General features: G+C 42.5%; 1 protein-coding gene across 1 annotated transcript; it reads right to left on the bottom strand.

The window, feature by feature from the left end:
* Positions 1-51,736: 51,736 nt before the first annotated feature.
* On the bottom strand, positions 51,737-141,472 carry ano1a (anoctamin 1, calcium activated chloride channel a). The gene is made up of 25 exons (XM_079554895.1): positions 141,082-141,472; positions 130,007-130,173; positions 117,451-117,795; positions 111,558-111,656; positions 109,212-109,363; positions 107,653-107,707; positions 106,083-106,134; positions 104,042-104,097; positions 103,725-103,766; positions 100,745-100,809; positions 99,611-99,745; positions 96,902-97,062; positions 93,377-93,462; positions 90,139-90,210; positions 85,583-85,657; positions 81,946-82,147; positions 81,702-81,813; positions 81,567-81,624; positions 77,978-78,078; positions 68,765-68,904; positions 58,763-58,915; positions 56,865-56,917; positions 54,669-54,853; positions 52,214-52,319; positions 51,737-52,006 (listed from the first exon to the last, which is right to left on the bottom strand). Exons 1-25 carry the CDS (start codon positions 141,134-141,136, stop codon positions 51,764-51,766), a joined length of 2,970 nt encoding a protein of 989 aa, XP_079411021.1. The 5' UTR covers positions 141,137-141,472; the 3' UTR covers positions 51,737-51,763.
* Between the last annotated feature and the right edge of the window lie 2,707 nt (positions 141,473-144,179).

Genomic DNA, 144,179 nt, shown 5'->3' with positions numbered 1-144,179 from the left:
GAGAAACAGCAATTTCTGTTTTTATGGCCGCAAACGCTTTCTCTCGCTGAGAACACTCACTTTGAGGAACTCGCAGCTTTTTACATTGTCACAGCGGAAAACCATCTCATATGCAGAGTCAGTGTCAGGGATGAACATCCCAGTCAAAAAAGTATGGTTTTGGGTTGTTTTCATAAGTGAGACTTGAGAAAACTGACAGTTATTCAGAAACTTGAAACTGACTTTGTGGAAAAACTGTGTGAGCAAACTTGACCAAACCTTGGTTTCTTGTATGGAGTGGGACCCTGTATAACATACTAAAGAATCAGCCAGCTAGCATTCACGGTTTTGGAGAAACAGCAATCTCTGTTTTTATGGCCGGAAATGCGTTCTCTCGCTGAGAACACTCACTTTGAGGAACTCTCAGCTTTTTGCATTGTCACAGCGGAAAACCATCTCATATGCAGAGTCAGTGTCAGGGATGAACATCCCAGTCAAAAAAGTATGGTTTTGGGTTGTTTTCATAAGTGAGACTTGAGAAAACTGACGGTTATTCAGAAACTTGAAACTGACTTTGTGGAAAAACTGTGTGAGCAAACTTGACCAAACCTTGGTTTCTTGTATGGGGTGGGACCCTGTATAACATACTAAAGAATCAGCCATCTAGCATTCACGGTTTTGGAGAAACAGCAATCTCTGTTTTTATGGCCGCAAACGCGATCTCTCGCTGAGAACACTCACTTTGAGGAATTCTCAGCTTTTTGCATTGTCAGAGCGGAAAACCATCTCATATGCAGAGTCAGTGTCAGGGATGAACATCCCAGTCAAAAAAGTATGGTTTTGGGTTGTTTTCATAAGTGAGACTTGAGAAAACTGACAGTTATTCAGAAACTTGAAACTGACTTTGTGGAAAAACTGTGTGAGCAAACTTGACCAAACCTTGGTTTCTTGTATGGAGTGGGACCCTGTATAACATACTAAAGAATCAGCCATCTAGCATTCACGGTTTTGGAGAAACAGCAATCTCTGTTTTTATGGCCGGAAATGCGTTCTCTCGCTGAGAACACTCACTTTGAGGAACTCTCAGCTTTTTGCATTGTCACAGCGGAAAACCATCTCATATGCAGAGTCAGTGTCAGGGATGAACATCCCAGTCAAAAAAGTATGGTTTTGGGTTGTTTTCATAAGTGAGACTTGAGAAAACTGACAGTTATTCAGAAACTTGAAACTGACTTTGTGGAAAAACTGTGTGAGCAAACTTGACCAAACCTTGGTTTCTTGTATGGAGTGGGACCCTGTATAACATACTAAAGAATCAGCCATCTAGCATTCACGGTTTTGGAGAAACAGCAATCTCTGTTTTTATGGCCGGAAATGCGTTCTCTCGCTGAGAACACTCACTTTGAGGAACTCTCAGCTTTTTGCATTGTCACAGCGGAAAACCATCTCATATGAAGAGTCAGTGTCAGGGATGAACATCCCAGTCAAAAAAGTATGGTTTGGGGTTGTTTTCATAAGTGAGACCTGAGGAAACTGACGGTTATTCAGAAATTTGAAACTGACTTTGTGTGAAAACTGTGTGAGCAAACTTGACCAAACCTTGGTTTCTTGTACGGGGTGGGACCCTGTATAACATACTAAAGAATCAGCCATCTAGCATTCACAGTTTTGGAGAAACAGCAATTTCTGTTTTTATGGCCGCAAACGCTTTCTCTCGCTGAGAACACTCACTTTGAGGAACTCGCAGCTTTTTACATTGTCACAGCGGAAAACCATCTCATATGCAGAGTCAGTGTCAGGGATGAACATCCCAGTCAAAAAAGTATGGTTTTGGGTTGTTTTCATAAGTGAGACCTGAGGAAACTGACGGTTATTCAGAAATTTGAAACTGACTTTGTGTGAAAACTGTGTGAGCAAACTTGACCAAACCTTGGTTTCTTGTATGGGGTGGGACCCTGTATAACATACTAAAGAATCAGCCATCTAGCATTCACGGTTTTGGAGAAACAGCAATCTCTGTTTTTATGGCCGGAAATGCGTTCTCTCGCTGAGAACACTCACTTTGAGGAACTCTCAGCTTTTTGCATTGTCACAGCGGAAAACCATCTCATATGCAGAGTCAGTGTCAGGGATGAACATCCCAGTCAAAAAAGTATGGTTTTGGGTTGTTTTCATAAGTGAGACCTGAGAAAACGGACGGTTATTCAGAAACTTGAAACTGACTTTGTGGATAAACTGTGTGAGCAAACTTGACCAAACCTTGGTTTCTTGTATGGGGTGGGACCCTGTATAACATACTAAAGAATCAGCCATCTAGCATTCACGGTTTTGGAGAAACAGCCATTTCTGTTTTTATGGCCGCAAACGCTTTCTCTCGCTGAGAACACTCACTTTGAGGAACTCGCAGCTTTTTACATTGTCACAGTGGAAAACCATCTCATATGCAGAGTCAGTGTCAGGGATGAACATCCCAGTCAAAAAAGTATGGTTTTGGGTTGTTTTCATAAGTGAGACTTGAGAAAACTGACGGTTATTCAGAAACTTGAAACTGACTTTGTGGAAAAACTGTGTGAGCAAACTTGACCAAACCTTGGTTTCTTGTATGGGGTGGGACCCTGTATAACATACTAAAGAATCAGCCATCTAGCATTCACGGTTTTGGAGAAACAGCAATCTCTGTTTTTATGGCCGCAAACGCGTTCTCTCGCTGAGAACACTCACTTTGAGGAACTCTCAGCTTTTTGCATTGTCACAGCGGAAAACCATCTCATATGCAGAGTCAGTGTCAGGGATGAACACCCCAGTCAAAAAAGTATGGTTTTGGGTTGTTTTCATGAGACCTGAGGAAACCGAAGGTTATTCAGAAATTCGAAACTGACTTTGTGTGAAAACTGTGTGAGCAAACTTGACCAAACTTTGGTTTCTTGTACGGGGTGGGACCCTGTATAACATACTAAAGAATCAGCCATCAAGCATTCACGGTTTTGGAGAAACAGCAATCCCTGTTTTTATGGCCGCAAACGCGTTCTCTCACTGAGAACACTCACTTTGAGGAACTCTCAGCTTTTTGCATTGTCACAGCGGAAAACCATCTCATATGCAGAGTCAGTGTCAGGGATGAACATCCCAGTCAAAAAAGTATGGTTTTGGGTTGTTTTCATAAGTGAGACCTGAGGAAACTGACGGTTATTCAGAAATTTGAAACTGACTTTGTGTGAAAACTGTGTGAGCAAACTTGACCAAACCTTGGTTTCTTTTACGGGGTGGGACCCTGTATAACATACTAAAGAATAAGCTATCTAGCATTCAAGGTTTTGGAGAAACAGCAATCTCTGTTTTTATGGCCGCAAACGCGTTCTCTCGCTGAGAACACTCACTTTGAGGAACTCTCAGCTTTTTGCATTGTCACAGCGGAAAACCATCTCATATGCAGAGTCAGTGTCAGGGATGAACATCCCAGTCAAAAAAGTATGGTTTTGGGTTGTTTTCATAAGTGAGACTTGAGAAAACTGACAGTTATTCAGAAACTTGAAACTGACTTTGTGGAAAAACTGTGTGAGCAAACTTGACCAAACCTTGGTTTCTTGTATGGAGTGTGACCCTGTATAACATACTAAAGAATCAGCCATCTAGCATTTACGGTTTTGGAGAAACAGCAATCTCTGTTTTTATGGCCGCAAACGCTTTCTCTCGCTGAGAACACTCACTTTGAGGAACTCGCAGCTTTTTGCAATGTCACAGCGGAAAACCATCTCATATGCAGAGTCAGTGTCAGGGATGAACATCCCAGTCAAAAAAGTATGGTTTTGGGTTGTTTTCATAAGTGAGACCTGAGAAAACTGACGGTTATTCAGAAACTTGAAACTGACTTTGTGGAAAAACTGTGTGAGCAAACTTGACCAAACCTTGGTTTCTTGTACGGGGTGGGACCCTGTATAACATACTAAAGAATCAGCCATCTAGCATTCACGGTTTTGGAGAAACAGCAATTTCAGTTTTTATGGCCGCAAACGCTTTCTCTCGCTGAGAACACTCACTTTGAGGAACTCGCAGCTTTTTGCATTGTCACAGCGGAAAACCATCTCATATGCAGAGTCAGTGTCAGGGATGAACATCCCAGTCAAAAAAGTATGGTTTTGGGTTGTTTTCATAAGTGAGACTTGAGAAAACTGACAGTTATTCAGAAACTTGAAACTGACTTTGTGGAAAAACTGTGTGAGCAAACTTGACCAAACCTTGGTTTCTTGTATGGAGTGGGACCCTGTATAACATACTAAAGAATCAGCCATCTAGCATTCACGGTTTTGGAGAAACAGCAATCTCTGTTTTTATGGCCGGAAATGCGTTCTCTCGCTGAGAACACTCACTTTGAGGAACTCTCAGCTTTTTGCATTGTCACAGCGGAAAACCATCTCATATGCAGAGTCAGTGTCAGGGATGAACATCCCAGTCAAAAAAGTATGGTTTTGGGTTGTTTTCATAAGTGAGACCTGAGGAAACTGACGGTTATTCAGAAACTTGAAACTGACTTTGTGGAAAAACTGTGTGAGCAAACTTGACCAAACCTTGGTTTCTTGTATGGGGTGGGACACTGTATAACATACTAAAGAATCAGCCATCTAGCATTCACGGTTTTGGAGAAACAGCAATCTCTGTTTTTATGGCCGCAAACGCTTTCTCTCGCTGAGAACACTCACTTTGAGGAACTCGCAGCTTTTTGCATTGTCACAGCGGAAAACCATCTCATATGCAGAGTCAGTGTCAGGGATGAACATCCCAGTCAAAAAAGTATGGTTTTGGGTTGTTTTCATAAGTGAGACTTGAGAAAACTGACGGTTATTCAGAAACTTGAAACTGACTTTGTGGAAAAACTGTGTGAGCAAACTTGACCAAACCTTGGTTTCTTGTATGGGGTGGGACCCTGTATAACATACTAAAGAATCAGCCATCTAGCATTCACGGTTTTGGAGAAACAGCAATCTCTGTTTTTATGGCCGCAAACGCGATCTCTCGCTGAGAACACTCACTTTGAGGAACTCTCAGCTTTTTGCATTGTCACAGCGGAAAACCATCTCATATGCAGAGTCAGTGTCAGGGATGAACATCCCAGTCAAAAAAGTATGGTTTTGGGTTGTTTTCATAAGTGAGACTTGAGAAAACTGACAGTTATTCAGAAACTTGAAACTGACTTTGTGGAAAAACTGTGTGAGCAAACTTGACCAAACCTTGGTTTCTTGTATGGAGTGGGACCCTGTATAACATACTAAAGAATCAGCCATCTAGCATTCACGGTTTTGGAGAAACAGCAATCTCTGTTTTTATGGCCGGAAATGCGTTCTCTCGCTGAGAACACTCACTTTGAGGAACTCTCAGCTTTTTGCATTGTCACAGCGGAAAACCATCTCATATGCAGAGTCAGTGTCAGGGATGAACATCCCAGTCAAAAAAGTATGGTTTGGGGTTGTTTTCATAAGTGAGACCTGAGGAAACTGACGGTTATTCAGAAATTTGAAACTGACTTCGTGTGAAAACTGTGTGAGCAAACTTGACCAAACCTTGGTTTCTTGTACGGGGTGGGACCCTGTATAACATACTAAAGAATCAGCCATCTAGCATTCACAGTTTTGGAGAAACAGCAATTTCTGTTTTTATGGCCGCAAACGCTTTCTCTCGCTGAGAACACTCACTTTGAGGAACTCGCAGCTTTTTACATTGTCACAGCGGAAAACCATCTCATATGCAGAGTCAGTGTCAGGGATGAACATTCCAGTCAAAAAAGTATGGTTTTGGGTTGTTTTCATAAGTGAGACCTGAGGAAACTGACGGTTATTCAGAAATTTGAAACTGACTTTGTGTGAAAACTGTGTGAGCAAACTTGACCAAACCTTGGTTTCTTGTATGGAGTGTGACCCTGTATAACATACTAAAGAATCAGCCATCTAGCATTTACGGTTTTGGAGAAACAGCAATCTCTGTTTTTATGGCCGCAAACGCTTTCTCTCGCTGAGAACACTCACTTTGAGGAACTCGCAGCTTTTTGCAATGTCACAGCGGAAAACCATCTCATATGCAGAGTCAGTGTCAGGGATGAACATCCCAGTCAAAAAAGTATGGTTTTGGGTTGTTTTCATAAGTGAGACCTGAGAAAACTGACGGTTATTCAGAAACTTGAAACTGACTTTGTGGAAAAACTGTGTGAGCAAACTTGACCAAACCTTGGTTTCTTGTACGGGGTGGGACCCTGTATAACATACTAAAGAATCAGCCATCTAGCATTCACGGTTTTGGAGAAACAGCAATTTCTGTTTTTATTGGCCGCAAACGCTTTCTCTCGCTGAGAACACTCACTTTGAGGAACTCGCAGCTTTTTACATTGTCACAGCGGAAAACCATCTCATATGCAGAGTCAGTGTCAGGGATGAACATCCCAGTCAAAAAAGTATGGTTTTGGGTTGTTTTCATAAGTGAGACTTGAGAAAACTGACAGTTATTCAGAAACTTGAAACTGACTTTGTGGAAAAACTGTGTGAGCAAACTTGACCAAACCTTGGTTTCTTGTATGGAGTGGGACCCTGTATAACATACTAAAGAATCAGCCATCTAGCATTCACGGTTTTGGAAAAACAGCAATCTCTGTTTTTATGGCCGGAAATGCGTTCTCTCGCTGAGAACACTCACTTTGAGGAACTCTCAGCTTTTTGCATTGTCACAGCGGAAAACCATCTCATATGCAGAGTCAGTGTCAGGGATAAACATCCCAGTCAAAAAAGTATGGTTTTGGGTTGTTTTCATAAGTGAGACTTGAGAAAACTGACAGTTATTCAGAAACTTGAAACTGACTTTGTGGAAAAACTGTGTGAGCAAACTTGACCAAACCTTGGTTTCTTGTATGGAGTGGGACCCTGTATAACATACTAAAGAATCAGCCAGCTAGCATTCACGGTTTTGGAGAAACAGCAATCTCTGTTTTTATGGCCGGAAATGCGTTCTCTCGCTGAGAACACTCACTTTGAGGAACTCTCAGCTTTTTGCATTGTCACAGCGGAAAACCATCTCATATGCAGAGTCAGTGTCAGGGATGAACATCCCAGTCAAAAAAGTATGGTTTTGGGTTGTTTTCATAAGTGAGACTTGAGAAAACTGACGGTTATTCAGAAACTTGAAACTGACTTTGTGGAAAAACTGTGTGAGCAAACTTGACCAAACCTTGGTTTCTTGTATGGGGTGGGACCCTGTATAACATACTAAAGAATCAGCCATCTAGCATTCACGGTTTTGGAGAAACAGCAATCTCTGTTTTTATGGCCGCAAACGCGATCTCTCGCTGAGAACACTCACTTTGAGGAACTCTCAGCTTTTTGCATTGTCAGAGCGGAAAACCATCTCATATGCAGAGTCAGTGTCAGGGATGAACATCCCAGTCAAAAAAGTATGGTTTTGGGTTGTTTTCATAAGTGAGACTTGAGAAAACTGACAGTTATTCAGAAACTTGAAACTGACTTTGTGGAAAAACTGTGTGAGCAAACTTGACCAAACCTTGGTTTCTTGTATGGAGTGGGACCCTGTATAACATACTAAAGAATCAGCCATCTAGCATTCACGGTTTTGGAGAAACAGCAATCTCTGTTTTTATGGCCGGAAATGCGTTCTCTCGCTGAGAACACTCACTTTGAGGAACTCTCAGCTTTTTGCATTGTCACAGCGGAAAACCATCTCATATGCAGAGTCAGTGTCAGGGATGAACATCCCAGTCAAAAAAGTATGGTTTTGGGTTGTTTTCATAAGTGAGACTTGAGAAAACTGACAGTTATTCAGAAGCTTGAAACTGACTTTGTGGAAAAACTGTGTGAGCAAACTTGACCAAACCTTGGTTTCTTGTATGGAGTGTGACCCTGTATAACATACTAAAGAATCAGCCATCTAGCATTTACGGTTTTGGAGAAACAGCAATCTCTGTTTTTATGGCCGCAAACGCTTTCTCTCGCTGAGAACACTCACTTTGAGGAACTCGCAGCTTTTTGCAATGTCACAGCGGAAAACCATCTCATATGCAGAGTCAGTGTCAGGGATGAACATCCCAGTCAAAAAAGTATGGTTTTGGGTTGTTTTCATAAGTGAGACCTGAGAAAACTGACGGTTATTCAGAAACTTGAAACTGACTTTGTGGAAAAACTGTGTGAGCAAACTTGACCAAACCTTGGTTTCTTGTACGGGGTGGGACCCTGTATAACATACTAAAGAATCAGCCATCTAGCATTCACGGTTTTGGAGAAACAGCAATTTCAGTTTTTATGGCCGCAAACGCTTTCTCTCGCTGAGAACACTCACTTTGAGGAACTCGCAGCTTTTTGCATTGTCACAGCGGAAAACCATCTCATATGCAGAGTCAGTGTCAGGGATGAACATCCCAGTCAAAAAAGTATGGTTTTGGGTTGTTTTCATAAGTGAGACTTGAGAAAACTGACAGTTATTCAGAAACTTGAAACTGACTTTGTGGAAAAACTGTGTGAGCAAACTTGACCAAACCTTGGTTTCTTGTATGGAGTGGGACCCTGTATAACATACTAAAGAATCAGCCATCTAGCATTCACGGTTTTGGAGAAACAGCAATCTCTGTTTTTATGGCCGGAAATGCGTTCTCTCGCTGAGAACACTCACTTTGAGGAACTCTCAGCTTTTTGCATTGTCACAGCGGAAAACCATCTCATATGCAGAGTCAGTGTCAGGGATGAACATCCCAGTCAAAAAAGTATGGTTTTGGGTTGTTTTCATAAGTGAGACCTGAGGAAACTGACGGTTATTCAGAAACTTGAAACTGACTTTGTGGAAAAACTGTGTGAGCAAACTTGACCAAACCTTGGTTTCTTGTATGGGGTGGGACACTGTATAACATACTAAAGAATCAGCCATCTAGCATTCACGGTTTTGGAGAAACAGCAATCTCTGTTTTTATGGCCGCAAACGCTTTCTCTCGCTGAGAACACTCACTTTGAGGAACTCGCAGCTTTTTGCATTGTCACAGCGGAAAACCATCTCATATGCAGAGTCAGTGTCAGGGATGAACATCCCAGTCAAAAAAGTATGGTTTTGGGTTGTTTTCATAAGTGAGACTTGAGAAAACTGACAGTTATTCAGAAACTTGAAACTGACTTTGTGGAAAAACTGTGTGAGCAAACTTGACCAAACCTTGGTTTCTTGTATGGAGTGGGACCCTGTATAACATACTAAAGAATCAGCCATCTAGCATTCACGGTTTTGGAGAAACAGCAATCTCTGTTTTTATGGCCGGAAATGCGTTCTCTCGCTGAGAACACTCACTTTGAGGAACTCTCAGCTTTTTGCATTGTCACAGCGGAAAACCATCTCATATGCAGAGTCAGTGTCAGGGATGAACATCCCAGTCAAAAAAGTATGGTTTGGGGTTGTTTTCATAAGTGAGACCTGAGGAAACTGACGGTTATTCAGAAATTTGAAACTGACTTTGTGTGAAAACTGTGTGAGCAAACTTGACCAAACCTTGGTTTCTTGTACGGGGTGGGACCCTGTATAACATACTAAAGAATCAGCCATCTAGCATTCACAGTTTTGGAGAAACAGCAATTTCTGTTTTTATGGCCGCAAACGCTTTCTCTCGCTGAGAACACTCACTTTGAGGAACTCGCAGCTTTTTACATTGTCACAGCGGAAAACCATCTCATATGCAGAGTCAGTGTCAGGGATGAACATCCCAGTCAAAAAAGTATGGTTTTGGGTTGTTTTCATAAGTGAGACCTGAGGAAACTGACGGTTATTCAGAAATTTGAAACTGACTTTGTGTGAAAACTGTGTGAGCAAACTTGACCAAACCTTGGTTTCTTGTATGGGGTGGGACCCTGTATAACATACTAAAGAATCAGCCATCTAGCATTCACGGTTTTGGAGAAACAGCAATCTCTGTTTTTATGGCCGGAAATGCGTTCTCTCGCTGAGAACACTCAGCTTTTTGCATTGTCACAGCGGAAAACCATCTCATATGCAGAGTCAGTGTCAGGGATGAACATCCCAGTCAAAAAAGTATGGTTTTGGGTTGTTTTCATAAGTGAGACCTGAGAAAACGGACGGTTATTCAGAAACTTGAAACTGACTTTGTGGATAAACTGTGTGAGCAAACTTGACCAAACCTTGGTTTCTTGTATGGGGTGGGACCATGTATAACATACTAAAGAATCAGCCATCTAGCATTCACGGTTTTGGAGAAACAGCAATCTCTGTTTTTATGGCCGCAAACGCTTTCTCTCGCTGAGAACACTCACTTTGAGGAACTCGCAGCTTTTTGCATTGTCACAGCGGAAAACCATCTCATATGCAGAGTCAGTGTCAGGGATGAACATCCCAGTCAAAAAAGTATGGTTTTGGGTTGTTTTCATAAGTGAGACTTGAGAAAACTGACAGTTATTCAGAAACTTGAAACTGACTTTGTGGAAAAACTGTGTGAGCAAACTTGACCAAACCTTGGTTTCTTGTATGGGGTGGGACCCTGTATAACATACTAAAGAATCAGCCATCTAGCATTCACGGTTTTGGAGAAACAGCCATTTCTGTTTTTATGGCCGCAAACGCTTTCTCTCGCTGAGAACACTCACTTTGAGGAACTCGCAGCTTTTTACATTGTCACAGTGGAAAACCATCTCATATGCAGAGTCAGTGTCAGGGATGAACATCCCAGTCAAAAAAGTATGGTTTTGGGTTGTTTTCATAAGTGAGACTTGAGAAAACTGACGGTTATTCAGAAACTTGAAACTGACTTTGTGGAAAAACTGTGTGAGCAAACTTGACCAAACCTTGGTTTCTTGTATGGGGTGGGACCCTGTATAACATACTAAAGAATCAGCCATCTAGCATTCACGGTTTTGGAGAAACAGCAATCTCTGTTTTTATGGCCGCAAACGCGTTCTCTCGCTGAGAACACTCACTTTGAGGAACTCTCAGCTTTTTGCATTGTCACAGCGGAAAACCATCTCATATGCAGAGTCAGTGTCAGGGATGAACACCCCAGTCAAAAAAGTATGGTTTTGGGTTGTTTTCATGAGACCTGAGGAAACCGAAGGTTATTCAGAAATTCGAAACTGACTTTGTGTGAAAACTGTGTGAGCAAACTTGACCAAACTTTGGTTTCTTGTACGGGGTGGGACCCTGTATAACATACTAAAGAATCAGCCATCAAGCATTCACGGTTTTGGAGAAACAGCAATCTCTGTTTTTATGGCCGCAAACGCGTTCTCTCGCTGAGAACACTCACTTTGAGGAACTCTCAGCTTTTTGCATTGTCACAGCGGAAAACCATCTCATATGCAGAGTCAGTGTCAGGGATGAACATCCCAGTCAAAAAAGTATGGTTTTGGGTTGTTTTCATAAGTGAGACTTGAGAAAACTGACAGTTATTCAGAAACTTGAAACTGACTTTGTGGAAAAACTGTGTGAGCAAACTTGACCAAACCTTGGTTTCTTGTATGGAGTGTGACCCTGTATAACATACTAAAGAATCAGCCATCTAGCATTTACGGTTTTGGAGAAACAGCAATCTCTGTTTTTATGGCCGCAAACGCTTTCTCTCGCTGAGAACACTCACTTTGAGGAACTCGCAGCTTTTTGCAATGTCACAGCGGAAAACCATCTCATATGCAGAGTCAGTGTCAGGGATGAACATCCCAGTCAAAAAAGTATGGTTTTGGGTTGTTTTCATAAGTGAGACCTGAGAAAACTGACGGTTATTCAGAAACTTGAAACTGACTTTGTGGAAAAACTGTGTGAGCAAACTTGACCAAACCTTGGTTTCTTGTACGGGGTGGGACCCTGTATAACATACTAAAGAATCAGCCATCTAGCATTCACGGTTTTGGAGAAACAGCAATTTCAGTTTTTATGGCCGCAAACGCTTTCTCTCGCTGAGAACACTCACTTTGAGGAACTCGCAGCTTTTTGCATTGTCACAGCGGAAAACCATCTCATATGCAGAGTCAGTGTCAGGGATGAACATCCCAGTCAAAAAAGTATGGTTTTGGGTTGTTTTCATAAGTGAGACTTGAGAAAACTGACAGTTATTCAGAAACTTGAAACTGACTTTGTGGAAAAACTGTGTGAGCAAACTTGACCAAACCTTGGTTTCTTGTATGGAGTGGGACCCTGTATAACATACTAAAGAATCAGCCATCTAGCATTCACGGTTTTGGAGAAACAGCAATCTCTGTTTTTATGGCCGGAAATGCGTTCTCTCGCTGAGAACACTCACTTTGAGGAACTCTCAGCTTTTTGCATTGTCACAGCGGAAAACCATCTCATATGCAGAGTCAGTGTCAGGGATGAACATCCCAGTCAAAAAAGTATGGTTTTGGGTTGTTTTCATAAGTGAGACCTGAGGAAACTGACGGTTATTCAGAAACTTGAAACTGACTTTGTGGAAAAACTGTGTGAGCAAACTTGACCAAACCTTGGTTTCTTGTATGGGGTGGGACACTGTATAACATACTAAAGAATCAGCCATCTAGCATTCACGGTTTTGGAGAAACAGCAATCTCTGTTTTTATGGCCGCAAACGCTTTCTCTCGCTGAGAACACTCACTTTGAGGAACTCGCAGCTTTTTGCATTGTCACAGCGGAAAACCATCTCATATGCAGAGTCAGTGTCAGGGATGAACATCCCAGTCAAAAAAGTATGGTTTTGGGTTGTTTTCATAAGTGAGACTTGAGAAAACTGACGGTTATTCAGAAACTTGAAACTGACTTTGTGGAAAAACTGTGTGAGCAAACTTGACCAAACCTTGGTTTCTTGTATGGGGTGGGACCCTGTATAACATACTAAAGAATCAGCCATCTAGCATTCACGGTTTTGGAGAAACAGCAATCTCTGTTTTTATGGCCGCAAACGCGATCTCTCGCTGAGAACACTCACTTTGAGGAACTCTCAGCTTTTTGCATTGTCACAGCGGAAAACCATCTCATATGCAGAGTCAGTGTCAGGGATGAACATCCCAGTCAAAAAAGTATGGTTTTGGGTTGTTTTCATAAGTGAGACTTGAGAAAACTGACAGTTATTCAGAAACTTGAAACTGACTTTGTGGAAAAACTGTGTGAGCAAACTTGACCAAACCTTGGTTTCTTGTATGGAGTGGGACCCTGTATAACATACTAAAGAATCAGCCATCTAGCATTCACGGTTTTGGAGAAACAGCAATCTCTGTTTTTATGGCCGGAAATGCGTTCTCTCGCTGAGAACACTCACTTTGAGGAACTCTCAGCTTTTTGCATTGTCACAGCGGAAAACCATCTCATATGCAGAGTCAGTGTCAGGGATGAACATCCCAGTCAAAAAAGTATGGTTTGGGGTTGTTTTCATAAGTGAGACCTGAGGAAACTGACGGTTATTCAGAAATTTGAAACTGACTTTGTGTGAAAACTGTGTGAGCAAACTTGACCAAACCTTGGTTTCTTGTACGGGGTGGGACCCTGTATAACATACTAAAGAATCAGCCATCTAGCATTCACAGTTTTGGAGAAACAGCAATTTCTGTTTTTATGGCCGCAAACGCTTTCTCTCGCTGAGAACACTCACTTTGAGGAACTCGCAGCTTTTTACATTGTCACAGCGGAAAACCATCTCATATGCAGAGTCAGTGTCAGGGATGAACATTCCAGTCAAAAAAGTATGGTTTTGGGTTGTTTTCATAAGTGAGACCTGAGGAAACTGACGGTTATTCAGAAATTTGAAACTGACTTTGTGTGAAAACTGTGTGAGCAAACTTGACCAAACCTTGGTTTCTTGTATGGGGTGGGACCCTGTATAACATACTAAAGAATCAGCCATCTAGCATTCACGGTTTTGGAGAAACAGCAATCTCTGTTTTTATGGCCGGAAATGCGTTCTCTCGCTGAGAACACTCACTTTGAGGAACTCTCAGCTTTTTGCATTGTCACAGCGGAAAACCATCTCATATGCAGAGTCAGTGTCAGGGATGAACATCCCAGTCAAAAAAGTATGGTTTTGGGTTGTTTTCATAAGTGAGACCTGAGAAAACGGACGGTTATTCAGAAACTTGAAACTGACTTTGTGGATAAACTGTGTGAGCAAACTTGACCAAACCTTGGTTTCTTGTATGGGGTGGGACCATGTATAACATACTAAAGAATCAGCCATCTAGCATTCACGGTTTTGGAGAAACAGCCATTTCTGTTTTTATGGCCGCAAACGCTTTCTCTCGCTGAGAACACTCACTTTGAGGAACTCGCAGCTTTTTACATTGTCACAGCGGAAAACCATCTCATATGCAGAGTCAGTGTCAGGGATGAACATCCCAGTCAAAAAAGTATGGTTTTGGGTTGTTTTCATAAGTGAGACTTGAGAAAACTGACGGTTATTCAGAAACTTGAAACTGACTTTGTGGAAAAACTGTGTGAGCAAACTTGACCAAACCTTGGTTTCTTGTATGGGGTGGGACCCTGTATAACATACTAAAGAATCAGCCATCTAGCATTCACGGTTTTGGAGAAACAGCAATCTCTGTTTTTATGGCCGCAAACGCGTTCTCTCGCTGAGAACACTCACTTTGAGGAACTCTCAGCTTTTTGCATTGTCACAGCGGAAAACCATCTCATATGCAGAGTCAGTGTCAGGGATGAACACCCCAGTCAAAAAAGTATGGTTTTGGGTTGTTTTCATGAGACCTGAGGAAACCGAAGGTTATTCAGAAATTCGAAACTGACTTTGTGTGGAAAACTGTGTGAGCAAACTTGACCAAACTTTGGTTTCTTGTACGGGGTGGGACCCTGTATAACATACTAAAGAATCAGCCATCAAGCATTCACGGTTTTGGAGAAACAGCAATCCCTGTTTTTATGGCCGCAAACGCGTTCTCTCACTGAGAACACTCACTTTGAGGAACTCTCAGCTTTTTGCATTGTCACAGCGGAAAACCATCTCATATGCAGAGTCAGTGTCAGGGATGAACATCCCAGTCAAAAAAGTATGGTTTTGGGTTGTTTTCATAAGTGAGACCTGAGGAAACTGACGGTTATTCAGAAATTTGAAACTGACTTTGTGTGAAAACTGTGTGAGCAAACTTGACCAAACCTTGGTTTCTTGTACGGGGTGGGACCCTGTATAACATACTAAAGAATAAGCTATCTAGCATTCAAGGTTTTGGAGAAACAGCAATCTCTGTTTTTATGGCCGCAAACGCGTTCTCTCGCTGAGAACACTCACTTTGAGGAACTCTCAGCTTTTTGCATTGTCACAGCGGAAAACCATCTCATATGCAGAGTCAGTGTCAGGGATGAACATCCCAGTCAAAAAAGTATGGTTTTGGGTTGTTTTCATAAGTGAGACTTGAGAAAACTGACAGTTATTCAGAAACTTGAAACTGACTTTGTGGAAAAACTGTGTGAGCAAACTTGACCAAACCTTGGTTTCTTGTATGGGGTGGGACCCTGTATAACATACTAAAGAATCAGCCATCTAGCATTCACGGTTTTGGAGAAACAGCAATCTCTGTTTTTATGGCCGGAAATGCGTTCTCTCGCTGAGAACACTCACTTTGAGGAACTCGCAGCTTTTTGCATTGTCACAGCGGAAAACCATCTCATATGCAGAGTCAGTGTCAGGGATGAACATCCCAGTCAAAAAAGTATGGTTTTGGGTTGTTTTCATAAGTGAGACCTGAGGAAACTGACGATTATTCAGAAATTTGAAACTGACTTTGTGTGAAAACTGTGTGAGCAAACTTGACCAAACTTTGGTTTCTTGTACGGGGTGGGACCCTGTATAACATACTAAAGAATCAGCCATCTAGCATTCACGGTTTTGGAGAAACAGCAATTTCTGTTTTTATGGCCGCAAACGCTTTCTCTCGCTGAAAACACTCACTTTGAGGAACTCGCAGCTTTTTGCATTGTCACAGCGGAAAACCATCTCATATGCAGAGTCAGTGTCAGGGATGAACATCCCAGTCAAAAAAGTATGGTTTTGGGTTGTTTTCATAAGTGAGACCTGAGAAAACTGACGGTTATTCAGAAACTTGAAACTGACTTTGTGGAAAAACTGTGTGAGCAAACTTGACCAAACCTTGGTTTCTTGTACGGGGTGGGACCCTGTATAACATACTAAAGAATCAGCCATCTAGCATTCACAGTTTTGGAGAAACAGCAATTTCTGTTTTTATGGCCGCAAACGCTTTCTCTCGCTGAGAACACTCACTTTGAGGAACTCGCAGCTTTTTACATTGTCACAGCGGAAAACCATCTCATATGCAGAGTCAGTGTCAGGGATGAACATCCCAGTCAAAAAAAGTATGGTTTTGGGTAGTTTTCATAAGTGAGACTTGAGAAAACTGACGGTTATTCAGAAACTTGAAACAGACTTTGTGGAAAAACTGTGTGAGCAAACTTGACCAAACCTTGGTTTCTTGTATGGGGTGGGACCCTGTATAACATACTAAAGAATCAGCCATCTAGCATTCACGGTTTTGGAGAAACAGCAATCTCTGTTTTTATGGCCGGAAATGCGTTCTCTCGCTGAGAACACTCACTTTGAGGAACTCACAGCTTTTTGCATTGTCACAGCGGAAAACCATCTCATATGCAGAGTCAGTGTCAGGGATGAACATCCCAGTCAAAAAAGTATGGTTTTGGGTTGTTTTCATAAGTGAGACTTGAGAAAACTGACATTCAGAAACTTGAAACTGACTTTGTGGAAAAACTGTGTGAGCAAACTTGACCAAACCTTGGTTTCTTGTATGGGGTGGGACCCTGTATAACATACTAAAGAATCAGCCATCTAGCATTCACGGTTTTGGAGAAACAGCAATCTCTGTTTTTATGGCCGGAAATGCGTTCTCTCGCTGAGAACACTCACTTTGAGGAACTCTCAGCTTTTTGCATTGTCACAGCGGAAAATCATCTCATATGCAGAGTCAGTGTCAGGGATGAACATCCCAGTCAAAAAAGTATGGTTTTGGGTTGTTTTCATAAGTGAGACCTGAGGAAACTGACGGTTATTCAGAAATTTATAACTGACTTTGTGTGAAAACTGTGTGAGCAAACTTGACCAAACCTTGGTTTCTTGTATGGGGTGGGACCCTGTATAACATACTAAAGAATCAGCCATCTAGCATTCACGGTTTTGGAGAAACAGCAATCTCTGTTTTTATGGCTGGAAATGCGTTCTCTCGCTGAGAACACTCACTTTGAGGAACTCACAGCTTTTTGCATTGTCACAGCGGAAAACCATCTCATATGCAGAGTCAGTGTCAGGGATGAACATCCCAGTCAAAAAAGTATGGTTTTGGGTTGTTTTCATAAGTGAGACTTGAGAAAACTGACAGTTATTCAGAAACTTGAAACTGACTTTGTGGAAAAACTGTGTGAGCAAACTTGACCAAACCTTGGTTTCTTGTATGGGGTGGGACCCTGTATAACATACTAAAGAATCAGCCATCTAGCATTCACGGTTTTGGAGAAACAGCAATCTCTGTTTTTATGGCCGCAAACGCTTTCTCTCGCTGAGAACAGTCACTTTGAGGAACTCTCAGCTTTTTGCATTGTCACAGCGGAAAACCATCTCATATGCAGAGTCAGTGTCAGGGATGAACATCCCAGTCAAAAAAGTATGGTTTTGGGTTGTTTTCATAAGTGAGACCTGAGGAAACTGACGGTTATTCAGAAATTTATAACTGACTTTGTGTGAAAACTGTGTGAGCAAACTTGACCAAACCTTGGTTTCTTGTATGGGGTGGGACCCTGTATAACATACTAAAGAATCAGCCATCTAGCATTCACGGTTTTGGAGAAACAGCAATTTCTGTTTTTATGGCCGCAAACGCTTTCTCTCGCTGAGAACACTCACTTTGAGGAACTCGCAGCTTTTTGCATTGTCACAGCGGAAAACCATCTCATATGCAGAGTCAGTGTCAGGGATGAACATCCCAGTCAAAAAAGTATGGTTTTGGGTTGTTTTCATAAGTGAGACCTGAGAAAACTGACGGTTATTCAGAAACTTGAAACTGACTTTGTGGAAAAACTGTGTGAGCAAACTTGACCAAACCTTGGTTTCTTGTACGGGGTGGGACCCTGTATAACATACTAAAGAATCAGCCATCTAGCATTCACAGTTTTGGAGAAACAGCAATTTCTGTTTTTATGGCCGCAAACGCTTTCTCTCGCTGAGAACACTCACTTTGAGGAACTCGCAGCTTTTTACATTGTCACAGCGGAAAACCATCTCATATGCAGAGTCAGTGTCAGGGATGAACATCCCAGTCAAAAAAAGTATGGTTTTGGGTAGTTTTCATAAGTGAGACTTGAGAAAACTGACGGTTATTCAGAAACTTGAAACAGACTTTGTGGAAAAACTGTGTGAGCAAACTTGACCAAACCTTGGTTTCTTGTATGGGGTGGGACCCTGTATAACATACTAAAGAATCAGCCATCTAGCATTCACGGTTTTGGAGAAACAGCAATCTCTGTTTTTATGGCCGGAAATGCGTTCTCTCGCTGAGAACACTCACTTTGAGGAACTCTCAGCTTTTTGCATTGTCACAGCGGAAAATCATCTCATATGCAGAGTCAGTGTCAGGGATGAACATCCCAGTCAAAAAAGTATGGTTTTGGGTTGTTTTCATAAGTGAGACCTGAGGAAACTGACGGTTATTCAGAAATTTATAACTGACTTTGTGTGAAAACTGTGTGAGCAAACTTGACCAAACCTTGGTTTCTTGTATGGGGTGGGACCCTGTATAACATACTAAAGAATCAGCCATCTAGCATTCACGGTTTTGGAGAAACAGCAATCTCTGTTTTTATGGCTGGAAATGCGTTCTCTCGCTGAGAACACTCACTTTGAGGAACTCACAGCTTTTTGCATTGTCACAGCGGAAAACCATCTCATATGCAGAGTCAGTGTCAGGGATGAACATCCCAGTCAAAAAAGTATGGTTTTGGGTTGTTTTCATAAGTGAGACTTGAGAAAACTGACAGTTATTCAGAAACTTGAAACTGACTTTGTGGAAAAACTGTGTGAGCAAACTTGACCAAACCTTGGTTTCTTGTATGGGGTGGGACCCTGTATAACATACTAAAGAATCAGCCATCTAGCATTCACGGTTTTGGAGAAACAGCAATCTCTGTTTTTATGGCCGCAAACGCTTTCTCTCGCTGAGAACAGTCACTTTGAGGAACTCTCAGCTTTTTGCATTGTCACAGCGGAAAACCATCTCATATGCAGAGTCAGTGTCAGGGATGAACATCCCAGTCAAAAAAGTATGGTTTTGGGTTGTTTTCATAAGTGAGACCTGAGGAAACTGACGGTTATTCAGAAATTTATAACTGACTTTGTGTGAAAACTGTGTGAGCAAACTTGACCAAACCTTGGTTTCTTGTATGGGGTGGGACCCTGTATAACATACTAAAGAATCAGCCATCTAGCATTCACGGTTTTGGAGAAACAGCAATCTCTGTTTTTATGGCCGGAAATGCGTTCTCTCGCTGAGAACACTCACTTTGAGGAACTCACAGCTTTTTGCATTGTCACAGCGGAAAACCATCTCATATGCAGAGTCAGTGTCAGGGATGAACATCCCAGTCAAAAAAGTATGGTTTTGGGTTGTTTTCATAAGTGAGACTTGAGAAAACTGACAGTTATTCAGAAACTTGAAACTGACTTTGTGGAAAAACTGTGTGAGCAAACTTGACCAAACCTTGGTTTCTTGTATGGGGTGGGACCCTGTATAACATACTAAAGAATCAGCCATCTAGCATTCACGGTTTTGGAGAAACAGCAATCTCTGTTTTTATGGCCGGAAATGCGTTCTCTCGCTGAGAACACTCACTTTGAGGAACTCTCAGCTTTTTGCATTGTCACAGCGGAAAACCATCTCATATGCAGAGTCAGTGTCAGGGATGAACATCCCAGTCAAAAAAGTATGGTTTTGGGTTGTTTTCATTAGTGAGACCTGAGGAAACTGACGGTTATTCAGAAATTTGAAACTGACTTTGTGTGAAAACTGTGTGAGCAAACTTGACCAAACTTTGGTTTCTTGTACGAGGTGGGACCCTGTATAACATACTAAAGAATAAGCTATCTAGCATTCACGGTTTTGGAGAAACAGCAATTTCTGATTTCATGGCCGCAAACGCTTTCTCTCGCTGAGAACACTCACTTTGAGGAACTCGCAGCTTTTTACATTGTCACAGCGGAAAACAATCTCATATGCAGAGTCATTATCAGGGATGAACATCCCAGTCAAAAAAGTATGGTTTTGGGTTGTTTTCATAAGTGAGACTTGAGAAAACTGACGGTTATTCTGAAACTTGAAACTGACTTTGTGGAAAAACTGTGTGAGCAAACTTGACCAAACCTTGGTTTCTTGTACGGGGTGGGACCCTGTATAACATACTAAAGAATCAGCCATCTAGCATTCACGGTTTTGGAGAAACAGCAATCTCTGTTTTTATGGCCGCAAACGCGTTCTCTCGCTGAGAACACTCACTTTGAGGAACTCTCAGCTTTTTGCATTGTCACAGCGGAAAACCATCTCATATGCAGAGTCAGTGTCAGGGATGAATATCCCAGTCAAAAAAGTATGGTTTTGGGTTGTTTTCATAAGTGAGACTTGAGAAAACTGACGGTTATTCAGAAACTTGAAACTGACTTTGTGGAAAAACTGTGTGAGCAAACTTGACCAAACCTTGGTTTCTTGTATGGGGTGGGACCCTGTATAACATACTAAAGAATCAGCCATCTAGCATTCACGGTTTTGGAGAAACAGCAATCTCTGTTTTTATGGCCGCAAACGCTTTCTCTCGCTGAGAACACTCACTTTGAGGAACTCGCAGCTTTTTACATTGTCACAGCGGAAAACAATCTCATATGCAGAGTCATTGTCAGGGATGAACATCCCAGTCAAAAAATTATGGTTTTGGGTTGTTTTCATAAGTGAGACTTGAGAAAACTGACGGTTATTCAGAAACTTGAAACTGACTTTGTGGAAAAACTGTGTGAGCAAACTTGACCAAACCTTGGTTTCTTGTACGGGGTGGGACCCTGTATAACATACTAAAGAATAAGCTATCTAGCATTCAAGGTTTTGGAGAAACAGCAATCTCTGTTTTTATGGCCGGAAATGCGTTCTCTCGCTGAGAACACTCACTTTGAGGAACTCTCAGCTTTTTGCATTGTCACAGCGGAAAACCATCTCATATGCCGAGTCAGTGTCAGGGATGAACATCCCAGTCAAAAAAGTATGGTTTTGGGTTGTTTTCATGAGACCTGAGGAAACTGAAGGTTATTCAGAAATTTGAAACTGACTTTGTGTGAAAACTGTGTGAGCAAACTTGACCAAACTTTGGTTTCTTGTACGAGGTGGGACCCTGTATAACATACTAAAGAATCAGCCATCTAGCATTCACGGTTTTGGAGAAACAGCAATCTCTGTTTTTATGGCCGCAAACGCATTTTCTCGCTGAGAACACTCACTTTGAGGAACTCTCAGCTTTTTGCATTGTCACAGCGGAAAACCATCTCATATGCAGAGTCAGTGTCAGGGATGAACATCCCAGTCAAAAAAGTATGGTTTTGGGTTGTTTTCATGAGACCTGAGGAAACCGAAGGTTATTCAGAAATTCGAAACTGACTTTGTGTGAAAACTGTGTGAGCAAACTTGACCAAACTTTGGTTTCTTGTACGGGGTGGGACCCTGTATAACATACTAAAGAATCAGCCATCAAGCATTCACGGTTTTGGAGAAACAGCAATCCCTGTTTTTATGGCCGCAAACGCGTTCTCTCACTGAGAACACTCACTTTGAGGAACTCCCAGCTTTTTGCATTGTCACAGCGGAAAACCATCTCATATGCAGAGTCAGTGTCAGGGATGAACATCCCAGTCAAAAAAGTATGGTTTTGGGTTGTTTTCATAAGTGAGACCTGAGGAAGCTGACGGTTATTCAGAAATTTGAAACTGACTTTGTGTGAAAACTGTGTGAGCAAACTTGACCAAACTTTGGTTTCTTGTACGGGGTGGGACCCTGTATAACATACTAAAGAATCAGCCATCTAGCATTCACGGTTTTGGAGAAACAGCAATTTCTGTTTTTATGGCCGCAAACGCTTTCTCTCGCTGAGAACACTCACTTTGAGGAACTTGCAGCTTTTTGCATTGTCACAGCGGAAAACCATCTCATATGCAGAGTCAGTGTCAGGGATGAACATCCCAGTCAAAAAAGTATGGTTTTGGGTTGTTTTCATAAGTGAGACCTGAGAAAACTGACGGTTATTCAGAAACTTGAAACTGACTTTGTGGAAAAACTGTGTGAGCAAACTTGACCAAACCTTGGTTGCTTGTACGGGGTGGGACCGTGTATAACATACTAAAGAATCAGCCATCTAGCATTCACGGTTTTGGAGAAACAGCAATCTCTGTTTTTATGGCCGGAAATGCGTTCTCTCGCTGAGAACACTCACTTTGAGGAACTCTCAGCTTTTTGCATTGTCACAGCGGAAAACCATCTCATATGCCGAGTCAGTGTCAGGGATGAACATCCCAGTCAAAAAAGTATGGTTTTGGGTTGTTTTCATGAGACCTGAGGAAACTGAAGGTTATTCAGAAATTTGAAACTGACTTTGTGTGAAAACTGTGTGAGCAAACTTGACCAAACTTTGGTTTCTTGTACGAGGTGGGACCCTGTATAACATACTAAAGAATCAGCCATCTAGCATTCACAGTTTTGGAGAAACAGCAATCTCTGTTTTTATGGCCGCAAACGCATTTTCTCGCTGAGAACACTCACTTTGAGGAACTCGCAGCTTTTTGCATTGTCACAGCGGAAAACCATCTCATATGCAGAGTCAGTGTCAGGGATGAACATCCCAGTCAAAAAAGTATGGTTTTGGGTTGTTTTCATGAGACCTGAGGAAACCGAAGGTTATTCAGAAATTCGAAACTGACTTTGTGTGAAAACTGTGTGAGCAAACTTGACCAAACTTTGGTTTCTTGTACGGGGTGGGACCCTGTATAACATACTAAAGAATCAGCCATCTAGCATTCACGGTTTTGGAGAAACAGCAATCCCTGTTTTTATGGCCACAAACGCGTTCTCTCACTGAGAACACTCACTTTGAGGAACTCGCAGCTTTTTGCATTGTCACAGCGGAAATCCATCTCATATGCAGAGTCAGTGTCAGGGATGAATATCCCAGTCAAAAAACTATGGTTTTGGGTTGTTTTCATAAGTGAGACTTGAGAAAACGAACGGTTATTCAGAAATTTGAAACTGACTTTGTGGAAAAACTGTGTGAGCAAACTTGACCAAACCTTGGTTTCTTGTACGGGGTGGGACCCTGTATAACATACTAAAGAATCAGCCATCTAGCATTCACGGTTTTGGAGAAACAGCAATCCCTGTTTTTATGGCCGCAAACTCGTTCTCTCGCTGAGAACACTCACTTTGAGGAACTCTCAGCTTTTTGCATTGTCACAGCGGAAAACCATCTCATACGCAGAGTCAGTGTCAGGGATGAACATCCCGGTCAAAAAAGTATGGTTTTGGGTTGTTTTCATAAGTGAGACCTGAGAAAACTGACGGTTATTCAGAAACTTGAAACTGACTTTGTGGAAAAACTGTGTGAGCAAACTTGACCAAACCTTGGTTTCTTGTATGGGGTGGGACCCTGTATAACATACTAAAGAATCAGCAATCTAGTATTCACGGTTTTGGAGAAACAGCAATCTCTGTTTTTATGGCCGGAAACGCGTTCTCTCGCTGAGAACACTCACTTTGAGGAACTCCCAGCTTTTTGCATTGTCACAGCGGAAAACCATCTCATATGCAGAGTCAGTGTCAGGGATGAACATCCCAGTCAAAAAAGTATGGTTTTGGGTTGTTTTCATAAGTGAGACCTGAGGAAGCTGACGGTTATTCAGAAATTTGAAACTGACTTTGTGTGAAAACTGTGTGAGCAAACTTGACCAAACTTTGGTTTCTTGTACGGGGTGGGACCCTGTATAACATACTAAAGAATCAGCCATCTAGCATTCACGGTTTTGGAGAAACAGCAATTTCTGTTTTTATGGCCGCAAACGCTTTCTCTCGCTGAGAACACTCACTTTGAGGAACTCTCAGCTTTTTGCATTGTCACAGCGGAAAACCATCTCATATGCAGAGTCAGTGTCAGGGATAAACATCCCAGTCAAAAAAGTATGGTTTTGGGTTGTTTTCATGAGACCTGAGGAAACTGAAGGTTATTCAGAAATTTGAAACTGACTTTGTGTGAAAACTGTGTGAGCAAACTTGACCAAACTTTTGTTTCTTGTACGAGGTGGGACCCTGTATAACATACTAAAGAATCAGCCATCTAGCATTCACGGTTTTGGAGAAACAGCAATCTCTGTTTTTATGGCCGCAAACGCATTTTCTCGCTGAGAACACTCACTTTGAGGAACTCTCAGCTTTTTGCATTGTCACAGCGGAAAACCATCTCATATGCAGAGTCAGTGTCAGGGATGAACATCCCAGTCAAAAAAGTATGGTTTTGGGTTGTTTTCATGAGACCTGAGGAAACCGAAGGTTATTCAGAAATTCGAAACTGACTTTGTGTGAAAACTGTGTGAGCAAACTTGACCAAACTTTGGTTTCTTGTACGGGGTGGGACCCTGTATAACATACTAAAGAATCAGCCATCTAGCATTCACGGTTTTGGAGAAACAGCAATCCCTGTTTTTATGGCCGCAAACGCGTTCTCTCACTGAGAACACTCACTTTGAGGAACTCGCAGCTTTTTGCATTGTCACAGCGGAAATCCATCTCATATGCAGAGTCAGTGTCAGGGATGAATATCCCAGTCAAAAAACTATGGTTTTGGGTTGTTTTCATAAGTGAGACTTGAGAAAACGGACGGTTATTCAGAAATTTGAAACTGACTTTGTGGAAAAACTGTGTGAGCAAACTTGACCAAACCTTGGTTTCTTGTACGGGGTGGGACCCTGTATAACATACTAAAGAATAAGCTATCTAGCATTCACGGTTTTGGAGAAACAGCAATCTCTGTTTTTATGGCCGCAAACGCGTTCTCTCGCTGAGAACACTCACTTTGAGGAACTCTCAGCTTTTTGCATTGTCACAGCGGAAAACCATCTCATATGCAGTCAGTGTCAGGGATGAACATCCCAGTCAAAAAAGTATGGTTTTGGGTTGTTTTCATAAGTGAGACTTGAGAAAACGGACGGTTATTCAGAAATTTGAAACTGACTTTGTGGAAAAACTGTGTGAGCAAACTTGACCAAACCTTGGTTTCTTGTACGGGGTGGGACCCTGTATAACATACTAAAGAATAAGCTATCTAGCATTCACGGTTTTGGAGAAACAGCAATCCCTGTTTTTATGGCCGCAAACGCGTTCTCTCACTGAGAACACTCACTTTGAGGAACTCCCAGCTTTTTGCATTGTCACAGCGGAAAACCATCTCATATGCAGAGTCAGTGTCAGGGATGAACATCCCAGTCAAAAAAGTATGGTTTTGGGTTGTTTTCATAAGTGAGACCTGAGGAAGCTGACGGTTATTCAGAAATTTGAAACTGACTTTGTGTGAAAACTGTGTGAGCAAACTTGACCAAACTTTGGTTTCTTGTACGGGGTGGGACCCTGTATAACATACTAAAGAATCAGCCATCTAGCATTCACGGTTTTGGAGAAACAGCAATTTCTGTTTTTATGGCCGCAAACGCTTTCTCTCGCTGAGAACACTCACTTTGAGGAACTTGCAGCTTTTTGCATTGTCACAGCGGAAAACCATCTCATATGCAGAGTCAGTGTCAGGGATGAACATCCCAGTCAAAAAAGTATGGTTTTGGGTTGTTTTCATAAGTGAGACCTGAGAAAACTGACGGTTATTCAGAAACTTGAAACTGACTTTGTGGAAAAACTGTGTGAGCAAACTTGACCAAACCTTGGTTGCTTGTACGGGGTGGGACCGTGTATAACATACTAAAGAATCAGCCATCTAGCATTCACGGTTTTGGAGAAACAGCAATCTCTGTTTTTATGGCCGGAAATGCGTTCTCTCGCTGAGAACACTCACTTTGAGGAACTCTCAGCTTTTTGCATTGTCACAGCGGAAAACCATCTCATATGCCGAGTCAGTGTCAGGGATGAACATCCCAGTCAAAAAAGTATGGTTTTGGGTTGTTTTCATGAGACCTGAGGAAACTGAAGGTTATTCAGAAATTTGAAACTGACTTTGTGTGAAAACTGTGTGAGCAAACTTGACCAAACTTTGGTTTCTTGTACGAGGTGGGACCCTGTATAACATACTAAAGAATCAGCCATCTAGCATTCACGGTTTTGGAGAAACAGCAATCTCTGTTTTTATGGCCGCAAACGCATTTTCTCGCTGAGAACACTCACTTTGAGGAACTCGCAGCTTTTTGCATTGTCACAGCGGAAAACCATCTCATATGCAGAGTCAGTGTCAGGGATGAACATCCCAGTCAAAAAAGTATGGTTTTGGGTTGTTTTCATGAGACCTGAGGAAACCGAAGGTTATTCAGAAATTCGAAACTGACTTTGTGTGAAAACTGTGTGAGCAAACTTGACCAAACTTTGGTTTCTTGTACGGGGTGGGACCCTGTATAACATACTAAAGAATCAGCCATCTAGCATTCACGGTTTTGGAGAAACAGCAATCCCTGTTTTTATGGCCACAAACGCGTTCTCTCACTGAGAACACTCACTTTGAGGAACTCGCAGCTTTTTGCATTGTCACAGCGGAAATCCATCTCATATGCAGAGTCAGTGTCAGGGATGAATATCCCAGTCAAAAAACTATGGTTTTGGGTTGTTTTCATAAGTGAGACTTGAGAAAACGGACGGTTATTCAGAAATTTGAAACTGACTTTGTGGAAAAACTGTGTGAGCAAACTTGACCAAACCTTGGTTTCTTGTACGGGGTGGGACCCTGTATAACATACTAAAGAATCAGCCATCTAGCATTCACGGTTTTGGAGAAACAGCAATCCCTGTTTTTATGGCCGCAAACTCGTTCTCTCGCTGAGAACACTCACTTTGAGGAACTCTCAGCTTTTTGCATTGTCACAGCGGAAAACCATCTCATACGCAGAGTCAGTGTCAGGGATGAACATCCCGGTCAAAAAAGTATGGTTTTGGGTTGTTTTCATAAGTGAGACCTGAGAAAACTGACGGTTATTCAGAAACTTGAAACTGACTTTGTGGAAAAACTGTGTGAGCAAACTTGACCAAACCTTGGTTTCTTGTATGGGGTGGGACCCTGTATAACATACTAAAGAATCAGCAATCTAGTATTCACGGTTTTGGAGAAACAGCAATCTCTGTTTTTATGGCCGGAAACGCGTTCTCTCGCTGAGAACACTCACTTTGAGGAACTCCCAGCTTTTTGCATTGTCACAGCGGAAAACCATCTCATATGCAGAGTCAGTGTCAGGGATGAACATCCCAGTCAAAAAAGTATGGTTTTGGGTTGTTTTCATAAGTGAGACCTGAGGAAGCTGACGGTTATTCAGAAATTTGAAACTGACTTTGTGTGAAAACTGTGTGAGCAAACTTGACCAAACTTTGGTTTCTTGTACGGGGTGGGACCCTGTATAACATACTAAAGAATCAGCCATCTAGCATTCACGGTTTTGGAGAAACAGCAATTTCTGTTTTTATGGCCGCAAACGCTTTCTCTCGCTGAGAACACTCACTTTGAGGAACTCTCAGCTTTTTGCATTGTCACAGCGGAAAACCATCTCATATGCAGAGTCAGTGTCAGGGATGAACATCCCAGTCAAAAAAGTATGGTTTTGGGTTGTTTTCATGAGACCTGAGGAAACTGAAGGTTATTCAGAAATTTGAAACTGACTTTGTGTGAAAACTGTGTGAGCAAACTTGACCAAACTTTGGTTTCTTGTACGAGGTGGGACCCTGTATAACATACTAAAGAATCAGCCATCTAGCATTCACGGTTTTGGAGAAACAGCAATCTCTGTTTTTATGGCCGCAAACGCATTTTCTCGCTGAGAACACTCACTTTGAGGAACTCGCAGCTTTTTGCATTGTCACAGCGGAAATCCATCTCATATGCAGAGTCAGTGTCAGGGATGAATATCCCAGTCAAAAAACTATGGTTTTGGGTTGTTTTCATAAGTGAGACTTGAGAAAACGGACGGTTATTCAGAAATTTGAAACTGACTTTGTGGAAAAACTGTGTGAGCAAACTTGACCAAACCTTGGTTTCTTGTACGGGGTGGGACCCTGTATAACATACTAAAGAATAAGCTATCTAGCATTCACGGTTTTGGAGAAACAGCAATCTCTGTTTTTATGGCCGCAAACGCGTTCTCTCGCTGAAAACACTCACTTTGAGGAACTCTCAGCTTTTTGCATTGTCACAGCGGAAAACCATCTCATATGCAGTCAGTGTCAGGGATGAACATCCCAGTCAAAAAAGTATGGTTTTGGGTTGTTTTCATAAGTGAGACTTGAGAAAACGGACGGTTATTCAGAAATTTGAAACTGACTTTGTGGAAAAACTGTGTGAGCAAACTTGACCAAACTTTGGTTTCTTGTACGGGGTGGGACCCTGTATAACATACTAAAGAATCAGCCATCTAGCATTCACGGTTTTGGAGAAACAGCAATTTCTGTTTTTATGGCCGCAAACGCTTTCTCTCGCTGAGAACACTCACTTTGAGGAACTCTCAGCTTTTTGCATTGTCACAGCGGAAAACCATCTCATATGCAGAGTCAGTGTCAGGGATGAACATCCCAGTCAAAAAAGTATGGTTTTGGGTTGTTTTCATGAGACCTGAGGAAACTGAAGGTTATTCAGAAATTTGAAACTGACTTTGTGTGAAAACTGTGTGAGCAAACTTGACCAAACTTTGGTTTCTTGTACGAGGTGGGACCCTGTATAACATACTAAAGAATCAGCCATCTAGCATTCACGGTTTTGGAGAAACAGCAATCTCTGTTTTTATGGCCGCAAACGCATTTTCTCGCTGAGAACACTCACTTTGAGGAACTCTCAGCTTTTTGCATTGTCACAGCGGAAAACCATCTCATATGCAGAGTCAGTGTCAGGGATGAACATCCCAGTCAAAAAAGTATGGTTTTGGGTTGTTTTCATGAGACCTGAGGAAACCGAAGGTTATTCAGAAATTCGAAACTGACTTTGTGTGAAAACTGTGTGAGCAAACTTGACCAAACTTTGGTTTCTTGTACGGGGTGGGACCCTGTATAACATACTAAAGAATCAGCCATCTAGCATTCACGGTTTTGGAGAAACAGCAATCCCTGTTTTTATGGCCGCAAACGCGTTCTCTCACTGAGAACACTCACTTTGAGGAACTCGCAGCTTTTTGCATTGTCACAGCGGAAATCCATCTCATATGCAGAGTCAGTGTCAGGGATGAATATCCCAGTCAAAAAACTATGGTTTTGGGTTGTTTTCATAAGTGAGACTTGAGAAAACGGACGGTTATTCAGAAATTTGAAACTGACTTTGTGGAAAAACTGTGTGAGCAAACTTGACCAAACCTTGGTTTCTTGTACGGGGTGGGACCCTGTATAACATACTAAAGAATAAGCTATCTAGCATTCACGGTTTTGGAGAAACAGCAATCTCTGTTTTTATGGCCGCAAACGCGTTCTCTCGCTGAGAACACTCACTTTGAGGAACTCTCAGCTTTTTGCATTGTCACAGCGGAAAACCATCTCATATGCAGTCAGTGTCAGGGATGAACATCCCAGTCAAAAAAGTATGGTTTTGGGTTGTTTTCATAAGTGAGACTTGAGAAAACGGACGGTTATTCAGAAATTTGAAACTGACTTTGTGGAAAAACTGTGTGAGCAAACTTGACCAAACCTTGGTTTCTTGTACGGGGTGGGACCCTGTATAACATACTAAAGAATAAGCTATCTAGCATTCACGGTTGTGGAGAAACAGCAATCTCTGTTTTTATGGCCGCAAACGCGTTCTCTCGCTGAGAACACTCACTTTGAGGAACTCTCAGCTTTTTGCATTGTCACAGCGGAAAACCATCTCATATGCAGTCAGTGTCAGGGATGAACATCCCAGTCAAAAAAGTATGGTTTTGGGTTGTTTTCATAAGTGAGACTTGAGAAAACGGACGGTTATTCAGAAACTTGAAACTGACTTTGTGGAAAAACTGTGTGAGCAAACTTGACCAAACTTTGGTTCTTGTACGGGGTGGGACCCTGTATAACATACTAAAGAATCAGCCATCTAGCATTCACGGTTTTGGAGAAACAGCAATCTCTGTTTTTATGGCCGCAAACGCGTTCTCTCGCTGAGAACACTCACTTTGAGGAACTCGCAGCTTTTTGCATTGTCACAGCGGAAAACCATCTCATATGCAGAGTCAGTGTCAGTTATGAACATCCCAGTCTAAAAAAGTATGGTTTTGCGTTGTTTTCATAAGTGAGACCTGAGAAAACTTAGTTTCAACCAGCAGCCTTGTACTCCATGGTTGCTTCATGAGCAGTCTCATTCTAAAGCACTCTGCAGCCAAAAATAGACCTTGTTTAACCAGCAGCCTCCTTCTTAAGCCCTCAACTCCTCCAGAGGCATTGTTCCACCAGCAGTCTCATTCTACAGCCCTCTGAGCCCCCCCAGAGGCCGAGCTTCACTTGCAGTCTCGTTCTAAAGCCCTCTAATGCCATCCAGAGGCCTTGTTTCACCAGCAGCCTCATTCTTTAGGCAAACAGTCCTACAGATGCCTTGTTACACCAGCAGACTGCTTCTCCAGCCCTCCAGAGGCCTTTTTTTAACAGCACACTTTTTTTCCATCCCATCACAGCCCTCCAGAGGCCTTGTTTCAACAGCAGTCTCGTTCAATAGCCCTCCAATGCCGTTAAGATACCTTGTTTCACCAACAAATTTGTTTTCCAGCCATTCACAGCCCTCCAGAGGACTTGCTCCACCAGCAGTCTTTTTCTGCAGCCATCTGCTGGCCTCCAGAGGCCTTGCTTCACCAGTAGTCTCGTTCGAAAGCCCTCTACAGCCCTCCAGAGGCCTTGTTTCACCAGCAGCCTTGTTTTCCAGCCATCCAGAGGTCTTGTTAAACCAGCAGCCTTGTTCTCCAGCCCTTCACAGCCCTCCAGAGGACTTGCTTCACCAGCAGTCTCGTTCTAAGACCCTCAAAATACCATCCAGAGGCCGTGTTTCACCAGCTGTCTCGTTCTCCAGCCCTCCAGAGCCATGCAGAGGCCTTGCTTCTCCAGCAGCCTCATTTTAAGCACTCCATGCCTCCAGAGGGCTTGCTACACCAGCAGCCTTGTTCTCCAGCTCTTCACAGCCCTCCAGAGGCCTTGCTTCACCAGCAGTCTCGTTCTAAAGCCCTCCAGAGCCATGCGGAGGCCTTGTTTAACCAGCAGCCTCATGTTTAAGCCCTCAATGCCTCCAGAGGCCTTATTTACAACAGCAGCCTTGTTCTCTAGCCCTCCAGAGGCCTTGCTTCACCTGCAGGTTTGTTCATAACGCCTCCAGTCCTCCAGAGGCCTTGTTCCACTAGCAGCCTTGCTCTCCAGCCCTTGACAGCCCACCAGAGGCCTTGCTTCACTAGCAGCCTCGTTCTCAAGCCCTCTAGCCATGCAGAGGCCTTGTTTAACCAGCAGCCTCATTCTTAAGCCCTCCAGTCCTCCTGAGGCCTTGTTAAACCAGCAGCCTTGTTCTCCAGCCCTTTACAGCCCTCCAGAGGCCTTGCTTCACCAGCAGTCTCGTTCTAAAGCCCTCCACTGCCTTCCAGATGCCTTGTTTCACCAGCAGCCTCGTTCTAAAGCCCTCCAATGCCGTTAAGATACCTTGTTTCACCAACAAATTTGTTTTCCAGCCATTCACAGCCCTCCAGAGGACTTGCTCCACCAGCAGTCTTTTTCTGCAGCCATCTGCTGGCCTCCAGAGGCCTTGCTTCACCAGTAGTCTCGTTCGAAAGCTCTCTACAGCCCTCCAGAGGCCTTGTTTCACCAGCAGCCTTGTTTTCCAGCCATCCAGAGGTCTTGTTACACCAGCAGCCGTATTCTCCAGCCCTTCACAGCCATCCAGAGGACTTGCTTCACCAGCAGTCTCTTTCTAAGACACTCAAAATACCATCCAGAGGCCGTGTTTCACCAGCTGCCTCGTTCTCCAGCCCTCCAGAGCCCACCAGAGGCCTTGCTTCACTAGCAGCCTCGTTCTCAAGCCCTCTAGCCATGCAGAGGCCTTGTTTAACCAGCAGCCTCATTCTTAAGCCCTCCACTGCCTTCCAGATGCCTTGTTTCACCAGCAGCCTCGTTCTCAAGCCCTCAAGAGGCCTTCTTTTCAAAAGCATCCTTGTTCTCTAGCCCATCACAGCCCTCCATAGGCCTTGTTTCAACAGCAGTCTCGTTCAATAGCCCTCCAATGGATTCCAGATGCCTTGTTTCACCAGCAGTATCGTTTTCCACAGGGCTTGTTACACCATCAGCCTTGTTCATCAGCCCTTTATAGCCTTTTTTAACCATCTACCTTGTTCTCAAGCCATCCCGAGCCATCAAGAGGCCTTGTTTCGCCAGCAGCCTCGTTCTCAAGCCCTCCAGAGCCATGCAAAGGCCTTGTTTCACCAGCAACCTCATTCTTAAGCCCTCCGGTCTTCCAGAAGCCTTTTTCCACCATCAGCCTTGTTCTCCAGCCCTTCACAGCCCTCCAGAGACTTTGTTAAATCAACAGTCTCGTTCTTAAGCCCTCCATTGCCATCCAGAGGCCTTGTTTCACTAGCAGCCTCATTCTTTAGCCCTCCAGTCCTCCAGAGGCCTTGTTCCACCAGCAGTCTCATTATAAAGCCCTCTGCAGCCCGCTAGAAGCCGTGCTTCACCACCAGTCTCGTTCTAAAGCCCTCCAATGCCATCCAAAGGCCTTGTTTCACCAGCAGCCTCTTTCTTTAGCCAACCAGCCCTACAGATGCCTTGTTACACCAGCAGACTGATTCTCCAGCCCTTCAGATGCCTTTTTTCAACAGCACACTTGTTCTACATCCCATCACAACCCTCCAGAGGCCTTGTTTCATAATCAGTCTCGTTCTAAAGCCCTCCAATGCCATCCAGATGCCTTGTTTCACCAGCAACCTTGTCTTCCAGCCATTCACAGCCCTCCAGGGGCCTTGCTTCACCATCCGTCTCATTCTAAAGCCATCTGCAGCCCTCCAGAGGCCTTGCTTCACCAGTAGTCTCATTGGAAAGCCCTCTAGAGCCCTCCAGGGGCCTTGTTACACCAATAGCCTTGCTCTCCAGTCCTTCACAGACCAGCAGAGGCCTCGTTTCACCAGCCTCATGCTAAAGCCATCTGCAGCCCGAACTATAACTGGCTTTACCAGCAGCCTCTTTCTAAAGCCCTACTCAGTAATGCAGAGGCCTTGATTCACCAGCAGCCTCATTCTTAAGCCCTCCAGTCCTCCAGAGGCCTTGCTTCACCAGCAGCCTAGTTCGCCATCACATCACAGCCCAACATCTGTCTCGTTCTAAAGCCCTCCAATGCTATCCAGGTGCCTTGCTTCACCAGCAGCCTTGTACTCCAGCCTGTCACAGACCTCCAGAGGCCGAGCTTCAGTTTTCGTCTCATTCTAAAGCCCTCCAATGCCATCCAGAGGCCTTGTATCACCAGCAGCCTCATTCTTAAGCCAACCAGTCCTACAGGTGCCTTGCTACATCAGCAGTCTGGTTCTCCAGCCCTCCAGAGGCCTTTTTTTCAAAAGCAGTCTTGTTCTCTAGCCCATCACAGCCCTCCAGAGGCCTTGTTTCAACAGCAGTCTCGTTCAATAGCCCTCCAATGCATTCCAGAGGCCTTGTTTCACCAGCAGCATCGTTTTCCACAGGGCTTGTTACACCATCAGCCTTGTTCATCAGCCCTTTATAGCCTTTCTACCTTGTTCTCAAGCCCTCCCGAGCCATCAAGAAGCCTTGCATCACCAGCAGTCTCGTTCTCAAGCCCTCCAGTCTTCCAGAGGCCTTGTTTCACCACCAGCCTTGTTCTCCAGCCTTCCAGAGGCCATGTTTCACCAGCAGCCTTGTTCTCCAGCCCTTCACAGCCCTCCAGAGGCCTTGCTTCACCAGCAGTCTCATTCTAAAGCCAACCAGTCCTTCAGATGCCTTGCTACACCAGCAGACTGGTTCTCCAGCACTCCAGAGGCCTTTTTTCAACAGCAGCCTTGTTCTCCATCCCATCTCATCCCTCCATCAAGCCCTCTGCAGCCCACCAGAGGCCTTTCTTCAACATCAGTCTCATTCTAAAGCCCTGCAATGCCATCCAGATGCCGTGTTTCACAAGCAGCCTCATTAATAAGCCGTCCAGTCCTCCAGAGGCCTTCTAATACCAGCAGCCTGTATTTCCAGCCCAACAGAGGCCTTTTTTCAACAACAGCCTTTTTCTCCATTCCTTCACAACCCTCCAGAGGCCTTGTTTCAACAACAGTCTCATTTTAAAGCCCTCTGCAGCCCTCCAAACCTTCACCAGCAGCCTTTTGCAGCCCAACAGAGGCCTTTCTTCACCAGCACCCTCGTTCTCAAGTACTCCAGAGCCATGCAGATGCCTTGTTTATCCAGCCATTCTTCAGCTCTCCAGTCCTCCAGAGGCCTTGTTATAACAGCAGTCTTGTTCTCCAGACCTTCCCAGTCCTCCAGAGGCCTTGTTTCAACAACAGTCTCGTTCTAAAACCCTCCATTGCCTTCCAGAGACCTTGTTTCACCAGCAGCCTCGTTCTAAATCCCTCATCAGCCATGCAGAGGCCTTTTTTCCCCAGCAGCCTCATTCTTAAGCCCCCCGGTCCTCCAGAGGCCTTGTTCCACCAGCACCCTTGTTCTCCAGTCCTTGACAGCCCTCCAGAGGCCTTGCTTCATTAGCCACCTCGTTTTCTACCCCTTCTGCACGCGCACAAGTCTTGTTTGTCTGTTTGTTTTACCCCTTGTCCAGAGGCCTTTTTTCACCAGCAGCCTCATTCTTCAGCCCTCCGCAGCCCTCCAGGGCCCTCCAGAGCCCTTGTTTCACAAGCAGCACCATGCTCCAGCCCTCCGCAACGATCCAGTGGCCTTTTTTCACCAACACAGCATCAGTCGCCATACCTCCAGAGCCCATCAGAGGGCTTGTTTCAGAAGTAATCGCGTTCAAGAGCTCACAGACCTCCAGAGGTCTTGTTTCACAAGCAGCCTTTGTTTTCCAGCCCTCAAAAACCAACAAAGCCCTCCAGAGGCGTTGTTTTACCAGCAGCCTCTTTCACAAATCCTTCACAGTAACCCAAAGACCCTTTTTAACCACCAGTCTCCTTCTCCAGCCCCCTACAACCCTTCAGAAGCCTCTTTAATTAGCTGCCTCGTTTTCCAGCCCTTCCACATTCCACAGGCCTTGTTTCACAAGCAGCCACGTTTTCCAGTCCCACAGATGCCTTTTTTCAGCAGCAGTCTTGTTTTCAAAACCCTCCAGAGCCAATAAGAGGGCTTGTTTCATCAGCATCCCCATTCTCCAGCCCTCCGCAGTCCTTCAGAGGCCTAGTTTCACCAGTTTCACCAGTACCCTCATTCTCCAGCTGTCCGCAGCACTCCAGGAACCTCTAAAGCCCTTGTTTCATCAGCAGCCTTGTTCAAAAGTCTTCCACAGCCCTCTAGAGGCCTTGTTTCAACAGATGCCTCTTTCACAAGCCCTTCACAGACACCCAAAGGCCTTGTTTCACCAGCAGCCTCTTTCAGAATCCCTTCACAGTCACCCAGAGGCCTTGTTTCACCAGTAACCTCATTCTCTAACCCTCCAACACTCCAGAGCCCTCCAGGGCCCGCGAGCCCTTGTTTCAGCAGCCTCTGCCTATAGCCCTCCATAGCAAACCACAGGCCTATCATCAACACAGTCACGGTCTCATGCCCTCCAGAGCCCTCCAGAGGTGTTCTTTCATGAGCATGCTCCTTCTCCATCCCCCCACAGCCCGCCAGAGGCCCCGTTGCACTAGCCTTCGTTTCCAGCCCTCCAAATCAACAGCCCTCCAGAGGTCTTGTTTCACCAGCAGTCTCGTTCAGAAGCCCTTAACATTCACACAAAGGCCTTGTTACACCAGTAGCCTCATTCTCCAACCCTCCAGCACTCTGCAGCTCTCCATATCCACCCAGAGCCCCTGTTTCACCAGCAGCTTCGTTCTCCAGCCGCCCTCCAAAGCCAGCCAGAAGCCTTTTTTCACCAACGCAGCCCTCCAGAGCCCTCCAGCAGCCATGTTTCACATGCAGTCTCCTTCTCAACACCTTCAAAGACCTCCAGAGGTCATTTTCATCAGCACTCCAGAGGCCTTGTTTGACAAGCAGCCTTTGTTTTCCAGCCCTCCAATCCTCCACCGCCCTTCAGAGGTCTTGTTTCACAATCAGCCACATTCACAAGCCCTTCACAGTCACCCAAAGGCCTTGTTTAACCAGCAGCCTCATTCTCCAATCCTCTCACACTCTGCAGTCCTCCACAGCCCTCCACAGCCCACCAGAGCCCTTGTTTTACCAGCAGCCTCTTTTCCCAGCCTTTCCTACCTCCAGAGGCCTTGTTTCACAAGCAGCCACGTTTTCCAGTCCCCTTTAACCATCCAGAAGCCTTGTTTCAGCAGTAGTCTCGTTCTCAAACCCTCCACATCCATTCAGATGCCTTGTTTCACGAGCAGCCTCATTCTCCAGCACTCCACAGCCCTCCAGAAGCCTTGTTGCACCAGCAGCCTCGTTCTCCAGTCCTTCAAAGCCCTCATTTTTTAACTAGCAGCCACGTTCTGCAGTCTCCAAAGCCCTCAAGAGGCCTTTTTCACCAACAGCCTCATTCATAAGCCCTCCACAGCACTCCATGGCCCTTCATAGCCCTTGTTTCACCAGCAGCCTTGTACTCCAGCCCTCCACAGCAATCCAGAGGCCTTGGTGCACCAGCAGCTTCGTTCTCAAGCCCTCCACATCACTCCAGAGGCCTTTTTTGACCAGCAGCCTTCGTTTTCCAGCCCTCAAAACCAACACAGCCTTCCAGAGGTCTTGTTTCACCAGCAGCCTCGCTCACGAACCCTCCACATCCCATCAGAGCCCATATTTCACCAACAGCCTCATTCTCCAGCCCTCTGCAGCTCTCCAGAGGTCTTGTTCACCACCAGCTTTGTTCTCCAGTCCTCCACAGCCCTCCAGAGGCCTTATTTCACAAGCAGCCTGCTTCTCCAGCCCTGCAGAGGCCTTATTTCACCAGTAGCCTTGTTATCAAGCCCTTCAATGCCCACCAGAAGACTTGCTTCACAAGAAACCTCCACAGCCCTGCAGAAGACTTGTTTCACCAGCAGCCTCTTTCTCCAGCCCACTGTCCTTATTTCACCAGCAGCCTGAGTTTTCCAGCCTTCCAATTCTCCACAGCCCTCCAGAGGCCTTGTTGCACAAGCAGCCTAGGTCTCCAGCCCTTCAGAGTCCTTCAGAAGCCTTGTTTCACTAGTTGCCTCGTTTTCCAGCACTCCAGCACTCCAGAGGCCTCATATCACAAGCAGCTTCACTCTCCTGCCCTACAGAAGACTCGTTTCACCGGCAGCCTCATTCTCCAGTACTCCCCAGCACTCCATAACCCTGCACAGCCCTTTTTTCACCAGTAGCTTGGTTCTCAAGCCCTTCACAGCCTTCCAGAAGACTTGTTTCACCAGCTGCCTCTTTTCCCACACACCACAGCCCTTCACCAGCAGCCTTAGTTTTCCAGCCCTAAAATCCTCCACAGCCCTCCACAGGCCTTGTTTCACCAAACAACCACGTTCTCCAGCCCTCCACAGCCTTCCAGATCCATTGTTTCACAAGCATCCTCGTTCTCCAGTCCTCCACAGCCATCCCGAGGCCGTGTTTCACCAGCAGCCACGTGGTCCAGTCTTCCACAGTCACATCACTGTGTGGCACAGCGCCAGCACTTCATCCTGTCACAGGAGCCTCCAGCACATAGAGAGCAGCTGAGAAGATCAATGGAGGTCCTCTCCCCTCCATTAAGGACATTTATTTATTTATTTGTCAGGGACATTGCACATTGCACAACAATTGTGTTGCACAGACCAGAGATAGCTGCAAGCTAATTTTCATCTGTAACATACTGGCATACTCCATCCCTCTCACTTGCAAAGCCTTAACAATCTCCAGAGTTAATGGCTTCATGGATGAGACTGCAAAATCCACTGGCAACAGTTTATCCGCTATGCTATTAGGAAGCTGAACTCCCTCCCTTCCCTGCGCCTCTTACGACACCCACAAGGAGTTGCAGACGTTCCGCTACTCCTGCTGGCCTTGGACCTCTCAAGAAGAAAGAAAATCACACTAACTGACTTTCTTCCTTTTGCATGATGTAGGTTAATTGTTATCCCGTCTTGACTGACTCTTTCTTAATTGACTGACTTTCTCACTCACTCACTCACTCACTCACTCACTCACTCACTCACTCACTCACTCACTCACTCACTCACTCACTCACTCACTCACTCACTCACTCACTCACTCACTCACTCACTCACTCACTCACTCACTCACTCACTCACTATTATTCTGCAGAAACAACTGTGGGCACAAATGACAAAGTTTGAGATGTGATCATTGGCACAGTGTAACAGTTTATTGAATACAACATGGCAGCACATTATTGTTCAAAACTCTGTTCGCACATTTGCTCTGACATTTTCTCAAGTAGATCTTTGACAAATTTAGGGAGACCTGGAAATTGCAGCACTAATATATTTGCAATTGAAAAGACAGTAACTATAATGGATATTAAAAAACAACTTTTGCAGAAGGACATTAGTCCAATATGCAAAGAGCAGCAAAGTGTAGCATGTGCAATGACTCCCATAAAAGATTAAAAAATTAAAAAATCATCATGATCAGTCTTTTACTTCAAGCTTTGTAGAAAGGTAGCCGTAAGGTTAATAAGGCAACAAAAGATCTCCTTTTACATGGCTGAGTATTCTGAGGCGCACAACAGTGATAAAGTAACAAAGCGAATCACCTTCGTTACTATGGCACAGTCTGTAACATGTCGAACAATCTTCAAATTCCAATCAAGGTACTGCATTACTTGCTTTCAATTTGTAATGACTGTGTTGTACTTATCATTATCATTATTATTATGATTATTGCTTCGCAGATGCGCATGCATTACTTCTTCCCTAGTGGGACAATGAAATGTATCTTATCGACAACAGAAATAAATACATTTGAATCTCAGAAAATTTGGAAATGTTTGAAATGTACAGAATAGCATATACCATAATGGCCTGTAAAATTCATTAGAAAATGACGACAAACAAAATGTACATAACAGAATGGCTTTAAAGCTGAAAACCTGTTAAAATATTATGATTTAAAGCTGAAAACCTGTTAAAATATTATGAATATATGTGTGCAATTCTTTCAATTCTTTTCCTTTTTCAATTTATCAAACCTTTCTGTCTATCATATCAGTACAGAAAGAGCTGATTCACGGTATGCTGAAAGCAGGATGAAAATGTATCTTAAAATAGAGATGTTGCAGCCTCAAATGGACAAAAACTGGAAAGGTCTAATTTTCAAGATGTGTCCAAGAGGGTGGCCAAATCCACCAATGTGAATAATAAAGAACGGACTTCATTACAAACCTATTTGAAACAGGATTTTATCACGACATGAGGCTGAGACAAGTTCTGCATACTCAAAAATACACTTGATTGTTATGCGATAATATGTTGGGGCTATGTGCGTGAATAAAACTGGGTGGTGGTATTGTTTACAACTCACAAGTGGTCTGGGACAGTGCGTGGGAAAAACTTAGTGCTTAGTCAATTTGATAGTCTTCTGAGGTTCCTGAAAACACAATAAGAAATCTTGGAAAAACTAGAGCAACTTGGAGTAAATGAAAAAATTACGGACAGAGACAAGACGGAAAAGAAATTCGAAAAGAGACATGCTTTCACTCGGTCCACAAATAAGAATCAAGGCTGCATTCTCTGCGGAGATTTAAGACATGGAGATAAAATATTGTTTTGCAGACAGTTTAAAGCCATGAAAGTGTCTGAAAAGCTGAACATTTTGAAGAAATCAGGAGCATGTAAAAAGTGTTTGGGATGTCATGAAGAGGATTATGAATGTACAGACACTTACCTTTGCAGGAACAAAGACTGTAAAAAAGGAAACTCCTCAGATCATCATTTTTTCCTCTGTTCGAAAGGGGATTCCAAAAGGAATGAAACAGATAACAGGAGGAAGAATAAGCTCACAGAGGAACAGGAAACATTCATGGCTGAGCTCTCACTAGAAATGGCGGAAAAATGCAGAAGAGCGTTTACAAACATGACTGCATCCACAAACACCACGGGGAAGGAAACCAACGGACTGATGGAGGCATATGGACTCCAAGAGCCCCCAGTCATTCTAATGCTGTTGGAGGTCACTGCAAACGCAGGCCAAAAAATTACTTTAATAGATTTAGCCTCCGACACGAACTATATTACTCACAAAGCGGCCCAAAGATTAAATCTGGACAGTGAGAAGATAACTCTAATTGTTCATGGTGTAGGGGGATTGGCAATAAAAGTCAAAACAAAGAGATATCTCCTAAAAGTGAGAGTTAAAACCCCCAAAGGAACTGAAAGAGCTCACCAACTTATATGCTATGGCATCAGTGAGATTGCAAAAGTTCACAAAGTCATTCAGCCACAGCAACTAAAAAGGTTCTTCCCAGAAATTGACCAGAAAGAACTCAAAAGACCAGATACCATAGAGCTACTGATAGGCCACAGAGAAGGTCATCTCGCCCCACAAAGGATGAAGGTGGTGGGAGATCTAGTCCTGTGGAACAGCCCACTGGGTGTAACAGTGGGAGGAGCACACCCGGATCTGTGTGAGGAAGTTCATGTGACAGGGCACCAGTCAGAAACACACTTTGCCCCCTCCATGTGCACAACTGCAGTAAGATATGAAGAAATCAGAGCTGACAACAGAGGCACAATCGCTCATAGAGACTTCATTGATTGGTGGAAATGGGAGAGCATTGGAGCAGCTTGTGAACCAAAGTGTGGTGGATGCAGATGTGGTAATTGTCAACCAGGAGGGAAAGACATGACATTAATCGAGGAGAAAGAGCTTGAAATCATAAAACAAGGTACGTGAAAGGAGATGGGCACAGTGACGCTCCACACTGGGACACAAAATATCCCTGGATTGCAGACCCGACATCTCTTCCCAATAACCGCGGCGGTGTGGAAGCAACTTTTTTAAGAACAGAAAGGCAGCTAACTAAAGAACCTGAATGGAAAACTGCTTACACAGCACAAGTGCATGAAATGGTGCAAAGAGGGGCAGCATTAAAACTGAGGGACAACATCCTAAACAGCTGGAGGGGACCAGTGTGGTATGTGAGCCATCTAGTAGCACCAAATCCTCACTCTGTGACCACTCCTGTACGCTTAGTATGGAGCAGCCAGAAATTCAAAGGTCTGAGTATGAATGATATCCTACTAAAGGGGCCTGACGTTCTAAATCCCATACGTGCTGTTTTACTAAGGTTCAGAAGAGGAGTACATGCTGCATTGGGAGACATAAAAAAAAAAAAAGTACAATTCTGTGTGGCTTGAAGACCAAGAGATGCACCTCCACAGATTCCTCTGGAGAGATTGCCCAGCAGAGGATATCAGCAAATATGCTATCACAAGGGTCAATATCGGACATCGCACCGCAGGCTGTATTGCCCAATTAGCAATGCGTAAAACAGCAAAACTGCCAATGTTTGTCCACTTAGAAGAAGTCCTATCAGGGACCCATGGCGGGAGGCAAGAAGTGTGTGGGAGGCAAGAAGTGTGTCCAGAGGAGGTCGCTTCATCACCTGGGAAAGACAAAGTCTTTATACTCCCCAACCAGATGAAAGAGGAGGACGATAAGGCCTTGGGAGTTGGATACCTGGTGAAGGAAGCCAAACTTTATGTAATGACATCAATCAACTTCTCAAAAAGAAGAAGGAAAATGAGATTGGGACAAGACTTATGTGAAGAGGAGGTGAAGATAAACACTCCACTGACAAGGAGAGAACTTAAGTAGCTGGGCTCTATGATCCTATTGGCCTGATTACACCTACCAAGCAAAAAGGAGCCATTCTTGTGAGAAGGGCTTTTCAAGAGACCAACAATGGAGGTAAATCAAGTGACAGTTGGGATTAGCCACTGTCTGATGGTCTGAGAGAGGAGGCAATAGAGCTGTTCCAGGAGTTTGTGCGCCTTGGCAAAATCCCATTTCACAGAAGCCTGACACCAACTGGATGGACAGGAAAACCACTGGGAATTACTTTCTCTGATGGAAGTGACAAAAGTTATGGTGCAGTAGTGTACTTCAGATGGGAGACAGAGGAAGGAGTTCAAGTAAGACTTGTTGAATCCAAAGCAAAACTCACTCCGCTAGACCAAAAAGGAGAGCCAGTCAAAGCAGAAATCTGTGGTGCAATATTTGCAGCTCGGCTCAGGAAGTACATTGAAAAGCACAGCAGAATGAACATTGGAGGATGGTACCACCTACTGGACAGCCAAACAGTGCTCGGGGCCATTCAACGCGACAGTTATGGGTATCAGACGTTTTTTGCGAACAGAGTTGGTGAAATACTCTGAAAGTTGGACCTGTCACAGACTGGTGGTGGATACCAGGGGACCTCAATATTCCAGACAATATAACAAGGGGAGCATCTCCTGAGCACCTTCAAGAGGAGTCAGAGTGGCAAAACGGACCAAAATTTCTGTGGCAACCCGTTAATCAATGGCCAATAAAGTCTGCCAGAGACAAGAAAGCATTGCAAAGCTCCAAGGGAAAGCATTCTCATCAGTGATGACAAGAGCTCAACACAAACTGATAAAAGAGGGGGAATCGAGCAGTAAGGATGAAACAAATTATCCTCCAGGAGCAAGTGATGTGTTGAAAGGACAGGTTAATCAAGTACAAACCTTTCCCCTTACAATGGTTGCTAAACAACTAATCAAAGAAAGAAAGTACAGTAGTCTAACTAAACTGGTTAGAGTCATTGCATGGGTGAGAAGAGCTGCTGTGAAGTGGAAGATCACACTACAAACCCCCAGTCACAGTAAACACAAAGTAAAAGTGAAGATGTCCAAAAAGGATGTGCAAACGGGCTGCCAGTCAAGCTGTACTAAGTGCCGGAGAGCATGAAGAGGCACTGAGAGATACTTTCCTAGCGGCACAAGCGGGCGCTGTGTTTGATGACACCACTCTGGACAGACTAGTCATGTTTAAAGATAAAGACACTGGGCTTCAAGTATGTGGAGGGCGCATTCAAACCTTTAATGAGGAAAATAAAGCAGTTCCCATCTTACCATATAACTCATGGATATCCTCACTCCTTGCCCGTGAAGCCCATGAAGCAAATCATGAAGATATTGCTGGAACACTCTTGCGGGTGAGAACAAAAGCCTGGGTGGTGAGAGGAAGAAAACTAGCAAAGAAAGGTGTGGACAGCTTTGTAATGTGCAGAAAAAATAGAGCGAGAAAATGCCAACGATTGGTGATCTTCCACCAGAGCGAGGACAACCTTCCAGACCATTTGAGTATACAGCCATTGATCTGTTTGGACCTTATGAAGTACGGAATGAGACACGCAAGAGAGTAAGACTCAAAGTGTGGGGCATCGTATTCTGCTGCATGTCATCTCGAGCTATACATGTGGATCTTGTAAGTGATCAATCGACAGAAGGGTTTTTACTTGCTTTACCAAAGATTCACAGCTCTGAGGGGACTTCCAAAAAAGGTGTGGTCAGATGCTGGAAAAAACTTCATTGGAGCCAAATCAGCCCTTACTGACTTGCACCTGTATTTCGACCAACTGGACAAGGCACAGGTCCAAAACAAAACCATGAAACATGGCACAGAGTGGAGCTGGAAGATACACCCAGCAGATTCTCCCCACAGGAATGGAGCAGCAGAAGCGGCTGTAAAAATCATCAAACGAGCACTGCACAACCTTGGAGCGGATGGAGTTTTTACATGGGGAGAATTTCAAACATTCCTTTACATGTCAGCTAACCTAGCTAATGAAAGGCCAATAGACGCAAGAACTCAAAGCCATGAAGATTGCGTCAGTTACATCACTCCTAACTCTCTGCTGCTTGGAAGAGCAAGTCCAAAAGGTGATGACTGCAATTTTAACTTTGAAGGATATTCACTTAAAAGACTAAGAATTATCCAAACAGAAGTGAACAGATTTTGGAAAAAGTGGAGTCAATTGGCTGGCCCAAATTTGTTTATCAGAAGCAAGTGGCATACAAAAGAGCGGAATGTGGCCATTGGAGACATTGTTTGGCTTGCAGACCAAAACGCTTTGAGAGGTCAGTACAAACTCGCAAGAGTGGTCGGTGTGAATAGTGACAAAAAGGGAATTGTGCGAGATGTGCATGTAAAGTCCTATCCAAGTTACCCTGTACCTATTGTGAAGCCTGGAGGACAATCAAAGGACAACAAAAAGGTGAAAAAACTTTCAGTCAAAATACCTTCTACAATCCTTCACAGAGATGTCAGGCGCATTGTTGTGGTATTACCAATGGAAGAACAAAGTAAGCACTGTAATAACGGGCATGTTGATGGAAATAGTGAAGTGTGACCTCCTTGTGTTCAAGAACCAGGAGCTCAAGTGGGAGGTGTCAAGTCCAAGCAGATAAAGAATGAAGAATGAAACAATGCTTCAAAATCATGGCTTGTGCACTGCCCACCCGACCAGGATACAGCCAACACCGAAACAAGCGCTCCTTCTCCTCTTCCTGCTCATGCCTGTAATCAAACCCACCTGCACACTCCCATTGTTCATCCCAACACAAAGACAAAGGCTGCGTCCGAAACCATCAAATTGTAGCCTCTAAGCACTAACACTAGCAACTAACTCCTTAACCTTTCATGGGGTCAACTGTTAGACCTCTATGCAGTTAGTGAACTAGAGCTTCAGCAGAATTTGCACAATCCGTCCATCCTTAAACAGGGGAAAGGGAAGTGACATCACCAACAGCTGTTTTTCTTCTTCTTTAAAGTTATTGGTGGAGTGAGGCCAAACAAAAGTGCATGTCGCCCCCTACTGTACAGTGTCCAACAACAACATAGTGTCCAAACAAAGACATTTAAGGAGAAAAATAAATCCAAATGATCCATACATTTCCCTTTAGTATTATTTTATTTCAACAGCTGTTTCATAAAGCTACATTATGCAAATGATCCATGTGGTTTAAGTTTCTACTAAATGAAAGCAAAAGCATTTAATCTGTTTACTAAGTTTACTCTTTAACATTGACATGTGACTGAGCTGTGGGGACGACAACATGGATTTTGTCACTTTTATAAAGTTTGGCTTGTGCAGAATCTTAATTTTTAATTTTTAATTATTATTTTTATTATTAAATGTGCTCCTGTCAATCAACAGTGGTTGCACATGAATCACCGGTTAGTTAGCATCAGAGGTCCCTGTGCTAAAGTGGCCATGATAGTTAGCATCAAGGCTCCTTTTCCTAACTACTTCCTAACTGACTTACCAATTTGGAAGCAACTTGCCATGGCGGACACTGACGCACATCCGGTTTGGCGTAAGAACTCTTAGCAATCTGACCATTTCGGAAGCAGCAAAAGACCTTCAGCCCAACACTCCAACCAAAGACACTACTGGTATGCATAATAATCATGGACAATATCACCTCACCAGTGTTTCACCCACAATTGTATTATTTGATGTCTTATGTTGTAAAAAACCTTAGTTGAGTAAAAAACATGAATTATGTGGTTAAAGCCTAAGTTAAAATAAAAAACCTATTTTGTTTAAAATACAAAATATGTTAGATATTAACCATGATTTGGTAAAATGTATGATTTAAATTTAAAAAACCCCAAACTAAATACAAAACTCGTTCAAGAAGTAATTGTCTTGTCACTTAAGCCTCATGTGATGTATTTTTGTCTGTTGTAGGTTATCAACCTACTCCTCAACCAAAAGAAAATTAAATATAAAATTTGGCAAATGGAGTTCAGTTGTCCCAGCGTCCTTTTGTCCGGAGTCAGGCCTTTTTCAAATTTGGGCAGGAGCTGAAGGAACTTTTAAAAAACCTGACAGCGACCCTGCAAGTTGTGAAATGTGCAGATAATCTTGTCCTTTTGAAGAATTAGGATGCTACAAATATGTTAGGAAAGTTAGGAATGAGTTTGGACCACAATAAACATATACATTTAGTGGTTTCCTCTTTCATTGTTTATAATTAAAAAAAGAAAGAACATCCAGTAAATGGCCTTTAAATTGTTAACGATGGCCATCCCTAGTTGAGTGTAACAGCCTTGAGCTGAGTGTCAGACAGTGAGCATATTGCATGGCATTAAATTCAGAAATTACCTATTTTTTCACATTTTATACGTTTTTGTTTTTTTTTAGGTTACAGAGTTGGGTCATTAATCAATTATAATATTTAAATATATGTTTTTTTAAAAATAAAACTGCAACAAAATAAGCACAATTATGTTGTCTTTGTGGATATTAAAATAAGCGAATCTTTTCATTGACTTCATTGTTATATTCCAAAGGCAACGGGAACGTGACAGAATTTGTGGTAATGACTGACAAACAATGAAATTAAGGAGTTGAATACCGATTCGGAGGTACCGAAGAGGTAAAAAAGATGATTTGTGTTTTCCTTTACAGTGTTTTACTATTTAATGTTTTTGATCAATGATTTGGAAGCCAGGAAATGTGCTCTTAAAATGTCCACGATTGTAAATGGTGCAAATTAATCCCTTTTATTTTTACTCATGCTGAGTTTATGCTAGGTTTACACATAAGATGGCCACGAAGCAATATTCGTGGCTGAGGATCACAAATGACAAATGCGAGTGGAGTTTGATGAGTCGGGGTAGAGGTTTCACGCACCACCACAAGCTGTTGCGACCTGTTACTACATGTTACGATTAATGTGTCCCGCACTGCGGCGTGCTGCAGGTCATTGGGAATTGTCGCATTCTGTTAGCCTGGCTATCACCAGACGACATATCACAAGTTATATTTAGTCTGGGGACCAGAGAGATCTGGTTTACGATTGTCCATAGCTGTTTAATGGGCGTTACGAATGTCCTTCATATGCGTCTACACGTAGCCATAGCTAAAGATGGAGTCGCGTCTGCTGCTGTCCTGTTGGATCCGTAAGTACCGTTTTTTTTTGGGGGGGGGAAACAAACTACAAGCTCCCCTATGTCAAATAGCTCGTCATCATCTCGTCGTCCCTCCTCGTTCTGTGATTGGTCCCCAAATCCATGCAAAGATTTTGGCCATGGTCCCCAGGCTGATGTGAAGTTCAAAATGATTTGAGCGCACGCAGTAGCATGGGTATTCCCAGGCTAGCGTTCTGTCAGAAATTTGGCAAGAATCGGGCAAATCCAGCAAACAAAACCGACAGTGCTTACACCGCTTGGTGTAAGCACTCCCATTCCTGTTTACTCTTCCTCGCTCTTCTGGTCTGCGCTGCTTTGCCCTCTAGCTCCAGGTATGTCGGATTTTATGTCAATATTAATAAAGTAAAGTTTCCAAATGCTGTTTAATAACCTTCTTCTGCCGCTGTCAGGCCATCAGCCACATACTGTCTGCTCCAAAGCTTCAGGGTCTTATCTGCTCCACGGTGTGACATTTCTCGTAGAGGTAACGCCTTTTTCCTCAATGCAAACCAAATTCTTTCTCAAGTGAATGACCAGCCTTTTGGTTATAGCCACACGATTACACGCTGCACTGCGCACTCCGTTTCCAATTTGCTCGTGCCTTCTCCACCAGCCTTCCAAGCCTTGGCCAGTGAAGCACACCAAGGCAGTATTCTCCCCGTGTCCTTTTTCTTTTGTAATCACTCTGAATTAGCAGAGTCTTCACTAAACTGTATCAGGTGTGTGCAGATATGGGGAATCTGGAAAACAGCCACCATTATACCAATTCCTAAATCTAGGGCAGCTAAGGAATATGGTGACTTCAGACTAGTGGCACTCACGTCCCTTGTTATGAAGATCATTGAAAAGATTCTCAAAAATATGATGGCTCCATTCATAGAAGGCAAATTAGACCCTTTACAATGAAAAATCAAAAAGGCAAAGGCATTGATGATGCAAAGCTGTATACTTTAGACACAGTGTACAGCGCATGCAAGGATTTTATTTGCAGACTTTTTGTCCGCCTTTAACAAAATGAAACCTCACATTATAATAAATTATCTATTATCTCGTTCTTTATTGCCTGTTGAGTTTTTGGCACCGTTTATAGACTTTATTACAAATCGTGTCCAGCAGGGTTGCGTCCTGTCTCCTCTTCTTTTTATTTTTACATGGACAGCTGTAGGGCATCACAAGAAGGAAGTTACATTGTTAAGTTCTCTGACGACACTGCTCTCCAAACTCTGCTTGAGGGTCTTGATACTTTCGTTGAATGGTGTGAAGCAAACTCTTTAGATCTCAATGTGTCTAAAACAAAGGAGATGGTCATTGACTTTAGGCGCAACAAGGATGCTTGTATGACTAAGTTTGGGGTTGAACTGGTGTTACAGTCACATAGACTGTGAAAAACTATTGCTATTCTTCAGTATATGGACAGGCCTGACGCTGAGCTGGTCCACTTGCTTTTTGTGTAACCTGATTAGGCAAGAGCCTAATGAGTCAGGGGAGAGCACAGCGGAGCGAGACGTCTCTGCCGCGCCTCTAACCCGGTGTACGCGGCAGTCGGTCTTGTCCACATTTACCTGATTCTGGACAGATTGCAGACAGAAAGCGACCATTTCCAATAACCCGCAACAGTCCGCAGCAACGTGCAACAGCATGCAACAGCACGCAACAGTGCAGGACATATTGTTGACCATGCGTAATCATTCGTGCCATTAATCATAACAGTTTGAGGAAAAAACCTCTACCCCCAATAATAAAAATTCCACTCACATTCATGATCCTGGGCCACAAATGTGGATTCGTGGCATTCGTGACTTGTCGTCATTATGTGTAAATGCAGCATCAGGGTGGCTGTGTTTTACTATATGACGTACTACGCAATGCCCTTGAATTCCCCTTTATTAGACCGTGCAAAAAACATGATATGAGTTGTTTGATTGGAAAAGGTTCACAGAGGCCCCAGGTGAAAGTCCCATAGAGGAAACGAACTTCATGGCTTGGCTAAGTCTATGCATCTTTGAGAATTGCTCTAATGGAGGTGGCCACAGTCGAATATCCAAGCAGAAAACATGGCTTACTCCTTACAAATACATCCAATAAATAATGCTTTGTGGTTACGCAGCTAAATATTGACAAATATTGACTCAGAGGGCCACTTTCTTACACATAAAAAAGAAGTATTTTTTCCAACCTTTAAAGGGACTAGACAGAGTTTAAAAATGTTACTTATTCATTATGTATTTTCCACCCCCTCCATGCTCCAGTAATGGGGTCCGCCATGGATATAATATAATGAAGATGAGCGGTTCCCATTCAGCCCCATTCATTGTGAAGGTTCCAGAGTCACGCGTGAAACTTATGGCCGCTTTGTCCCCTTCTACGCAGCCTCCACAGAGCTCCAGAGCTTAATTAACAGGCTCTGGTGGTATTACAGCAATGTCAGCTCCCCACTATGAGGAGCATAGAGAAGCGCATTCCTCGCCCATTGGGGTCCGCCCATTAGTCCGACGACCCATTAGTCCGATGTCTCATTATTCCGAAAATGTATATGTAAAACTGAAATTCTCCTTCCCAAAATTAGGTTCAGGCAAGAGTCCACTGGCCCTAACCTTATGGTTAGGGCCAATGGTTGTATATGGCTCTCTAATCCACAACACAACTGAGTTAAACTAATGGCACCTCTACACAATGGTATTTTTTGGAATAATGAGGCATCGGACTAATGGGCTGTCGGACCTACGACATGGCATTCCAGTAATGTCCTAATCTGTAGAATGAGCCCAGACCTATTCACCACAACTGCCGCTCAAAGTCTGCACTATCACTCAAAGAATTGTTAAGTACCGTCATGCACGAGCTTCATATAGAAATTGCAGTTACGGGTTAGACCTGAGGTGGCACTAGCGAGTATAACAATCCATCCATCCATCCATTTTCTTCCGCTTTATCCGGGGCCGGGTTGCGGAGGCAGCAGTCTCAGCAGAGATGCCCAAACTTCCCGAGTATAACAATGTCAACTTCCATCTAGTCCCTTTAACAAAGTGTAATATAAAAAAGAGTTGTTTTTTTCTATGTACACATGCAGCCCATTGGAGCTTCCAGATAGCGAGAGACCAGGGGTGAGAAGGGCTTTGAGGGATTCTCGTCGCTGGGGAAGCAATTGCCCTGATGATGGGTCCTTCGCTGTGCCTCTCACACAGTGGGGTTCAGAAAGTGTTTATTCCTCATTTCATTATTTCTATTGGAGTATGTAGAAGTCTGATACAAACATTCTAATAATCTAATATATTTTCTTATAATTTATCCTTTTAAAAACAATTGCAACACAAATTGCAATACAATATGATATTGCAAAAGGCATGAGAACTGAGAAAAATGGAGCCTGTACTTGGTCAAATTCAATTTGTACATTGTCCCTCACTGGCAGTAACTACATTTTCAGTTTACATATTTTAAAACGTTTTCAGTTCATTTTATAATGTAGCCTATATACTGTATATACTTTTGTGATTTTGAAGACTCTCATTCGTCCAGGTAGCATCCATCGAACCATCGTAGAGAAGCTAAATCATCGACTGGCCTGGGTTTTGGCAAAGTAGAACTTTACCAAAACCCAGCCCTGTTGTACTTGTACTGTATTTCCAAACCGCCAAATACAATTGTCCAAAAAGTCTTCTGTATTTTTTGTTTTTATCTCAGGCAATTCCCTGGCATTACAACATAAACAGGAACAAGATTGTAATTAATTTTCAAATAATATAATATGATTTTAGGGTTGCCTTGAGCTAAATAAAAGTAATGTCCATGCTGCCGCTGCATTTGGATTTAAAGTTTATGTCTATTGAACCATTTTGTAATCAGGGCAAATTCATCATTCCTGGGTGCACAAAGCTTTGGGTGGTTACTTAAGCCCCGCAGTACCCACGGGATCAACGCCGATGCCCTTGTTACCTTTTTAAATGGTGTAAAAATAACAAATAAAAAAATACTAATGTTGAACATGTTTCTTTGTGGTCAGTATGTGAGAAGCACTTTATGCATACAATGTCCCTGCCAGTAACAGCAAAGTTAATTTAAATGGTAGTAATCATAGAATACGAACTACATGCAAAAAATAAAGTTATTTCACTGACAAGCAAAGATGACAACCGAAAGCAAACATTGAGATGATGGCTGTATTTGGGAATTCAGAGAAAATTCAGACATGACCATATTTGGATTTCTGCGTCGCCTTCCGTGCTACGCGTTCATACCAAACATGTCAATATTTGTGAATGATTACGGTCCATTTTCACTCTCACATCAAAAGTCATGATGTTGCGGGAGAAAACTCAGTGTTGACCATTGGCGTGTCTCACTTAAAGGTTTAGGTTTGTGATCAATTCCACTGATTGCCCATTATACAGAAAGGTACAACCTGAATATACATTTTCCAAGGATGAAAATAATTTAAACTTTTTTCAATATCAGACTTCACCATATTAGATTAAGGAGTGGAGTAGTATTAGAGGAGGATGCACACTTCCTGACCCCCCCCCCCCCCCCCCCCCCCCCCCCCCCCCTTCCCTCCCCTGTATGCCCACTGGTGCACCCTAACAGTGCGAGTGGGACACGGGCCGTGAGCGGGGCTGTGAGGGACTCTCGTTGGCAGAGGAGGGGGAGCAGCAGTTGTCCTGGGGTGGGTGGCTGTCCCTCAGTGCCAGCTTGCGGCCCTGCTCCTCCTTCATGAAGAGCTCCACCATGAGGATCTTCTCTTTGTGGATCTGCAGGCTAATGTCTTTAGGAATATCCGGGATGAGCCAGTCCACAAAGTCACTCATGAGCATCACCACATTCTGCACAACACAAAGAACATGGCCTTAGCTTGTACATTACAGGTTAGTCTCAGAGCATTTTTTATGTGCATGTTTCTGATGGTCCCAGACAGTCATTAACTGTTAATTGAACCAAGTTTTTGCACTTTTTGAATGAATAAATGCCATTATCACATAGTCCCGTGTAGGGCAGATAGTGAGTTTTGAAGAAGAAATTGATTACCTTACCTGAAACACAATGACAAAGGCGAGGCGAGCTGCCAGAATGGCCCAGAACTCTTTGGACAGTTCATACTTTGTGCTTGACCAAGGAGGTTCTCTGTAGTCCTTATATCTGCAAAAAAACATCAAGGTTTGACATTGTTGATTAAGGTCGAGTGTTTTTGTGAAGGAAAATAAAAATCTCAGGACTTTTCTTCATGTTGATTGATATTGTTTTTTATTGTTTTGTTTTATTCAACAAAAAGTGCAATTTATCACGCAAATCTATTTGTCCTGGTGCAAAAATCAAACTGAAAAGATGACCCAAATGCAGGACAGCAAGATCACTTTTCACAAAAAATAACCTGAGCGTATACTACGAAGCCAAAAAATCAATCCCGACCCGAGCCCGCGGGCATAAAGCCCGACCCCGACCCGAGCCCAAACAGTTAACTTGAATTGTTGGCCCGAGCCCAAAAAACCCGACATAAATAATTATTTATTTAATGCCTGGTCAGAGCCTCTGCACAGTAGCCTGCATTCAGCAGCAGAAGCGCCAAGAGAGGCGCACGCGCGCCGTATGTCAGAGGTACGCGCACGGCACACGTGCACGCAGCAGCGTTGCGCTCATACCTGGGCAGGCCGTGCCGACGTGCATGGTTTGTGTGTGGCAGGCAGGCTACGCGTAGTAGCAGGCTGTCAGTGTCCCTCCTGCCTCTCTCTTTTCTCCTCCTCCTCCTTGTTCATAAACATCGCGCTGCATTTGCCAAAGCTACTTTTAACGCACAAGCAGGAACCAAACTGCTGATTTATCCTCTGTAAGTTAAACACTGTTCTGAGATAAAGAGTGAATCGCGACGTTCTCCGTGTGGCGCCGGTATCAAAGGTGCCTGGCCACGCTGCTTAAACGTGACAATAATCACCACGTGCGCCCGCACGTGTCCAGCAGAGGGCGCTAACATAATAAGAGATCAGGATTTGAACATCACACTGTATAGCCACATGGTAAATGGACAGTCTGCCCCAGGGCGGCTGTGGCTTCAATAACAGCTTACCACCACCGAGTGTGGAGTGAATGAATAATGACGACTGTGTAGTACTTTGAGGAACTTGTGACACATGCTTGTAAAGTGCAATGCGAGTGTAAGTGTACAAGTGTATTAATGAAGCTACAGTCAAGTTTGGGCTTTGACCAAATCACAGCTTATTATTATTCATTTATTGGAAACATTTTCTCTATTATATGTGGCCTGTGACCCGCCGTGGGAGCTGAATTTCGGATTTTGACACCCCTGGTCTAAGCCTATAGCATAGATTTGTATAAGAAGTAATAATGACTTAACTGAATTAATAAAAAAATACAATTCTTGAAGTCCGACCCGACCCAAACCCGACTGTCATGTGTGACATCTCGGCCCGACCCGACCAAATAAAGAATCAGAATGTGGTTTATTTAAATCACAGATATCAATAAAATGGTTGAATCTTGAAACACTGACCAGCCACACCCTCCTCTTTTCTGTTCAAAAGAAGAACCGTCTGGGCGGCAGCTCGCAGCCAATCATTTCATGATTTTACACACATTGGTCCAATCACGCACCAATCACGTCACCCGTCACTAGGTTTTTATGCCAATTGAGTGAGTTTTTCCCAGGGGGTGTATTTTTGGATGATCTAAAATAATTTGATGTCATTTGGAGTTTTACTCCAATGTAAACACTCACAAAAAAAAATACTCATGTTAACTCCCCTTCGACACTATAATGTGCTTGAAACTTTAAAAGGCTATAAAAAACGGAAGGATTGTTATTTTTCAAAACTTTTTTTTCTTTCTTTCCAGACATATAAAAATACTACAACATTTATCATTTTTAACCAATTGATTGCCAACGTTCTGACCCACGTTGACCCCCAAGACACTATAGTGCATGTTCAAAAAACACAAAAAATGAAATATCTTAAACATTTCGAATGCAAAATTGAACATTTCTGGTCTGGCTGATGTGGCCTGATGTCTGTGTAAGACGCTCCAAAGGATTTGTTTTTTTAAGTTAAAATTTGTTTATGTAGCAGCGATTTTATTAAAAAACTCCCTTTTTGGGTGCTTCAACACAAAAATAAAGGAACAATATTTTTTAAAACTTTTTCTCTTATATTGATTATAACTCTTCTCTGTTCATACATATAACAATAATATACCTTTTTATATACTTGAACACTTTTATGGCCAACTTTCTGTCGCAAAGTCACTCAGATGTAATTGCCATTGTGGGTCCATTCATTTACATAGTAGCCCATGGACTTACATTGTAATCCCTACTTTTCAAATCACAACTATAAAATAATTTCAAACTTCTGCATATTTTCTGAACCTTGAGGCTTCAAACTGACACCCTGACATATTTTTTAAACATTTTTACCTAGTGTGGCTTGATCAAGTGGAAGCCATTATTTGGGAATCGTTCCAGAATATCCCCCTCACCTGCAGATTTGCACTGGGTGGCCCAGGTTGTTGGGGTCAAAGGGTGCAGTGCCTGGCTGGAAGTCTGTCACGTTGAAGTAGGCCAATGTGTGGTTGACAAAGCCGTGCATGGAGCCGTCAGGACTGTACATGTACTGGTACACCAGGCGGGGAATGAAGTCTGATGTGAAGGAGATGACAAAGGCCTAGATGGGGGGTAAACAGATGTTTTATCCATTATTGCAGGCACAGGAAATTCAGTCAGTTTTTATAAAAATAACAATTGAACTGGTATGGTCGTAGTCGTAGAAAAAAAAAAAAAAAGACAAATAAATGGTGACGTATGGGGACAATAAGCACACCAGCAAGGCCGGAGAACTTTTCAGCATTTGTTAGCCTACTCAATGCATTATTTCCTGTAGCAGTAAGCAAACATCCCAAAGTACAAACCATCCAGATGTTTTCAGTTGTTGTCAACTCATCGACCACATCTAGGTCATTTCAAAGCTCAGTTTGAAATAAGAAATTAATGTAAAGTCTTTTGGAAATTTTACCTTAGATACGATTAGTGTATGAAGGTGGCCTTTGAGCTAAATGCTAAATTCTGCTTTTTGTGGGTCGTATACAAATCCAATGGCCAATAAACATGATCTTATAATATGATAACAATAGAGAAGCTTCCACTCATTTGTATGGGGATAGAAAACTCAAACAAGTCCAGGAAGCCAGTGGCTAGATCGGTGATCAGTGATGCCTTCATGACAGCTATTGTTAGGAGCTGTAGATTTGGCCCAGGGGAGTGGTCATCAGTTGGTTCCCAACATTCATGGAGTGTTTCGACCCTGAACCACAACACTCTCCAGTTGGTGGGTCAGCAGTGATGACCAGTCACTGCCCCTCTCCTCCGAGCTAACAGCGAAGGTCCTTCCTCTTGTGCCAGAGCCAACAGGAGGCTCTCTCGCAGCTTCTCCCGACATCCGAGCAGCAGCCTTCCACTTGTGTCCTCTCACTCCAACTTCGGTCAACAAGTTCCATATGGAGTTGGCTGGAAAACCTTTGCACCCCACCTCTACTGCAAATAAACAAGGCTAGTAGAAGTACACATATGTACAGAAGTACACATATGTACTTCTGAGGTCTGACGTCCAATCCCGTCAGGCCTGGGAAGCTAAGTCGGGAAAGGCCTGGTTGGTACTTGGATGGGAGACCGTTTGGCAACACCAGGAAGCCTAGCCAATGTAGTGTGTGAGTGAGTGAGCGGTGGTGGTCGGAGGGGCCGATGGCGCAGACTGGTTGCCTCACTTCCGTCAGTCTACCCCAGGGCAGCTGTGGCTACAATAGTAGTTTTCTACGACCGAGTATGGAGTGAATGAATGATGCAATGTATAGCGTCTTTGAGTGTCTAGAAAAGCGCTTTATAAAACCAATGCATTATTATTTGCAGGAACTGGCTCTCATAGCTAACAACGTTTCAAATAATTTCTATAGTAATATAAACACGTTTGTGACTTGTATTTCTTTTATTGGAAGTGCATTTTTTATGATGGGGTTTTCAGTTAAACAAGTTAGACCGTAGTCGGTGCTACATCATCCAGCTTACTGTCAACCATAACATGAAGTGTTCCAAAGGAAGATAGAGATATAGTACTTCAGAACACAGCCTGACAACATCTTGCTCTGGAAAAAGTTTATTTTTCTTTCATGTAAGATTTTGGGTAGTACTTTTTAGGTCTTTCAGATATTGTCATTGCTGGTAGTTCATACAAGAGCATAGCTTTTATTTATTAATTATAATTAAGTATATAGTTTAATCAAATTCTTCAATACAGGGTTAAAGGGGTAATCAATGCTACTTGTACACTGGATTCTCCAAGTGTTACAGTGAGATCTGTGGACTGTCTGACAATGATAGGTCAGCTGGTGTGAAGGTCTGTCACACGGGAGAACCAGTATCAAGTATCAACTTTCTTTTCCACATACATTATTTCATCATGCACCTTTCACGCCAGACTTGAACTTCTACTATTTCCATGCAACACTGGATGGAAATAAATCTTTTAACACAGTTGTAATCCTATCTAACCGCCCGTCCAACAAATTATCAGAGCAAGTGACCTTTTTGTTTGTGGCAACTTCTTTGGAGGTCCAGCAGTGCATGTAAAGGTTTATTCCAAACATTGAGATGAGGTAAAGCTGACTGTCACTGTGTAAACTTACATTGACAATGACAGCCACTTTGCTGAGGCCACGGAGGAGGTTGTACCAGATTCCTGCACAAAAACACAGCAATTGTAGTTATGGCATCCTTCTTATGTGGCAACACACAACACATACACCCACTTCACCCACTGTCTGACACAGGTTTAGTATCAAGGTGCAAATGGGTATGTGGGTCCCTGATGTAGCAGAGTCTGATGCCTAATAAAGGGTGGAAATAAGCCCATGGCAACAATACAGCATGGCATGTTTACGTTTACACGCATGAGTCCCATGTGTATTCATAAACGTGTACTGTCCTGGCTAACTAAACAAATTAAAAGAAGATAAATCAATGAAAATAAATAGATAATGTAGGCAGGAACGCACATGGTCAATGAAAGGTTACAAGTTATTCAGACCTTAGTTTGAGGTCTTTTCAAGTAAAAAATAAATAAAGAAAAAACATGCTGGTAGAATCAGTATTTTTGCATTTTTCGAAGTTTAAACACCATCCAGTAGTCGTGCTGCCATTAGAAGCTCCTCACAGCTTGGAGAAATAAAAATGCTGCTTATCTGTCGATATATCCGATATGACGTAGTTTATAGAAATCTCCTTGAAGATTGTCTGTTATTGGCCATTTATCGATGCAGTCGCTGTAGTAGCCGGACAATAATATGGCCCGTGCAGAAAATGACGGCTGATGCGACAAATAAATGATAATTGATGACATTCTCATTCTCTGAGCCTGTACTTTCAAATATTGTTTTTCTATTTTAGTATCAAATTGAAAACTCTACATTAAAGCCATTTAGAGAGATTTAGTTTTATTACAAAAAAATCCGAAAAATGCTCAAAGCAGACGTTTCTATGTCATCTATGTCATCTCAGTCAAACTACGGTGTTGTTTCACTGATTAATCAACGCGTTGTTACGGGGATAGGCTCTTCCAGCGCGCGCTCACTCTCCGCCTACTTCGCCACATATAAAACCAAAACGGAGCAGTCTGCAAGTGAATGAGCAGGAGAGACCGACCGCCTTCCCCCTGTCTCTTCCAAAGCGCGAGTGGTTCTCCGCTCGTGTCTCGCTCGGCCGTCTGTCTCCCGGTGCTTCGCCTCATGCGCGGCTCCTCCGCGGCTGCATCATGTCACCCGTGTCCCGAGCGCTGCTCTCATGTTTTCTCTGCTCGGACTCTGGGCTGCAACTCTGGGCCTCACTCTCATTTAAACTCTCGTCTTATTGTGTCTGGTGAGTCTAGAGCATCAGGACAGTAGTTTGGCGAGTAGACGAGAGTAAAGCCGTTCTCCGTGGCCTTTTTGTTGAGTTAAATCCACATGATTCTCATGAGCACAGTAACTTACAGTAACTCTGGTTCTCTGAATGTACAGTCTAAAACGGGTTGGGCTACTCACAGGCAAATTCTCAGCGGTAAGTCAGAAACAACCGCCAGGAGCAGGTTTCAGTTAGTTTTAAATCAGCGGTTCCCAATCTGTGGGTCAGGGACCAGAGGTGAGAGAATGGGACCATTTGTTATTTTAAAAAGGGAAATAGACTACTAGTAGTCCTAAACCAGTCTCACAGTGGTTTAGTGGTTTGTGGTTCTCACACAGGGGGCAGGGCCTGAATTGAGGTCTGTATGTTCTGCTTCTGCCCTGGAACAGTGGAACTGTTTTGACCATAAATGGATTCTCTCTTCGTCGAATAGCCATGGGACGCTACTGTAGGGCCCCCGTGTAGATTTTTGCTTAGGGCCCCAGAAGGGCCAGCACCGGCTCTGGCCGTGCATAAAGTCTCCTCGCAGTTCACAAGTGGATCAAACTGAATGTGCTGAACCGAAATGGTTCAATACTTCACACGTACCGTCACACCCCTAATGCCCCAAAATGTATTACATGTTTCAGTGCAAGGAGATCCTCACCAATGTCCTTGGCCTTGGCAGCTATGGGCCGGCGCAGCTCCGTCACAAACTTCTTCGCGTCCAGACGAATCTCGATGATGTTGTTGAGAAGAGCAAATAGAGGAGCCAGGGGGAAGGAGGCCACGAACAGGGTCACCATGCCAAACTGGATAACTGGGCAACACACAGAAATACACTTTTAGAGCTTGTTTTTCTCTCTGGAGTTGTGTTCTGAGCCCTTGCACATCTTTGAGTACTTTTTTGAATAATCCTCAATAATGGCTATACCTAGCAGTGCGATGGCAGCTCCCAAAAAGCTCTCATACTTTCCTTGCCTCTCCATCTCTAGCGAAGCTTAATCCTTTCAACACAAAGTAAAAATCATTCACCATAAGTTCACTACAGCTACATGAGGCAGAGTAGACAATTTTGTTGTTTCAGCTGTTTAAGATCAATATTCCATAAGACAATGTTTGCATGAGATATGTTTTTATATAAACCATTTATTGAAAACAACAATTCAACTGAAATCATAGACATAATATTAATAGACTACATCTCCTCACTTCTCCCCATTTGCCATAATAACCACGTTCGAGGAGGAAATCATGGCTGATTTACAGACTCCTCCTACCCAGCTCTGACGTAGCATGATCTTCACTGTAGACTCAGCCCTCGCATGACGTGTAGTTTGGTCTTAGCCACGCCTTTGCCATTAGCTCTAATGCTAACGCCTGTCAATCTAAGTATACGAGATTTCTAAAATTTTTCCTACAAAAAACAGCCTGGTCCCTGTAATTTGAGGAGGAATATCTAGCTGTAGAAAGTTTTGGAAAATTAGTCACCATGCTTAAAAGCTGTTTCTAATGTTTCTTAAGTGCAATGGTAGCTTTTGGAAGACTAGCTTGTTCTGCCTCCCCATATGGAGGTACTGCAGCAATGTCGACCCCTCGCGTTGTGGTAGTAAAGTAGCGCAACCAGCGGCCATTGACTGAAATAGGCTATTTTGCAGCTGATTAAAAAACAAAACAAACCTCCTCAAAACAGAAAAAAAGTTCCAAAGCTCCACCATTGTTGTTGATCACTTCAGAATTTTGTTGCAGCTTTATGCCAGCGTTTCCAGGAGGTGAGTGGGACATTTCTCCCAGTGGTGAAGACTGGAACTGTAGCCCATTTTTGCAAACTCCCCTTGCCTTGCCTTGGATTTAGATCAAGGGAACATGCAGGATCCTGACAAAGTCCTTTGTCCTGTGTGCATTGTGAACTGTAGCTCTGACGACTTAGGCTTTTGTGTTTTTTCACTAAATTGTGTGTGTTAATGCATTAGTAAGTATGCTGCCTTTATGTACTATTGTTACTACTAGTTCTGTGTGTGCAATATCATTTATAGAGGCAATTTCAATATATTTTGTACTTTTCGCTAAGTTGAATTGTTTTGCCTCACTCTGTCCGCCATTACCCACGAGGGTCGAAGTCATAAATCCCTTGTCGGCATTGCGCAGCCCTCTTGCGGACTTACAGCGCAAACTAAAACTGTTGCCACTGTTGCCATGTTTTTCTCTACAGAGAAATTCACCAAATGATCTAAAGAGTAATATTGACAAAAACGAAATCGAGCAGGTCGATGAATTTAAGTATTTAGTGGTTATTGTAGATTCTAAACTGAAGTTTCATGTCCATGTCAGGAAAATGTCTAGGACCATCAAGACAAATTTAAATTGTTTCCGCATGATTAGGTTTTGTGTATCAACTCAGGCGGCGCGAGTATATCTAAATGCGATGATTTTATCTCATATGTTGTATTGTTCAAACATTGGGGCCAAGCCTCACAATCTGTCCTAAAGCCTTTAACATCACTTTATAAGCAAACACTTAAGGTGTTTGATTAAAAACCAATGAAGTGGCATCACTGCACTATTATTAGAAAAAATAAAATGATGACATTTCAAAACTTCATCGTGTCTCTTTTATAAAAACTATATTCAAGTGTCTTAATGGTCTTGCTCCGTCTGTAATGTGTCAATTAGTACAAAAATACGCTAATCAAGGAGTGAGCACCAGAGCAGGAGTCAGCGGGAACTGCAGAGTGAAGTGGTGCAAAACTGCTCTGGGTCAGTCTGCGTTCTCAGTGAAAAGAGACACAGTGATGGAACTGTGTGCCACTGGAGCTAAAGTCTCAAATGGACCTGAGACTTTTCTCACAAAAGGTGAAGCTGGGGCTAAAGAACAAACAAAAGTATGAGCACTGAACTGTATGGCTGGACTTGGGATGGGAAGTGGTCGGATGTCTTCTCTTCTGTCTTTCTTTTTATTGTTGTATTGTTTGATGCTTTTTATTGATTTTTCATCTTTCTATTCTTTTATAAACACTAAAAAAGCCTAACCAGGGACGAGGGCTGCAAATTAGCCTATGGCTAGACGCCTTATGTACATAGCATCTGCCACCGAGTTGGCAATGTTTTCTTGTACTGTCCGTGTCAAATAAACAAATAAATAAATAAATAAAATCGCTTAGATACGCCCTGCTACAACTCATCTGTATTGTACCTTCATTGTGGAAATTAATTAAAGGGGGGGTATTATGCAAAATCGACCTGAACCTGAAGTGTTATCTTGGCACATTCACGTATTTTTGAGTAATCTGTAAAAAACTATGATGGCGGCCATTTTAGGGATAAGTTTGCCTGAGTCCTCCTAGGAACGCCCCCACCTCCTGGAGACGCCTCCGAGCTTTCGTCACCAGCCGAGTAACCAATCACTGCTCCTCAGCAGAACCCCCTCCCCACTGATGCCACAGACAGTGTGTGGAGGGGGCGTGTCGGAAAGAGTCAGAGGTTCTTAAAGAGACAGAGGCCTATTTCAAGCCATTCGCTACAGCCATTTTGAGGAGCAATTTTATACAAGGCAGTTATTCTAAAACAGACCAACAGAAGGTTTCGTCATCATTGTAGTGTGCTATAGACTGGTGCCATGTGATTGAAAAAAGCATAATACCCCCTCTTTAAAGACAAAATCAAACCTTTGGATCTGCTGCAGACTTTCTGACAAAGACTTAGGCCAGACTAGAGTAAACCCAGTAAACATCAAACATTATGTCACAGTAGTGTTGTCCAGTTGAAAACCCCAGTGGTTCCAACAGACAAGGGCCTCAATCTAAGGGATACCTGTCTGTAACGTCTGCACAGAGCCCGCAGCCATTTGACATCCTGCAACACCTGAAGCTCCACTATTCTACTGAAGGAAAAAGCCCCAGATCATTGTGGCGCCCCCTCTCTGTGTCGACCGTCAGCTTTTTTTCTGACCTGACACACATTAAAAAGAGACTCTGCAGCTGGCTGTCACTGAAACAGGAGCGCAACACGTGACCGCGAGTTTACAGTAGACAAATGGCACTTGTTGGTTTGTTTTGCTCATGCACCGCTGAGAACAACTTTGAAATTGCTTAAGCACTTATCAGGAAACGAGGAGCAGAATATGGACAACCCTTTTTGTCGAACAAAATGATGTTTGGAACTATAGTGGAGCAGCCTACTGACCTGACACTACGAGAAGGTCAGAAAGAAGCTGCTGGCTTCAAGTCAGCAAGAAGCTGCTCTTCTCAGGTCAGTAAGAAGCTGCTCTCTTCAGGTCAATAAGAAGCTGCTCTTCTCAGGACAGTAAGAAGCTGCTCTCTTCAGGACAGTAAGAAGCTGCTCTCTTCAGGTCAATAAGAAGCTGCTCTTCTCAGGACAGTAAGAAGCTGCTCTCTTCAGGACAGTAAGAAGCTGCTCTCTTCAGGACAGTAAGAAGCTGCTCTTCTCAGGTCAGTAAGAAGCTGCTCTTGACCTTCTCAGTAAGAAGCTGCTCTCTTCAGGTCAATAAGAAGCTGCTGTCTTCAGGACAGTAAGAAGCTGTTCTCCTCAGGTCAGTAAGAAGCTGCTCTCCTCAGGTCAGCAAGAAGCTGCTGTCTTCAAGACAGTAAGAAGCTGTTCTCCTCAGGTCAGTGAGAAGTTGTTCTCCTCAGGTCAGTAAGAAGCTGTTCTCCTCAGGTCAGTAAGAAGCTGCTCTCCTCAGGTCAGTAAGAAGCTGCTCTCCTCAGGTCAGTAAGAAGCTGCTCTCCTCAGGTCAGTAAGAAGCTGCTGTTTTCAGGACAGCAAGAAGCTGTTCTCCTCAGGTCAGTAAGAAGCTGCTTTCCTCAGGACAGTAAGAAGCTGCTCTCTTCAGGACAGTAAGAAGCTGCTCTCTTCAGGACAGTAAGAAGCTGCTCTTCTCAGGTCAATAAGAAGCTGCTCTTCTCAGGTCAGTAAGAAGCTGCTCTTGACCTTCTCAGTAAGAAGCTGCTCTCTTCAGGTCAGTAAGAAGCTGCTCTCTTCAGGACAGTAAGAAGCTGCTCTTCTCAGGTCAGTAAGAAGCTGCTCTTGACCTTGTCAGTAAGAAGCTGCTCTCTTCAGGTCAATAAGAAGCTGCTGTCTTCAGGACAGTAAGAAGCTGCTCTCCTCAGGTCAGCAAGAAGCTGCTCTCCTCAGGTCAGTAAGAAGCTGCTGTCTTCAGGACAGCAAGAAGCTGTTCTCCTCAGGTCAGTAAGAAGCTGTTCTCCTCAGGTCAGTAAGAAGCTGCTCTCCTCAGGTCAGTAAGAAGCTTCTCTCCTCATGTCAGTAAGAAGCTGCTGTCTTCAGGACAGCAAGAAGCTGTCCTCCTCAGGTCAGTAAGAAGCTGTTCTCCTCAGGTCAGTAAGAAGCTGCTTTCCTCAGGTCAGTAAGAAGCTGCTGTCTTCAGGACAACAAGAAGCTGTTCTCCTCAGGTCAGTAATGCGCTATGAACCACAAGATCCAGCCCCAGGTCTTTCAGGCATTTGTGCAGCTTCTGCAAATCAGCACTTTCAACTGTTTGAACAGTTTATGAAATTCAAAAAGTTTATGCAATATTAACAATTCATGCATTTTACCAGTTTAATGCAGTTTAGGCAGTTAATGCAATCTTAAGTTTATGCAACATAATAGTTAATACATTTTACCGGTTTATGCAAATTAGATTATTCAAATTAACCAATTTATGAAATTTTAACGTTTCAGCAATTTCTAGTCATTTGCAATCAGACTGGTGTATAGGGCCACACTATTTTCCCCACATTTTATAGGCCACTAAAGTGATTTTATGGGCCCAAACATGTCCACCTTCATGACTATGAAGGTTTGGTACAAGGCCTTACATCAAAACATGTGCCTCTCATCATTTCGTTTTCTCATCATGTAATTTTGGTATCTTAAAATTTGGGTGGCACGGTGGCACAGCAGTTAGCGCTCGTGCTTCACAGCAAGAAGGTCCCGGGTTAAATTCCTACCTTTTCTATGTAGAGTTTGCGTGTTCTCCCCCATCAGCGTAGGTTTCCTCCGGATACTATGGTTTTCCCCACCACTAAAAATATGTGCAATATGTTCCCCTCTGAGGCCAGGACTCACCTGGAAATGAGACTCTGAATCTCCTGGTTAAATAAATTTGAACAAATTTAAGCCAGTCTTTTGAACAGCTCATCAAACTGAATGGCTCTGAAAGCCCACCAGTAGTTACTGTAGCTACTGCACAAACGTACTTCCATTCAATCACATTTGTTGAGCTCAAACAGAAGGGGCCCAATGTGGTGCAGGCCAAGTCTCAATAATTAGCTAAAAGCCAATTTGCTGAAATGGGCTATTACGTTGAGTGATTTATTTATTTCTCTTTGCTTCGCAGATTCAAGCCTTGCAAATCATTGAAGCTGCTTATTACGTCTGCATTTCTCTGCACTGTGTAGCAGTTAGGTACAATGTTTTGTGTAAATATCAGCGCAAACAAGAAGTCATAATTTCGGATTTTGTATTCTGATAATCTGACTTTTTGTAAAATGGATTGGCAATGGAAGAGCGGGTCGTCCAACAAACGGGTTGTCAAATTTGAATAATTTTCAAATCCTCATTAATATATACATTAATGAGGATTATATGGACGCTGTCAAGACAAAGAGAAGGGAGCTGATGCCAAAATTGAGGGAGGCCCGACAGAGAGGAGACATTGCTTTTTTACGCTATGACAAACTCATTGTTCATCGCAGGAGCAGTACCCCAATACCTAAGGAGACAAGGAGGACACTGATTGAATGTGTCCACTTATCATATGGAAAGGTATTTGATGAACACATTGTTATCACACCTTCATGTTCTCTATATTACCAAAAAGAGGTCTAAGAATAGCACATGTAAATGTATGTAGTATGAGAAACAAGTTGGTAGATTTAAATGAAGTTTTGTCATCAGCGTGTCTAAATATCTTGGCTCTGTCTGAAACACACCTTGATGACACATTTCAAGATGGAGAATTACTCCAGAGTCAGATCCCAGTGAAAATCAGATATGATTTAATGAGAAGTAATCTTGAATTCATATGGTTACAAGCACAAATACCCCATCTAAAACCTGTTTTGATTGGTTGCTGTAGTGTTTAGACTCAAAATATGAGGTATTTTTTATGGGTGATATAAACGTTGACTGGAATTCTATGAATTGCTCACAGAAATGTAAACTTGAGGCATGTGCTGCTGCTTGTGGTCTAACTCAGCTGATGAACAAACCAACCAGAATAATGAAAAGGAAAGATGACACTGTTAAATCCTCTTGTATTGACCAAATGTTTACTAATGTGGCAGAGCGTTGTTCAGAAACACTGTCAATGCCAGTTGTTTTTTCTGATCATAACCTCATAGCAATGGTTAGAAAAAACAAAAATATTGCCGCTAAGGAAACTCCTCAGATTGCATGTAGACGATCATACAAACACTTTAGTTCTGAGAAATTTGCATGTGAAGTAAGAAAGCTGAACTGGGTAAATGTTTTATCAGAGAATAATCCTGAAATAGCACTACTGAAGTTTGAATCGATACTAATGCCTGTGGTAGAGAACCATGCACCTCTCAAGAAACATACAGCTAGAAAACAAAGCTGTCCATGGCGAGAAACCGAGCTGAAGGAATGTATGGAGAAAAGAAATCACTCAAAAGTGGAAGCAATATCATCAGGAAATGAATCAGACTAGCAGAATTAGAGAAGATTGAGAAAATGACAAAAATGAAGTAATGAGCATTTTTTCTTAAAAAACACAATGAACAATGAAGTAATGAAGCAATGAAGTATCCTTTTGTGTTTATACTTTCTGTCTTTTATTTTGCATGTGTTCATTATTATCAATACTCGCTACCTGTTGTCGAGTCTCGAAAAGTATAGTAGAAGTATAATAGTTCAATCGAACCAATATGTCCCGCAGATTCTTGGACAGAGCTTACAAACCTGTGGTAGTCAAAGATGCCCTTGACAAAGTCCAGTTTCTTGATCGCACCACTCTACATGCCAAGAACCAAAATCCTCATTCCAGTGAACAGTCCCATCTTGTGTTTGTCACTACTTACAGTACGTGTGCTGACCAGATTAAAAACATTGTCAGAGACAATTGGTCTATACTCCAATGTGATCCTGTGTTGAGTGAAGTTTTCCCAGAACTACCATTATTTTAATTTAGACATGCTCCAAACCTCAGAGACAAACTCATAGCTGCGTATCTTCTACCAGATAATAAGTGCATGAGAAAACCAATTGGTACTTTTAAATATATGAATTGTCCTCATTGTAATACCGTCAACCAAACTAAGACATATTTGGATGTGCATAATAATGTGACTTTTCAACAAACTGATTTCATTAACTGTAACACTACTTTTGTAATATACCGCCTCTCTTGCCCTTGTCCAGAAGGTTTTTTCTATGCTGGCCATACAAAAAGGCATCTGCAGGATTGCCTGGCAGAACACAAATATGCGATTAGAGTTAACAATCAGAACTATGCAATGGCTAGACATTTCAATCAACAATATAATGCCATTGACTCTTTGCTGTGTACAGTATTGAAGGTATTGAACATGTTAAACCACTGGCAAGAGGTGGTGATGGGTTTTTAAAGTTCAATCAAAGAGAGGCTTTCTGGATTCATAAACTGAAAGCATATAAACATCCGGGTCTGAACCACACCCAAACCTGTTCATTTTATATTAAGCCCTGATGAAGACCTGGTGGTTGAAACATGTCCATCTAAATAACTAAAGGCCTTTTAAGTACTTTCTCATGCTGTGCATATTTGTTTGGAATGCCTGGGTTTGCTGTTTTTTTGCAAAAAACAATATGTAATTCTCGTGTATTGTTATACCCCTAAATGTAACTAATTAAGTATTTTTAATGTAACATAACAAAATGCGGAAAAAGTGAAGAAGTGTGAATACCTTCCAGATGCACTGTAGTTGCAGTATTCCTCGCACTATTACTGTATAAAAATTAGTGGTGGGCAAAGATGATTTTTTTTAAATCTAGATTAATCTATAAACATTTCGGAATTAATCTAGATTAAAATGGCTCATTTGAATTCTGCCGGCGGCATTCAGAATATGTGTGCTACTCAAATAATGACTAAAAGTAAGTATTTGAGAACGAGTTTCTCAAGTCAGGTGGCGCATTAGATCAGGGGCTCATCTCCTGTTTCCAAAATGCCTCACAAACTGCATGAGAACATTCTACTATGATAATTGGTGATGAAAATAATTCATGTTCAATAAGATGCACTTGTGTTTACTAACTGTTTATTAAGTTAAACATGAATTTTGAACTGTAGGCCGACATAAGAGGTCGTGATGAACTGTGTACAGTCAGTACACTGCAGTTACTCCTACTACGAGCTTCAACTTGGCTATAGTTCTGTCAAAATGGAGATAAACGTATGCAACACAAAGATGCGGGACGTATTTCTTTGGATCTAATAAGAAAAGGAGACGGGCGTCAGCCCTGAGGCGGAGGAGACAGCGGAGAGCGGAGAAAGAGAAGCTAACGGTGAAAAGGAGCTGGAAAGTTTGTGTCCAAACTCAGTAAGTGCCGCGGTTGAGCTCTGCTTGCGGTTGAGGTTTAGCTGGAAAAGGTGGCTTTCGTGAACTTTTGGTGATGTAAAGTTGTGCTGTTTCGTGTGGGGCTGTGGCCATGAAATGAGTTGTTTGTGCCGCTGTTTTGAAAGAGAAATGAAGGCGCTGCTGTGTTTTTCTGTCTGTTTTTTGTCTTTTTGTGATTGTTGCGGGGTAAAACACCTGATTTCGCGGGCCATTTTTCCAAAAGTTGCGAAAGCTGCTTAAAACAATATATTATTACATTAAAACAACTTTTCTTTGTATTTTACATCAGTTTTAATCAAAGAGACTGGGAAATAATAAAAGATTTAAAATATCTGTTATTTTAGATAGCTGTATCATTAAAAAAAACAGAAGCATGGGCGCCCCTCCTCTCTCATCTCCTCCGCTCAACTACAGAAAGTAGGGCTAAAAGGCACCTGCCTGTTTCTGTGATCGCAGGGTCTGACTCCACACAAATCTGATAAGATAGAGCCATGAATGAGAATCCGAGGAGAACAGACCAAAGGACGAATGTTTATTTCACACATCCACATCGAGCTTCGGCTCCAGTTCAACAGAACTGTGACTCCTAAAGTTCGCGCAGTAAAAGCACCACTCACACACACGCAGCCGCCTCACGGGGGAAAGAAGTGTCCAAACGCACACGCAGCGTTTATCTGTCAGATAAAGCCTATATCACCAAATAAAGATCCGGTAGCAGAGAAGCAACTTAGACAGAGTGCGGTAGGATCACACAGCGACTCACGCTGTAAAGGCCTGAGTGAGAGGAGGCGGAGCAGAAGCCAAAGTCCTTCAGTTTGAGGCGGAGGTGCTGGGCATATACGCAAAAATGGAGAAAGTAAAATATATTTAAATGATCAGAAACTCACTTTAGTTGCACATAAATTGCAGAGTTAAAGAAAAGTTGCGAAGGAAATTGCAGATTATTGGAATAGTTGCGGAAAAGTTGCGGGCTTTTGGAAAAGTTGCAACTCTGCACTGATTTCGCTGAGTTTGCTTGATGTTGCGTTAATAGTTGCGATCGCAACATCGCGAAATCCTGGAGGGACTGTGTATTGAAGTGTTGCACTCACTCATCTCCATGTACTCCGGGCTCAAGCCTACGAACGGCCCCAGGATCATGTCCTTTTCGTGGCGCTGTAAGATCTTGTGCTGCTCCTCCATGTTTTTATCCAGCTCTGACTTTCTCTTTCGAAGGAGCTTCTTCAGTTTCCTGCAAATGGAGAGAACAGGGACTATTGAAAAATTTCACTCATCCAAATTTTTTTCTTCACTGGAATCTGCGCTGACTCATTTAGAAATCCATGGTCACGACACGTACTCCCCCGCATGTCAAAGCGTCACGGTGTGCGTTGGGCTTAATTTGTGATGTCAGCATTTCATTTTGAAGAAGAGGAGCTGAATTTGACATTTTCAATGCATTTCACTGCATTTCACTTTTCTCACATAAGGCAGATGCATGTATTTTACGATGGGGAAACAATATGATTACACTTGTTTCTAAAGCCCATATGCCAGGTTGGACCTCTCTTTTCAGTAAGCATAGAGAACGATACTGTAAAAAATACATCGTGCTAATTAAGAAGATACGAGACGTTTTTGTGAGAAAAATCTACTTCCACATTCTAAAAAGTCTCGGAGATAAATGTAAGTACAGGCACAAAACGTAATCTAACAACAATTAACTGGAGAATTTTCATAAACTAATGGCATATATAAGAATATAAGAAGGTGCATCTGTTTGGACAGTAAACAATGTACTGTCAATGTTGGTACATCAATTAAAATAACAAGTCATGAGAGTGAAACGCCATACATATACTGTATCAATCAGCTTATCCCTGACCCTACCCTAGCCACTAACCTTAAGAATAGTGGGCTGGTGCCTAATCTTGGGTACCGGGGAACATAGGGCTGACCCCCTGTCAATGTAGTAAACAAGCGAGGGCTAACGGTAACAGGGATAAAATAAAACTTAGATCTTTTCATGACTGACTCTAAGCAAATCCACTTCATACAGTTTTACTTTCTTTCAGGAGGCAAAGAGCACAAGGTTTCATTGATGAAAGCTATGATGAGAAAATGGCCTTGTTTTTGGAGACTAAACACGGTGCAGCTGCTTGGAGTTAAGCTACCTACATTTACACATTAAAGGGCACAGTTAAATTAGTACGGATTAAAGAACTCGGAGCCGTGCATTAGACGGTTATAATGCATGACGCGGAGTCAAGAACACGCGCAGCGGAGTGGTGTTACTCCGCAAAGTTTTTTTATACCAAAGCTTGTTTTCATTTACTAAACTCGCTGGATGTGCCAAACTATAGGGACTATTTTATTTGGGATTTTTAACCGGTCACTGTCTGAATGCTCAACAGAGTGAGCCATTCTCTCACTGCTACGAGGATCTCAGTCAGGCGCAACGAAACAACATCAGCACACGCTGCATTGCCAGAATCACCACACCAGGACTAACCAGCACTTTCAATTCAATTCAATTTCAATTCATCTTTTTTATTTGAGCATCTGAGTTCCACAAAGTTCTTCATAGGAACAGAGTTCAGCACAGTAATCAAAGCAAAGGAAAGATACATGCGTAGGTGAATAGCCAAATAGATAAATAAATAACGCGGATATGCTCCTCAAAAGGAGTAGGCAGAAGCTTAAGCTTGTAAGCGCCTACCCCCTTTTGTGCTTAAGAAATAGATACATTCATTTACTATGCATAAAGAAGATATGACATATAGTCATTTTGTCATATTCCAGTGACTATTCAATCATCAATATTTACGTCACAACATTCTGCTGATCCCAAGACAGGGAAAGAAAACTCAATAATTACAAATACCCATCACTGCCAATAACAACGAGTCACCAATCTTTTAAGTTGAACATTTGTTCCTTGTTGTTGTTTTTAATTAAATGCTTTTAATGGACAATATTATTGATAATGTTATTTACGACCACATTATATGATTTATTAATAAACATAATTTATTTCATATTTTGTACTATTATATAATTATTGATTAATTTATTATACAATTATTTTATTACTATTGCTGCTATTAATTCATAATCAGTCACTTCATTGTCACCATCTACAGCATACTATGTGACAGTGAGAGCCCTATTCTGTGAGGTGCATTAAAAAGCAGAGTGTGGGTCAGTAGGGAGGGGGCAGTGACCCCCAATCAACCGGCCCAACACTGCTGCCCTGAGTAGTGACTTTATAAGTGAACGTTAGTAATCTGTGCTGTATGATGCTTTACATGACGAGTTTAATGAGCCCATTGGGAGGAGGGGGGGCCCTTCTCTCCAACAGGTCCATGTCTCGCATGCCTTGATCCTTTGTATAGTTGAGGAGCAGTGACGGTGACAACAAGCAGCCACAATATTGAGTTACTTAAGGTTTGTCTTTGTTACACTTGGTTTAGTTATGACACATCAGAAAAAGTATTGGTGATAGTAAACGATCTAAGTAGATCTAGCAGCGATCTGCATTTGTACTTATAGCAAAATATAGCCACATATATAGTCATATAGAGCTTTGACTTCAGATTCACATAGCTAATACAAAACAGAGATATGTGAATGAGACAAAACCAAAAATGGAGTAATAGACAGTTATATACACTATATACATAAGTGGATACAATCTTTTTTTTTTTTTTTCCCCTCCTCTGCAAAACTACAGAGCACAGTGTGATCAGATAAATAAACAGTGATACTTTAATTTTTAGTTTGTCAGTTACAGTAATACAACATAGATAGTTTACTGCAGTTATTTCCATTTCCACACTCAAGGACAGACTGCACGCAGACAGTATGAGTTGTTTATACTTTGATTTGAATTGATAAACGGATGAGCATTGCTTGAGTTGGACTCCCAGTTTATTCCAGAGCCGGACACCACACACAGACACACACATACGTTTCCTCGTGGAACTAATAGCTGGTACTTTAAGTTGACAACATCCCCTCAAATTGTAACAGTCATCTCGTTTTGTGAACAGTTTTTGAATATTTGGTGGTAATAGGTCCCGGTTAGCTTTATACACTCATTGTGCTGTACTTTTCCGTGGAAGTAAATACCAATATGCGGCACTTCTGGGCTCAGGAGTTATTTCACTTTTACGCTGGTGAACCTAAAGCTAGCTAGCAAGCTTGCAACCTGTAGCTCAACTGTTTATGGAAACAGCTGCAGTGGAGTCGCTTACACCTTGGCCCAACAAACTGAAACTTTTCGTTTGACTTTACTAATTCAATATGCTTAAGTGCTTGGATCGTTTTATGTCTGAAAATAATGAATAGTGCCTTAACTGTTTAAAGTAGAAATGAACAGTAGGCTAACCTAGCTGTTTACTCTCCTCTACCTCCCATTCATCAAAAGTTTTGTTTTGGCCAAAAACATTGAATTTAAGCACAAAATCCATCTCATACGTCCTATCACTAATTAAGCGTTTATCTGATCAGCTGTGTCATGTGTTGCTATGGCGATGCCCACAGCGGAGTGATATCCCAGTGATTTAACTACCGGACTACGTGTGCGGTTATGCGAAAATAATGCACGCTTGTTGGCACTCACCAGCCAATCAAAATCGAGTATTCACCCAGACCATGGACAAATTTGCAGCCCAATGACCTCTCAAAAATCGCCCAAAAAGTACAAAACTAGCCCAATAATTAATCAAAGTTATATTAATGTTTACTACATAATGGGTGGGTGTGCATGGGAGGGGAGCGCTCACTCACTGTAAACGGGATCAGTTTGAATGTGATCAATCTGCAAAATTCTCGAGCAGTGTTTCTCAACCTTTTCAGCTCTCTCATATTGTTTTGTTATAATCAATCAATCAATCAAATTTTATTTATAGAGCCGTTTACAACACTCAAGGCGACCAAAGTGCTTTACAATAAAACCAATATAACCCTAATATATTATGTGTAATGTGTCTCACATGAAAAGAGCTGTTTTGACACTAATTCATTAACATCGATAGGATGATGCAGTTTATGTTGGCCACAATAGCCTGTGAAAAAAGTCCTCCTTATTTTATAAGCCGTATAAACTGTAGCAGGCTTAATACAGGTCAAGGGCCAGATTCTATTTTCTTTGGCTCATTTTTTGGCTACTTTAGCCCAGGCTGGTGGGGAAGCGCCAATGGCCTAAATTGTACTATTTTGACTATTCGTAAACGTGGCATAATGGATTTTATTAAGCATTTTTTATAGGCTATTGAACGCATCTATTAAATATTGAAATGGTCAGTAGATGGCGCCACCTGCTCAATAGTATAAAACGCCGCCCTGGTCCACCACTATTTCCTCTGTCTCCTCACTGGTGTCCCCGGCCTGGTTTGGCTGGCCAGGATGTACGTGTTGTTCATGGGTCCAGGTAGCGTCTTATTATTGTGGTTTATTAATGGAAAGCCCCTTGAGATACAGCATCTCATTTTCGAGGGGGTCCACAATTATTCATTCCCCCGTGTTTAAATATTGGTGTAGCCACTAACATAGGTTTTAGTTTAGCGTCACGGGTGTCTGAGAGCCTTACACACACCACTCCATGGCGTCCCTTGGTCTCGCTCGGTGTGTCGTGGTCCGGGGTCTGCTGGGCCGGCCAAGTAGTGCTAGATGAGGGCGTGCAACGGTCTTCCTCTCCTGTCTAACTCCTGCCCCTGCTCTCTCTCTCTCAGGACAAACTTTATGTGAAGGGCTAAATGACTAAACACCTCCTTACCTCAAATTAGGGCAGGGCGATATGGCCAAAAATGTATATAACGGTATGAAAAAGAAATATCATGATAACGGTATATTTGGCGATATAATTTACACCTGGCAAAATACATAAAAATCAAAGCCTTTCGCTGATGGGGAAAATTCATTTACAGTTATTTTTTCTTTTTATTCATCTAAATTCACCAAAATCTCTAAAAAACACAGAAGATAAGATCAAAGAATATTGCTACTTATTGTTTGAACCTTCATTTCCATAACAGTAAATGCTCCTGTAAGTTCACCCTCCTCTGTGCAGTTTACTAGTGTTTTTACTGTAAGGCAATAACGTGTTTAGGACAAGTGTTTTCCAGAAACATGAGTTAAATTAATTGTAACTTTCAAATGATTCACTATATCTCCTCTCCTCCTCCTCACACACACACACACATACACACACAAACGCACACGCATGAAAGTTTACATCGGTGTCCAAAATCTATACCGGTATTACCGTGCACGGTATGATATGGACCAACCCTACCTCAAATCAAGAAAATATTGTTAACAATATAGTCAACAGATGCCATAGCCACCTCAGCAGGCTCCTTTTGACGTGAAGGAGCAGCGACTCTACTCCGAGCTCCTCCCGGGTAACTGAGCTCCTCACCCGATCTCGAAGAGTGCGCCCAGCGACCCTGCGAAGGAAACTCATTTCGGCCGCTTGTATTCGCGATCTTGTCCTTTCAGTCATTACCCAAATCTCATGACCATAGGTGAGGGTGGGAACGTAGATCGATCGGTTTATTGAGAGCTTTGCCCCCCGACTCAGCTCCCTCTTCACCACGACAGACCGATACAGCGACCGCATCACTGCTGACGCCGCACCGATCCGTCTATCGATCTCACGCTCCATCCGTCTCTCACTCGCGAACAAGACCCCGAGATACCTGAACTCGTCCACTTGAGGTAAGGACTCCCCACCAACCTGTAGAGGGGAAGCCACCTTTTTCCGGTGGAGAACCATGGTGATGGTGGTGGCTTGAGTAATAAATAGCTGTTAGCAAAGTTACTCTCGTGAAATTGCCCCTGTCCCCACCGGAATGCAAACTATGCCAGTCGTTTGTGATATGTTTGTGCTATAAAGTTGTTCATTTGTGCTGCTGTTTTTGCAATGATGTAGATCTTTTTGTTTGTTCGTTGTGTGCATATTGACACGCATCCAGTGAGGCGTGCGTGTGACTCAGTCACTCACTTCACGGAGGTAAAGTTTGATGATGGATCTTTTCAGGTTGAATGGGGTTAATCGCCATGTTCTAGCTAATATTTAATTGTAGCCCTGAGAGCTGACAGCTATACCGCTTAACTGTTTAATTTAGGCAGAAACTAATTCTAATGGGTAAACATCTTCTGTGGTTGGGGTAAGACGCTGACTTTCAGGAGAGAGGAGGGGAAGCTGCAGGACACAGCTGAGGGAGGGATGGATATGTGTAGAAGGGTGCACCTTAGGTGAGGTGACACTGTTATACCTAATATTGACAATATTTATTATTAATAATAATAATGCATTGGTTTTATAAAGCGCTTTTCTGGACACTCAAAGACGCTTTACATTGCACTTTTCGTTCACTCCATACTCGGTGGTGGTAAGCTACAATTGTAGCCACAGCTGCCCTGGGGTAGACTGATTGAAGCGAGGCAACCAGTCTGCCATCGGCCCATCCGACCACCACCACTCACTCACTAACACACTACATTCGCTAGGCTTCCTGGTGTTCCTAAACGGTCTCCCATCCAAGTCCTGCCAGGCCCTTCCCTGCTTAGCTTCCAATGTCTGACAGGATTGGGCATAGCAAAGCGGTATGGCCTAATCCTCAATTGTAGTCATAGACTATATATAAATGGACAGCTTCTCCTCACTCCTCCCCGTTTACCATAATGACCACGCTCGTGGGGGAAATCATGGCCTCCCCCTCTCCAGCTTGCATGAAGAAGCATGTTCCTAAAGTATACATACGGGCAGGATTTTCACTGTAGACACGGCCCTTGCGTGACGTGTAGTTCGTGCAGCTCCAATGCTAACAGTCCGACGAGATTTCAAAAATTCTTCTTACGAAAACCAGCCTGGTCCCCTTAATTGTAGTTAACCCAGCGTTATCACAGGAGAAATGTCTAACGTGTCTAAAGTCCAATGCTTTTCAATGGGGGACCAGCGGCGATATGGAGGTACTACAGCAATGGCGGAGCAATGGCGGAGCAATGGCGGAGCAATGGCGGCCCCTAGTGTTGTGGTCAAAAAGCAGAGCAGCCAGCGGCCATTGGTTGTAGTACATTTGTTTCATCCGTTCCCTCTTTATGTTGTTCTTGGTTTCACCTACCACTAAAAACATGTACAATAAGTCATCGTCTGGGGCCAGGACTCCCCAAGAAATGAGATCTCAGTGGGACCTTCCTCATTAAATAAAGAATAAACAAAAAAAAGATACATTGTTTTAAGTAAGCTGTACCATGATCAACTGTACACCTCCCTCTCCCTGTCCAAGCCAAACCATCAAGGCTCTCAAGCCCAAACCACTCACACCTGCTAAGCCACATCCAATAGCCAAAACAATCTTCAATCAAAATCACTTAGGTTGCTAGGTTGGGAGAGGTGAGAAAGGACAACATTATAATGTATTTATTTTATTTACTGTATGTGCATACAGGCCCATAATAACCTAACTCAGCAGACAGAGCAGTAGACAGCTGCTGTTGTGCAAGTGCAGCCCTAATCTGTAAATGATTTAATGCTGAAACAGAGCCACATTCCTGTATGAAGAAAGAGCCAGCCTATTGCAGTGAACGGTCTGAGCGAGGCGTGGTCCCTTTCCCAGGTGTGTCTAAAAACAGACAGGCTTTAAATGACTCGTCTGCGTGGGTGCCTGTTGCCACACTCGGGTTTGCCAAACATGTACAAGGCACCTTGATGCAGCGGTGCTCAAAGTATAGACTGAGTGAAAGTACAGATACTACAGATTTTACTCCACTGACTTTTCACTGATCGTCTTTCACTTTGATCAGATTGTGGCATTGTATTTCCATCCAAGAGTGTGACCACTGCTCAAAGCCTTCTCCAGCTTATCCCAAAGATTCTCAATGGGGTTAAGATTTGGACTCTGTGGCAGAGCTTTCAATTGTCCCGTTTTGGTTGGGAAACTACCATAGTTTACCCCTCTTTCCCACCGTCCTTCCGTGTTAGTATTATCCTGTAAATCTCCCGTATTATAACAAAAGTGTGGTACAGACAAAGCTCTCAACAAAATTTCTACTCAATTACTCACTGAACAAGCACTAGTGGAGAACATAGCACAACTGTTTTTAATTGTTCTTATTATTAACTATTGTCTTTGATACTGTCTGTCATGTCTGTTGTGCCTATGTGTGATTTTGTGACTGTGATTTTGAACCAAAGATAAATTTCCACCTCGGTGGACAATACACCACGTTCCAAATTATTATGCAAATGACATTTTTCTCTGATTTTCTAAATTGTCAACTCAAATGACAGTCAGCATTATTTTAAAGTCTTTAACTGTTAGAGGATCATTTAAATGTGGTTGAAAAAATCTCCCTCTGCTCGTTTGTGCTCTGAATCAGTCACAAATCTCTTAACAGTACCATCCATCCATCCATCCATCCATTTTCTTCCGCTTTATCCGGGGCCGGGTCGCGGGGGCAGCAGTCTCAGCAGAGATGCCCAAACTTCCCGATCCACACACACCTCCTCCAGCTGTTCTGGGGGGACCCCGAGGCGACACCAGGCCAGCTCGGAGACATAGTCCCACCAGCGTGTACTGGGTCTTCCACGAGGCCTTGTCCCACTAGGACATGCCTGGAATACCTCCCGCGGGAGGCAACCAGGAGGCATCTGGAACAGATGCCCTAGCCACCTCAGCTGGCTCCTTTCGACGTGCAGGAGCAGCGACTCTACTCCGAGCTCCTCCCGGGTAACTGAGTTCCTCACCCGATCTCGAAGGGTGCGCCCAGCCACATAACAGTACAATGATTAAGCTTGCATGAAATATCAAAGGTTTTTATACCTAGACCAAGGCATTCAACTATTTCATGCTTTTCATCAGCAGAGAGATCCCTTTTCTTTCCCATATTTCTTGAAAATGATGGTCTGCTTATTAATGTTACCTTTTTGACACTGAAATACAATTTGCATGATAATTTGGAATGCAGTGTAAAGTTCTATCTATCTATCTATCTATCTATCTATCTATCTATCTATCTATCTATCTATCTATCTATCTATCTATCTATCTATCTATCTATCTATCTATCTATCTATCCATCCATCCATCCATCCATCCATCCATCCATCCATCCATCCATCCATCCATCCATCCATCCATCCATCCATCCATCCATCCATCCATCCATCCATCCATCCATCCATCCATCCATCCATCCATCCATCCATCCATCCATCCATCCATCCATCCATCTATCTATCTATCTTAAAGAATACTGTAAATCCTCTAGTGCAGTGTGTCATGACAGAGGTCATGTTAGAGCGTGTCACTCACGGTATGCCGATCTCAAACAGGTTGTTCTGGATGAGCTGCTTCCCCAACATGGTGATGCACAGCTGGATACAGAGCTCCATGAGGCAGCCGGCATGGGCACACTGAGGGCAGACAGAGCATTGTGTTGTGTTAGCTGTTGGCGTGTCAAATCAGTAATGACGAAAAGCTTTGACCTGGAGGCACACTGAAGGCCTCCAGGATGTACAGCTCTTCAAACATACTGTAATATCATTTCGTTATAGTCAAACATTTAGGATAGATTATTTAAAGTCGAAGAGGAAGGAGGAGGAGGTGGAGGAGCTGACCAGTGCGGGACACCTGCTCTGAATCAGGGACCGAGAGGCACCCTTTCGGAGGAGCACTGAAGGCAGCCAGCCAGGTTTCCTCCGGGTGCAACGGTTTCCCCTACCTCCAAAACATGCTGGTCAGGTTGGCCCACAATGGTGGCACGCTCAGTCACAGCGGCTCAGGTCTAACCCATCACCTGCATGTAACTACGTTGTACAACTGTACAATAACAAATAAAGCACTCACTTACTTACTTACTTACTTACTTATGTACTTACTTTCTTGCTTATAATTGTGGCATACAAACTTGCTTTCAGGCATGATTAATGGATGGGTATGGAAAACTCACTTGATGAGTGAGGACAGATCTTTTAAAGTTAACTCATCCTGCAATATTCAGCTTTTAACAATGTTCTAAAGTTGTACCCTGACCTAAATATTCATTTACCATAGAATTCAGACTATTGCAGCAACAGCCAGTGCTGGGTAAGCCAGTATTTGGCATCTAGAACCAGAAAACAGAACAATAATGTTCATTTATTGCATAAAACATTTCTTTTAAATGTGCATAATTTATTTGAGCTGAAGCAACCACGTCACTTCCTTTTAATGTTGTTCCTGGACCAAAAGGCATCAAAACTGGTCTGTAAAGATTTTTTTTGTTACCTGGTTTCAATACCATTATTTTTCTTCAATAACAATAGTACTTAAATTTTTTTTCTATGCTTGTATCGGTTAGTGGTACACTGCTCAATTTCTGTCTAAATGATGGAGATAATTTTTTTTTCATGCCTCAGACCCTGCTGTTTTTCTTTTTTCAAAGGAGCGGCAGCAGCTTTCAGGAAGTGAGAAAGCGTGGTAGAATCATCAGTGACGTTGATTGGCTGAGAGAGTGATTGACTGCACAAGGGTCCAATCAGAGGAGGTGCTGAGCGGGAGAAAAGTCTCTCCTGACATTCAATGGTTTAAACAGCCTGTTGAGTGTCTTCTCTAAAACGAGAACAAATGCAGCCTGACGGTCTGGATATATTTCGTTATTTGACAACTTGCCAACAAAAGCTGGCAATAACAGGAGTGAAGTGCAGGAAGAGCCTGGATATGTTCTGACATTAGCCTGGATATGTCCTGTCAATAGCCTGGATATTTTCTGATATTAGCCTGGATAGGTTCTGTCATTAGCCTGGATATTAAGTAAGTAAGTGCTTCATTTGTACAACCATACAATGAAATTGTGTTCAGGTGTTAGTCCTGAGCTGCTGCGACTGAGCCACGCCACCACCATTGTGAGCCAATGTTTTTGGAGGTAAAGGAAACCATTGCACCCGGAAGAAACCTGGCTGGCTGCCTTCAGTGCTCTTCTGATCCTCTGAAACGGTATAGACATAAAATGGGAATCCTTGAGAAATCCTGTTGTTTCGTCTTTTACTGCTGCAGAACTTCTATTTATATTTTATTTATTTGATTTTCTTGTACAATATATACGGAACAAAAAGGAAAATTATTCTAATCCTGAGGAACAATGAGAAACATTATTCTAATCGCATAGGCTATTTAAATAATAGTTTAGGCCATTCCTGAGCATTAGCTCCAAGTGGAATTCATTTTTCTAAGATTTTCTAAATTGTCAACTCAAATGAGAGTCAGCATAATTTTCAAGTCTTTAACTGGTAGAGGATCATTTAAATGTGGTGGAAAAAATTTCCTAGTGATAAAAATAAATATAGTAAAAACCTCGAAATCCAAATTATTATGCAACTCATCGTTTCAGTACATTTTAAAGCTTGTAATTAACTGAAAATGGTAATTTGTTGAATTTGTAGCATTAGGAGGTCATACTTACTGAAACTGCAGCCTCTGGAGGGTCCTACACCTTGATGTTCGGGAGACTCCAGAGACACCAGCAGCTTCAAATACCTGTATGCTGCTTTGTAGCATCTGTTCTCTTAATCTGATGTGTTTGTCTGGCAGAAACCGTCCATATTGTGCCATTATATGCACAAACCGGAGTGTGCTCTGAATCATCCACAAATCTCTTATCAGTATGATGATTATGCTTAATCTTTCATGAAATATCGAAGGTTTTCATACCTAGACCAAGGCATTCAACTATTTCATGCTTTTCATCAGCAGAAAGACCCTTTTCCTTCCCATATTGCTTGAAAATGATGATCTGCATAATAAAGTGGAACACCCTTTTTCAGTAGTTTTTCCCTTAACTGGGCTTAACCTGAAAACTAATCATCCCAGGTCTCTGAGATTAATGTCAGTGATTCATAGAGCCCCAAGACACGATACCATCCATGAGTTTCATTATTATTGTTTTTTTTTTTTACCTTTTTGACCCAAAAATCCAATTTGCATAATAATTTGGAACGCAGTGTAGCTGGATCAGTCTTTAGTAATGACTGGAGCTTTAGTAATGGCTGGAGCTTTAATAATGACTGGAGCGTTAGTAATGACTGGAGCTTTAGTAATGGCTACAGCTTTAGTAATGACTGGAGCTTTAGTAATGACTGGAGCTTTAGTAATGACTACAGCTTAAGTAATGACTGGAGCTTTAGTAATGACTACAGCTTTAGTAATGACTGGAGCTTTAGTAATGACTACAGCTTAAGTAATGACTGGAGCTTTAGTAATGACTACAGCTTTAGTAATGACTGGAGCTTTAGTAATGACTACAGCTTTAGTAATGACTGGAGCGTTAGTAATGACTGGAGCTTTATTAATGACTGGAGCTTTAATGATGACTGGAGCTTTAATGATGACTGGAGCTTTAGTAATGACTGGAGCTTTAGTAATGGCAGGAGCTCTAATAATGACTGGAGCTTTAGTAATGACTGGAGCTTTAGTAATGACTGGAGCTTTTATGATGACTGGAGCCCTAGTAATGACTGGAGCTTTAATGATGACTGGAGCTTTAATAATGACTGAAGCTTTAGTAATGACTGGCGCTTTAATAATGACTGGAGCTAACTACTTTGTTTTCAAGAATATGTTTTAGACCATTTAGGTGAAATTGGATATTTCCCCACGGGGACGATTATCTCAGTTGAAAAACACTGTTCTAAATGACCAGGTTATTTCATCAGTGGATATATTATAGCACAGACATACACTGTATATAACAGGACAATGCCGAGATTCATGGGGCTCCACAGAGTCCAGATCTTAAGCCCATTGCGAAACTTTGGGATGTGCTGGGGAAGGCTTTGTGCAGTGATAACACTCTCCCATCACCAATACTAGATCTTTTGCAGAGTGTGTGATTTTGGTCAGGCATAGTGGTTCAAGATTGCATTACCTCTTCCATTCGGTATGAGCCCACCACGTACAGGTAGTTACCCGGTCGGCCCACCAGCCTGAGGAATAACAGAGGGTTTTAATGACTCACAGCACCATTCTCTTTGACAGAGGCAGTGCATGCTCTGGCCTGTACCTGCCCCGGAAGAAGGCCAGGTAGACGATGGGGGTGAAGGCATTGACAAACTTCAGGATGAATGTTTTGAAGATGAGACGCTGCTCAAAACTCTTGTCTGTCTTTGGGACCTCTGAAAGATACAAGAAGCAAAGGAGGATTTACATATGAGAGTTGTACACGGACACATTAAACTTCTACAATGGTCTTATTTAATCAATGTCATTCTTATTTCAATTAACCATGTAAAATCAAAGCATCTTACCCATGACTGTGAGCCAGCGAGCGATGGCGCCATAAATTTCGTCCATGATGATAATGACAATGAGGTTAATAATGGCGGCCGTGGTTTTGACAGTAGCACGGATGTTGGAGGGCCCTGCTTGGTATGAGCTCATGTGTAGAGCTGCCTTGATGCTGATGCGGTACAGGATTACCCCAAACACTATGGCGAAGGTCAAAGCAATCTGCAACAACGGTCAGGGAATGGGGACAACGTGTGAATATCTTGGAGCAATCTTCAATTCATAAGGGGAAAAGTTTGAAAATATATTGTTATTGAATTTGCAGTGGCAAAATTATTGAAATATTTAACCAAAGCGTTTCAATATAGTTAAGTGCCATTCAATTTAGTTTTGCCCCATTCAATTCAATTGCTTTTTGTTTAGTTCCATTCAAGCAAATTTATAATAAATAACTAGTAAACAAATTGAGGGAAATTATGAACAAAACAGAACATTTGCACTTCTGTAAGTCCCATGCATTATTTTTTGGACAAAAAATAATGCTGTTGCTTTCACTCAGGTTATTGTGAAAACACATTCATTTTAAACATTCTTCAAATTGAAGCCTTGCATGTCCAAGGTGTTAACTTGCACTTAATATATTTAAACAAAAAGAAACATTAGGGCTTTTCATTGATAAGCACCATTAGGCAGACACTTTGGCTATACACAGGTACAGTTGCTAAGTTTACACATATTGGTGGATTTTCTTTTTTTCTTTTTTTTCCTCTCAAAAAATATGAGTGAAAACACGCAAAAAGTTGCGGAGAAGGTTCTGTGCATAATCTAATGGTAAAACGGCCCATTCTTCTTGGGAAAAAGGTTCCAGTTCCTGTAAATTGTTTTGCATATAAAACAAGGCGCAATGTCGCCTTTTTCACAAAGTATTTCCTCTGATCTGATGCTCTGAATCTGCCTGCGCTTCTAAAAAGGAACAAAGAAGTCATGAATCTGGCTAAAGTTTAGTCTTCAGAGATGTCTGGAGCCTGTGTCTCCTTCTCCCTGTTCAGCACGATGAGCAGCTACAGACGCAGGAGGAGCAGGGGCGGAGCTGACACGGGCAGTAGAGGGACTGAGGGGCCCCACAGGGAAACACTTACACAGGATTTTGACGGTATATTAAAATCAAATCAAAATTCATATCAAATAAGTGTAATAGCCGCACATTAAGGGCCGACTTTACTCCACAGAATAAGCATAAAAACACTCACTGTGCACTCAGTCTTCTGATCCATCGTAGAACTTGCTGCTCTTGAACCTCTTTATCCATGACTCTCACTCGTCTGGTCAGTCATTAGCTCCATTTGAAAAACGTCTTCACCTACACTGCGCCCATCGCCGCTTGTTTCACATGTCAAAAGTTGTAAATAAGCCTTAACTTATCCACGGTGTAGCTACTGTAACCACGTGTTGTTATTTTGCTCAGTGGAGGCAGCGTGGGAGATGCATTCAGGGACCGCAAGAGGTGCAGGAAAGGCACACTTCTTACTGTCCCTTTTTTCCCACAAACGTGCGGAAAATCTGGACAAATAACAGCGGGGGGCAACAGGGATGACAGGAACTGGCTCCCAAACATCAGGAGGAACGACAGCAGGAGGAAAAGCTGGCGGAACAACTTCAGCACCTGAGGAGCGGCGGCAGGTGCAGACAGTAAGAAGTGCGGGAAAAGCGCACTTCTTCCATGAATGTATCTCTCAAGCTGCCTTGCACAACAACAACGCGTGGTTACAGTAGCCACACCATGAATAAGTTTAGGCTTATTTACAACTTTAGACGTAAAACAAGCGGTGTAGGTGAAGACGGGCCTGGTGTTGTGGAATATGCAAAATAAGTTTTTCCAAATGGAGCTATTGATCCACCAGATGAGAGTCATGGATAAAGAGGTGAAGAGCCGCAAGTTCTACGATGGATCCCCAGTGACCGAGTGCACAGTGAGTGTTTTTATGCTTATTCTGTGGAGTAGAGTCTGGCTGGAAGTGCCGTGTTGCACTAACTCAGCTTAGCCAAGAGTTTCGATCGAATTGATGTACTGTCGTTTTTAACTTTGCCCTGTTTTTTTTTTAAACTTATTTTATTGTATTTTAGTAATTTATTTATTGTGCTGTGTGAATGAGAGCAGCCGACAATATTGCAATTTCCTTCAGGATCAATAAAGTTTCTATCTGTCTGTGTCTCTATCTCATTTGACATGAAGGCGACAGTGGTACATATGAGAGAGGGGTGTCTCATGATCGGAAGGTCGGGGCTTCGAATCCCACCTCCTGAAAGTGCACATTGTCGTTGTGTCCTTGGGCAAGACACTTCACCCACATTGCCCCCAGTGTCTGCGTACATTGGTGTATGAATGAGAGTATGAATGGGTGAGTGGATCCTTACTGTAAAGCGCTCTGAGTGCCTAATGTAGGTGGAAAAGCGCTATATAAGTTGAGACCATTACCATGAAGCGCGTGCGTTTGTTTGTGTCCTATAACTGTTTCTATCAATTTTGAGCGTGAACGCAGTGATTCTGCAGTACGAATGCTCTCATTCTCAAAAGAGAATGGATAAATGAAATGAAAATGAAAAATTATTTTGTTTGCGGGACAGCAGTTTCATCGCACTCTGCCATCCTGCCGCGGGAGGGGGGCGTTGGGTCCCATGGGAGTGCAGGACTCTACTTCACAACATCACTGACCATGAGTGAAAAAAGTTGTTGTGTTTTCAGTCATATTCTTTGAGAAATTGTCAAAAAAAAAAAAATAATCAAGAAATCCACTGTAAACGTTTTGGCACAACTGTAAGTTAGCTATCAGCCTGACTGTAAATGCTCTGAAGAAGCCTTATCCCCAAACATGTAAGTGTTTACTTCATGTTGTAGCCAAATAAACAGCTATGTGAGTATGTCTGTCTTTATACTCATTTATAATATACATATATATATTTTTTTTTATTTGTCGTTTTTTGGGTGGTTTAGCACTCAGAAGATTTGAAGACGCGCAACTGCCTTCCTTGAATTAAAAACACCATTAGTATTTCTTATTCTGATCCATTAACAAAGGCCATGCATGTCCTTTTTTCATACAACAAGAACCAGTTCACACAAACAAGTTTTTTGGGTTTTTTTTGTTGGCGGCGGCGCAATTGCAATCTCTTCATGTCCGTCATCCCCATGGCTGCATCTTTTTTTCTGTATTATGTTGCCATCTGCATGTGGCGCACAATAGCACAACCTACAGGCTGTAGTTTCTAAGAGGTGAACCGGCAATGAAACTCTTCAGTGTACGGCTCTGAAGGGGAGACTGAAGAACAGCATCAACCATGGGGCTATAAGGAAACTGAACTCTCTCTTCCCTGCCCTCCCTACCTTTGCTTTCACCTGCATTCACAAACTGTGATCCACCCTAGTATACCCCTCATCATTAAAGGACATCACAAAACAAAAATCGTTTTGTCACAGTTTTACTGAAATGACCATGCTATAATGTGTGTTTACGTATACGTAATTGTTTATTTCTGTGTTCTGGCTCTTGGCCCAGGGCACACACTTATAAAATTGATTTTTGATCTCAATGAGACTTTTTCTGGTTAAGTAAAGGTTTGAATGAATGATTGAAATCATTACCACAGCGTGATACTCACCATGAAGAACATCATGACCACCGTGGTGACGTATGCTGGCATTCTGTCGGTGCATGTCAACTTCACCCGCTCTCCCTGAGAAACAGAAGACACATTAGAGAAGCCTACACTCCTCAGAGAGAAGATCATGTTTTTGAAAATGCATGAAGCAGGACTAAACAAGAACGAACCAAGACTGAACAGGACTAAACCAGGACTTTATAAAGCTTAACCAGGACAAGAGAAATCTCTGATATGCGAGTGGTGAGAGTGGTTGAGTGGTTTTACACTGAAAGTGTGTGGTTTTTAAGTTGTAGTACATTCATATGTAAAATGATGAACCCCGGCAGCAAAAGTCTGTCATACAGACTCTCCAGCTCTGCCCACATGGACTCGCTCCCTTGTACCCAACACCCTCTGCTGGGCACACACACATAAACACAGATAGTCCAACCCTGCCGCAGTATGGTGTGGTCTTAGGGCCCTCTCCAACTACAAACCAAAGGCCCCCTGGCTCTGAAGGACCTGTTTCTCGCTGAATACACATTACTGTCGCCACAAATGCCTAGCAGCCTTTAACACCTCTCTGGGACTCATCAGACACCCCCGCCATCAAGGACCCCAGGGCCCCGTCCTCACCCCTTACTGCTGAGGCTACTTCATCAAAGGCCACCACAGATTCTCCCTGTGCACTGACCGTTCTCCCCCTCCACCCTGAGACACTGCACGACAGCTGGCTCCCGTCTTCAGAATTAGAATCAGAATAGTATTTATTTTTTATTTATTTATTTGATAGGGACATGTGTGAACAATAAACATGTAACACACTACAACATTTATAGCCAAGGCTAATTTGCAATGTCCGTCCCTAGAAGGGCGGACATTGCCCTTCTAGAAGCCCCTAGCTTTTATTGCCATTGTTTGAGAATAGGTTCACAAATGAGGATTCTTTCTCGGTGCAATTGTGCAACATAAAACATACATCATAACAGAATTGAGATAATAATAGTTATTGGGTCTTCTTTTTGTTCATGAGTCTGATGGCAGAGGGGGAAATACTTTTAAAGTGGTGGGAGGTATGGGTACTGAATGGGCCGTAGCCTCCTGCCTGAGGGGAGAGGGGTGAATAGTCGGTGTCCAGAGTGAGAAAGGTCAGCTGTGATCTGACCCACACGCCTCGGGGTCCTGGAGTTGAACAGGTCCTGGAGAGATGGCAGTTCACAGCAAAACACCTTCTCAGCAGCAGCATAATGTGCTGCAGTCACACACGGTGATGGAGGAGGTGAGGATGGACTCGATGATGGCCATGTAGAACTTGGTCAGCTTAAGTTTCCTCAGCTACCGCAGGAAGAACATCCTCTGCTGGGCCTTCTTGATGAGGGAGCTGATGGTTGGCTCCCACTGGAGGTCCTGGGTGATGGTGAAGGAGTCCACAATGCAGATGGGGGTGGGAGAGTCTGTCAGGGCGATGGGGGGCGGTGGGGCTGTGTCTTTCCTGAAGTCCATGATCATCTCCACTGTCTTCTGGGAGTTCAGCTCCAGGTTGTTGTGGCTGCACCAGGACGCCAGCTGGTCCACCTCTCTCCTGTAGGAGGACTCATCAACGTCCGAGATGAGCCCGATGAGTGTGGTGTCGTCCGCAAACTTGATCAGTTCATGTACATGGAGAAGAGCATGGGGGAAAGCTCACCGCCCTGAGGAGTTTGGCCTTGGTGCTTTGTTTGTTGGGGCAATATAAGTACATTCTGAGTATTTAGTACCAATTTATTTCTAAATATAGAAGGAGGTGGAAATAGCGTAAATAATATTGTTTAGCATGTACGGTTGTATTTATCTTGACTACATGAAGCAAAACTGCACATGAAATTAGCACGCATTTGGGAAGCAGGTATAAACTTTCATGCATGGCAGAATAATGCAGATGTCCATCCATCCATCCATCCATTTTCTTCCACTTGTCCGTTTCCAGGTCGTGGGGGCAGCTGTTGGAGCTGCCCATATCACATTGCACCAGCCCCGTATGGCTCCTCCTGCAGGTGGTGGGTCCATGGAAGGACGGCCTCACGATTCAAACTGTTGGTTGTGACCTGTTGGTCTCTCATAAGGGGCTTCTGAACTGCTCTTTGTTTGGATAATTAATTTAAATATGTTTTAATTTTAAACCTCTTTGCACTCTGGGGGTCATTTACGAAGCATTTTAACACGTACAAACATGAGTGTACTAAAGTGCAGTTGGTATTTGCGGCAAAGGCCGCAGTGCAAACTTATTGGGCGGCACGGTAGCACAGCGGTTAGTGCTTGTGCTTCACAGCAAGAAGGTCCGGGTTCGATTCCCACCAAGGACGGGGCCTTTCTGTGTGGAGTTTGCATGTTCTCCCCGTGTCTGCGTAGGTTTCCTCCGGGTACTCCGGTTTCCCCTACCACTAAAAACATGTACAATAGGCCAGGATGTATGAGAGTGTGTTTGAGAGTGCGCATGGGGGACGACGGATGAAAATTAGCCTAAGGCTACAATCCGGTGTGGCTTGTTCATTAACTTGCACTGTCCCTACCAAATAAACCATAAATAAAATAAAATAAATTGCATCTGTCCACATGAATATGCAAACAATGGCAATTTTGCCACAGTGTGCAAAATTTGAGGCGGAGAAAATGCAAATGATTGTGTTTAGCGAGCGCTGTTGTATTTATCTCAACTCTGTGAACTGTGCAAGAAATTTGCACGTTGGTGAAGCAGGTGTAAACTTTTGCACAGAACAATGTAATGCCTGTTCGGTTCTTAGCAGGATACGTGACAGACAGGGAGAACAATAGAAAATGTCACCGTTGTTTTGATCAAGGATTTAACAATGGTGGTGTCAAGAGGGAGGGGAGGAAAGAGAGAAGAGAAAAAGAGGTAGGGAAAAAGAGGGAAAAAAAATAAATTGAAAGGCGGTATCATGGTGTCATTAACAACACATGCTCTGTTGGCTAGTTTTACTTAATTTATCCACAATCCTCCTTCCCCATATGTATTCCATATTGTCTAATCTGTTCTGTTCTCTCTCCTCTCATAAATATGCACCTTATATTATGTCCATCACTTAATGTCTGTGAAATGTCTATCACTTACAAAAGTAAAAAAAAGGATTTAGTAGTAACAGTGTCCCGTGAAGTAAAGCCCTGTTTAGGGGAGCTTCATTCTATTTTTTCAATTTATTCATTAGGCCTGAGCAACGGACACGCAGTGTCCCGCGAGGGACTAATTAATATCGTTAACGGGGGACGAAAACGCAAGAATTCACGTAGCAAATGGGAACCGATAACAGTAACAGGGGTCAAAACTTAGTGCTCTGCAAGCTCTAATTTTGGGTGGGGTTTGTGAGAGAAAGTAATAAAAGTTGGCTCTGAGCGCCCCCTCAAACAGGCAGTTTGCATTGGGTCAATGGAAGTTTTTATGTAGGAAGTTTTTATGTAGGAAAATTCCAGATTTAGTTTTATTATTATAATTTGTTTGTTTGCTTGTTATATATATTTATTTGTTTTTCTTGATGGATCAGGGCAGGTCGAAGCAGGTGGAAAGGTGGCAGAGAAGAGGGGCAGGGCCACCGCGCCACCGACATGGCCCCCATGACTGCTGGCAGAGCCTCATTCTACTGTGACAGTGTGTGTCTGCCCTGGTGCTACCAGCTCTCTCTGGTGCTGCATAAAGACGCACAGGATGGATTAGTGGCTCGCAGCCAAACTCTCACAACCTCTGTATCGCATGAAAGGGGATAAACTCAACACGTTTGGGCCCACAGGTCCACTAAAACTCCAAACTCAGGTCCGGATGCGGACCTTGAGGTTATTTGGTCCGGACCCCAGTGGCGCCTCTGTGTTGTGAGAGCGTCGCAGCAAAGATTGTTGCAACTTTGGCCTGATATAAAGAGGCGTACAGCTGGAAAGGCAGTCTTTTTTATTTAACATTTCTGTAACCAATAAAGTCCCTTTCATTACATTACCAACAAGTACATAACTTTTCAGGGGAGTCCTAGTCCCAGAGGGGATCCTATTGTACATATTTTATTGGTAGAGGAAACCACAGCATTTGGCGCAATACCCCAGAGTGGCCACCCTATCAATGTAAATGTGCATTCTCAACCATGAACGTTATAAAGAACTCCAATCACAGCTGTCTGTATATACACCGTTCATTTAGATCGGTCCCTTCGTCTTGCAACAATATTCTGTTTGTAGAACGTTTTACAAAGCCTACCAACAACCATAGAAAAAAAAATCGTCCCTTTGACTTCTGTGATTTAACGTTTGAAAACCCCTGTTATAAGGGGATAACTGTTTTCTGCGTTAGGTGAGAGAGACCTCCTTTTCTCCCTTCCGCTACAGCATACCACAAATCACAAATCTGTTTATGGAACACAGTACTGGGCCGTATCGTCTTATTTTCTCCCTTGGATTTCACCAAAACATACTTTGACAACGGGGCCCCATGAGCAGTTTTTCACAACCCTGATGCACACACACACACAACTAAAATTGACCCCACAAACGATTAAAAAAGACACAGGACATGAACCATTGGATCAGTATCAACAAACCTTTGGAGTGGAGTGTTCGTTTTTCAAAGACTTCTTCATAACCTGAAACTCGTACTCGGCCCGATTGTGGTCCTATGAAAACACAAATCCAGTTACAAGTGTGCAGGTATGAGAGCATTATGACCCTAAACCACAGCAGCAGAGAAGAGCATCCTTCGAGCAGCAGCAGACTGGGCAGGGCTGGTGCTGTTAGAGGGCCTGGGAGGGTTAGGAGGCAGAAGTCTGGGCATCTACCCTCAAAGGCCCATAATGAATTCCACACTTAATACTTGATTGATTTTCCTGGGTTATTTTATGTTACTTGACATTGATAAATGTTAAAATATCAATCTTTTTTCTCCAGAAAATCACTCAAATTGACAAAAAATCATAATTTTCATCAGTAAAAATTGAAAAATTAGATATTATTTAATTTTGAATTTACCTAAGAACAATGACAGGAAGTCGTCCTCCACAATATACTGTGTAATAAGAGTTTTTTGGTACATACTACATGAAATTAAATTTAACTATATACAACTATTTTGAAGTTTCTGTATATGTAATTGGATTGTCCACAAATGTATAAATGTCAGCAATTGTTGGTAATTTTAATTTTTATGTGGGTCATTCAGTATGTCCTTTGACAGTGAAAGCTCTCCCTTGGAATTTGCAACAGTACCCAACAGTACACAGTGCTGTTTGTGAGATGAAGTTACAGTAGGTTAGACTCAGTGCTGTTTGTGAGATGAAGTGGCAGTAGGTTAGACTCAGTGCTGTTTGTGAGATGAAGTTACAGTAGGTTAGACACAGTGCTGTTTGTGAGGTGAAGTTACAGTAGGTAAGGCTCAGTGCTGTTTGTGAGGTGAAGTTACATTAGGTAAGGCTCAGTGCTGTTTGTGAGGTGAAGTTACAGTAGGTTAGACACAGTGCTGTTTGTGAGGTGAAGTTACAGTAGGTTAGACTCAGTGCTGTTTGTGAGATGAAGTTGCAGAAGGTTAGGCTCAGTGCTGTTTGTGAGATGAAGTTACAGTAGGTTAGACTCAGTGCTGTTTGTGAGGTGAAGTTACAGTAGGTTAGACTCAGTGCTGTTTGTGAGGTGAAGTTGCAGTAGGTTAGACTCAGTGCTGTTTGTCTGTAGAGAAAGTCAAGGTCAGAAGGATTAGTGTTAAAGTGTTTGTCTGGAAGTTCCATCGGCGCTAATATGTAACTAAAGAGAAAGACAAAGCAGCATGACCATGTCAGAAGCATGCAGAGAAAATGCATCACATTTACAAACTATATGGGTAAAATAATAATACATCTAAATAAGAATAATCAGAATCATGGGTGTTTTTGACCAAATAAGTTACTGTCAGAAGAAGTATCTTAGGCAGACACTGAGCCAATGGAAGCTTGAGATACTTTCCTCACAGTAAGAAGAATTAAATTACTCCTTCCAAACTCTGTGGGGCTTTTAATGAGGATTGTGCATGCCTGGATTGGTTACCTACAAGTCAAATGCAAAATACAAAACAAATTCTTCTCAGTTCAATATAGCTCAAGATCTAGAGATTGGCCCCGCTGCGCTACAGTGCTCCTAGCCCCAGAAGCATTAACCTCAAGAATGAGAAAGTTCCTAACTGTGTTATTGTGCAAAATAGTGACAAAGAGAACATTTGCTTCTGCTCCCGTTAGTGTAAAGCAGAGCAGAGGTGGCCCAGGAAGAAGCGTCTCAAAGATGAGCAGTACCTTCAAACAAAAGGAAAGTTTGTATAAACTACTAATGATAACTAATGTTCTCAGGCCTGATCTACTAAAACAAAAAGTCAGAGAAATGTGCTCATCAGTGAGGGACAACTGTTAGCATTCTACGATTTGCACTGCAGGTAGGATCTGAATTTTCACTCACAAAAATCCATGACAGGCTTGAGCTGATACATTTGGCCCCAAAGCCATTGGTGTTTCAGGCCAACCTTTTTCATTTTGTTTCCCCATTAGTTTCCCTTAGCACAATCCCATGTTTCGTTTTAGTAAGTCAGGCCCTTGGTCAGTTCCAGAGTTAAAGAAAGGAGCGTTCAGAGGCAGCAGAATTAGACATTACACTGAGTCCAAACCTTGTGTTCCTCCTGTAAGAGACACAGACACAGGAGATGTCAGTCACTAAACACAGGTGAAATTAGATAACAGTATAACACTTCAGATCCGGTGGTGATTTAGAAACATCCAGGCAGTGCGATGTTGGCGGCTGTCATGACTGTGTGGGAACATTTCACAGCAACTGACTCATCAACGCACAAGACAATGCAGCTACTTTCACATTCACATTCTGCCCGCTAATTTTGACCTTTTAGATCACTTGAAGACAAATTGAAGTAATAACTATGAAACATATTAAGCCAGTCAATATTGTTAGGGCTGCACAATATGAAAGAATGTGATGTTTTATAATTGTTTACTATATTGTAAACTGTGGGAAATTTGTTTGTTCAAATCCATGAAGGTTTTGCTACTCAGTACAAAGGACTTTCAGAGAGAATATGTTTTGGAGACCTAATCCTAAACAAATACTGATCAGGCTAAGGATTTGGACATTTTCTGTTAAGAGATTTGTTTCAAAACGTTCTCCCACACAATTACATTGGTCTCGGCCCTCCATCTGAAATTATGACATTATCAAATTCTAAAAAGTGATTGCAACCAATCAGCTCGTTGGATTAAGAATGTTATTATCAAGTTTTTCATATGTATACTAGCTTTAAAGTGCATGGTTTACAGGTTTTCATGTTATTCTCTTTTTTATTTAGTATCATGTCTTGTGGTCATTTTATGAGCATACATTTCCACATTCCACAGATAAGCCTCGAACTTGCTGATGGACGTTATGTACAGTACAATATTATTGCACAGTGAGAGTTGTGGAATGCTTATCTTTTTTATATACCACGACCGGGCCTCAATACCAAGTCGAAAATGAAATAAAACATCCTAAAAAAGTGAAAGCAGAATTTTTTTTTTCTTAAATATTTACTGAAAATGGTAGCCTTATCTGCCATTTGTACTACTAGCTATAACACATAAAATACTGTTTTGTTAGATGCCTGGAAAAAAGGATAATATGGACCTTTAGCTAGTGCTGATTGTTGTTACTGCAGCGGTTGCTTCAGAATCATGTCGCTGTCCAAAGTGCTGACCTCCCTGCTTGTATCTCCAGCAACAACAACATGTTGGAAAGCTGCATGCATTGGCTGTTCTCTGCACACGTTTACATACTGCTCACCTCTTCCTCCTCGCCGAAGCCTGTCAGGTCCCAGATGTAATTCAGACGCATCTGCCGCCGCTTCCAATGCTCCATGAACAGGACCGCTGTTAACACAGGCACAAAGCATCTCTCATCACATGGCAACAGAACTTTGTAAAAGGCCTATAGTTTGTCATTCAGGTGGAGAAAAGTCAGAGTTGTATGGAAGAGTAAGGTCAGGAGAGGAGAATAAGCACATGCACTGAAATTTAAGGCTTTTCCAATCCAAATCTCTCGAGTGAATCTGAAGAGACGATTCCCCATCAGAGTGCAGCCAATCCCATGTCAGGTTGGAGAGAAGCCTATTATGAAGCCTATTATGTGAAAAAATAAGATGGGAGACAAGAAGTGTAGAATAACACATTACATTAGAGCCAGAAATCAGAAATAACATATTCACATGATCACAAAACGGTGGATACATTGTACAATTGAGGGCATTTTGCTTGTTGAAATAATGTTTCCTCAACAAAGAGTTGTAGTTTTGTCTGGAGCCTTTTGTTTGAGGAACATGTTTATCTTCAGCAGCAGTACAATAGACGTTTACAATTGAAGTCTTTAGTGCCTTAGTGTTACGCTTAGTATTAGATATGTATAGAGAAAATCATACTTGTTTTAATTGTAAAATCTTCTTGTAAATATTGCATTGTTATTCTCTGCCATGAAACAGGGTGCTCATGAAGAGAGTCTTGTACTCTCATTGGGCCTTCCCTGTATGAATAAAGATAAATAAATAAAATAAAATAGATAAATAGATACAAACGGCATCTTTATTATTGCCCATGGTCATGTTTGACGCAGCTAGAGGGAAAACAAAGAAGGGAAAAAAAAAAAATTCTTCCATTACTCCACTGTTACTTTAACAAATGCTGAATTATGAATACATTTTTCTACTAAATAATGATACAGACATGAAGTGGAGCAAAGTCACAAATACTAACAAGGCTAACCGGGAAACTACATTAGCTTCATGCTACATATCCTAACGTTAGCAACAAGTGACTCCTGAAAGTTCTGCACTGAAAAAACATCCACATGGACTCAATTTCGGCTTGACTTGATTGTTCTGAGATGAATATGTTCATAGTCAGCCAGAAAGGTTTCCATGAGAGGTTTTCTTCCCCCTCGGCTAGGCCACAGCCCCTTGTATGACTCACTGCCGTCTGTATGTATACAAAAAAGATTCTGCATATGATTATTCTAAAGGGAACGAGGAATGGATGGTCTTGAAGAATAGTGTAACAGACAAAGCTCAATGTTGACGTTGAAGTATTATTTTTACTATTATCTAGCAAGTTCATCTTCATGTGTTTGACCTCTGACCCTTTTGGTCTCGGGACAAAAAAAGTATTTCTTTGGAGCCTGCTTCAGGACTACAATGAGGTCATACACACATACTGTACTTTGTGGCAGGATCATAGAGTTTGGAACAAAATACCCTGTGAGTCCTGAGTGGTTCGTAGTCAAATAGCATTATCGGTCTGGTGTTTTTTATGTGTTCCAATATTACGCGTTTTATAGGCATAAAAAGATCATGAACATTTGGTCATTTAGACTTTTTTTTACGGCTATCAGCTTTTCTGAAAGAGTAGGAACAATTTTTGCCATAATCTGCTCCATAGGTTTGTAACAATCTGTGACCCCCAGCACCTTCAGAGATTACACTGCAGCATTAGGGGATGGCCGGAAGAACAAACCGTACTTTATAGAAAAACTACTGACTCAGTAGAGATCTAGTCATTTTCCTGCAAACGAGAAGCATCAATGCCAAAGTCAATCACAGAAAACAGTGTTTGACAGACAGCAAGAGCCATATCCATCCGGGCATTCCACATCCACACAAGCATCACAACGCCTCCACTAGGACTGCACCAATACCACATTTCTCCAACTGATAGAAGTAACAGAATATTTGTCTAAGTACTTGTCAATACCAAGAACCAAATTGAGTACACTGTATTTTCTTCAAAACGTAAACCAGACTCAGTGCAGGTCCTTCATGCCCACGGATTGTACAATTCTACTGGATAATAATCCATGTGTAATAACTGCTGTATTTGCAAATAACTTCAATCAGTGTCACTATATCAATCATCCAAGGAGCGCTTCAGAGGGAATGAAACGTTGAAGCCTGAGGCTTTGATTGCCAAGCCCTGGTGCACTGTGGAGACTCGCCTCACGGGATGGAGTTTCTCGCCCTTTTTGCAACATGCTCTGTAGGAGGAGACCGAGCAGCATCATGGGTTCTTTCTCGAATGGAGTAATCATGTAAATGGGGAGGAGTGAGCACAAGACGTCTATCAATATAAAGTCTATGGTTTCAACAGTGGCGGGTGGTCAGGGCAACAACAAAGACGCGCTGATGTCGAAAGGACTTTTAATTTTTCTACAACAGTGTCTAACTTCTCTTTTTTAGTCAATTCATGTTCATAGACACCAGTGTTCAGATTAATAACAGCATCAGTAACTGTAAAGGAGATAAGGAGGGACCCAAACAATCCTGGGAATCATAGACCAATTTTCATGTTGAATCTGGATCACAAAATTACAACCAAAACTTTAGCTTTCTGTTTCAACAACATTATAAGATCACAGACCATTATAATTCAGACCTTTGCAGCTTTGTGCCAGTCAGATTTTCTTTTTGGAATGTGCAAAGACTCTTTAAAGTATTGCATTCGAAGTATAATGGAAAATCCACAGCATGCATGCATTGAATTTGATTGAATGGCTGTATTTGATTGAAGAGCTGTTTTACACCAAACTCTTTGCTTATTACTTATTACTATGTTGGGCATAACACTGTTACGTATTTAGAATCTCGGTACTGTTGCTCTTTAGTCAGAGGGTATTTAGAATACAGTGACTTGGCTAATACCAAGGGAATACATTCATCATCCAATCACTGCGCACACCATGAATAAGAAAGAGAAAATGTTAAATTAGTCTTAATAAAGTGCAGGCGCAGCCGGGTGCGTGCACGGCTTGATGCGAGGGCGTGCACTGCCGCACACACACACAAGGAGCAGCTCAGAAGAGGAGGGGAGAGAACCCACAAGGTATTCTACGCCACTCGGATACACAGATACACATCATAAAACAACAATAATCGCTGTTTGTTTTAGTGTAATAATACAGCAATTGTTGGGCAGTCAACTTAAGATTGCTTGGCCGTTGCTGTATTTTGTTTGTTTCTTATTATTGCATTGCTGTGCGCATCTGACCATTGCGTGTAGTTAGGTATGTTTAAGACTGTGTGAGTTTGTATGTGAGGGTTTGTCATATCAAACTATTATGTCTAACTTTGGCACTGGATAAGAGTTGCACAAACCTTAATACCTTGAAAACGTCATTATACTGGAAAGCGCAACAAAGGAAGACATCTGTCTGACTAATCCCTCTTTAGTATTCCCACATTCTCACTCCCACTGATTTTTGTAAACATGTTCTTGTATTTGGAAAGTGTGCCAAAGCCTGTTGTACTGTGCATGAGCAGAGTCTCACCCCACAGAGCCATGAAGATGGAGAAGAAAACCGTGGCAGGGTTGTCAAACAGGTGGCTGGCCCGGGCCGTCCCACAGGCGGCCTTCAGTTTCCAGTAGCTGCAGGCCTGATCACACAGCGGACACATGGTGATGTTGTTCCTGGGATCACAGATCTCCATACTACCGAGCAGATGGACAAAGAGAATCAGCAGCAGTCATGGGACATGGGTCATTTTTATTTTATATGGTCTAGTGTTGTTGTACATTATCTAAGAAGCCAGACTTATACAGTGTGTAGTGATCTCAGTGATAAATGACAGATACTTTATTCATCCCCAAAGGAGAGATTCAAGTGTCCGAGTAGCGTTACACTTATCACATAGACAAATAAAAAGTAAATAGCTATAAGCAATTAAAAACACAATGTCAGCAAGTCCAAGTAAACATCAATAACAGATGAAGTCACCGTAAAATTAATACTTTTAAATAAAATGTATCAATAATGTTTGACTGAATTTTAGTTTGAAAACATTTCAGTCAACCAATTCAAACATTTTGTATTTTAAGGGCGAGAAGAGTATTTATTACATGGGAACAACATTCCTTCAGTTTAAACAGGTGAGGAGCATGAGTCCCGTGCAGTGATAAGTGTAAAAGCAGTGAAGGCACATTATTACACTTTGTTATGGGCTTGTCTTTTAATTCAAATGTTCTGGTCCAGTATTTGTTTTGTTTTTTTGTTTTTTTGTCATGCTTATGGGTAGCATCGTCACAAAAAAATGAATACTCAATACTGAAAGACTGGAAATCATCTTCAGTGCCTTCTTGTCAAATATGCCTGTATTATATCTAGTATCTAGAAAAGCTGTGTTGCGGGAACGTCTTGGTGGGAACAGGTGTGAGGACCGTTACTGATGTATCTCGACTTAGTATAATTGTAGTTCAAATGTTAGGCATAGAATTGCAGTGTTCTTCAATATTTGGTCATATTTGGTATCAGATCAAAACTAAAACCACTGGTATTGCCCATTGGTGCTGTCTTCAGAAAGTGCTAATCTATTCTTGATATACAGCAAACCTAAGAGATTGTTGGACACTTGTTGGTGAAAATCAGATGAAATCAGAGAGCCTCAAAACTGGACAATATATCGGCAAGCTATCGACCGATTTAGTGCCAAAAAAATAGAGTAATTTTAATTATTTTGCTTTAAAATACCTTATATTTGAGCAGCATCAGCTTTGTGGTTGTATAAGCTACGCAGCGGTGGAGTGATTTGCTAGAAAATAGTCCCTCAAAATGCGATCATTCATGTGATGCAAGGTCAGTTATATTCCCAAAAAATATTCTATGGACACAGACATTTACATGGTTAGTCTGGCGTTATAAGTGATTTGCCTCAGGTGCACTGTGGAGTGTTTTTTTAATGCAGGGCAGCTGATACCATAGAAATGTGTTAGCCTTGCACTAGCCTAGCACCATGTAACTCTTCAAATATAAGAACTGCATGAAAATCAGCAACACTCTGGATAACTAGGAAAGGAGGCCCTATGTCAAAAATCCTGAAATACATCCCTTTAAAGTGAGTCCTCCCACAACTCCCTAGGCCTTAGGGGAGGTGAGAAACATCGCAATCAAAGTTGGTTAGCTTCAAATTTGTTAAATACAAGTTTCACTAAATCTCCGTCAATATGGTCATGGTTCTCCTTGTAGATATACTCGTTGCTGCTCCAGTGGGACAAAGAGCCACTACGAGGAGGCTGAAGAGCCGCATGCGGCTCCGGAGCCGCGGGTTGCTGACCCCGTGATAGGCCCTTGATTACGGTAGGCCCCTGGGCTCCAGCCCCTGTTAGCCCATTGGTTAAGGCGGCTCTGGTAATTGCTTGTGAAGTTAGCGGGAGTCCGACTTTCAACTTACGCGGAGATTCACCACCATTCCTCCAACTGCACCTTCAACTAAGTAGCTAGGCTAGCCACTAGCCTTGCTGCTTCTAGCCTAGCCAAACGTTGCCAAGCAACGCGCAAACTTTTGGGAACTATTTGACGCGGAAGTCATTAAATAAACCTTTCGGCCTTCAATAAAGTGTATTAAGTTTATGTTGGGTGTGTTCAGTTGGCAAATGGCCGTATAACAAGTGGGATAATGTATAGAACGCTGTTTCGCCCTGAAGGCCTGTTGGTACTTATTTTCCCGATAATGACCAGCATTCTATACATTATCCCTTACCTAATGCACGGCTCCTCGTTGTTTAATCCTTACATATGTAACGCCATGATGTGGAAACGAAGCATGATTTGCACTGTAGAAACGGCACCACTGATCTACTACTGATCTGGTCTCTACTACTGCTACTAGCCTACTGGCATTACAGCTACAGCTACTTCTGCTTCTTAGTACGACTGCTCACTACTACTATTACTACTACTACTACCACTACTGTGACATCTTGTACACTACCGCTAGAAATATGAGTGACCAACAATCTGCACCATCTATAACCACCACCAGCCACACACACACACACACACACACACACACACACACACACACACACACACACACACACACACACACACACACACACACACACACACACACACACACACACGCACACACGCACACACACCACATTTACATAGGCGGTGGGTTGTCTTGCCCAAGGACACAATAGCAGTCTAGCACCTGTGGAAGCCATTTAGTTTATTACATAAACTTTGTTGTTCTTGTACCTGGGTATGTTGTCATCCACGGAGGCACAGCCGTACAGGAAGACGATGACTCCAACGAGGGCAGCAGGGATCAACATCTGTGTGTATACTCCTAACCAGGCAAAGTACAGGCCCACCTTCTCTCCAAAGTATTTCCTACACACATAAAGCATATTCTTAATCACGGAAATCAGGCCACAACGTGGTGGAGGGAGGTAGAAAAATAGGAAATAAATAGCATTTTCCATGATATACACACCCACATGCGTGTATATATATATATATATATACGCATGCAATGTAAAGAAGGGACAATTGGTTGACTCATAATCGGGATCATCGCTAAAAACAAAAAAAACTCACTAATCAGAGTACACGGCTATATAGAAAGTGCACACAGTCCAGCTACAGCAGCAAGATTCTGCCAGAGTTCTGCTTCTTCTCTGTAACCATGCGTGTCATCACAGTCATTTTTTTTTTAGCAATAATGCTAAATGCTAAAATGAAACTTTATGTTCAACTTTATATCATCAAGGTGGGCTATGCTCCCTGTCTCTGCCTGCTGCTCAGAAAAGATTTCCTCTCCCTGTGCCTATTTAAGTGCATTTCTCCTCAGTAGGGATGGGAATCAAGCAATCCATCAGAATGGTATGTCTTCTTCATTAACGATTCCTCTTATCAATGCTGCTTTGCACCGCCATGCATCCATGCACCACTTTCACTTCATAACAAACTCAAATTTGGGCTGTTTTAGGATCTTTGCAGCATGTCGTGACAAGTCCGTCTGAATCTGTCCACTCTCGACACTTATAAACTTAAGAACCAAAACAATGTGCACATGCTGATACATGCTTCTGCGCTCGTCGCATTCTCTCATTATAGAAAGGTCAATGATGTCGTGCAACGAAGGATGTTCTTGTCAGCTCCTCGTCAGTGGTGAGGACCTGAGAGGCACTGCAGTAACAGGGCTGTGATCGCTTGATGTCCTTTGTCATGGGAAGAAGTTCGCCGAACAGTGGATTGTTGTCACGTGGCAGATGCTGCGATGGCCTGTCAATGCGACTGAACTAACTTTGAAGAAAATACAGCCTAAGCTAGAGCAGCAACACGTGAGAAAAGTTTGAGCTTATGTGAGCTGTCTCAGACAGGACTGACCTGATGAGGCTGATGGGCTGGTACTTGTAGAAGACGCTGTAGCTGGCCCACTCCTCGTACAGAAGCTGAGGGAGAGATATTATCATTATTTATGCTTTTCATTAAAAAAAATTATAATTTTTATTTTAAAAAATTCATAAAAAACGTTTTCATGTTACAATGTTAAAATCACGCATTTGCAACTACTGGTCCGAGTGCCTGGTATGTCGTAAGGGCCTATTGTAATCGAGCAAACATATCATTTCGCTGCAACGGCTGAGTGGGGCAATGCAATGCAATGCTTTTTGTTTTGTTTTTTTTGGAGGGGGGACGGTTAACAAAAATTGCCTGCGAAATCCTTGAGGGGCTGAAACAAAGGTCTTGATCATTTGTTTGATCAGGGTGATTAAATGGTAAATGGTCTCAACTTGCTGTTGGTGCAATGTTCATTTGTTCATGCGCAAAGCTCTTTATAGCAAGGAACCACTCACCCACTCACTCTCATTCATACAACCGTGGAGAATAGGGATGTAACGATGTCAAAAATTCACGATACAATTTCGATATTGATCTCACAGTATGATATTTATTGCGATATTGTGGAGAGGATGATACTAAATAAAAAAGGCATTCAATCTGCTTTTGCCCGTAACAAGGCCATTTATTGTATCTATGGTTCATGACAACATAAACGCTGATCACTGTGTAAAATGGTCAAATCTAAGTATCTAGGAACATAACTTACACTTAAAGAGGGGGTATTATGCTTTTTTCAATCACATAGTACCAGTCTATAGCACACTACAATGATGATGCAACATTATGTAAATGCAGTAAATTAAAGTAACTGCCTTGAATAAATTGCTGTACCATGTCTTGAAATAGGCCTCTGTCTCTTAAAGAAGCCCCGACCATTTCCGACACGCCCCCTCCAGCACGCCGTGTGTGCCATCGTCACAACACTACTGCACCTTCACATCTCTCGTCTCCTCTACACGCTTTGAAACTACGATCAATTTTCGGTGCATTTTAATTATACAGTTGGAAAGGAGCAACACTTCATCAGATCATAATTCACCAGCCTGGTCATCAGCAGGACTCGGAGAATCCATTACAAAGCCACGCATAAATGTGTTTTTGGAAGATGTAACTATGGAGGTCTGGAGCGTCTACATGCGTCCTGTTTGGATGTGCACACACACGCATGACATGCGCCACAGGCTTAAAGGAATAGGCCACAGTTTTTACATACTGAGATATGTTCTTACCTAGCCTTAGACGAGTTAATATATACCCGTCTGGTCTTTGTCCGTGCGCTCTGTCACGCAAACGGAGCACATACACAGCCTCTCCCACATGTCATATAGCTCCAAAAAAGCTCACGATAGAAGCTACCAAGCTCTTCCACGTGTTCCCTATTTAAATACGAAATTACAAAGAAAGCACTTCACACCAACGCTGCAACCGACCTGCACATGCTGGACTAAGTCTTATTTGCAAAAGACACTTTCAAATCCCTCAACATTCAAGCCAAACTTTATAACTTCTCTTCAACTTGTATGTTGATTTGGACGACTGTTGCTCGACCTTCAGCGTGATTGGTATGAGTTATTTTTTTATGTATTTGTAAGACGAGAGTGGAGTAACCATGCTTTTCTCTGTTTGGTTAATCCGGTCTTTTGTCCAACATTGCCCCATTTGGTCAAAAAGCCTCCTCTTATGGACCTGCTTCTCTTGTAAATGGCAAATGATCACATTTATACAGCACTTTTCTACCTACATACTCAAGGCTAGGTTAAGGTTGGGGGGGGCATACTTTATAGCCCTCATGAATTTTGAGGGGTTTATGGAAATTAAAGAAACTGTTTTTGATACATGATACTAGGCCTGAGCTAATCATGTGAAGTCTGTTATCAAATGGACCCTCCTCTGGGGTGTATGGCTGCACTCGAGAGGCCTTTGATGGGGAGATCTGTACTGTATGTACGTATGTATGTAGCTGAATTATTAAGCTCTATGTCACACACTGTACAGTTGTCTTTGAAACATGGGCTACATACAGGTCCTATGAATCCGTGCTGAGAGGTGGTGCTTTTCTGGACACACTGTTCACAGCCTGCACAGCACGAGGCAACAAGGGAACGTCTTTAATCATACGAGGGAGTCCTGGAGAAGCTTTCATACGGTTAAGTGTGGCTGGTAGAGCAAAGAAGAGCACAGAATATTCAACACTGACTCTCCACAGGAACTGAACACAACCTGCTATACTGCTTATACCCTGCACATATACAAGGAGACCAGAGCTATCATACTGGGAGAGGTCAATCAGATATAGAGCACATAGCCGAAGGGCTCAAAGTAGATATGGAACTTCATGTAATTGACCTAAAAAAAAACATTATTTCTGCTTTCATGTCAGACAGTGAGAAAAAAATGAAAATGTGTCTTTTTATAGTGTATGTAAACATCTGGTTCCCACAGTATTATGGTCCCAAACCTTCAAATCCAGAATCCACTGCTTTTGCTCATGCAGGCTTAAAGTGGGATTTACATACATTTGTGTATTGGGCCTCAACAGTTTAGCTTGTTCAGTCCTGCTGGAGACAGGTGTCCACTTGGACACTGGCCCCAAGTGTGAATTCTCCCGCTGTTGTCATAGAGATGCAGTTTGATAGTGGAATGATGGTGATGATGATGGTGATCCTAGTAAAACGATGGAGCTTGCTTTGAACACGGCTTTACATATACACATAATTGGGTTTAAGCGATGTACTGCATGTGTATTGCATAAATATCTCATCTGAGTCTAAAAGAACCTGACACCAAACCCAAAAGAATATGGAAATACAAATTCCTCCTTTGGTCCTGTCTCTACATGTAAGAATGGATTTCTATATATGAAGTGTGGCATTAGACAATTTCACTGCAGTGCCAAAACCTGTTCTTCTGCATCTAACTGCAGCATATGTAATGTTTGACAGGCCATTCAGGGAGTGCCCACCTTGCGGTCGTTGGCCTCTGCGGTTAGTCCCTCTATGTCGCCCTGTAAACACAATCACACGCACTGTTAGCCTCCATTTCACTGTGAGATAGGGTTTATAGCTCACGTCATGAATAACAAATTTCCTATAAAACTGAATAATGGCCCGCCCTCTGTAAAGCAGTGCAGAGTATAATTACAGATGTGCTGCTTCCCAACCCCATATAGTACCAGTGCCTTTTCCATTACAAGTGTAGCATATGGAACAATTACCATCGGAAATAGAAACCATTTATCAACATCTGTCAGCACCACGGGGCAGAGATGGGAGTACTCACATCGTGGAGTGGGAAGGCTGCCGTGTAGATGCCATTGGCGAGGAGACTGGTGATCCCTGTGAAGGGAGGAGAAAGACACACAGAAGAATACAGGCTGAAAAAACTCGCAAAGGTACTGACTATAGTGTCCTGGCAGACGCAGAAGTCCCTGTTCAAAAGCAAAATGTTGTATGTGCCCACACATCTGTAAGTCATTTCCTATGGACATCCGACCATAGTCCTTTGATTTATTACAACCATTCTGGCTCACAACACATGACATCACATTTCTAAGACCCTTCAAAATGGAAGGGCTTTTTATTTATTTTTATTATACGGCTCTTCACAACGTAAGGTACAACGCTCCGTTGATTTGAATGGAATTTCCCAACGTTCTACCGGTCATTATTTTCTGATAAAGGACCTCTGAAAAAAATAATGACCGCTGCCAATGGAAACGGAGTTCTTGCTTTCATAGCACTCTGCGCGTACGTAGTAGCGGACACTATCTCCCCGTCACTGCGAGAGAAGTTGGGGGAATTGCTCGTGAAGTTAGCGTGAGTCTGACTTTCAACTTACCCAGAGAGGGGTCGCTTCGCGTCGGGGTCCGGTTCACCCTGTCGGTACTTATTTTCCAGATAATGACCAGCGTTCTATACATTATCCCTTACTTAAGTGTCCTACACGATGAACTGAGGATTTAAAGCCACAACATTAATATGGCAAATGTGTGGATCCCTTACGAATAAGGATCAGGTTTAACGTGGATTTTGTTTTTGGAGAGAGATAGGCTTTTCTCCTCTATCTTAAGGCAAGACGATGCAGGTGAGTAGGGAAAAACATTACATTTAGAGATATCAAATTGAAACTTTTGCTGAACATTACTGGTATAAATATGAGGGGAAAATGTATTGCTGGTTTTCTGTCATTTTATGTTTCATATAAAAAAGAAGGCATTTTGTGCAGAAAAATGGCCAAAATTGCCCATTATTTTCAGCAACGAAAACTAAATAATGGATAAACCCAGATTAATTTAATTTTGTGACATAATAAGTCACAAAATAATAATAAGTTTTTTCAGTTTTTTTTAAGAGGGGATTCTGGACCTTCTTTATTTTTTAAAAATAAGCTAATCATGAGTGAAAACAAAATCTAAAATCTAATCTAGCCTTGTTTCAAGTGTTCAAAGCTCAATAAATCAGGCGAGTAATTAGATATTTCAAAAATATTTTTTTTTAGACACCTTTGAAAAAAGATATCTACCTTTGAAAAGATAAGGTAAATATTGTTAAGCTAGTATAGTGGCTATTTTGTTGCTTGAGTGGAACAAAAAGCATGCGCTACTAATTACAGGATTACAGACTCATCTCGGGGACCGGGACATAAAACATGTCAATATTTGTGAATCGACATGCGTGGGAACCCGGCTTTGCAGCCCATGGTTAAAGTTACTTCCTGTATATCTCCGGCATAAAATCAGCATTGTATAGGGTAAGTTTGGTCTTTTTTACTCTGAGATTTGAAGGGAGGAAACTAGCAAAAGAATCTCCACACTGACCACTGAACAATCCCCTCTGCATACTTAAGGTCAGTTATTCATTTCATTATATCTAAATCCTGTGGTGTAGGTGATTACAGCAACACTGTGGAACATTCCAGCTTTTGTTCAATGGGTAAATAAACATGTCAGGACTAAACATGCTTCTAATACTCAGCTGGATACAAAAATGCTATGTCTGCAGTGGGTTATCAAAATAAAGCACTTTGGACAGGACCAAAGAAAAAAACACTTTTAATTAATGAATGTATCATATCCTGTTTATTAGATTGATTAGTGGTAAAGACGTAAATCAGCTGAACATACTAAAAAAAACACCCTATTGATAATAATAATAATCTTAACCATCCAATTTTTTTGATTTTTTCCAAATGAACATCCCAGCAAATTATCTTCAGGCTATTTTCAATTCCGAGGTAAATCAAAAATCTCCTACTCCGTGGTAATAATGACATGGCTGTGAGGGGAAGCTGAGCAGATAAATTGGATATTGATTGGACTTACCCATGCTGTATTTGGCGCGTGTGCATCGCGTCCTCTTCAGCACCTCGTAGACCTGAGCACAGCACAGTGGTTAAGTGCGTTAAACCTTATGCAGAAGGACTGATTGCTGTGTTGAGCTGGGACCCTGCGGCTGATGGGGGAGCTCTTTCCAATAAGCACCAGTCAATTGCAATATGGTGTGGTTATCCATGTGCTGCACTAAGTATAGAGCTGTTAAGGGGACACCAGGGACTGGGCCAGTCCTACTGGGCTGCAGTAACAGGCTAAAAACAATAGCAGCTACATTTAAGCAGGGCATGCTGGCGCTTCAATTAGCGAGCGAGAGAGAGAAAGACAGATTAGAGGGACGATTAACAGACATGCATTCATCAAAACACAGCTCCGGGTATGTTTCCCATGATGGATCAAAATTACAATGGGAATAAAAAAAAAAATTGAAGCTGCAAGCGTCATTGGACTTCCATGGCAACAGTCCACACGCTCCTGACAGAGGGCACTAACGCCCTGTAATTATGTATAATGTGAGATTTATGTGTTCGTCCCATTAGAATAAGATGGGGGGCCCCGGTCATCCCCATAACAACACTGTACAAAATACGGTATGGGTCCCAATTGGCTTTCTTGATCGGGATGCCATCAACTGTTTGTGCGCTATGTCATTGTCACTTTTTCACATTTGTTGTGTCCAGGGGTGAAAGGTCATTATTGGAATTTGTTTGCGTGAATAGGAGCAATTTGTCGTTTACAATAAATGGCAACATTCTTTGTAAAGATTGTGGCTTTGCTGCAATCAAACTGTGAAACATAGCAAAAAAATGTGGATAACTTTTGGTGCCCAACATCTGTAGATGAGCTGGAGCGATTTGGAGCATATTTGGGGAAACACTCTAGGAAGAGCAAAAACGCACACTCAGCATTTTCCAGGCTTCCGGTTCGTCAGGGGGCGTGGCCACAATTATATGTTTTGTTTGTCGTCACATGACGAATGTCTGTACCGAATCCTGTACAATTGTTAATTTTTGTTTTGGAGATTTCTTACCAAAACTGCCTTCCACCTGACATTATGACATCATCACATTCTAAATCATGAACGCCACCTATTCCAAATGTCTATCATATGTGTCTGCACATAGCCTGGTTGAGGCCTCCTGATATATGAATATTTTCAATTTCTCGGTGGCATTTACCATCAGCTGCTCGTGCGTACGGCAAGATCTGAGTGGAAAGCACAGGTTTATACTGTAAATGCCACGCACTCTCTGGTGTATATCGCAAATACCTACACCAACACATACACCCTTTTTGTACATATGTTGATAAATGAGGGCCAATACCTCATAATGACAAAGGGATTTCTAGAATGTTTTGCAAATTTATAAAAAATAAAATTCTGCCTGCAGCACATAAGCATTGACACCGTTTGCTATGACATTTCTACATGTGGACTCCAGCCGAGGTAGAAGGACTTTTGCAGTGTGAACAGTGCCTGTGGGGCCTGCTGCTCTGTGATTCAAACAGAACAATCATCCAAGAGCCCATCCAAACCATGTGGTGGAGACTCCGTACTCACAATTGAGCTCCTGGTCTTGCTGTCGAAGAACTTGTCTCTGTCGGACAGATCGAATCTAGGATGACAAACAGTGAGCAATCTGTTAACATTTACCAAACCCTGTGACTATGGTTATTTGTTAGAATATTATTATTGCCTACTATAGACCATGATGGCAGAAATGTGCTTTTGGTTTGTATATAATATAATAAAAACACATTTTAGAGAGGAAGAGGACCCGAGCTCGTAGGGATAAGAGAGAGTGAGAAACTAAATATATGTATATTAAAAAAAACATTTGAAAACGTGACCACTGTACATATAACCAAACCTAGTCCATTGTTATCATACATCTCTAACTTCTATAACATGCACATTTGTAATCCTGAATGTTTAGCATTCAAAAGAGCTCTTGTCATTGACATGTTAATTTGAGACTATTGTGGAGCGCAGAGCATTTCGAAGGAGGAGAAGCTGTCACGATCGAGTCTGTCTTGGGCTCCTGTTAGTCAGTCGGTAAATATAGATCTGCTCCAGCCCACTCACTCCTCCATACATCCAGACGGCCCTCTCATCCGAGCCGCCTCACACACTGGAACACTGCTGCCTGGTCAAGGAGCATTACCAGAGCACAGGAAATTTCTAAGCATTTGCTTAAGCCACCAAATGGCGAGGAGTGGCACTGGTCCATTTTCAACCAAAAGGTCAGATGAAATATAGTTCATCTGAATATCAAAATCAATCACTAAACTTATGAAAAATATATTCTACAGCGCCATGAACAGCACGGGTCTGAACCAAAGATCATGTAATCACATGATGTTAACAATCTTTATTATAGCTGAAATGCAACACTTGTGCTATAATGTGGACGAGGAATAAGCCTTTTTCACGTAGTCATTTAAAATCTGCATCAGCTATAGGTGTAGTAAAAGTTACAACACAATGATGCTACTTTATAGAATCCATGCACTTTCAAAGAAAAGATAAAGGACTTCTGTGTCCATGTGCTTCTTCCTCTTCCCTCTGCTCCCTCCAGACACCGCTGAGCTTGGGGAGATTCTCTCCTCTGATTGGTCAAAGAGCTGTCTTCTTATCTAAGCTGGGAACTAAACCTTGTCCAGAGCAGGTTATGTGCTAAGGGCATGTTTCCATGGAGATCTACCCTGGTAAAAAGTTATCCAGCTTTGTGATACCACAAAACCAATGTTAAACCCGATCTTAACCCTAATACAGCTTCGTAGTATCAATGTCAGAGCAGATGTTTGTGTTTATGATTTAAATATGGCCCTGCTTAAACGAGCTGTGCGACAGCTGCAGTAAGTTCACAACACTCCTGCTGAAGTACTGACCAGGGCCAGGAAATACAACCACATTAGTCCAGTGCTCAGGTCTGCATTGGCTTCCTGCTGCTCAGCGAATAGACTTTGAGATAGCTTTGCTTCATGGCCCCAGAGAACATCTCTGACATGTTAAAGCCATGGACAATCTCGAGCTCTAAGAAGTCTGGTTGGGCCTCATCATGCATTATACCCTCCTTTAAAATCCAATGGGTTAGTGTTACTGTTTAAGGTACTCACAGGTGCTGCTTCTCTCTGGAGAATGGGTGACACAGCCATTTGATGCTCTGCGTTCGGTTGGCGTCCACCTTCGGGTGCAGAGGAGCCGTGACTTTGTGAATGAAGAGCCGGATCTTCTCCACCACATTGCTGCCCTGTTTAACTTCATAAGACTAAAAGGAAGAATGATGGCAATATAGTAACTGATGAATACAATGAGTATAAATCATAAACTAAAAAGGCTCTTTTTTACATGTGGATAATGCAAAAAAGTGGATAACTGATGGGGGAAGAGAAGACAGAGAGTAAAACGTCAAGGAACAGCACAAAGACAGAACTGCACACGATGGACACATTCTATTAGCCTGGACAATAGAGCCCTGTCATAAGTGACGTCCCTGGAGGCAGGAAGTAAATCAGCGGAAAGAAGACTTTACTTAGTAGCTTTTACCAATAGGAAGGAACAATGTTTATTTCTGTAAATTAAAGTTTTATAGGATTGCCGACAACAGTGTTATTACGACAACAGCTGCAGGGGAGTGGTTTTGAGAGTATGCACTAGGGCTGCACGATGAGCCTATAGACCAGTCTGTCATCATGTGACCATGTGACTATAATACATCTAAACAGTGTTTGATCAGTAAAGTAGAACCTTCCGATCACGAGACGACCCGCTCTACCAACTGCATCACCATCGCTCGTCTCAGTCAGTCTTTACAGCGAGCACGCTGTGGTCCTTGTTCCCTTTTTCCTAATCTCATTTCTTTGTTAATTTGGTTCAAGATGATTATCGTGTGTTTGTCTTTAAAGCCCTCAACGGCCTTGCCCCTTCTTTTTTGTCAGACATTCTGGCTGTCCCCAATTCAAACAGGGAGCTCAGGTCCACAAACTGGACGTCCCTAGAGCCAAGTACAAACACTGGGGTGATTGGGCCTTTTCAGCCGCTGGGCCCAGACTCTGGAACAAGCTGACTTTGGCATTTTTAAAGCCCGGCTTAAAACCAATTTATTCAGATTGACTATTAATACGCTGTAATGATGTGACATTTTTTCTATTTTATGTTTTTTTATTCTTTTTATTTTATTGTTGTTGCATATGTTATCGTTGTTTACGTAATTGATTTTATTCTCATTCATTTTTAGTGTAAATCACTTTGGTCACCTTGAGTGTTGTAAAGGGCTTTATAAATAAATATTGATTGATTGATTGATTGATTGATTGATTGATTGATTGATTGATTGATTGATTGATTGATTGATAACTTAGTACCACAAGAATTCAGCTTACTTCAAAGTAATCAGTCAGCTGCTAACTCCGCCCCTAAAGTGACGCGTTGTCGTCTGCATCTAGAGCATCCAGCTTCCTGCCTCCGGCTAAGCCACGCCCACCACCTACAATGCTCACAAACACTGAAGGGGATCTGAATGAGGTAATGGATGAGCGACGCGCTGCAGGGATTTGTGCAAGGACCTGTCCCCTTATTTCTCCACATGCACATCCAAACTGAAATGATTCAATATTTCACTCTGAGAGCTGCATACAGTGTGAGCTGTTATTCTACATGAGTGTCCCACAGCAGCTGTGTGCAGGTGAAGCTACACTCCCAAACACACCACAGCATAGGTTTGGATCAATGTTTCCCAGCTTATGTGAGTCTTAAACAAAGCTTTTGTAATGATCGGGCTGAAGCTTTGACATGAAGCAGCACACTCTGCCATCGTAGTGAGAGGCGACCTGGTGAGACCAGAATGATGCCCCTCTGTACTGTTTTATACAGAGAGATATCAATCTGGGACCCAAGCCCTCGTTGGCGGCATCAGAAAACTCAAACGAGCACATGCAATCGGATTGGTTGGTCTGCGTCACATGTTGTTGAGCAGCGTCACTCACGGGACACAGATGTGCCTCAATAACAATCTAGAGCAGGAGAGAGAGTGAGCTTTCTTCCAATCTGCAATAAATGACCTGCATCTGCACGTGCAGGGATAGATTGATGCTCTAGAGGTGGAAGGTGCGCATGATACCCTGCAGGCGCCACTCATATCATGCATATGCTTAAAATGAGTCACATAAAATAGTGTTTGTTTGTTTGCACTGAAACTAAATGTGCTCTAAAAATCTGTTACAATGGAGGTAAATAATTCAATCCATGTGTCAATAAATAATTGAATGTCTGTGCAAATAATGATGCATTGCGGTTTGTTGTGGGTCTTGTGGTCATATATCATAGGGTTTTGTCGTCAAATCAAATATCAGGACTTGCCTGACAGGGCTGACCAGATGCCGCAGCACTGGCAGCTTGCTATCTCTCTGTTAATTGCACAGACTCGTATTCTAACTGTGGGGATATTAAATGGAAGTTGAAACCTTTTTCGTTGGCATCTTCAGCTTCATGAACTCGGCCTCTCGACAGAGCACGTTCCAGGGAGCGTGGATCTTCAGGAAGCCTGTGTCCGGGATGTTGCTCTGTAATTAACAGGTTTCTCTCATCAATAATCAAGAAAAAACATATACTGATAAGTTAGTCAGACACACATTTTCAAAAAACACAGTAGTAGGCAGATAGAATTATAAGAGTTGTTTGTTTTTATCGTAAATTAAATGAAGAACAGAACTGCAAACCCTCAAGCCTCTGTCTGTAGTCCTCTAATGCACATAAGCACTTCAGTCTGATCAAAGGAAGCAAAATAACAGTTTAAAAAGGAATTGAATTGAATCCAAATCCAATTTATGGTTGCACTTGGCAAATAATAAAGGCAGCAATTATACAAAATTGTGCAGCACCAGGTCAAACACAGAAGAGTTCCATGAATAAATGCAGTGTACAGTTATCAGTTTTTTGCTTGTGAGGCTCTGTCAGATCTGTGAGCCTGTTCCGACCCCTCTGTTATTCTGTTATGTAAAACACTTAGTCACTCTTCACGGAGACACGGAGCTGTCTGGGCACCCAAAGGCCAGTGTGTGTCTGTGCTACACAGACTGAGCCGGTTTATGACCTACAGTTCCATCACACAAGTTAATGCAGCCCTTGTTATGTCATTATAACATCGTAATGAAACTCTTTTCAAATACGCCCACCTGTACATACATGGAAATGTAACCTCTTTCTGTGATCCAGACCTTTATTTGTAATACGCAAATTAGGATTTAAAATGTTCTGCTTGCCTATGACACTAAAACAGTAAGATTTACATGCTAGTTTCCATTTGTGATCTCTATTGGCAGGATAGCCTAAAACACTGGCCGGGACCCAAAAGTGGTTCACATAACTGTCTTCAGTGGTTATCGAGCCTTTCCCAGAACATATTTCTTATGTACAGCTGGAGCCATATGTTTACATATACTTCAATTAGAATAAAACAATGTATATTCCAATTTGTCAACTGCCAAATAATGAGAGGTAGCCAGAGGGGCAACATGCAGAGGATGTGGGAGAAATGGTTACTTCGAAACCCAAAGTCTGTGTTCATAACAAATCTCTGACACGTTCAGGCAGGAGGGCCTTGCTCTAACATTTGCCACATTCAGACATTTCAGGTAACATTTGATGGCATTTATTATACGGCTCTTCACAACGTAAGTAGAAGCTCCGTTGATTTGAATGGGATTTCCCAACGTTCTACCGGTCATTATTTTCTGATAAAATAATGACCGGTATTTTCTGATAAAATAATGACCGCTGCCAATGGCAATGGAGTTTGTGCTTTCATATCACTCTGCACGTACGTAGTAGCGGACACTATCTCTGTCCCCGTCACTGCGAGAGAAGTTGGGGGAATTGCTCGTGAAGTTAGCGTGAGTCTGACTTTCAACTTTACTTACCCAGAGATTCGCCACCATTCCTCCTCTCCAACTGCGCCTTCAACTAAGTAGCTAGGCTAGCTACTAGCCTTGCTGCTTCTAGCCTAGCAAAACGTTGCAGAGCAACGCGCAAACTTTTGGGAACTATTTGTCGCGGAAGTCATTAAATAAACCTTTCGACCTTCATAAAAGTGTACGAAGTTTATGTTGTGTGTGTTCAGTTGGCAAATGGCCGTATAATAAGCGGGATAATGTATACATTATCCCTTACTTAAAACTCTCCCTACGAGTTGGCCTTTGCGGAACATTAGAGGATATGCTCACACTTGTAAAGCACATGAAAGAGCTGCATGATCACGGTCTTGGATAACTTTAATTTCAGACATTCTGAGGTTCATTTGATTTGACTTTGGCCCGTCAGTGTAAGTGCAGAGGGTAACCTAATCAAAGAATTTGTCAGTGTAATTTAATACTTCTCTTAACTCTACCACCGAGCCACGCCTCTGCAGCAAGAGGAACAGGCCAAGTGAGGTCAGCACCTCCAGAGTCCAATACGAACTCCACAAAGAGAGTGCAGTGTCGCTCAAAACACTGATATATTTAATACTCAAAAATTTCAACGCACCATGTCAAATACAGACGTTTTATCAAAGTTACCAGGCCTCAAATGTCTACGGTCATGTGAGAACGTGCCATGGACACACACACGGTGGACAGACAAGATATACAGGAGAACAGTCAATTTGTTCAACCTGACGCCGCTGGTGTCAAAATCAGCATGTAATGGACTGTGATCTGAAGATCATCCTCCCTGTGATTTCCTTTTCCAGACCACCTGTCTACATGTGTCCACTGCTTTTCCTGGTTCCTTTCACATGAGCCGAGTTTGGTTTCTTTACATATATGGAATACATGGAGAATTACCAACATCTGGTTTGTGTAAATACAGCACCTCTACAAATAGTTTTCATTTTCTCTTCTCTTGTAAATATGCATTGCATTGTTCACAGAGTTGAGAGAAATTGTCCCTCTGTTCTGACTTGAGATGAAACAGTGTGGTCTGTGCACTTTGTATGAGGGCCAGACAGATGTGGAGTTTCGGGGTCTGATACCGATTCAATATTACCAATATTATTAGTCATTTCATTATGTATGTACTGGTATCTCCCAAATATGGACTCATTCTCCTGTCTGGATTTAAATGTATCCAAGACCAAAGAGATGACCATCAACTTCCAACATGGCCACTCCAACTCTCCCTCACTCACTGTCAACAACGAAATAATAGAAAAGGTTAATTCATACAAACACCTGGGTTCCATAATCTACCATAGACTCACATTCAAACTCAATGCTGAACACATTTTCTCAAAATGTCAACAACGCCTTTTTTTTCTCCGTAAACTCAGCAAACTCCAAGTCCACCCATCCATTCTCGCCTCTTTCAATAAATATTTCATTGAATCCATCCTTACATTCAACATCACTCTCTGGTTTGGTTCACTCACTATTGCTGCGTCCGAAACGAGCAGATTGGAAAGAGCTCTTACGCCAAACCGGATGTGCGTCAGCGTCCGCCATGGCAAGTTGCCATGCCATCCGAATTGGTAAGTCAGTTAGGAAGTAGTTAGGAAAAGGAGCCTTGATGCTAACTATCATGGCCACTTTAGCATTGGGACCTCTGATGCTAACCAACCAGTGATTAGGAGCTATGTGCCATCCCACAAGCCACTGCGCCAAAAGTTCACTAACTGCATAGACTAGAGGTCTAACAGTTGACCCCATGAAAGGTTAAGGAGTTAGTTGCTAGTGTTAGTGCTTAGAGGCTACAATTTGATGGTTTCAGACGCAGCCTCTCACTCACCGCAATATGCTCAATAAAATAATCAAAATCAGCAATAAAATCATCGGTCAGGAGCAGGACTCACTCAGCAGCATCTATGACTCGAGAGTTCTGAGGAAAGGAACCCAGATCTCCACAGACTCCTCACATACTCTACACTCTCACTACGTCCTGTTGCCGTCAGGGCGCAGGTTCAGGTCCCTCCCTCTGGGGACAAAGAGAGCGACCTCCACTTTCCTCCCTACGTCCATCCACCTGCTGAATGAATGACTGTGTGGACCTTGCTCTATCAAAGGCCCACTATATTGTTTTTGAATGTATTTATTATTGCACATGTTGATTGTGTTGTATGTCTGTAGATGTACTGTTTTTATTTTATTTTATTTGAAATATGTATATACTGTATATAAATATGTATTATAATTAGTGGTGGGCCGTTAACGGCGTTAACGTGCTGCGTTAACGCGAGACTCTTATCGCGCAATAAAAAAAATATCGTCGTTAATCTATTCTGAAAGCTGGCACTTTGGCACCTCAAGATGAATCATTTCCACAACAAAGAAGTTGTATGTGACGGCTTTTTCCGCTTACATCCATGCACAAACGGAGAGGAACTATCTCCGCCACCCCGCCGTGTGACAGAAGGTGGCGCTACTATTGGAGATGTTGATGTCATCATCAGAGCTCGTTTCCATCATTTATCCACAAAATCCACAGGTAAGTAAACCTTTATCTTTGGCTCTGAGGCTCTGACGGTTACCCTGACCTTCTACGTACTACTTATATTTATTCTCACTATTTCTGACATTCATTTAGTTCCAATTGCAACTCTATGCATAAGGGATGCACCAAAACCATGTTTTCGAAAACTGTTTTGAGTAGCCTGCAAGGCATTTTCTTCAAACATACTGACTTTATAGCAGACTTTACTCAGCTACATTTACTCATGCGTAAACACTCATCAGTATACTAAAGTATACTTTTAAGAGAAGTTATATCACATTTTTACTTATGCTATATCTTTTTTAATATCATTTTTTTTTCTTGAATGTCACCCAGTGATTTGTTTCTTGGCGCTGATTTCTTTTTGCATTAGTTTTACTACAACTGGATATTACCACTACATGTGGATATTACCATGTGTGTGCATATCAAAACTTAGCATGTAGCTACAGAATTTTGGTCATTTTTGGTCCAGCAGCAGCTCAGTATGAACATGCTGTATCTCTTTATTTACCTCTTTCTGAGAACCTTTTGATTTGTTTTACAGAAGCATTTAGTTCCTAAGTGTGAAACGGCAAACAATCGCCAGAGCCATTAGCATCTGTTTAGCAACATTAGCTTTCTTGTCTTGTAAACACGGCAAACTCAGTGCGGCAGTGCAATGAAGACAACATTTAGCACTGACTGCTTTAAAGAATATAATCTGAAATTAAGTATTGTTTTAGTCAATATTAAGTATTAATCAAGTGTCTTTTGGAATGCAGAGTGGTAAAAGGACGAAGCTCTTTTGGACACAAACTTTCAACACGATTTTACACAGCTTCTCGGTGGAGGCTCCTCTTTGCGATGCAAAAAATGCCAAGTCTTTATCACGTTTTGTTGAAAAGTTGAAACATGATCAAATCCTGTCCCTGGCTTTAAAGCTGCCTTCATGTGCTCTCGTAAATATGGGAAACACCACTTGTTGAGTCATTTCTGCCTGGAAAGGATGGAGCACATGAAGGCAGAATCAGAACACACGTGTGGACAGCTTGCCTTCGGGATCTGTTTCCCTCTATGTGAGGAGAAGAACTGATGTGCGTTAATGGGAAGCATTGTCTCAGCTCCCTCTTCACCACACGCTCATGTGTTAAATGTTTGGGCTGAGTGTTCAGGTCCTGCTCAGGCTGACATTGATCCAGGAGCACACAGGGGAAGTCCTCTCTAACATTTGGATTTACATTGATTGTCAGGCCTGCTGTGTGCGTTTACCGCCGACCAATAACACGGCTTCCAATGCTAAGCACCATTGACCATAATTGTTGCAATATATAACTGGATAACCCCAATTATATATTGCAACGATTTTGGGTCAATTTGCACAATTTGTAAATATTGATGTTTGGTAAAGGTTTTTTTTATACAAAATCTTTGCTCTCCAACCAGTGGCCCTAAGCTGTCAGGAGATCTGCCCTATCAAAGCAGATCCCAAAGATTTTCTACATTTCTTCGGGCAGTTGGTGAGTCACATTTTACATTCTGTTCATGTATGAAAGCAAGCTGCAAACATTTAAAGTTTAAAGAGGACACTCAACCTATATATTACCTATACTTATAATCAATGGAGGAGAAGGGAGACTGAATGCACTGTGCAGAGTGCGCTCTGACCAGGACTTAATACCCTACAAAACATAGTTATTTACGTCAAGTTTGTTCCAATCAGTGAGAAGTTCAGTTTAAATGACCAAACAAGTAGAGGAGAGTCATGACATATTGCCCTGTTCGTATATAACTAACAAGGGCCGGTCTCAACTAAGCGGTTTATTTACTGGCTCTTTAGAATGAACAGATCCCAAAGAAGCAGCTCCCATGACAGAGCTCTGAATCCCCTCATTAAGAAGCAGTGTTTCCTACCGGCTCCTCCTTCTCCAGCTCCAGCCCAGTCTCCCGCAGGTTCTGTTCAAGCTCGTCCCTCTTGAACCTCTTGTCGTCCTCATGGTAATCTTCGGGGTGCTCCTGGGCAGTGATCTCAGGGTCCTCTTTGGGCTGGAGGGGTGCGCGGCTGCTCCTCATGCTCAGACTACGTCGGAGCCTGCGGATGAAGTTGGTATCCCCAAAGCGATTGGAGTGGCGTCGGACACCTGCGGCTTTGGGGATGTGGTAGGCCAGGACGTAGTCTACCCTCCTGCGGCCGTCAGACATGTAGGGCCCCAGGGGCGCGAGTGGCGAGGCATCCCCAGCGTACAAGCTCTTCATAGGCTGCAGGACACAAAGGTAAAAATAAAAACAATAATAATGAAACTGATGGATGGTATTGTGTCTTGGGGCTCTATGAATCACTGACATTAATCTCAGAGATCTGGGATGATTAGTTTTCAGGTTAAGCCCAGTTAAGGGAAAAACTACTGAAAAAGGGTGTTCCACTTTATTATGCAGATCATCATTTTCAAGCAATATGGAAAAGAAAAAGGGTCTTTCTGCTGATGAAAAGCGTGAAATAGTTGAATGCCTTGGTCTAGGTATGAAAACCTTTGATATTTCATGAACGATTGAGCGCAATCATCATACAGATAAGAGATTTGTGGATGATTCAGAGCACACTCCAGTTTGTGCAGATAATGGCACAATATGGACGTTTCTGCCAGACAAACACATCAGATTAAGAGAACAGATGCTACAAAGCAGTATACAGAGGTATTTGAAGCTGCTGGTGCCTCTGGAGTCTCCCGAACATCAAGGTGTAAGACCCTCCAGAGGCTGCAGTTGTGCATAAACCTTCTATCCGGGCCTCCCCTAAGGGGTTAATTGAAGCTGCTGAACAGAAACGGCTGCAACGGGCTAAGAAATACATGAAGACTCATTTTCAAACAGTCTTGTTCACTGATGAGTGCCGTGTAACCCTGGATGGTCAAATCAATGGAGTAGTGGATGGGTGGTGAATGGCCACAATGTCCCAACAAGGCTGTGATGTCAGTAAAGGTGGTGGAGTCATGTTTTGGGCCAGAATCATGAGTAGAGAGCTGGCCGGCCCCATTAGGCCCTTTTAGGCTCCCTGAACAAGATCATCTTCATGCATGACAACGCACCATGTCCTGCTGTAAAGAATACCTCTGCATCACTGGCTGCTATGGGCACAAAAGGAGAGAAACTCATGATGTGGACCCCCTCCTCCCCTGACTTCAACCCTAATGAGAACCTTTGGAGCCTCAACAAAAAAAAAACTTCTATGAGGGTGGGAGGCAGTTTTCATCCAAACAGCAGCTCTGGGAGGTTATTCTAACATCCTGCAAAGAAATCCAAGCAGAAACTCTACAAAAACTCACAAGTTTAATGGATTTAAGAATTTTGAAGCTGCTATCACACAAGGGCTCCTATGGTAAAATATAACTTGACCTGTTAACATTTTTTGAAATGGCTTTTGATTTCAGTATATATGACCTCCTATTGCTGCAAATTCAACAAATGACCATTCAACCTGGATAGACTCAAACAGACGAAAGCGGTGATTAGGAAGATTTATTGACATGTATATTAGTTTTGGCGATCAGACCCCGGCGGTAGACATCGATGTATGAAGTCAGTATGGATAAACAGCTTGTAGTTAGGGATGCCTTCCCCCGGAGCCTGGACACTGGTGGTGGTATGGAAGATCCGTGAAGCTGCAGCAGGTAGAAGCCGTGGATGGAAGAGGCGGAGATGGGGTGGAGGCGGGTCGCAGCGCAGCTGGGAAGTGAACGAACCATGATTGCTGGGGCTTAAAAGCGGGACCGAGGGCGATGATTGGCTGCTATGGAGGTTAATTACAAGCTTTAAAATGTATTGAAACGATGAGTTGCATAATAATTTGGAACAGTAGATTTTGAGGTTTTTACATAATTATTTTAAAAAAAAATACTGTTATCACTAGGACATTTTTTCCACCACATTTATATGATCCTCTACCAGTTAAAGACTTGAAAATTATGCTGACTCTCATTTGAGTTGACAATTTAGAAAATCTTAGAAAAATGTCATTTGCATAATAATTTGGAACGCAGTGTATACTAGAGACATTTACAGCCTGATCAAAAACAATTGTCACCACACAAAAAGTTCACACGCTCTATGTTTTGGCTGATACCAGCACCATTCCCTGTGGCATCCTTTCAAAAAGTTTCTGCAATGACAAAAAATCCAGTGTCGCTTTAATTTCCGGTAGATTCTTAATGGGGATTAAGATCTGGACTCAGTGGTGGACTATCCATCTCCTGCTCTCTGAACCAAACTTTCACAATGTGAACCCTGGCATTGTCATCTTGGAATATCAGGGAAGAAGAAGGTCACTGATGGAATAACCTGGTCATTCAGGGAATTCAAGTCACCAGCTGATCGCATTCTTTGGGTACATGTTGCTGAACCCAGACCTGACCTTCTGCAGCAGCCCCAGATCAGGGGCCTCATTTATCAAGCTTGCTGCACACAATATGTGGCCAAAACTTGGCGTGGCTGTTCCTCTGCGCCCAAAGGTGGTATTTCTAGAAAATAAACATAACGTGAACATTGCGCTCTTCCACGCAAACTAAATAGCTGCTGTACGAGGTATGCACTTTCAGAAACACTGCTGAGAGACGGGGAAAGCATGATTTGTTTGACAGTCATGTTTGGTCGTTTTTGAAATGCTTTATTTGAACATTACTTTCTTCAGAGATGACAAAGATTAGAATGAAATAAGCACCTTATCACAATGTTTCTGAAAATTGGTGCGTAAACACATGCACGCTCGTACCCATGCACATAGCCTATGCGCACTGGCGCCTTTTACTGCAAGCCACTTTAGCAGATGATATAAGAGGAAAGGAAGCGACAAACAAAGGGAGCTGTGTGGGACGGGGCACTTCATAAAAGAGGGAACAGCTTTTGGCGAGTTTCAACATGCAGCAGACAGTCCATTTATGAAGAGCAGTGCATTTACTGTACGCTACACTGCACTGATGCACTTCCTCATACAAGCCCCTGGCCAACCAGACGACCGGCCAATGTTTACAGTGAAAACAACAGCTCCAAGTGTGCAAGAGCTCAATTATTGACATGGATGTACCTAAAGTCAGAGTTTGCTTTCGCCTGCGGACACACAGGATAAATAAATAAATACATGTGCAGAACTGAAGAACTCAATATACAAGTGGAAGTTTCCGGTTTCATGGGTTATGAAGCAAATGATGGCGACAAGGATGACCTAGGACAACATGAATGACCTTAAAAAGAACTATTCCATCATCTTTTAGCTTCAGCTCACCTCGTTAGCTTTGTAAGTCACAGGTTTTGAGATCGGTCCCAGCTGATAACACTTTCACTTACACATGGGCCACTATGCACAGCCTCCACAGTCAGGGCTGACTTATGCAAATGAATGAAAACTGCATTATTTTTCCACACTGTTTACTCATTCGGAGACTTCTGTGTGATCTTCTCTGGAGTACATCAGAGCTAACTGCGGACACCATGGGACACTTCTCTGTACCTGTTTGGTACAGCACAATGAATGAATGAATGAATACCTCAGTCATTATTTGATTTACTTGTGCTAATAAGATATTAATAAGCATTAGTAATCTTCTTAAGGTTAGGGTTAGGATTAGGGTAGGCCATGAATAGCCTTTTTGTATGTTAATAGATAATAGTATAACAAGCAGCTTATTAATATCAATATAAACATTATTATTATAATAATTAGGCCCGAGCAACGGACACGCAACGGACGGCGCCTATGGTTCCAACGTCATTAAAAACGGGGGAAAAACTATTTCTCTTTCCTCTTAACCTGCCTCCTCACGCTCCAAAAAAACAGGTGAAGGTTTTTGATATTGTCCATCGGACCAACCCTACTACAAATATCATGAAAAATGGTCTGGATTGTTGGCACTCTACAGCTAAATCCCAAAAACTCAATGTGTTAAAAAGAGTGTAGGCTACACTTGTTCCTCGCCCGTAACAAACTTACCACTAATTTGGAATTACAACAAAGCAAATGCCAACAGAGGGACAGAGCTAAACTGTTTCCCGGCTGATTTTCTCATTAATGTTAAATTAAACTAAGAGACTTAAATCTAATGATACTGTACTGTGATGTATTCCTTTCATTTTAAGAAAGTATCTGTATTCTTAGTTCCATCAAATGAAAGAGTAACTGTACTGAGTATTCTAAATACATATATTCAGTTACTCCCCAACACTGCCAACTACCAGCTCACAACTGTTTTTAGTTAATTTCTTTGTTCATGTATGCCTTTAACTGCTATTTGCACCATTTGGATCTGTGATTGTTTATGCTGATAAATAATATACTGGTAATACAACTTACAAGGTTATAAAGAACTGGTGGTGGCTCAGGTCAAGTGTCGTGTTCAGGTTAGTAGTAAGACTCTTGTTAAAGGTTCGAGGTTATATTAGGGAAGCCTTTGGAGAAGACAGTAGCAGCTTACCAACACCAACAGTGAACAGTGAATGGAAAGCCACTTTTCGTGTCCAATCCAATATATTGTTCATGCAAAAGCTTGAAAGGCAGTTTAATGGACTGATTTGCAGCACTTTAAATCCTTTTTGGAGCACTAGCTTTCAGCTCCAGCAGTTGCCCTCTATTGTAGCTTTGTCATCATGTTAATGCTGTCTGGAGGAACTCTGATTCATCAGAGCATTTGGACTTTCTGACATTTGTTATTCCCATTTTGATGAAAAGTCCTCAGCAAAAGCTAAGAACAGGGATGACTCATGATTTCAATATGGCTGCCCAGCGAACAGCCCTGCAGGCCTTAACGTGTCCACTCACATCCATCCGCATACAGATGAGCACGGCTCCTCCAGCAACTGCACATACGACAGTCCAATCATCTGGACTCGTACATCCTTAAGCATTTGAGTCAAACGTAACCAGTGGCACATGTTAAGCCATGCTTTAAGCAGGGGCAGTGATTTCAAACTCATCTTAGTCATTATCTTAGGTTTTGTCATAAAATGCAGCATTGATCTAAAACAAGTCATTCAAAGTTTGTCTTATGGTTATGGTCTGGTTATGGGTACGTCATGAGCTCTCAGGGCCCTTGACTCGAGAGTCAGTGTCAATCCATCCACAGGCAGCAACCTCGGAGCAAACTAGTTACACTTTCATTCCTCTTTTTTAGCGAAGAAAGAACTGCTACCACTATCAGCCTCACTGGATATAGCCATGATCATCTGATCATTTGTCATGGGAATAAGTTAGGCAAACAGCTGATCGTTGTTACTTGGCTGATGGTGCAGCTTTTGGGACAAGAGCACGAGAATGCGACTGAACTCTGAAGTAAATACAGTTGAAAGTAGAGTGGTCTTGGGTAGGGATGTCACGGTTACCGGTGTAGCGGTAAACCCCAGTAAACGGTAATAATTACTTGTTTTTGAAAAAATACTGGATGGACACTGCGCCCGCGGTTTAGGCAAAGTGAGCCTTATGAGCCGCCGTCTCATCTGCTGAAGTTGCCGCGCAGGCGCACTCTGTAGCTAGCCTGGCTAACACCAGACTAAAATCACAAGTGATATTTAGTCTGGGGACCACCAATTCATTTTCTCGTAGGAGAGGTGTGGTTTACGATCGTCCATACTCGTTTATTGGGCGATACGAAAAAAAAAAAAAAAAGTCTCATGCGTCTGCACGTAGCCATGGCCAATCGTATCATCGTATGAGATGACGTATGACGTACCCGCTGTAAACTTTTGAGCTAAATTATTTAGAACAAGGTCTAAAGCTTGATCAAAAAATACCATCGTGTCTGCTGCTGTCACGTTGGATCCGTAAATAAACTTTTTTTTTATTATCCGTAAATAATCTACAAGCTTCCATATATCGAATAGCGCGTCATCGTCTTGCCGTCCCTCCTCGCTCTGTGATTGGTTCCCAAATCCACCGGAGATTTCGGCCATGGTCCCCAGGCTGTTGTGCAGTTCGAAATAATTCGAGCGCACACAGCAGCATGGCGTTAGCCAGGTTACTCTGTAGCTATAACCAAAACAAAACTTTCTCGAAGTTGGAATCATGTCCGAGACAACAGGGTCTATCAGCCTTCAGAGACCAAGCCTGAATTCTGGACATATTTTGGGTATTTTAAGAAAGCCGAAGGACCGTCGATAGAAGACAGTTTTCCTGTTTGCAGAACGTGCAGGAAAAAGTGTCTTTAAAGAGGAAGCAATACTTCGAACCTCATGACTCACCTGTGTGACCGTCTCCCACAACTCTATAGCAAGAAAGTTAACGTTAGCGTTTTAGCTGAAATGCTGATGTGGGACTTTGGGTTGAGGGAGAATGTAATACCCTCGAAATGATTAACAACACATCGTTATAGTTCCTTTAATTTGATGTGAAAAGTTGCACTTTGGATAAGGCTTTGTCTGTATTTTTTTTAAATATAATAAGCACTGTTAATTTTTTTTTTTAACTATTTCAGTTTGTGCAGGACTATCAATGCTTTCTAAACATATTAACACACATTAAAAAAAAATACCGCAATAATACTAAAAAACGTGATAATTTTGGTCACAATAACTGTGAGGTAAAATTTACATACCGTGACAGCCCTAGTCTTGGGTCCCACACAGTGCTCCAACAGTGTGAAAACGCCCTAGCACTAAGTTGTTAAAGGAGAAAACTAGCTACAAATCTCAACATTGACCACTGCGTGAATCATGGTTTTCACCTGCAGTGTCTCGCCTTAATGACAGACAACACACAATGCACTTTTTCTTCATCGCATGTCAGTGATCTCTAGCAAAATATTATTTTCCAACAGTAGTTCCTCCTCCTCCGCCCTGGGATGTGGTGGGGATTGCTGCTCTGGTTAAACAATACCAAGAGGAACACTTGATCAGGAACAACACAGTGGACAATGGCAGGTTGTTTGAGAAACACACGCCCCACTATTTGAGCAGAAGTAACTTTCGAATCATCTAAAACAGGTGAAAACATTTACCAAAACAAAAGGTGAAGCAACAGCCACACATCCATCAGTTTGTATACATGGACACAGTGCTTCAACCACACCTGCCAGAACTGCTCACACCATCAGTTCAATGTTCAAGTTAATAAACACAAGCAACAACACCTTTGCTTTAATAAATCCCGTTCTTTCACAGAGCTCCATTAAACGTCATTTTCTTTTCACTTTTGTGCACCGGATAGTCAGAAATACACTACCCCTGCATCCATTCTCCACCAAGATCTATGATGGTCGACTCTGACCACTGTGCAAAGCCTTCTCCAGCACATCCCAAAGACTCTTAGTGGGGTTAAGATTTGGACTCTGTAAAATGCTTTACTTGTCATTACTGTATATTGGTTTGTTGCACAATGTGGCTATGACCGTTTCGCTAACCTCGCGAGAGCCAGTTCTCCTTCTCCCATATGTCAACTTCACTGTAGACCCTGATTTTAAAAAACGATGGTACATTTCAGAGGCTTTTGATTCAAAGTCAGCGGGATTATCACAAAATTCGACAATGCCTTTGAAGCTATCCGCTCTCTAAATTGTGTTCCCGTCACTTAAAACAAAGATGTCCACTGCTTGAAAAACAAATGTGTTTTTGCCTGACATGACATGCCTTAAATGAACAGCACAGGACTTCAAGAATCAAACTTTGAATCATCGCAATTTACATATCAGTTAGGCACCCTTTAGGTCAAATAATGTTCACTGCAGAGAACTAAGCTGTGTCTCCATAGGGTCTAACTGTGTTGAAAACTGACTAACCTACAGATATATTGAATCTTGGGATACTTGAAGTCTAGTCTTCTCTCAAATGTTTGTACTAGAAATAACAATCACATTTGCAGTGTTCTGAATTGTCCTGCTCCGTGGTAAGTGCGGGTAATGACTCTGAACCATCCGCTTGTTTAAAAGCCTCTCACTGCAGCACATGTCGTTATGGAAGCGGAGGGAGAACTGCCTGTCCCTGTTCTTACAGACTGTTCACACTCAACGCAGGTCATAATCAAAAGTTCAGAAACAAAATGTCATCAGTCTGACACAGTGTTTCATAAACTCATGTAACTGCACTATTGTCGAGTGGCACGTGTGTATTACTTAGTAGTAGTTAGGTTTTATCAATTGCTTTGGCTCATTTCCTGAAGCAGTCTGAAGGTCAGAGGTGGACAAACTAAGCCAGGGTATCATCCAATCAGATGCTTTGGCCTTCATGTAAAACATTAGGTGAGTACAGCAACGCTCCAGCCAATCAGAACATGTCCCCAGGGCCCACTGGTCCAATCAAGGTGACGTTATCGCATCTTATTTGAACAACGTCGCTGTCAATCAATCACACACAGTGAGCTGTGTTTGTTCGCCATACCTATCGCTCTTGTTCATTTTAAACTGGAGTCTGTTTGGACGGCACTATCCTTGATCATTGTGTTACTCAAAACTGGGGCTTGTCCAGACTTTCTGCTGCCCACTGCTCCTTACGGGTATCCCCCGTGGCATCAAAGGATGGGTCAAATGCAGAGGACAGATTTAATGTACACTTTATTGGGGACCCTAACCCTGTCTAGATACTAGCCCCGATGTCCGACGGTGAAATACATCCATAAGAGAAAATAAAATGCACAACCCCCTGTGCTCCGCTCAGATGTCACCGTGAGAGTATCTGAGTTCACACAACTCCAAAAAAACACATTCCTGAAGGAGGCACGCCGCAGACACAAGTATAGACGACAACCTAGGTTTATTTCATTCATAAAGCTTCGGCCCGAGCCTCAACAGCAACAGGACTATACAAAGTTCCTGCAGCATACAAACACAGCATCACAAGGAAAAGAAGCAATTTAAATGCACGCATGAATAAAAGCCTAGCGCCAAATAAGGGATCACAACATCGCAAAATCCTGGAAGGCAGGACTGGAAATTGAGGGGGTAAGGGTGGGACTGCATCGTGACATAATGTACCAAAGAGAAGTAAAACCGAATGCTTTGAATAAACAGTAGTGATGGGCGAGTGAAGCCTTTTAACACTTTGAGGCTTTCCTGGCAAAGAAGCGTCGTAAGCTTCGAAGTCTCTGAGCTGCTTCATTCTGTTTGAACACTGACCTCTTGTAGACAATCTTCATTATTGCGCTCCTTTTTCTCTCGCCTGGACAGCCATCTACGCCTGCTTTTGTACCACACAAAAGCATTACTTTGTAAAGAATAAGAAAAGCATTTATTCTGGCTGGCCCACAGCCTGGCGCAGACACTTTCCACTAGAAATGCAGTTAAATGGGAAGTGGGGGAAATACAGCACATTTATTTATCACTAAAGATTTACATATATGGACCAGAAAACACCCGCTTTAGCGCCTCGCTGCTCACAGCAGCATAGTGAAACGCTGTGCAATATGCAACTCACGGAATGAAGCACTTTTGGAGACAGTCACGTGAACAGCTGTTACTGAAACAGGCACTGACGCCGTGTGTCGAAGCAGTCTGCTTCAGAAAGAGTGACACAAGCTCCGGAGCCCCGAGTTGTTTGGCTTAAACGCCGGGCTCACACTGAATAATGTGGTTTTCTTCCTAACAATCACATCAGATGTAGTTTTCATTACGGCGTGTGTGTTGAACACTTAAGGACAACAACAGTATAAATACTGTAAATCAGTGGGTTGAAAAAGTATCCGTACCCCTTTAACTTTTCGGCATTTCGCCACACTATGGTCCACAACTTATCTAAAATCTGAAAAGTGGATGTGCATAAGGATCATTGCCTGATGATTTCTGAACATGTTGACCCAATGATTAAATCGAGTCTACCTGTGTGTGATCTAATGTCAGTTCAAATACAGCTGCTCTGGGATGGTCTCAGAGGTCTGTTCGAGACTATTGTGGAGCAGAAGCATCATTAGTAGTAGTAGTAGTAGTAGCACAAAGCTTTATAGTAAGTATAAAGCTGGGTTAGGTTATAAAAAGATTTCCAAAGCTTTAAACATCTCTCAAAGTTGATGTTCAAAGTTAAGAATAACTTAAAGGAGCTATACCTGATTGTACAAAGAAACAGGGTCACTCAAATTTCAAATTGCTATTTTCTGGTCCAAACTCATCTCAAATTTTCCTAATGCATTTACAACATCAACATTTGTCACAGGGACTGAAAACTTTCAGGGGAGAAAACTGTCACTTCACTATAGCCTGACATTTTATGACTGTTTAAAGGCTTTAAAACCAGTGTTTTTGGATAAATGAAGATCTTTATTTATATAGCGCCTTTCACAGACCTATAGTCACAAAGCGCTTTACATGAGACAATTGTACATTCACTCCACACTCGGTGGTGGTAAACTACGTTTGTAGCTTCAGTTTCCCCTGGGGGAGACTGTCAGAGGCGCTTTCGCGACTACACACGTCTGCGCCAACGGACCCTCTGACACCACCATACATTCACTCACACACATCATTCATCCTGGCCTATTGTGCATGTTTTTAGTGGTAGGGGAAACCGGAGCACCCGGAGTAAACCTACGCAGACACGGGGAGAACATGCAAACTCCACACAGAAAGGCCCGTCCAGGTGGGAATCGAACCCGGACCTTCTAGCTGTGAAGCGAGAGCACTAACCGCTGCGCTACCGTGCCGCCCAAAGCTAAAGCAGTGGTTCTCAACCTGGGGGTCGGGACATATTACATACATATTTTTATTAGCATATAATCTAATATTTTATTGTAGCACGTGTTTACTATTTTACCAGAGTGCCATTATTTGTTCATAATTATGTAGGTTAATGTTCCTATTTTTCACGGTGTGACCCGGTGGGGGGTCACGAACCCCTTTACCTGTTATAATGGGGGTCGCCGCTCCATAAGGTTGAGAACCACTGTACTAAAGGACAAAACAAATGTTATTCCAATAACAGAAAATTAATAAATCAGGGATAGCTCCTTTAACTTAACTTTTGAATATTTTATCTGGGGGGAGTTTGTTGTTGATACATTTAATTGCTCTTGTAACTCAAGTTACGTGAATTGTCTTGAGATGTGTCTGCGCCTTTCCGCTGCCCTCATGAACTCATCTGATATAAATCTGGAATAAAACAATAGTTTTCCTCATTTGGGTGAAAGTTGTTGTCCGTGTGCACAAGTATCCTCTGTGAGTGCTGTTGCGGTGTTGTTTAAATTAGCACAAGTTTGTTTCTGAAATGTACTGGATTGTGTTGCTTGGCTGGCGCCTTACTTCTCCCGGCTCGATCAGGGTGATCCTCTCTGCAGTGACTAATGTGAGCTCACAACATTGACTTAAATACGATTTTCACTTCATTATAGCATTTTCTGTGCAACATGTAAGATTGTGATCAGGATGAGGTTGAAATAATCGCCAAATAGATGACAAAAGCATCACACCCCTGCTTTAAAAAGCCTTGAGCACTTAACACTGAGTGAGGGAATGTTGCACTCTACTTGCAAAGACGTTTAGTTGGAAATTCCTGCCACAGTGAGACTCATAGAGAGCACTGCACGGTTATGTGCTGAATGATCTAGAGTACTGACACAACTCATGCACCATTGAAAAAAGGTGTGTTTTGCCACAAACACTGGAAGGCGTCAGTCTGTTGTTGCCTGACGGATGTCAGATGCTAGTTTAGAGAGCAGGATTTCTCTTCTCCCCTCTGTCCTATCCAATAAAGCCCATGGGCCAGAAATGCTTACACAAAACATATAAATACTGATCTATATCTGCATGAGGTGACAAATTGTCAGTGCTGCCATATGGAGAAAGGCATTTTGACAATTACATTTCTGGGTCTGAAATCTAAATAATGTATGTTAAAGCCTTTGTGTAGAGCAGGGGTGTCAAACTCATTTTGGGTCGCGGGCCGGAATTGAGCTCCCACGGCGGGTCGCAGGCCACATATAATAGAGAAAATGTTTCCAATAAATGAATAATAATAAGATGTGATTTGATCAAAGCCCCAACTTGACTGTAGCTTCATCAATGCCAACGGCTTACACTTGTATTGTACTTTACAAGCCTGTGTCACAAGTTCCTGAAAGTGCAGTAGTCGTTATTCATTCACTTGGTGGTGGTAAACTGTTATTGAAGCCACAGCCGCCCTGGGGCAGACTGTCCATCTACCACATGGCTATATAATGTGTTGTTCATATCCTGAGCTCTTTTTATGTCAGTGCCCTCTGCTGGACACGTGTGGAACTCTATCCTTTTTTTCATTTAATGCCCCCTAGTGGCTAGAATGAGCATTCTGGTTACTCTTTAAAAATTCATAACTCCGCACAGGAATGGGCTAGAGACTTACTTTTTTTTTTGGACATACTCTGGAATTTATGCTCTACAGGGCAGGGCCCGGATTAAATCATCTCGGGCTGCATGTTTGACACCCCTGGTGTAGAGAAAGTTCCAGTTGATGATTCTTTGGAGAGAAGTGTATTCAAATGTCTGGAGTTGACTTGCCTCGTAGCTCTGTGAACATGCAAGGTTCAAACGTGACTTACTATGGCCTCCTCGTTATTGGAGGGCTTGTGGTCCCCATCAGGGCTCTTGTCCTCTCCGGAGACAGGCCAGTAGTTGTCGGAGCGCCTCATAGTGGTGGATTCCTCCTGCGGCGGCTCACAGCCCTGCTCAGACTGCTCAGTCGACTTGGGCGAAGGACCAGCAGAGCCTGGGCATATCAGACAAAATGTAATTACAAATATACTCAATAAACGGTGCAAGACAATAGGAATAAAAGGGGCACGGACTCCGCTGAAAAAGAGATCTGGAAATCTCAGTCAAATAAGGTCAAATAAATAAAGAAGCACAAAGTTAGCTCTACAAACTGCCATAATTCAGACTCCTGAAGGATTTTGATCCTACCGCATAGTCTGTTAGATTTGCACACAGTCCAGTTGCTGCTAAATATAAAAACTGACAAACTTTGAGACAGATTTGTTGTGATTGAAAGCTGTAACTTTCAAACACTACATGACTCCAAGAAAATGGGATATAAATATAGTCTAAGAGAACATACTGGTGGTGAGTGCTCTGACCTTACAGCAGAGTTAGGTGTCTTTATTGGTGCCTGCAGCTGTGCAACACAGGCATTTCATATCAACACACGTAACCATTTACAGTAAATAAAGTACATCAGACAAAGTGCAGTCTCTTGCCCTTAGGCGTCATTCTGTTCTGCCCAGAGTCGATGCTTGTGTGTGGGTATTTGTACTGGGTCACGTGCTCCGCCTGATTAGAGACTGGGTCAAGACAGTGACTGTTTTTCAAAAATAGATGTTACATGTTCCGAGGCTTTGTGTTCGGAGTTTGCACGTCGCTGCCACTAAAACATGTACAACAGGTCCAGGACTCCCCTGAAAGAAACTTCTCTTTGGAACTTCTCTGGTTACACTTGATAACTGTGGCCTTGTCATTTTCTAATTGGACCATGTTCCACTCTCCAAAGCATGTGTGTACTACCAACATGCATGTGTGTGATGTATGAAGTAAATGTGTGTGACGGTGCTGTGAATGATTCAGTGGTCCATATTCATAACACACATGAACAGTTTCTATGTGCACATAAAAAGAGCGTGTGCTGTCTGTGGAATCTTGAAAAGGAGGCTGCATTTCACACGTGGATCCTTTGGGTGCAAACCTCGTCTGAGTGCTCTCTATGTTTTGTCAGTGATATGGATGCGACAGGAAGGGCATCTGACACATTGACCCGCCAAATCACTTTGCAGTTTCACTAAAAAGAAAACCCCGGTAAGAAAAGGAGAAAGATGATAAATACAGGCATTATTTATGAAGTTCTGAGTGGACAATATATTAAGAGAACGGTCCCATTACCTTTGAGGCCCTTTGACATGTCATTAAGCAGTAATTACCCGCCCACTGTGGAGCTCTCTCGTCTATAAAACAGCTCCACAGTCTGCATAGAGCGGATGAGAAGCCCACTCTGCTCTATGGGCTTGGCCGGGGATTATCCGGTCAGCAAGAGGAGAGGAGAGACCCAGAATATTGCATAAATCCTACTTCATAATGTGACATGAAACGTGGAACACTTATAGGTCTTCACAGTGTTGGCCGTGAGAATCATTGCCATCAAAATGAAATCATATTTGAATGATGACAAAAAAACAGCAAGAGTTTGAAGAGTCAGAAGAGTTAGAATGTCCTAAGCAAATAACACATTATCGTCTCTCCATGGGTTCCTTTTATTTTTTATTAGTAAAGGAACAATACATATTTATGAACACTGGGCTTGTAAATGAGATGGTAGCCCACACGGCTCATTTCCATCTCCAGTTCTTTGGCAGACTGATGTAACATCTGCAGCACAGACAACGATACAACAACGGAGTATATTTCAGCATCCTGAAAACACAGTGCAACAGAAAAGAAATGGTTCGACCAGTAACCTCTGGATCCAGTTTAAATAGTCTGTGTCTTATGGAGATCATGGCTACATCTTTGGCCTTGCAGCAGCCATTTTAGGGCTTTGGTGAAGGATCTTAGTGATGTGATTTGCGGAACAGGAAAAGCACAGCTTTTACAGGAGGTGGAGCTTGATCATTGAAGGTTTTATAAACCCAAACTGAAATATCGTACTTAATTGCATTTTACAAATTGAGAAGATGGTATTCCTCAAGTTTCCTGCAGTAATGATTATGGGCTTTTTATTCAACACCATTAGGGCTTTATACACTCTCCACCAATCTATAAAAGAGGGAACCCCTGTCCAACGGAGACTGGACAACAAAAGCTGAAGCTCCAACAAGGACTGGACAAGGCCCTGTCTGCAGAAGGACTCCCATCAGCCCTGGGTCTCTATAGCCTGTCCATGGGAGTGGATCTTGCCCACTGGGTTTTTGAGTTTTCCTTGTCGTAGAGTCTAAGGAGGCTCATCACAAACTGCTGCTGACACTTATTTGGACATCACCTCTGTTTGGACATTATGTTTGCCTGAACATGACATTGTTTGTTTCATTCTGTGCAGTTTTGTGAAGCAACTCCTGCTGTGATATTGGGCTAAACAAAACAATTGATTGATTGAATTAAATACCTGTAGTTTAGACCTTAACAGACATGTTCGGAAATACACACCTTTAAATACACACAGTTTTCAATAAAAATGATAATCTAATGGCAATCATTAGTTTTCCGCTAGTTTAGCCTTACAGGGCATGTGCCCACACTCCAACAAAGGCTAATGTAAAACAGCCGCTGATTCCCAGCCAAAGAAAAGTGCAAACATATTCAGCAACAATGACCCTTAAACAGCATGTTACTATGAAGCTGTGAAATTTCACTGTATGCAATGTATTGTGTTTTATGGCTTAGTAAAATATTCTGTTCTTATTGCTGTTTTTAAGGCAGTTATCCAATATACTGTACAGTTCACATAAAAACACTTGTAATTCCTACACTGTTCATCTGATTTAGACGTTAATACTCTCAAATTAAAGCTGAAATCCTGCAGTTTATATACATCTTTGATTTCATTTGAAATCGATTGTGGTGGTTTATAGAGCCAAAAACATAAGAATTGAGTCAATGTCCCAATATTTATGGACCTGACTGTAAAAGAATAAAATATGAACGTAAAATAACCTTATGACAGGATGGGCTAAGGCTATGACTAACTGACCCCCATGTGGACAGTGCAGCCTCCCACCACACTGGCACACCACAGGGACCAGATGCTCTCAACGCCAGCCCAAGCCTCTCCTGTTTGTACTTCATCACAAACACATTGCTGCACTTCTTCAACAGAAAGGACAGCGATCAGCTTTTGTTTTGAGGCCTGATCTGAGGGACTTTGGTTAAAGCTGAGGTAGGCTGGCAATAGGCAATAAAGGCTAACATTATCACCATATCTTCCTGATCTAACGCACACCTTGACTACATGGGGAAAAGTGAAGCACAAACATGAGGTGGCACCTTCCGCTCGAAGAAGAGAGACACAATCCGTTCCTCTGGATCCTGGAGGTGTCTCCTCTGGGTAAGAGTGGGGAATATGTACACCCCCACTGCATCACCCGCGTGAGCTCTTGTGTGAATCATGGCCGTGACTTTCAGTATGACCTGGAGCCAGCGCTTGTTCATACGCTCTAATCCAGTGTTCATGGGTGTTAGAGACGTAAACTATGTGGGAACATGAGCTGTCACAGCTAAGACACAACAAGCCGCGGTCAGCTGCTTACGATACAGGTACGACTGAAAATCGCACAATCGAAGGGTTATCTGATCTGTTTTACGTTTGTCATGGGGTCCTGGAGCAGCTGAAGTCCAGTGAAAGCAGTGCATATTCAGTCAAATCAGCTGCAGGACCCAGGCGGACAGAGACACAGGGTGGACAGAGCGCACAGAGGTGAGCATAGGCGCACTATCACAACAGAAAACAAACGTCTGCAAACGTTTACTGGCTAATTGGCTGTCATTTAAGATTGGCTATTTTTCATTTGCTGCTGAGGTGAACTTTCAAACAGTAGTATTTATTTGCTGTATGACAGGATGGTAAGATGGACCACACTTCCATGAGATTCATTGTGAGTTGAGTACTAATTTGGCACGTTCAAATTTGCCCCAAAGCTGGAAGTGTAACCCAGCTTTAGTCCAGGAGCAGGGACATCTATTTTTTTTTTTACGAGATATCATTTAGAAAATCATCTAGAAGTGTTGAGATAATTCACTATAGGAATCGAAATTGCACACATAATGGTTTCTACATCAGCGACCCCAGGAGGAGGTGATAAGTTTAGGCCGTCTTCACATGATCCACCTCGGCTCTGTCTGAACGTGCGTGTTTGTGTGAGACTAGGATGTGACTTGATTCACGAAATTTTATAAATGTAAATCCTTTCGGGAGCTATTGGAGAGGGACTCCAGCTGCAGCTGAATAAAGGCTTGCAGTGTGGATTATTTCCTACAGGAATAAGACTGCTCAACATACAGTACAGTGCACTGTTGTACTGGAGAAAAATGAAGCATGAAAGAAATAAAAAATGATTTGCAGAAAAACTAACCTTGGACAAAGGGATGGCAACAGTTTAGGCCGGTTTGCTCGGAACACAGTCTTCCATTTGGAAACCAACAAAGAGTATCAGACACTCTGGAGAGTGCACTGAGTAGCACCTCAAGTACTTGATAATTATTTTGATTGTTGACATCTAATTCCTGACCTGATTTATTTCGCATTCAAAAATGTATTTTTTAGTGATTTTTATTTATTTATTTTTTATTCAGTAAGACAATAAGGCTTCCCTCTCCCTTGGAGCAACGGTGTTTTTGACTTTTTGCTGTGAACTGCGTTTGCAGTTTCTGTGTTCCGCATTTTCTTTTCTTTTCAAAATGATTTTACTCAAGAAGAATAAAAAAATACTGTGTTATACTCCAAAAAGTATGATTACTGCAAAAAGTTACTCAAGTCTATGTATTTGAGTAACTTCTGGCCTCTGATGATGCTCTTGCCATGCCATATATGGAAGTATACAGCGTGTCCTTGTATTTCCATAGTCGGTATTATGTAAATGCCAGGGTAATGAGGGGAGTGGCTCTTAGACTCATGTTGGTGACTTCAGAACTCGTCGTGAATCTGACTTATCAGACCATGAAAGAGGTCCAATGCCCATGGAATAAATTAGCTAAAAATAATATGAAAAGAAGGAAAAAAGAAGACAACAGAGCTGCGGAAAGACTTTCTTAGCTGCCGGGGACAACAGGTAAATATCCATGTGAGCCAGAACCCCAGTATCTCTCACAGGAAGCCCAGGAATCTTTTTGGTTTTGAAAGCACAATCCCGAGCTCTACAGCAGCATTCAAATTTGGATTCAGATCGATTTACAATGATGAACCGAGCACGATGTCAGCAGCTCACGAGCACAATGTTCATGACTTTGGTGTCACTCTTTCAGATACCAATTTGAAACTTTTGCTGACTATAATTGAAATGCATTGCAATGCTTCTATCATCTGTGGTTTTCCTATAAAACGTTATTTGTTTGTGGATAAAAATGGGCAACATTGATGACATAATCTCAATATGGCCATGTGTTACTTTAAGGCATAATTTCGCTGATATTTTATGCACAAAGCTTTTTGTCCTTAAAAAAAAAAGTATCCTTCTGCAAATCCATTCAAAATGTTCAGAAAATGACTGAAAATGTTGATGTTTGACTATAGCGACCTAAGTAGTTCCATACATGGTTAGAAACATGCGTTTTGAGATGTTCCCTTTGAAATGACTGTGTCCCATATACACCTATATAGAAATTAGTGCTAATATTAAACTCCATGTAAATACTCAGCAGTTTATGTGTGTCCAGGTGAAAAGCTACAGTATTTTAAGAGCAAACTGACCTGATCATTGAAAGAGTTGCTAGGTCAAATGTATTTTTGATAACGTGTAATCAAAGCCATTAAGCCATTACAGTGAGTTAGGGATTAGTGATATCTGCGGCTCCTGTCTTCATGTGATTACTGCCATTGCTACTTTATTACACTTAGTGCCATGCTTATACACTGTCAGCGAAGCTCTACCAGTTAATCAAGTAAATGCACTTACTTGAGTGAATATTACAAGTGATTGTATTTTCAGCAGGCAGACAGGCAGAATGCTGATATCACACGGGAGCACATGGCGACCAGCCCGGACACGCCTGGCATGTCAGGTTTGACATCGGCGCACCTGCATACCACATGTGTCAGACTCCTCCTCGCACCAAGCACTTTCTAAATGCACTACTGCAGGCATCTGTCGACACACTGCCCACTTCACTCAGGAAGTAGACCTCAGGACATGTAGCACCACAACAGTGGACCACGATCTCTCTCTGGATTTTTATTTTTTCACTTGACAATCACCTCGGTGACTTAGCACTTTGAGCTGCCACTGTTCGAATGCTCTGGCATGCTCAAAACTCCATGATTACTCTTTAGCTTCATGATTTAGTTTGATGATTTGAGCAGAATTTTCATCATTCAGCCCGAGTTACAACAGAGGCTTTTTGATTGACTCTGACGATGGAGCTACTGCTGCACAAGAATCCAAACTACATCCAAGACATTTCCTGAAGTAATGACTTTATCTGCATCTGGACAACAACAGATGTATCACTGTGATTAGTGTTTGCAACTGTTCATTGCATCTGATTTCACAAATCTAACAGTATGAACTAATTGATCCGTCTCCACTATCCTAAAGACATAAAATGGTGTCTCAAACTAACCCATATGCCCCCTGCCTTTTAACACTGGGCACTAAAATGTCCCTCTTGAGGGACAAGATTATGAGGGACATTTTTGTCCCTTCCTGATTGGACCCAACAGGCCGGCTCACAAGAAAGCTTGTCTCACTGGTCAAAGCGACAGCCCGAGGATTATGATTGGTTGCTGGAGAGACTAAAAGTTATCCTCAGCTAATACTTCTGGAATTTATTTTGGTCTGTAGGTGTCAGTCATGAATCCTGCTCTCCCTCCCTTCACCCAGCTTTCCCCCTTATCCTCATCACTCCACATGCTGCCTTTGTGATACTTTCAAAGACAGAAGGGAAGTATCATTAATCTTGTGTACAACACACATTATCAGCAAAATAAATAAGATTTGTAGCAAAGTAAACATTTTGATACTTATATTCATTTGCTGAACTGCAACTTTCATTTAAGTCTGTGGTTTTTGGCACTAATGTTCCATTTAGAACTAAATTTACAGTGCAGAGCTTTGAATTCCCACAACCCTCGAACGCCTCATACATCTAATGTGTGCCTTTTGTCTATATATACATATATATATATATATATATTATTTAAAAAAAGACCTGACAGCTCCCTGTAGATATTGGATTATTATATGACATTATCCGCTAATGCTAAACTCTGACTGTTAGCCGCTGATGCTAAACTCTGACATTATCCGCTAATGCTAAACTCTGACCGTGTTAGCCGCTGATGCTCTGATGTTTTCCGTTAATGCTAAACTCTGACTGTGTAATCCGCTAATGCTGAACTCTGACGTTATCTGCTGATGCTAAACTCTGACGTAATCCGCTAATGCTAAACTCTGACATTATCCGCTGATGCTAAACTCTGACGTAATCCGCTGATGCTAAACTCTGACTGTGTTATCCGTTAATGCTAAACTCTGACGTAATCCGCTGATGCTAAACTCTGACTGTGTTATCCGTTAATGCTAAACTCTGACGTAATCCGCTGATGCTAAACTCTGACTGTGTTATCCGTTAATGCTAAACTCTGACATTATCCGTTAATGCTAAACTCTGACTGTGTTATCCGTTAATGCTGAACTCTGACGTTATCCGCTAATGCTAAACTCTGACGTTATCCGCTGATGCTAAACTCTGACGTTTTCCGCTAATGCTGAACTCTGACGTTATCCGCTAATGCTAAACTCTGACGTTATCCGCTGATGCTAAACTCTGACGTAATCCGCTAATGCTAAACTCTGACATTTTCCGCTGATGCTAAACTCTGACGTAATCCGCTAATGCTAAACTCTGACATTATCCGCTGATGCTAAACTCTGACATTATCCGCTGATGCTAAATTCTGACGTAATCCGCTGATGCTAAACTCTGACGTAATCCGCTGATGCTGAACTCTGACGTTATCCGCTCATGCTGAACTCTGACATTATCCTCTAATGCTAAACTCTGACGTTATCCGCTGATGCTAAACTCTGACGTTTTCCGCTAATGCTAAACTCTGACATTATCCGCTGATGCTAAACTCTGAAGTAATCCGCTGATGCTGAACTCTGACGTTATCCGCTAATGCTGAACTCTGACGTTATCCGCTGATGCTAAACTCTGACGTAATCCGCTGATGCTAAACTCTGATGTTATCCGCTAATGCTGAACTCTGATGTTTTCCGCTAATGCTAAACTCTGACGCTATCCGCTAATGCTAAACTCTGACGTTATCCGCTGATGCTAAACTCTGACTGTGTTATCCGTTGATGCTAAACTCTGACATTATCCACTGATGCTAAGCTCTGACGTGATCCGTTAATGCTAAACTCTGATGTTATCCGCTAATGCTAAACTCTGACGTGATCCGCTAATGCTAAACTCTGACTGTGTTATCCGCAAATGCTAAACTCCATGCTAAACTCTGACGTTATCCGACAGTTGTAAACATTTAAACTTACAGACTATCACTTTAAGCATTGGCAGTGAATTGTGTTTTGTGGATGCTTGCTGGGCATTTCTAAAGTGCTGCGCCTTAAACTATGTCCCGGTGAATTTTTTTTTTTAGAATGTCCTACTTCAATAAAACAGCATTTTATAAAATCATCAAACATACGGATATTAGCTAGACACATTCATTATTTTAGCTTATATTTCAAAAGACATCAAAACTACAGGGCATAATGTAAAACCTGATTAGAGCATGAGCTAGGACCAACAAAATAATAGTAATAATAACTACACTGAACCGGGGGTTGCTTGAGTTATGGTATTTTAAAGCTCTACACCTCTATATTCTGGAGAAGGTTCTTCCTTGGTTAGTCCAAAAACATCAGCCTTTTCGTGAAGAAGTGTCTGGCTGCACTAATTCATCAAACCCTGTGTCCTTTATAAACACGTCAACTAAGACTCACACAATAATCAATAGTCAGTACAGTTCCAGGGATTGGCCTCTTGCAGCTTCAGTGCGGAGCTGTGTTTGATTCTGTGTAGATTTAACTGTACGCGAATGAATCAAACTTGATCGCCAGATCAGGAAAAAACACTGGCAATGCTCCAGGAAAAGTCACTCTGGCTCAAGCATAAACTGAGTCTGGATGCGTCTCGGCTCAGCACTGTTGACTCACTTTGGACTGGGCACTATGGGGATGCGAGCTGGATTTTCATGACATTTCCATTCAATTGCGGTCTTTTTAGGCAAAATAAAGCCTTCTGAAAACAATACAATAATCATTCTCCAGGAGAACGTGTAAAAGCTGCTCACTCTGTAGTGTAGGCCCCAACATGAGGACGTGAGTTTGCTTTCTATTTTATGTTTCTCAAATTGCTATGATGATGGTGTGAAATGTTCATGAATTGAATTACCACACCAAACAAGTCTAAGAACTAGTCAAAATGAATAGTCATGGTGTACATGACAATATATTGTAAATACTGCAGCATGTAGAAGGCAGTACTCCCTTCACAGGCCTTGTCTTATTTTTCACTTGTAACAGATGGATCAAACCGGATGCTGAAGGACTGAATGTGTTGCCATCGCAGCCTATCATTTCACCATTTTACCCACATCGGTCCAATCACGCACCAAGACACGGAAGCTGTCACCTGTCACCACCATGCACTCTTCCAAAACATTCAAGATGGCGGCGCGCCGTCCGATACACTGTTTTCTTCTGCTCTTTTAAATCATTTGGAAAATATAACAAGAGACAGCGTTGGAAGCAATCCTCATTAAAAAGGACGTTTTTGAAAAGGCTTCCTGACACTTATTACTGCGACGCATCTAGCGTTGCTCTGATAGGTTGATGCCGTCTGTCAATCACACCCACAGGGAAATCGTTGAGATCATGCTGCTCCCAGACTATATGTCTTTGAAATATAGCTCATAGTTTGCCGGGTCAGGCAAATGAAACAAAAACTGTCACAAGGTCTAACATCTTCTCTCTCAGCACAGATGAACGAAGGTCACAAGACTGTCTCATAAAGAACTCCAAAAGTGGAGACAATGCACTCAGAATGATAGATAAGATGAATGTGGCAGGTTTGTGAATCGGAACACTTCCAAATAACTATCAGGGAAAACATTTGGACATATCTTTCCAACACTGTCTCTCCTGTTGCGTAGTATCGGCTCCTGCTCCGACTCACATTATCACATGACGTTCTAGAATGTCATGAACATGTGAAAGAAAAATGTACAGGAGACAGAAAAGAGCGAAAGATGTGCTGAACTAATGTCAAAATCTCATTCTCTCAAATGTTACTGAACTGCATTTTAATGAAGTCAAAATGCAAATCTTCTCATAAAGATATGCTTAACACATCTTTATCTTCTTATCTTCAATGTGCCATCATTCCAATGATTGAATCAATGATTCGGGGCCAACAGTACACAATGCTCTCTGGTTTATGTGAACATCCCTGTAAGTGACACTGAAGGAGAAAATGAAGGGTTTGTTTGGACACTGTGTTACTAACATGGCCTCAGAGGGAGGCTTTCATCTTTAATTCGCAATGTGTTTTTCGCCCAACTGCCCAGAGCCGCGTGTGTCCACCCAGGATGCGCGCGGAGATGCCACGCTCAGAGACTCTCCATTTAAAATGTATGGAGTTCTGCAAAGTTTTCACTCCGTCTCCTCTAAACGAACCAACAGGGACAGTAGAAAGTATGGCGTGAAGGGTTGTTTCCGAAACACGCGCTTACTGTGGACACGCTCACGGAGGTCATCTTTCAATCCTACGCTGCTGTTTTGATACTATCCGCGCGTGCTGTAAGCAGAAAAAGAACCACGGGCTTCAGAGCAGATGAAATGGCTGTAAAGCGGTAGCCTACATTTGCGCGCAAGGGAGCGTGGTGAGTGTTTATGGCCCATGTGTGCGCTCTTACCGCGCCTCTGCTCACCGCTCCTGCCCGGCTGCTCTCCTTCCTCCTGCCGCTCCATTTGTCTCAGATACACGCTCCTCTGCCGAATGCTCTCAGCACTGCCAGCCCAGCAGGTGCGCACTGTGAGCGGGTACCAGCTCAGCCGCCTGCGCGTTGCGTGGAAACGCCGCACACCAGACTAACACTTGTTCATGGCTTTGGAGGTGTTAGCTGGCCGTCAAACAGACACGTTGTCCAAATGTGCACCAGCCTCTGAGGAGAGAGAACCGAGCAGCTCATCTGCCAAAGGGCACCGGGCTTTGACACGTCCTCCACCAGAGCGCACACACGCTCACGCATTGCGCTGCATAATGCGTAAGGAAGCCCTGTTTTCATGCCAAAACAGCCAGGATGATGCTGCATTCAGTCCCCACCGGAAAATAGGACACGAGAGTCTTGGAGAAAAGGGGATTGGTATGAAGCTACCGATTTATATTTACATGGATAGAGAATGGATGGCGCTGGCACTCACAGTGGGTGAAATAACCGAATAAACAGGTTCCATACAGTTCACATAGAGCTGCTGGATATGATTTACACGTCGGCCCAGTGCAGACCTGGCATTGCCCGGGGCCCTCTCCCTCAGCCGCGGGTCAGAGCGCACTCAAGAATGAATACAACTCCACTTCTCCAGTTGGGTGTTCCGTACGAACTATCTCATTATTAGACTAAGATGATGATGATGATGATGATGATGGTGATTATTATTATTATTATTATTATTATTATTGTTATTATTATTATTATTAATAATAATAATAATAATAATAATAATAATAATAATAATAATAATAATAATAATAATAATAATAATAATAATAATATTTACAGGGCAACATACTCCTTTTTGAAGTCAAATGGTGTTGTCACTAATCTGAATAAAGAACATTTCGTGATGCGCGCACAGGCTCTGCAGTCAGCTCAAAGCCTACAAAGAAACCTCCGCGGTACAGATGAGATGTCCATGTAAAGATGTCTTCCGGCTCCAGCGCATGATCATCTCATTTTGAGGCTGTCCTGCGCGTGTTTCCTACGAGACGTGAACGCAGCGTGTTTTCCAACGCGAGGATCACTGGCTGCGCCGCCCACGCGCTCGGGGCTCTTCCAGGCGCGCGCGCGCGTGTGCGCGGGTTCTCTTCACAGAGAGAAGTGGAATATTCAAAGAGGACATACCTTTCAAAGAATCGGTGTTTAGCCACAAAATAGATAAATAAATACTAAACAAACCGGAATTACGATGGATTAGCATGCTCCGGGCGCACTCCCTTTGATTGTCATTCCTAATGAGATAGACTCGTCTGTATAGCTCTATCTAGTTTCATCTGCGTACGGTGAAACCGGGAACTTTCAGTTAAGGACAGCCAGGAAAGTTGAGGCAGCCCAAACAAGCACGGAGCGCGGTTTTGAATCAAGCCACAAAAGATAACCGCAGGTGAATGACAACCTCTTCCAAACTATGCATCGGTAAAACAGACAAACCCTGTTTGGTAGCACCTGCTCCGGGGCAAACGTGCCACTCATGTGCTCATTTAGCCGTGCGTCAGTGGAGACGCGTCTTCCTGCTCCGATTAGCCGCTCCTCATGCTCCAAACGACAAAAAGAACGCGTTCGACTACAGACGCAAGTGGCACAGTGAAGTCTGTTCAACACACAGCCAAATGTTAGGAATAGGCTTACCCGGTCCTGTGGCGACGTGTCCGGGAGTAGGGCTGAATGAGCTCAGGTGTGGTGCCCGGGCAGGTAGTTATGCTGTCGGAGAGGGGTGGAGGAGGAAGTGTCCCTGCCGCTGCGCTCTCCCCCTCCCGGGACACTCGAGTCAGGGCACCCCCGGTCACAGGACGAGAGGGCGTCTGTCCTGCTGGATGATGCGCTGCTGCTGCTGCGGCTGCCTGGAGTTTGGAGATGTGTCCTGTCGGTGATGCTCGCAGATGGAAGATGAGTCCACTGAGCAGGCGGAGGTGTCTGAAGGTGGGGCGGCGCAGGCATTCCCCCCGTGCGTGTTTGGACATGCACGGAGCAGGCTTTACGCTCCAAACACCCAAAGAGGCGGGCAAATCTCACTCACATTTACTCAAGTACATTTGGAAGTAACTCTACTTTTAAGAATACAGTACTTTCGACTCCAACATGAGCCATTGTCGTATCATCTGTAAATTATACAGACTACTCAACTATAACTGTGAAATAGGTACATTTTGTGAGTGTTTCCTTCATTTGTTCACTTATTTTTTTTAAATATCTGTTCATTATGATTTTCACATATACTTTACACATGTACTGTTCCTCATTACTCACATTTTTCTAAGTACTTTTTACTATTATACTGGGGGAGACATGCTAGAATGAAGACACTTAATTCTTATTTTGAGTAAGTTTAGACAGTCTTGAAATAAGATCGACAATGGATAAAGGATGAACTTGTTTACACTAAGAGAAATGTTCTTGAACGCTTCAAAATGAGCCCAAAAAGATAGATAAGAAAAATCTGTCAAGTTCCACTGGTAATAAAACAGCAATAACACATTCTGATTCTCAAGCACTTTTAGTCACTTTTGTCTAAGATAAGATTTACTTTTTTTCCAGTGTAATTTAATTATTTGGGTCACTGTTACTACTTGAGTACAATTATTTTAGAGCAACATCCCAGCTTAGATCAAGAAGGACCCACCTCACAACAAGTAGTTCCGAGCTCACAACAGGAAGGTCCCAGGTTTGTCCCTGGTCTGTGTAGCGGTTGTTTCCCCCGTGCACAAGTTTCCCCTTTCATTATCCCAGACTTAAAGAGGGGAATTGTGTTTTTGTTTGGTAATAATGTCAAAGGCATTCAGACCGGACACGTCATGGGCATCTGGTTTATGTGCAAAGGCTGTGGTGGACACACTTGTAGGAGCGTCCAGGGACTCTGTGGCGCTTGTGGCCCCGAAAGTGACTCTTGTGGTGAAACTGCTGATGTCACAAGTTGCTGGAGCTGTGTTTATAAAAGTCTGTACACCTTTATCAGACTCATTCTGACCATTTCAGCCCAAAATGAGGTTTATTTAGGTTTGGGTGATAGCGGAGCA

The sequence above is a fragment of the Gobius niger genome (genome assembly GCF_951799975.1).
Source record: "Gobius niger genome assembly, chromosome: 4".
NCBI lineage: Eukaryota > Metazoa > Chordata > Actinopteri > Gobiiformes > Gobiidae > Gobius > Gobius niger.
Note: the sequence above shows the minus strand (reverse complement) of the source record. Positions and strands in the feature narration are given on the sequence as shown.

What these genes read in the sequence shown, in the direction of transcription:
- ano1a (XM_079554895.1), bottom strand. Translation starts at nt 141,136, where the DNA reads ATGGAGCGGCAGGAGGAAGGAGAGCAGCCGGGCAGGAGCGGTGAGCAG. An exon ending in CATCTTCATGGCTCTGTGGG is followed by an intron (nt 93,463 to 96,901) that starts GTGAGACTCTGC and finishes CTGTGTTAACAG; the next exon opens with CGGTCCTGTTCATGGAGCAT. An exon ending in CACCCAGTGCAAATCTGCAG is followed by an intron (nt 52,320 to 54,668) that starts GTGAGGGGGATA and finishes GTTTTTTTGCAG; the next exon opens with ATATAAGGACTACAGAGAAC.